The sequence below is a fragment of the Gorilla gorilla genome, chromosome 8 (assembly GCF_029281585.2).
Source record: "Gorilla gorilla gorilla isolate KB3781 chromosome 8, NHGRI_mGorGor1-v2.1_pri, whole genome shotgun sequence".
Classification (NCBI taxonomy): Eukaryota; Metazoa; Chordata; class Mammalia; order Primates; family Hominidae; genus Gorilla; species Gorilla gorilla.
This window is the reverse complement of record NC_073232.2, coordinates 16,542,117-16,662,607: the sequence shown is the minus strand read 5'-3', so window position 1 is coordinate 16,662,607 and position 120,491 is coordinate 16,542,117. Positions and strand designations below refer to the sequence as shown.

At 44.1% G+C, this 120,491-nt stretch overlaps 1 protein-coding gene across 1 annotated transcript; it reads left to right on the top strand.

Moving 5' to 3' along the window:
- The first annotated feature begins 2,085 nt into the window (after positions 1 to 2,085).
- ITIH5 (inter-alpha-trypsin inhibitor heavy chain 5) lies at positions 2,086 to 107,928 on the top strand. The gene is made up of 14 exons (XM_031015447.3): positions 2,086 to 2,310; positions 13,459 to 13,503; positions 27,264 to 27,427; positions 28,484 to 28,585; positions 31,859 to 32,109; positions 51,512 to 51,681; positions 52,698 to 52,814; positions 84,492 to 84,660; positions 90,500 to 90,809; positions 93,541 to 94,100; positions 97,359 to 97,412; positions 100,763 to 100,879; positions 103,967 to 104,344; positions 106,968 to 107,928. Exons 1-14 carry the CDS (start codon positions 2,221 to 2,223, stop codon positions 107,267 to 107,269), a joined length of 2,829 nt encoding a protein of 942 aa, XP_030871307.1. The 5' UTR covers positions 2,086 to 2,220; the 3' UTR covers positions 107,270 to 107,928.
- Positions 107,929 to 120,491: the final 12,563 nt, after the last annotated feature.

The following is a 120,491-nucleotide window of genomic DNA, read 5'->3' as shown; positions in this document are numbered from 1 at the left end:
ACAACACATTAGAACCACAGTCTAGGGTAGAATCAGAGGGTCCTCCCAGATGAAGATAAAACTCACTTTTCTTAACATTAGACTCCTGTAAAACCCAGTTAGTATGAATTTGGAAAAAAAAAAAGAGATCAGATATAAAGGCAAAAATAGTTTAATATGGGCCCTTTCAGCATTTCAAGTTAGGGATGGCAGGGAAGGAAAGACGATGGAGTCTCTGTTCTGTTGCAATCATGGGTTGAAATAATGGCCGCTGTATGGTTCCCTATTGCAAATAACCTGGCTTTGTCCAATTCAACTTCTGGTTCACAAATAGTTACTTTCCTCTGGAGGGAAAAATAACCGGCTACAGTTGTTTCTTATTGGTTGCATGCTGACTAGTGGTTAGGCTATTAAAGGATTAACTGCTGATGACAATAATTTTCCTTTCATTTATTTCACAGTAGCAAGGTGTTTGTTTGTTTTTAACCTCTCCTAACTCATTAAACAAAGAGCATTTCAACAAGAATAGATATTTTCGAGGATCTCACCACAAACTAACCTACCCACTGCTTTTATTTTTCATGTTTTTTTTTTCTAGTTATGTCCCTCCATATGTATTTCTACCTAATTGCAATCATACTGTTGGTACGATTTGGTGATGTGATTTTCTCTTTAGATTACACTGTCAACATTCTCCATGTTTCTGGAGACGTTGCATGATTATTTAATGGCCCCACAGTATCCTGCATGGAATAGTATTCTCTATTCCATGGTCCGAAGTTAGCCCCTTCCTTGTTCTTGGTCCTTAAGGTCTGTCACTCACCTCACCTATTTAGATGAAATTATCACAGAGACATAAAAAACATCCTTTGCAACATGAAATAAACAAGTAGCCCCAACTGCAATCTGTATCACCAGATAAAAAAGACGCACTCAGCCTGTAGAAGGCCAGGTATGGACGGCTGGTGGATAAGAATTCTTCCAACGGCAGGATGGAAGTATCACCAATAGTTTGTAACTAAGATACATACTGGCACTCACTTTCATGATTAGTAACCAGAAACTCAGAAATACTACACGCAGCCAAGATACTTCCCTCGTCTCCTCTGTTCCTTAGAACATAAAGGCCGGCAGCCTTGCCAGTCCCTCCTGCGCTAGACTGCAGGTAGTATCGTTTGTCCTGCCTACTAAGCGTCCCTGGCCAATGCAGAGGGGACGATCTGCTGGCTTCAGGCTGGCAGGTGCGGGGTGGGCTGTGTGCTGAGGGCCAGGCTGGCCTTCTCGCGTCCTCTGGCGACAGAAATTAAGCAAGTCCGCAAAGAAGCATATTGCACCTTGAGGGAGAGGAAGAAAGAGTTGCGGGGGCGCGTGGGGGAGGGCCCGGGAGGCAGTGGGTGTTGGCAAGAAACGGAGTAGGAGGCTCGACAGAGGAGACTGGTCCTTGGTTAAGTGTCACAGCCGCAGGATGGGAGGGTGTGGGAGGGGTCCGTGGGGCCAACACAGGTGGCCCCTGCTGTGCGCGGCGAGGCAGGCTTGGAATGCCTTCTCCCCGAACAGAGCTAGCCCAGCACTGGGGGCTGGGGAGGCGCGGCCTCTGGTGGGACTGAGGCCGGGAAGGCGGCGCCCGGGGCAGGGTGGGGACTGGGGAGGAGGCGGGGCCTGGTGTGGGGGCGCACAGGGAGGCGGGGCCCGGGTTTAAGGGGGTGGCTGTAGGTGGGGTCCGGGAAGTTGGCCTCGGTGGGGACAGGGACAGGAGAGGTGGGGCCGGGACTGGGGAGGTGAGGGAAAGTGGGGGCGTGGAGAAACGGATCTTGGGGTTGGGGACCTGGGGAAGCTGAGTCCTGACTGGGGACCAGGGAGGCGAGGCCCGGGCTTGGGGGCGTCCAGGGAGGCAGGGTCTGGGAAGGTCTGGGGCGGGGAAGTGGGGTCTGGGCTGGGGTGGGAGAGTTGGAGTCCAGAAGGGGACCGCGGGGTGGAAGGGGTCCGGGCTGGGACCGGGGTAGGCGGAGTCCAGGAGGGGACCGCAGGGTGGGCGGGGTCCGGGCTGGGACCGCGGGGTGGGCGGGGTCCGGGCTGGGACCGCGGGGTGGGCGGGGTCCGGGCTGGGACCGCGGGGTGGGCGGGGTCCGGGCTGGGACCGTGGGGTGGGCGGCCCCGAGAGCGTCCCGCAGTGGCTGGAGCCCTGGGCGCTGCAAAGCGTGTCCCGCCGGGTCCCCGAGCGTCCCGCGCCCTCGCCCCGCCATGCTCCTGCTGCTGGGGCTGTGCCTGGGGCTGTCCCTGTGTGTGGGGTCGCAGGAAGAGGCGCAAAGCTGGGGCCACTCTTCGGAGCAGGTAAGTGGAGCCGCGGGGAGCCGGGTCCCGGGCGCGGCCGCCCCCTTCCCTCCGCCGGTCCGGCCGCGGAGCTTCTGCCCGGGCCCCCTTCGACCGTCGCCCAGGCCCCCACCAGAGGCCCAGGGGTCCCTCTCTGTGGGTCACTCGTGCGTCACCTCTGAGTGAGCCGCGGTGCCTGATCTGGCCTGAGGCTTCCTGCAGAACTGTGCCCGGGACTTGTCCTGCGGAGCCGAGTTTTTCTTCTTGGCTCCTGTTGATTGCGCAGATTTCTGTTCGTCGTTGTTAATTTCTGAGGTAGCTGCAAAAGTTATTATAATTACAAGGTTTTTTCCTTACCACGCGTGGGGGGGAAGTCTGCTGTTATCATCATTCCCAGTTGATCCAGGGAGAAAGGCAATCTGAGAGGAGTTCTAGACTCCTGGAAGCCTCAGCTTTTCCCACCTGAAAACCGGGAGAACACGACTTTCCCATTTAGTGACTACCTACCGGTGGTTTAGCATTTAAAGGTGGCCAGCACCGAGAGCCAAAGCATCTGAGTTCCTCGAGTTGCTGGTCTGTGCGTTTGTCAGGATTTGTGTTTCAAATGTCTTAACCTCGCAGGCGAATAAAACCTGCAAATATGAAATATCAATAAAATGACGAATAGAGCATTTTTGTCTTTAAAAAGTATGAAGCGGGTTCACACAAATAGCATTGAGAGCTAATGTGCAACATGGCCCTGTCACAAAGTAGAAGTGCTTTCACACACATGCCATTTAAATATTTAAGCCGTTTAGCTTCCAGCGTGTTTGTGCACGATGGGAGGAAGATACAAGTAGGCGGACCTTTTCTCCCTTTTCCAGCCCCTGTTTTGAAGAGCAGTTTTGAAGCCCAACTGCCTAAATATGAAGACAGTTATCTTCATGTTCTCTGTCCTGTGAATGTGCTTAACACTAAAGTGGTAGTAATGATACTTCCTTCTAGGGGGAGAATAGCTAACAAAATCCCAGGAGGCATCGTAGTGATGTTGGAAAAGTGCAGGCTTTGGATGCAGAGACAGGCTGGGCTTTAGTTGTGTGTTCTGGGCAAGCCCTTTAATCTCTCAGAGCCTTCATGTCCTCGTTGGTCAGGGCAGGGAATGCGGCTCTTTTTGAGCAAACTTGCAAAGACTCAGCTAGTTTGTGTTAAGCACCTGGTATACAGTGGACGCTCAATAACAGGGAGATGTTTTAGTAGATGGCTGAAGGCATGGGCTTGGTGCCAGGATGTCTGGGACCACTTGATTCTTGGTTCTGTCACTTATCAGCTCTGGGACCCTGGTCAAGTGCCTTTTGGCCTTACATTCCTCTTCTGTGAAATGTGGAGAAATGATAGGGTTGTGAGGACTGAAGGCATTATGACACCCAAGTGCTTAAAACACTGTCAGCACTTAATGCTGGCAGTGGTCTTAGACTCATGCTGCTGACATGCTGAGTGAAGGAATTTAGGGTAAAGATCTTGAAACTTTTTTGGGGGCGTGGAGACAGGAGAGTGTGGGATGGACTGAAACAAAGATTCTGTGTCTGAACTAGGAAGGCTGTCTAAACTCTAGCATCTACCAAGTTCAAGTAGGCTTCACAGTCTATGGACTCGCTGTCTTAAAAAAAAACATGGCTTGACCTATTTTAGTGATTTCATGCTGTCTTCAATCCAGCACAATATTTATTTATCTTGAAAATGACTAAATCAGGAAAAAAAATCCAAGGTATAAAGTTCTATGAACTTGCAATTTTACCTTTTATCCCTAATCCGTTCTTTTTTATATTTAGTTTTTGTGATATAGGGTTTGAGAGCATAGGCTTTAGCACCAGAATTCTGGGTTCAAATCTTGGCTCTGCACTTACTGAGGAGTTACTTAACGTTTGTGAGCCTCTATCTCTGTATGGGGATGATGCAATTACTTAGTTAGGATTTTGAAAAGTGAAACAATTAATATACTTAAATCTTAGAACAGAACCTGGGAATGTAATGAGCACTCTATTCTCAATCATTATGGTCTTTAAAATTGTATGTAAACTTAATTTTAAAAATGTAAGTCTATGCAAATCTTATGCAAATTTTAATATAGCTGAATATGACTATTAACTTGCATTGCAGTTATTTGTCATTCACCTGTAATTGGAAATATACCAGTAACACCTTAGATTCAAGTTCCTTCACCTCTCACCCTTCACCCCATCTGTAGACAGTGGGTACTCAGTAACCCATAGTGGAATGACTCCTAAAAGCAGTGGTTTTCACCCTTGGGGTGGAAAAAGTCACTTGGGGGGTTCATTAAACATTCAGCTTCCTGAGTTCCACTTCCATTGGTTTAGATCCATTAGATTTGGGATGGGGCACAGATGATTCTGATGCAGGTGGTCCATGGAACACATTTTAGTTTTTTTTTGTTTGTTTGTTTGTTTTTTGAGACGGAATCTCGCTGTGTCACCCAGGCTGGAGTGCAGTGGCGGGCTCTCTGCTCTCTGCAACCTCTGGCTCCTGGGTTCAAGTGATTCTCATGCCTCAGCCTCCCAAACAGATGGGATTACAGGTGGTGCACTCCACCATGCCTGGCTAATTTTTGTATTTTTAATAGAGACAAAAATACATCACGTTGGCTAGGCTGGTCTCAAACTCCTGAGCTCAAGTGATCCACCTGCCCTGGCCTCCCAAAGTGCTGGGATTACAGGCACAAGCCACTGTGCCTAGCTGCACACTTTGAATAGTAGTATTTTTAAAGGATATTTTGGGAAATTAGTATTTAAAAGAAAATCACTTGTATAAAAACTGTCTGCTACAGAGTTATCTGTTTTGTTAGCTTAAATTTATATGATGTCTTTAAAGATAGAGTTATATTCCCATTATTATCAAAGCAGTTTTAGATTGACAAAATAGTAAAAGCCAGCAGTTATTGAGTATCTGTAATGTCCCAATGTCTCAGGGAGTTTGCTAGGAGCTTTATGTGAAAATAATAAGAGGCAATAATGTATTCTGGTTGAGTACTCCATGTGGTGCCAGACTGCCTGGGCTCATATCTGGACCCCATCACTTACTGGCTGTGTGTACCTGGGTAAGTCACTTAACCTCTCTGGGTCTCAGTTTCATCATCTGCAATATAGAGTTGTTAATAATTCCTACTACATAGGCAGGGGTGGATCTAGGCTTTGGGAGGAGAGTAAAGTTTATACAATTTGCAGGACCGTCTTGAAGGAAAAAAGTATCAAATTATAACTACAAAATTAGGTGCTAAAATGACTATTTATTTAGAATGATAAAGAAAGCACAACAAATTACACACTTTGACAATCTGACAGGCACCACAAATATCACCCATTTTTAGGGGCTTGCACAAGTGAGGTGTCCTGGAGCTTATGTTTTATTAGCATGTAAATAATAATTTAATTTTTATAAAAATAACACACTTCTGCTTTTATGGTTGTTCGAGGATTAAATGAGTTAATTCAGGCAAAGCATTTGCATATAGTAAACACTTAGGTAATATTAGCTGCTTTTACTATTTATGCACAGCCTAGTTAAGTCTCTGACTACCGCTGTAATGTCTCAATGTACTTATTTGACGAAGGACAACCAGGAAGTCCTTTCTGAGAAGTGACAGCTGCAACAACCTACTATATGCAAAGCCTGGATTGGAGTGTAGGTGTGCCGAACACCAAAGCTGGGGCTCTCAGCAAATCCTTCAAACAGCAAGCCATGTTCACTTTTGTAATTTAGTTGAATTTATTTAAATGTGATTTGTATTTGTAGCTCATGGCACATAGGTGATGTGCAATATATGCTAGTCATAATTCAAACATCTATTGTGGTGATACATTTCTAATTCCCTGAATTGGACATTTCCAGATTTTTAATTTCTTATAAATTCTCACTGAGAAGCAAATTTTTGCATTTTGGGGGGGAAAAAAAACAACAAAAATCAAGATAGCTATTTTTTTTAACTCTTTAAAAAACAAAGCCAGTGAAAGATTTTGTAAGCTTCTGGCCATTCAATAACGTCTCCCTTATGTGCAGGGCTGGATTGTTGAAATGAGTTTCTAGGGCAGAGTGCGGAAGGAGTATGCTGTGGGAGAAATTCCAGGGATTTGGTCACTCCCAAAGCAGCCATATGCCATTTCTTGAGGGTGGAAAGGAAGGGTGGGGAAGTCCTGAGAACTGGGTGATGAGCTGTGTGTGACTTGGTGTTCCTAACTAGCACTTTCCCCAAGTCCTTGGATGCTTACATATAAGGAGATCTTGCTTATCATGTCATCAGTGTTGCTGCTGGGAATGCCAGCTGGGTGTTTCTGGATCTGAGGAACAGTGGAGTAGGTCGATTTAGGAAGATGGGGGCCAGAGGATGAAGACCTGAGCTTTTTTTAGGAGGAGGGTTCTGAACCACTCATTATTTTCCCACAAGAAACATCCAGTTCCCTGATTTTTCTTTTCTTTTCTCTGTCTGTGTCTCTCTTTTTTTTTTTTTTTGAGACAGTCTCACTCTGTTGCCCAGGCTGGAGTGCAGTGGCATGATCTTGGCTCACTGCAACCTCCACCTCCCGGATTCAAGCAATTCTCCTGCCTCAGCCTCCCAAGTAGCTGGGACTACAGGCACACACCACCACACTTGGATAATTTTTGTATTTTTGTAGAGACGGGGCTTTACTGTGTTGGCCAGGCTGGTCTCGAACTCCTGATCTCAGATGATCGGCCTGCCTTGACCTCCCAAAGTGCTCAGATTACAGGCGTGAGCCACCGCACCCCACTCCTGATATTTTATAGGTAAATAAAATAAACAGGGTGACTTGCCTAATGGCAGTTGCTTTTAAAAAATTTTAATCGGCCAGGCACAGTGATTCACACCTGTAATCCCAGCAGTTTGGGAGGCTGAGGTGGGCAGATAGCTTGAGCCCAGGAGTTCAAGACCAGCCTGGACAACATGGTTGAAACCGCATGTCTACTAAAAGTACAAAAATTAGCTGGGCATGGTGGCATGCACCTGTAGTCCCAGGTACTTGGGAGGCTGAGGTGGGAGAATCACCTGAGCCCGGGTAGTCAAGGCTGCAGTGAGCCGTAATCATGCCACTGCACTCCAGCCTGGGTGGTATGAGTTGAGACTCTGCCTCCAAAAAACTTAAAAAACAATCTTTCTGGAAATTGTTTGGAATTTTAGCTGTATATCAGGTTTCTTCTTCCATTACCAAGGTGATAGGCATCCCAAATTGCAAATGATTAATAGCTAAACAAACTTGCAGCAACATTACTTTCAAGGAAGAAAAATTTGGGGTGAGTGATATAGAATTACCCAAATGGGAATATTCTCAGACTAACCGTTCTCAGCCCACATGATAAATGGCATCTCAGGTGACTTTCCAACATCTAGCCCTTGGTTCTGTTCCAGGTCCTATAGCAGATCTCTAAAGTAATTGGCCCTTTAGTTTCTCGGTTTTGGTTTCAGCATTTCAGAATGCCCTTAGAAGAATGGGGCCAGGTGGTAGATAAATTCCTTGTACAGATCCCTCTAGGAACTCATGACTTCAGTCAGTTGAAGGTGTTTGGCTGAAGCTGGCCTTGGTGTAACGGCTCTTGGATCTGTTATGGCAGCAGTCCCCAACCTTTCTAGCACCAGGGACTGGTTTTGTGGAAGACAAGTTTTCCACGGAATGGGGGTGGGAGGGATGGTTTTAGGATGAAATTGTTCCACCTAAAATCACCAGGCATTAGTAAGAATCTCATAAGGAGAACACAACCTAGATCCCTTGCATGCACAGTTCACAATAGGGTTTGCCTCCTATGAGAATCTAGTGCCTGGAGCATTAGGAGGCAGAGCTCAGCCGGTAATGCGGGCTCGCCCACTGCTCACCTGCTGTGTGGCCCGATTCCTAATGGGCCACCAACCTGTACCTGTCCACGCCCCGGCGATGGGGACGCCTGTGTTATGGGACGTAGAGTCACGGATACAATGTTATAGCTCAAAAGAAGAATGGAGGATGCAAACCTCGCCTTTACATCTGTCTTTAAGTCAACCGGGTCATTACAGCATCCATACCAAAGGTGGAGTGTCTGTGCTCAAGAATTAGGTTTCATTTTTCTTCTCCTGCCTCCCATTCTTTCCCATGGATGGACTCTCGAGATGACTCAAGTACCTATCTCTCTTCCTCCCTCAGTCATGATCTGATGCTCTGATGGATCCTGGGAAGAAAAACACAACCCCTATCAGTCAAATTATAAACATTTAAGTGGCACTGGTAGGTTTTTTTTTCCACCTATAGTCGCACTAATTGATAACGGGGTAGGTTTGGAGATGCCACACTCCACAGCTCTGATGATGTTACTAAAATGCTGGTGCTAAGGAAGCCTTTACCTCACCTTCTGTTTCCTGGTGGTGATGTTGCTGGGTCCGTTTGTGTTAGAGGCAGGTGCAGGTCTATGAAGTTGATTTTCTGAGGATTGTTCCTGTGTTGAACCTGATTCTCTTTCACTTTCTTCTTCCCTTTCATCCCACTCCAAGACACATCTCCACAGCTAAGCTGCAGCCCTGTCTTCTTCATAAAGCCTTTCACGGTCACTCAAGAGCATAGTGATCTCTTCTTTCATCTATTTCTTTTGGAACTTATAAAACTCACTTTGTCTATTGTGCTTTCGTGAGCATATATATTTTTGAAAATTAGAGAGTATGGTCCTTGGTGGCAGAGATGGTGGCTTACATTTTTCTCAATAAATGTTGTGGTCTGGATATCTTCTGTTCTGATGCTGGAGAAATAACCTCAGCTGGGTAGCAGCATCTCTTAAGTCCATGATTTGGGGCCTCAAGGAAGTCAGTGGAAGCTCTAAGATGGCTATTTATGGTAGTTTTGCCTGAAGCTGGGAGTCAGTTACTTTTCTGTAGCGAGACTCCACCCCTCGTTTCTTAAAAGGCACCGGGAAAACACTCAAACAATAAAAAGGATCAGGACTTCTTAACTAAAAACGATGATGGTATTAATGTCATTTGCACTTCCAATCCTAGCTGGCACCAGCAATGTACGTGTACTGGGAAGTTTTGATTCTGGGTCAAGCTGAGTTGAAACTTGGACTGAAGTGTGGCCATAGTGATCCCCTGAGACATCAGATAGTCATCTCAAAAATGAAAAACCAGCTTCTCTTGTTCTCCTTGAAGCATGCTTATTTTCTCAGAAAACCTATTTTACAAAAGAGAAAACTTCAAAGAAAATACTTTAGATCAATCAGGGAACTTAATACCTGAGAGGGGCTGGGCTTTTCTTCTGACCATAGTTATTTTAAGTGGTCCCCAGGGTGCTCCACAATTTAGGGAGGGAAGGGCAAGAGATGATCATGCACGACTGATAAAGAACTTGCCCAGGGTCCCTATGATGGCCTTCCTTTCACAGTCTCTTGTGCATCTCACCTCATTTTATTTTATTTAATTAATTAACTTACTTTTAATTTTTTTTTTTTTTTGAGACGGACTCTTGCATTGTTGCCCAGACTGGAGTACAGTGGCATGATCTCGGCTCACTGCAACCTCCACCTCCCGGGTTCAAGCGATTCTCCTGCCTCAGCCTCCCAAGTAGCTGGAAATATAGGCATGCGCCACCACGCCCAGCTAATTTTTGTCTTTTTAAAACAGAGATGAGGTTTCACCATATTGGCCAGGTTGGTTTCGAACTCTTGACCTCAGGTGATCCACTCACCACAGCCTCCCGGAGTGCTGGGATCACAGGCATGAGCCACCGTGCCCAGCCTCACCTCATTTTAGAACTCCAAAACCGATATACTCCTAGGAGGTGTTTGGTTTGTAAACCAAGAATAAAATTTGAAGGCCCACCAGCCAACCGAGTGGACTTCCTTCTCTAGTCCAGGGCCCTCTAAGTTTAACCTGAAAGACTGGTTCAGACCATCACGGGAAGCGGGGGTCTGGGAAGTGGGGGTTTGACATGCCTCCTTGTACCCCTCCAGCATGAACATCAACACAGATCTTGTCTGATAGGAAACATTTACAGTCGATGCTCTCTGAAGCCTGCTACCTGGGGGCTTCATCTTCATGATAAAATTTTGGTCTCCACAACCTCTTATCATAACCCAGAGATTCCTTTCTATTGATAATAACTCTTTCAACCAGTTGCCAATCAGAAAACTTTTACATCTACGTATAACCTGGAAGCCCCCACCACCTTCGAGATGTCCTGCCTTTCTGGACTGAACCAATGTATACCTTACATGTATTTGATTGACGTCTCATGTCTCCCTAAAATGTATAAAACCAAGCAGCTGCGCCCCGACAACCTGGGCACGTATTCTCTGGATCTTCTGAGGGCTGTGTCATGGGCCATGGTCACTGATATTTGGATCAGAATAAATCTCTTCAAATATTTTACAGAGTTTGACTCTTTCATCGATAGGTTCTTACTTGGAGTCAGGGTGGATGTCAGCCTAAATCCTGTACTATTTTTCTCCATCCCATGTTCTATTGAATAGTAGACTCTATAATGGCTTAGAATGGCAACTTACAACGTATATATATTTTTGGGTGGGGAGATAAAGCAGGGAATGGGGCTAAAAGAGTTTCTCTTATACTCTTAGTCTTCAAAATGGAAATATCTGCATTTTGTTAAGACTTGAGGTCATACAGAAAAGTTTAAAGAACAAGATGTCAAAGGTAACAGCCATTGATTAGCACTTTGATGCACATTCTATACATAAAAACACTTACACTTGCAAAAATGGGATCATGTTACATATAGTGTTTTGTTACCTGATTTCATCACTTAAAATTGTGTCATGAACATATCTCTCAGGATAGACTAGGTTACGCTGTGGTATCTGGCAATCCCCAATTCTCAATGTCTTAAACAACAAACTCTTACGTCTTGCTTATACACCTTGTCCATCTTGGGTCAGCAGTGGGGCAGCTCTGCACCTGTTGGTCACTGTGAACTTGGGCTTCATGGAGCAGTCATTTCCCCAAACATTACTAATTACTGTGCTGAAGAAAAGGCAGTTCTGGGACACTGAACATTAACTTAATGATTGGCTCAGAAGGGACTAATGTTACTTACATTCATAACTTATTGGCCAGAACTAGTCACATGACCCTGTCTACTCACAAGGACTAATCCCTCTGGCAGAGAGCTAGGAATATATTTGGAGAACAACCTTGAAGTCCAGTAAAATGAATGTTGATTCATGTTAGTAAATGTAGGTGCAGGTCCTTATTTTCAGTAGCTGTGTGGTAATTAATCAATGTATCATAGTCTACTTAACTGAACCACATTTTCGGGGCATTTTAGGCTTTTTCTAATTATGAGCAATTGTTTTAAAAGTTTCCAAGAATTTTCTTTTGTGTTCATTTTTTTTTTCTATCAGTATTTTCTTCCCTTTTCTGTAAGTAGAATTTATAAATTAAAAGATTGCATACTGGTGGGAATGCAGAATGTTACAGCCACTTTGGAAAACAGTTTGGCAGTATCGTAAAAAGTTAAACTTGGCCAGGCCCGGTGGCTCATGCCTGTAATTCCAGCACTTTGGGAGGCAGAGGCGGGCGGATCACAAGGTCAAGAGATCCAGACCATGCTGGCCAACATGGTGAAACTCCGTCTCTACTAAAATACAAAAATAAAATTAGCCGGGCATGGTGGTGCATGCCTGTAGTCCCAGCTACTCAGGAGGCTAAGGCAGGGGAATCGCTTGAACCCGGGAGTTGGAGATTGCAGTGAGCCAAGGTGGCGTCACTGCACTCCAGCCTGGGCAACAGAACAAGACTCCGTCTAAAAAAAAAAAAAAAAAAAAAAGGCCAAACGCGGTGGCTCACGCCTGTAATCCCAGCACTTTGGGAGGCCGAGGTAGATGAATCACGAGGTCAGGAGTTCGAGACCAGCCTGGCCAACATGGTGAAACTCCATCTCTACTAAAAATACAAAAATTAGTGGGGCGTAGTGGCAGGCACCTGTAATCCCAGCTACTCCAGAGGCTGAGGCAGGAGAATGGCTTGAACCTGGGAGGCAGAGGTTGCAGTGAGCCAAGACCATGCCACAGCACTCCAGCCTGGGCAACAGAGTGAGACTGTCTCAAAAAAAAAAAAAAAAAGAAAAATAGACATGAAGTCTAGGCATATTTCTTATGTTTTTGATCTACATTGTAAAACTGCCCTCCAGAAAGGAAGGAAAACTTATTACTCCCAGCAACAATAGTTTACACTTCTATTAGTTAATGAGATTTGCCATGAGTAACATCCATATAATCAGCTAAGACCTTTAAATTAGTCCAGAGCATCTAGTTAATTAATTATTAATGAGTTTTTTAAGAAAAAAATCTTTTGGCTGGGCACAGTGGCTCACGCCTATAAATCTCAGCACTTTGAGAGGCTGAGGTGAGAAGTTCGCTTGAACCCAGGAATATGACATCAACCTGGACAACATAGCGAGACCCTGTCTCTACAAAAAATACAAAAATGACCCCGATCTGGCGGCTCATGCCTGTAGTCCCAGCTGCTTGGGAGGTTGAAGTCGGGGGATGGCTTGAGCCAGGGAGTTTGAGGCTGCAGTGAGCTGTGATCGCACCACCGCACTCCAACCTGAGCAACACAGCGAGGCCATGTCTGAAAAAAGATGATTTCATCACTTTCCCGCATCCCTCCCCTGCATGTGGAAGCATATAAGGAATCATCCAGAAAAGACACCATGAAGAAAATTCAAGATAAGTTCAGTTTTGCTTCCAGAGTTTCCTGGAGTTTTAAGTTGAATAGTGAGCCCACTGGAATTAAGACTGAATACCTTTACTTACTGTAATAGACACAGTAGCAAAGAGTTTAACTTGAGGCCCCAAATAAAATGAAAAAGAATACAAATACTCTATCTTTTTGTTCTTGTCATTTCATCCATCTCCTCCTACAGTTAGAAGAATGCTCAGGCGACGAGGTAGTGTGACATTATGGGTTAAGAGTCAACCAGATCTGACAGGGATGAATTCTAATTCTGGCCTGGAAACAAACTCCCTGATAAAAAGTCAAAACTGCTTTTCAGGATAGATACAGCTTTTGGTGAATTGGAATAGATTTTAACCCCCTTGTATAACTCATGTGAGAATGACCTCACAATCATATTTCATGTCTCTTCTCTTTTAAAAATCACCTTTTTAACAGTCTCTTCTCTTTTCTAGGATGGACTCAGGGTCCCGAGGCAAGTCAGACTGTTGCAGAGGCTGGTAGGTATATTCACGGTGCATCTTGAAAGTCCATTCCCTCATTCTTCTATTTATTTTGAACCAGGTATCCGCTTTGCTTGCAGATCCTCCAAAACATATAAAGTTGCTTGTAGAAAAATTCTGAGATGAAACAGCATAGCTGAGTCTTTTATAAGGCTTTCTTTAAGTGGATTTTTTTTTCTTTTTTCTGGAAGGAGACCTGATTATTTCAGTAGGACTAAAAACACAAAGGTCTTTGCAGGTTTATTTTTTTAAAGCCTAAATATAACTTTTATTTATTTTTATGACATCCTTACTCAGGAAATGAGAGCTATGTTGTGAAGTAAACAACTAAAGCAACCAAAGAATTGACATTTGTAGACTAAAGCACCACGTGATGAAAGTTGGATAGGCTCTCAATGCTGCTGGAGGCTAAGAGTTTGGGACCGGGGCAAATGTTCAGAAGCTCTAAGAGCTTATTTGAAACTACCTCAGTTCTTCCTTACCACTGTGCATGGAGTGAAATATCAAAATGTAGAGACATGCCTTTAGACTCTGGTGAGGCATTTATCCTAGCCCTCCCTGCACCTGGCTGGTGTTTGAGTGGATTCAGATTTCTTGTCATTACCAATATCACAATCATGACCATCTTTGTTTGGATTGAGATTTTGAATTAAAAAAATTTTTTTGCTTGGTTTTCTCATCTCCTTTCCTTCTTCTGATCCTCCCAATCTTGCCTCCGCATACCCCAAATTCATTTGCCTAGTATTCCTTCTTTCATGTTTTCTCCATGTTCACATAATCCTAGACAATGACATATGTACATAAACATGTCAAGAACTGTGAGGGGGCTGAGATTAAAGCTACTTACAAGCTAATAAGCTAGTTTGTTACCATTTCATGGATGCTAGCAGAAAACAGGAGACTTCTGGGTCAGAGACAAAGGATGATTTATTACTCACAGTAATAGCAGTAGTCAAAGCATGTGTGCCATTCCCCTGGTTCCCAGAAGGTGATAGACATGGACAGATGACACCTGCCATGCAGTTGGTTTGCATTGTGTGAAAGGAGCCCTTAACTTAGGGAACGCGACTCTTTAATAATGAGCACTAAGCCTGCCTGGTCTTTGCTCCTGGAGGGAGATATTTTCTTTATTATTTTGCACATTAAGCCAAACTGTCTTCTTCCCTGAAGGCGGAACCTGTCTTCTGAAGCTGTTCACTATACGTTTGTAAAGGTAATTCCCAGCAAAGGCAGCTAGAGTCTCTGCTTGCAAATTGTGCAGAAACACCAGAGATTCATGGAGAATAGCCTCCCAGCAATACATACATACATGTAAATTGTAAGCATACTGATAATTGAGATGATGACAAGTGCCACTGAAAAATAGAATGCAGCAGGGGAACCCGAGGTACATTTGCATATGGGAGACTTCTGATCATTGCTCTAAAACCGTGGGTGCATGTGACGGCTCATGTCAACTGAATGCTTACAGAGTCTCACTCTTGTTTCTCAGGCTGGAGTGCAGTGGCGTGATCTCAGCTCACTGCAACCTCTGCCTCCTGGGTTGAATAGATCCTCCTGCCTCAGCCTCCTGAGTAGCTGGGATTACAGGCATTCACCACCACACTTGGCTAATTTTTGTATTTTTTAGTAGAGATGGGGTTTCACCATGTTGGCTAGGTTGGTCTCAAACTCCTGACCTCAGGTGATCCGCCCACCTCGGCCTCCCAAAGCGTTGGGATTACAGGCGTGAGCCACTGCATCTGGCCCTCAATTACTCTTATAACAATTATTTGAGGCATTTTACAGATGAGAAAACAAATTCAGAGAGAGTGAGTAACTTTCCCAAGACGACACAGCTGGGAAGAGGTGGTAGAGCCAGGATTTGAGTCCAGTTCAGTGTCTGAGTCCATGCTCTTAACTAATACACCGAATGGGCCTCTCAGTTATATGTATTTAAATCTGTATTTATATTTATATGTATTATAATTTACTAAACTTTCTGTTATTGATGAACTCTCAATTTATTTCCAGATTTTTTCACCCTGTATACAATCCTTCAAAAAACACTTTCATTTCTTCTTTTATGTGGGTGTTTTTAATTCTATGACTTACAATTCAAACTTCATATACATTTTAAATTTTGCCAGGCTCGATGGCTCACGCCTGTAATCTCAGCAGTTTGGGAGGCTGAGGGGGGGTGAATCACCTGAGGTCTGGAGTTCAAGACCAGCCTGGCTAACATGGTGAAACCCCATCTCTACTAAAAAATGCAAAAATTTGCCAAGCGTGGTGGTGCATGCCTGTAATCCCAGCTACTCGGGAGGCTGAGGCAGGAGGATTGCTTGAACCCAGGAGGCATAGGTTGCAGTGAGCTGAGATTGCACCACTGCACTCTAGCTTGGGCAACAGAGCAAGACTCTGTCTCAAAAACAACCTTTTTTTTGATAGATGTCAGATTAATTTTTGAATACTATTACTCTTAACACTATCTGTATTCATACCATGTCTATCAGCAATGATGAATACACACATTTCTGCAAGCAACTGATATAATTACTCTTTTAAATTTGCCAATCTCTTACTTAGGAAGTGATATCTCATTGCTCCTTTAACTTGCATTTCCCTGCCTATGTACGAATTTGGATTTTTTTTCTTTTATTGCTCAAACCATTCAACAAGGATTTGGACATTTTAAATTATATTTGTTAGCCATTCAGAGTCGTTCTCCTGTGAATTGCTTTTTTTTTTTTTTTCCAGGTCCTTTGCCCATCTTTCTATTGTGTTTTTTATCCACCTCATTGTCAATTTATCGGAGACCTTTGTATGTGATAGATACCTTCTGTCTTCTAAACTGGAAGAATGCCTCTCTGAATCTATCATTTATTAGCTTTCTTTCTGGTATGTTTGCCACATAAAAGTGCTCAGTTCCTAAGTAATGAGTAGTTTATGTTTTCCTTTCAAAGGAAAGGAAAAAGAGGCTTTGTACACGTAGCCTCTAAGGGTACAAAGATTTTCTTGACTCCTTAGCTTAGACCATTTGTATAACCTCTTAGATTTTCTTAGCAATTTCTTAGAATTTTGGAAGTCTTACTTTTACAACTATCATAAATTTTTAACATGAACTTTACTGACCATCCAGTTGGTACTAGAATGATCTTTCCAGTGGTAGACCTGGCGCATCACTCTCTTGCGTGCATGTCTTCAGTGACTCCACATCACCCGTGGGATAAGCTCCAAGGACGTGTGCAACCCTGCGTGATGCGCCTCCTGCTTGCCTCTGGAGCTCAGTTCATCCTATGAGTCTCCTTCTAGCCTGCATTCTTGCCATCTCCCTCCAGTTGTCATCCTCTGAATGTTCCGTGCTTGAATTAATGAATAGAATGTGGATGGCAACAGCTGGTACTCCCGTAACACTGCCAGGACCACAGGAATTTGTTTGATTTTATTCTGAATTAATTAGATACCCTGTTTATGAAGCTCCCTGGCATTACATACACACAAAATATTTACTCTTTGGAAAGCAGGGGGATCTTTGTGTGTGAGTTTCCATGGTGCTGAATGGATCCTGGCCTGGGTTTCCCAAGAGGATTCGCTGCCATCATTTAACCTCCTGACTGCAGGGTCTGTCTTGGTGTCTGCTTTGCAGCAGGTGTTCTACAGTTTGTGCTCAGGGTTTGTTTCTATCAAGTGTGGTAAGATACACAGACAGAGAAATGACTGACATGAAGGAGGAATTTCATACTCACAGATCCCTGGAGGCAGGGGCGGCAGCATACCATGCCAGGACACATGGGGAAGCACCAGGGTGGGTCAGAGGCAGAAGGTGCAGAGGACCGCGTGTGTCTCAGAGCCTGCATTGGGGTTTTCATGGGAAGGAATGGGCAAGGCAGGGTAGTAGGTAGGCTGAGGAGGTTTAGGATTGGCTGTAGGGATGGTCTCTAGTTGTCAGGTACCTGGTCCTGGGGAGATTTAGGGTAGGGGGAGTATTGGCTTGGCGCATGAGTTTTATTTATTATTATTGTTGTTATTATTTTATTATTATTATTATTATTATTATTATTATTATTATTATTATTATTTTGAGACAGAGTCTTACTCTGTGGCCCAGGCTGGAGCCCAGTGGTGCGATCTCAGCTCACTGCAACTTCCACCTCCTGGGTTCAAGTGAGTCTCGTGCCTCAGTCTCCCGAGCACCTGGGATTAGAGGCCTCCTGAGTACCTGGGATTACAGGCATGCATCATCGCGCCCGGCTAATTTTCGTATTTTTAGTAAAGATGGGTTTCGCCATGTTGGCCAGGCTGGTCTTAAACTCCTCACCTCAGGTGATCCGCCTGCCCTGCCCTCCCAAAGTGCTGGGATTACAGGTGTGAGCCACCGCGCCCAGCCGAGGTGCATGACTTTGATACGGGAGATGGTTGGATGTGTGGCTCTGGATTGGTCGGTTTATATATCAAAGGTGTGCTTGCAGCAGGATTGTCTGCTGTTCCTAGGAACAAGCCAGCCCTGGGAGGGACGGTCTTTCCAGGATCAAAGCCCCAAATGCCGGAGCATCAAGAATATAGAAAACAAGAAAATATAGTCAATACAGCAGGTAGCATGACTCTGGGCATCATACCTCACTGAGGACCAGTCATATGTGTGTCTGTGCCTGTGCCCAACTCTGACCATTGTGTGCATCCTGTTCAGAAAGTGTGTAGAATGGGGCAGGGGAGGGGGAGGGTTTTCTTATATAAAAATAAAAATGGCATTTTGTTTTCCTTCTCCCCTAAATATAATGAAACATCACTACGTAGACTGTATTAGCACAAGTAGGTGATTCAGAACCGATGCCATTTCCTGTCTACAGAGGGGTAAAATGATTTCCCCGAGGTGGTAAATCTAGCAGTTGGGGAAGTGCCTTTTTCTCCTGTTTTATTCAATAACAACATGGGCTATATTTTTTTTTTTTTGAGATGGAGTTTTGCTCTTGTCACCCAGGCTGGAGTGCAATGGCATTATCTCGGCTCACTGCAACCTCCTCTTCCCGGGTTCAAGTGATTCTCCTGCCTTAGCCTCCTGAGTAGCTGGGATTATGGGCACCCATCATCACACCTGGCTAATTTTTTGCATTTTTAATAGAGACGGGGTTTCACCATGTTGGCCAGGCTGGTCTCAAACTCCTGATCTCAGGTGATCCACCAGCTTTGGCCCCCAAAGTGCTGGGATTACAGGCGTGAGCCACCACGCCCGGCCCTGTATTGTTTTTCTCAGAAAGGAGAAGCATTAAAGGTTAGTAGAGATTTGGTGCGAGGAGTCAGCCAACTGCCGCGCTCCAGCCTTCTCTCTAAAACAAAGGGGAGCAGAGTTAGATGATTTCTAAAGTTCTCTCCCACCTCCATGATGACTTCTCATGGTTGCTAAAGACCGGTTAGACTGAAAGAAAACAATGAAAGGTTAATCTTCTAGGAAGAGGCACTGTGGCCTGAGTGCTGGCAAAGGCTGCCCCAACCATTTCTCCACCACATTTCCAGATGGCATCTTGGGTGACTCAGGACGTCCTCGGGTGGCTTGATTTTAAGTGCCTCACATGAGTCATACCCAAAGCTTGGGTCCCTTGAGCAATTAGGACACTCCCTGCCTCAAATGACTTTTCCATCTGTGTTGCCTTTGTAGGAAAAAATAATGAAGAAATTATCTTATGTCACAGGAAGATTTTTTTTACCACTATTTTCCAGCGGACATCCCAAAACAAAGTTATGACTTAAATAGAAATATGGAAAGCATGTTGGATTTTTAAGAACCATGCACTGGGAAAAAGTGAGGCCACTGTTTTATATCCTTCCTTTCATGACACATTTTCATGAGCCTCTGCCTTTCAAAGGCCTCGCTTGTTCTTTAGGGTTGTCCGTTTCCTGTGTTACCTGCCTGTCCAATATTCTTCTCACAGCATGCTCTCTTTTCTAGTCATTGATCTGGGAATGTGCTGTGATTCATTTCCATTTCCATGTCTTCTGTGTTCTTAGAGTGTTCTTTCTGTTCTCTTTCACCACATGTAAATACTACATCTGTTTTAAAACCTTTTCTTACTTTTGCAGACCTCACTGATTTATCTTTCTTCTCAACACTGGAAGGTCTTATAGTCAAGGTATCTATCTATCTATCTATCTATCTATCTATCTATCTATCCATCTATCTATCTATCCATCTATCCACTTACCCATTCCTATATCCCCTATCTCTTTAGACATAAAAGATTAGATTTCATATATATATAGTTTTCCTCTATCTTGAGAGCTGTAGGTAAAAAAAGAACACCATGTTAAGCACTATTATGTCTCATGATCTAAATAGAGACTCTTTCTAATGCAAAGAAGAAGGAGGAGGAGGAGGGGAAGGGAAAGAAGAAGAAGGAAGAAGAAAGAATAAGAAGAAGAAGGGGGAAGAAGAAAGGAGGAAGAAGAAAGAAGGAAGAAGAAAGGAGGAAGAAGAAAGAGAAGAAGAAAGAAGAAAGAGAAGGAGAAGAAGGAGAAGGAAAAGGAGGGAGAAGGGAAGGGGAAGGGGAAGGAGAAGGACAACAGGAGTAAGTAGTAGTCATGGCTTCTGTTCTTCGTGTTTACAATCCCATAATCTGCCAGGGCAGGGGTAAGGGTTGGTAACTGGGAGGGGGATAGACTTGTGCCTAATTGAATCTAGTAGATTCTGCACCAAGGAAACTGTAACAGAAGGGCCAGGCTGTGGTATGTCAGTAACAGCAGGGGCTCCTGGGAGAATTGTAGCTGGGCAGAAGCACAAAAACTAAAATAGTTTCTTGAACCTTTTTTCAGCCTGTCTCTTGGGCCCATAAACTAAGCTTCATATTCTTGATGTAATATTGTGGAAAATTCTACTAAATCTATACACTTAATTTAAGGTATAAGAAGATAATGTGATAAACTTAATATTGTCAGATATCTTCTAGTTTTCACATTTTAAATTTAATGAAATTATTTCTTATCTCATAAATAAGAACAAATCACCATGACATTAAAAATATTCTCAAGCATACTAAGTGAAGAAGATTTTGATCTATTTTAAAAATACTACTGAGAACTATTAGCAGAAGGAGCTAAATTTTACTTGGAACACTGTGCAGCTACAGCTGTAAACTTCTGCTTATCTAAGATGTCAACTTAATACTCTCCCCCCACTATTATTCTACTTTTATGTAAAAGAATTACATGATAAATTGACAAGAAGAGTTTTTGAAGTGTCAGAATATGACTACAGTTCAGAGAATACATTCAGTTTAATGTCCTCTATCTTCAATGTGTACAATTTAATGGATGATAACTGAGGTTCACAAGTAACTTTTGAATTAGCATCAAAGACTGAATTATATTTAGTATACCTTTGGAGTTCTATATTTTATTGGTTATCAAACAATAATCACTGCGAAAAGGCTTGAATTAGCCAAGGTGTCTCTGTGTTCTTTTTTTTTTTTGAGATGGATTCTCGCTCTGTCACCCAGGCTGGAGTGCAGTGGTGTGATCTCCGCTCACTGGAAGCTCTGCCTCCCAGGTTCACGCTATTCTCCTGCCTCAGCCTCCTGAGTAGCTGGGACTACAGGTGCCCGCCACCACGCCCGGCTAATTTTTTGTATTTTTTTTTTTTTTTAGTAGAGACAGGGTTTCACTGTGTTAGCCAGGATGGTCTTGATCTCCTGACCTCGTGATCCACCTGCTTCAGCCTCCTAAAGTGCTGGGATTACAGGCGTGAGCCACTGTGCCTGGCCACTGTGTTCTTTTTTGAAAGAGGCAGGATTGGAAATCGAGGCTTTGGATGGCCTTTGGGGTTGACTACCTTTTGCCTGTGTGATCTGGCAAAGTCACACAGTGAATGACTTTGGCCTAGACTGGAAAAGTGAAGAGTTTATATTTCAGAAGCTCTTTTTCTTTACAGTTTATCTTCATAGTTTAACTTTTGCCAAAAAAATTTCAAGCATATTTTTAATATGCTGAAAGTTTAGTTTACAAAACATAACAAAGTGTGTAAAGATCAGAAATGACATAGAGTTGGAAATAACTAATAAAATAACTAAATTTCACTCACCAGCAGTCACACTGAAGTGGGGTTGCAAACTCGAATGTCTACAGAGACTAGACAGGTGTTCAAGTTTTCTATTGCTGCACAAAAATTTTCCACAAAATTCAGTGGCTTAGAGCAACAACTATTTTATCACATCATTTGGTGGGGAAGGATTTGGACAGAGCTCAGCTGGGTGATTCTTCTGGCCTGTGGTGTTGCTGGAGGTTGCTCTGGGGTGTTCAGTTGGCAGATGGCTGCTCTGGAGGGGGCAGTGCAGCTTCCTGCATGAGCCAGGCTCCTTGGCAGGAGCAGCTGGGCTCAGCTGAGTTATTCTCCATGTTTTTCCTGCCATTGTAGCAGAAAAGCAGCCATAGACAGTATGTAAATGAATGGATGTGGCTGTGTTTCAATAAAACTTTATTTACAAACAGTGTGGCCTGCCTGGCATAGCTTGCCTACTCCTGCTACAGCTGAATGAGAGAGCAGGGACATCTGAAAGGACTTTCCAAAAATGATGAAAAATGATTACAAATGGATGATGGATGATGGGAGAACTGGTTAACTAAAATTTAATGCATCCATAAAATGTAATACTATGCAGCTATTTTTAAAAAGGAAGGAGGTAGATATTTTTTGTTCAGTGGCAGATTGCATTTTCCAAAGATGGCAGCACTTGAATGTGCCATTCCTCCCATGGAGATGGGGGTTTGTGCCCTCTGCCTTTGAAACTGAGTGTGCCTTTGTGCCTGCTTTGACCAGTAGAGTATGATAGAAGTAATGCATTGTGATTTTTGAGGTCAGGGCATGACAGGGCATCTAGCTTCCACCTTGCTGTTGGGAAAGCTACCAGGTGACCAGTAAAGCCTATGGCTACCAGGTGACCAGCCTGACTCATGTGTAGTGGCCCATGCTGTGAGTTCATCTACACTTGCCCATTTGGAAGGACTATATAGAGGGGATTGAGGGACAACATGAGATAGAGAGATGCCAGCCTTGGCTGCCTCAGCAACTCACAATTCCAGCTTCAGCCACCCTTTGTAGAGAAGCCAGACCTCCCAACCAAGCCCTTCTGGAATTCATGACCCCCAGAAACCCTGAGAGAAAACATAAGGATTGCTGCTGTTTTAAACCACTGAGTTTTAGAGTGATTTGTTAAGCAGCATGAGATAGCTAAAACACAGATAAAGAAAGATGAACTAACTATATCACTAGGTGAGATTAAGCAAATTAGTACAGTATATATTTATGGAAGGATATACAAAAGTTGTCAAACATTGTCTCTGGGAAATGGAACTGTGAATCCAGGGTGGGAGGGAGACTGCTATTTTCATTTTATATTCAGCATAATTAGAAGTTTTTACCATGTGCATATGTTACTCGATAATTTTTAAAACACCAGTTTAAATTTTAAATAAAGCAGAGAATGATAAAGCTAGAATATACTGAGTTTGTAAGATTTTTTTTAAAGCATTGATTCCTGTTTACTTTCCAATGCATCTGTAGAAATCAGAGCTGGGTGCAGTGGTATTCTAGATGCTTCTAAAATTCACAAGATCACAGCCATGGGGCATGTCTTATACACCAGTTTAGATTTGGAGATAAAAGAATATATTTAATCATGGATAATACAGAAAGAAAACCTGTTCCGGAAATAACACAGATCAAAGTAAACACTTCCTCTCAATTCATGGTCTTATTCACCTTGGGGTTCTTTTTTTGAAAGATAATGAGATACAAATTTTAACTTTTTAAAAAAACCCCACAGGTTGTCATGCTGTTGAGATCATTATCATTATCAACCCCAGCCTAATCCTCATTGCCTTTACTGAAATGTATGAAATGTTTTTAATGAGATCATTTAACAGAAACATTTGGTGAAGCTACATGTTGGAGTCTCTTTTTTAATCCTAATCGCTTTGGAGGAGAGAGACAGATTTTGTCCTGAAGAGACTAGATTTCCATTAAATGATACTGTATAATACAGCTTCTCAATTCAGACATAATTTCCTAAACCCAAAGGTTTTATTCCTCAGTTTTAGCTTTGCCTTAAATCTGTGGATCACAGATGTGGATGTAATTTTGGTGATTTATTCAAGCCCTTTTCACTTGCAGATGAAGAAATATATATTTTAAAGTTCAATTAGTAAAAAGAGCCATTCTCAAGCTTGATCAGGCATTAGAATGACCTGAAGGGCTTGTTAAACTGCGGCTTGCTGGGCCCACCCTCTGAGTTTCTGATTCTGTGGATTTGGATGGAGTCTGAGAATCTCTAGCAAGTTTCCAGGTGATGGTGATGCTGCTGGTCCAAGGACCACACTTTGAGAAGCGCTACTTTGAAATAATTCCTTCTCAAACTAAACCGGAAGGTTTCTTTTCCTCTTTTAGGCAAAACTCTTTCAACAATACTCAGATTTTTTTTTTAAACTTGATCATTACTTAAATGAACTGTAAATGTTTATCCCTTCTGTCTCTCTAAGAAAGATGAACATCCCCCTAACATTTTCGTTAAGCTGTTCCATTTGTCTCTGGCTTTTTTGAATTACCAAGACTGGAAGTTCTTGCACAGTCTGCTACAAAGATGAATGGCCCTGACACCTTTGCATGGAGTGCTTGCCCATTCTCTCCCCTTCCTCATGTGCTTGGCTCCAACCCTTGCAGCTCCCTGTCTTGGTGTTCAAGTCCATCCTCAGGTGTGCTTGATATATATATATATATATATATGTGATACATATATTTGATATATATATATGTGATACATATATATGATATATATGTGATATATATGATATATATGTGATATATATGATATATATGTGATATATGACATATATGTGATATATGATATATATGTGATATATATGATATATGTGTGATATGTATGATATATATGTGATATATATGATATATATGTGATATATGTGATACATATGATGTATATGTGATATATGTGATATATATGTGATACATATGATATATATGTGATATATATGATATATATGTGATATGTATGATATATATGTGATATGTATGATATATATGTGATATATATGATATATATGTGATATATGTGATATATATGATATATATGTGATATATATGATATATAGTGATATATATGTGATATATATGATATAGATATGTGATATATATGATATAGATATATGTGATATATGTGATATGTACGATATATATGTGATATATATCATATATATGTGATATATATCATATATATGTGATATATATCATACATATGTGATATATACGATATATATGTGATATGTACGATATATATGTGATATGTATGATATATATGTGATATGTACGATATATATGTGATATATATGATATATATGATATATGTGATATATATGATCTATATCATATATATGTGATATATATGGTATATATGTGATTATATATGATCTATATGTGATATATATGATATATATGTGATATATATGATCTATATGTGATATATATGATATATGTGATATGCATGATATATATGTGATATGTATGATATATATGATATATATACACATGCACATATATGTACATATATATATATTTTTTTTCTGTGACAGGGTCTTGCTCTGTCACCCAGGCTGAAGTGCAGTGGCACAATCTTGGCTCACTGCAATATTTGCCTCTCTGCTTCAAGCAATTCTTCTGCCTCAGCCACCTGAGTAGCCAGGACTACAGCCATGCACCACCACACGCAGCTAATTGTATTTCTAGTAAAGACGGGGTTTCACCATGTTGGCCAGACTGGCCTTGAACTCCTGAACTCAGGTGATCTGTCCACCTTGGCCTCCCAAAGTGCTGGGACTACAGGTGTGAGCCACCGCACCCAGCTGGTGCACTTGATATTTATAGCCACCTCTCTAATACATCATAGAAAATGTCTCTCAAGCTTTTGGTGGTTTGTATGCAGATCGTGATTTGATGCAAACATTTTGAGTGCGTATTTGTTTAAATAGAATAACCCTCTGTAGTAACTTTTTTGAAGCAAGGTTTGTGATGATCTTTGTATGTCACAGCAGGAATATGTCTTTGATAGCAATAGGTCGCAACCTTATATCTGTTTTGAAAACAGGCCTAGGGCTGTAAATAAATTAATAAAGCAGATGAGGGTTGAAATAAACATTGCCCAGCTAGGTGACAGTTCCTGAAGGAGAGAGTAGAATCTTATCAGAGTAAGCCAGTTGCATTCAGCATGTTTTGAGAGCCTTTGTGTGCCCAGGGCCAGCAGAGGGGTTGAGCACACAATTATGAGCAGGATGTGTCTGCAGAGGGCAGCCAGACAGTCTCACATAATAGTGGCCAGTTCAGACTTTGAAGTAAGTGGGATTGGGTTCAAGTTCCATATCCATTACTTGCTGGCATGGACCAATATGTGCCCTCACTAAGCTTGACTTCCCTCCATCTATGAAATGGGAATAAATCACCTACTGCATATGTCTTCAAAGACTGTCATGGGGTAATGTCTTGTTTTAGCTTGCTCGGGCTTCCATAACAAAATTCTATAGACCATGTGGCTTAAACAGCATACATTTATTTTCTCACAGTTCTAGAGGCTGGAAGTCCAAGACCCAGGTTCTGCACGGTTTGGTTTTTGATGAGGGCTCTTGTCCTGGCTTGCAGACAGCTGCCTTCTCAATGTGTGCCCACATGGTCTTTCTTGGTGCACACACATGGAGAGAGAGAGATAGAGAGAGCTCTCTTATGTCTCCTCTCTTAAGGGCATTAATCCCATCATAGAGACCCCACCTTCATTACCTCATCTAAATCAATTTCTCCCAAAGGCACTCATCTCCAAATACTGCCTTCCCCCCAACCCCACCACCTCCCATAGTAGGTTTGGGCTTCAACATGTGTATTCTAGGAGGACACAGCCCGTAATATGCTTGTTAATTGCTTGGCCAGTTCCTGGAGTTAGATAACCGCTCTGTTAGTAGTGGCTTGTGGCTTTCCTTACAAATGTTTTCTTCCTTCTTCAGGCCTCTGCTACCAGCTGTCACCAGATGTAGCTCTGTTGTAAGGACTAGAAAAAGCCCTGAAGAGTTTTAACAGGCTTTTACATTTGCATCTTCTAGTTACTGCTCTCATCAGGGGCTTTTGGGAGAAATTTAATTAGCACAGACTTAGGTGTTCCTTTTTCTGGGTTCTAAATTCTCTAGATACTCTGCTGAGTTCAGTATTGATTCCTATTTCACAGTAATGCACCTGTAATTCAGATAGGGAAGCTCTGGTGTATCATTTCTCTAAGTGGACATTGAAAGTAATTTTAAAATACGAGATTTTTGTTAGTCATGTTCCGGTTTTTGGAACATTTCGGTAGTCCTGTAAATGTGATATAAAAATGATAACAGAAGAGTATTATATACAGCACATACTTTACTTCTAAAATTCCAATAATTGGTTGAACTGTTTAAGGAATGTGTATTTTCTGCTAAATTGGACGTCTTCACTGTGTTCACTTGTTAAAGTCAGGTTAAAAGATTTGCTTGTGTGTTATTAATTGTTTATGCAAAACAACCAAGGTTGTTTTAGAAAGGAAGGGAGTTAAAAATGGGGAAATCAGGAAAAGATGAAGAAAGGAGATAGGAATCACATGCCAAAGGCTCCCAAACTGAAGATTATTTCCCTTGTGGAAAAAAAAAAGATGTTTCACTACCACCAAAATGCTTTCATGCATCACCGATAATACCGTGTGTTTTCATTCCTACAGAAAACCAAACCTTTGATGACAGAATTCTCAGTGAAGTCTACCATCATTTCCCGTTATGCCTTCACTACGGTTTCCTGCAGAATGCTGAACAGAGCTTCTGAAGACCAGGACATTGAGTTCCAGATGCAGATTCCAGCTGCAGCTTTCATCACCAACTTCACTATGTAGGTGACACGCTGGTCAGGGATGAAGATTTCTGCCTAGGGTGGTCAGGTTGAGCTGAGATGTGAGGTCCACAGCCTTGTGACTGTGAGGATTTATATTCCAGTAGATGGTATATAGATCAGAAGGTCAATTCTTTTGTTCAAATTCATTGGTTGGTTCATTCATTCATTCATTCCTTTTCTTCTTCTCTTTTTCCCTCCCTCCTTCCCTCCCTCCCTCCCTTCCTCCCTCCCTCCCTCCCTCCCTCCCTCCCTTCCTTCCTTCCTTCCTTCCTTCCTTCCTTCCTTTTCTTTCTTTCTCTCCTTCTCTCTCTCCCTTCCTTCTATTTTCTCTTTTTTATTCAATTTTTTTTCTTCCTTTCTTTCTTTCCTTCCTCCCCTTCAACAAATGAATGACCTTTATGGGCCAGGTTACTCTTCATGAAAACTGGTGCACTTCTCTGAGAAAGACAGCATCACAGTGCTGCACAAATTCCAGTAGGGAGAAACAGTCAATAGATAAATGAACAAAGAATAAATGAGATGAATTTCAGACAGTTGCAAATATGATAAAGATGGCAAGTCAGACCAAGAGGGTCTTCTTAAGTTAGGGAGATCTGGGAAGAGCTTTCAGGAGGCTCTTCCTCCTCCATGGTGAAGTTGAGGGCTGAAAGACAAGGCAGTGTAGAACCTTTGATATACTAGATTGGATATCTTTCCTCCTTCTCTGAGCCAAGAAGTAAAGATATGTAAAACGGGGTAGGTTTTGGGTTTAATTTTTGGCCCAGGTCAGATGTAAGTTGGTGAATCTTCATGGTAGTGTGAGCAGATCTTGTGACTTTTCTCCTGGAGAATCACAGAGGCACCATGGGTTGGGTCTTGCTATTTGGACCTGTTGAAAATTGCCCTAGAATAAAATGAATGATTCAAAGGTAGTGCCCTAGTCTGGAATGCATTCCTTCTACACATCCAAGAGGCAAATAAAAATATTTCCTGGGGTTGTCATGGTTATAAGATCCATGTCTGAATTTGTCTTGGAACTGCAAGCTGGTAGCACAACTCTCTCTTGTATTTCAGGCTTATTGGAGACAAGGTGTATCAGGGCGAAATTACAGAGAGAGAAAAGAAGAGTGGTGATAGGGTAAAAGAGAAAAGGAATAAAACCACAGAAGAAAATGGGTAAGTATTGGTTGATTAAGGAATTAAAAACCCATTTTAGCAAAGTGCCACATTTTCTATGCCTTTGCCTACCCCTCTTGTTGTCTTCCTTTCCTCCAAATACTTTTTCTTTTTTATCAAAATATAAATACATCTAGTGAATAATATAGTAGATAAGTGTTTGTAATAAAAAGGAAAATTTTTACCATATTTATCCCTCATGCTCACTTCCCACACATATCCTCTTCTAATATTTCTATATGTAGTGTGCAGTTTTCCTTTTTTTTTTTTTTTTTTGGAATGAGGTCTCACTCTTTGCCCAGGCTGGAGTGCAGTGGTGCAATCATAGCTCACTGCAGCCTCAAACTCCTGGGCTCAAGCGATCCTTCCACCTCAGCCTCCCAAGTAGCTGGGATTACAGGTGTGCACCACCACACCCAGCTAATTTTTATTTTTATTTTTTTTGTAGAGATCGGGTCTTGCTACATTGCCCAGGCTAATCTCAAACTTCGGGGCTCAAGCAGTCCTCGCACTTCAGCCTCTCAAAGTACTGGGATTACAGGATTACAGGTGTGAGCCACTATGCCTCGCCTGTACGTAGTGTTTTTTTTTTTGTTGTTGTTGTAGTTACCCCCTAACTCTAAATATTGTGATAGTCATACTTCAAAAAAATATTTTTTTGATAAAAATAAGACATTATCTGTTGACTCTTTGCTATAAAGAAAGGGTATATAGCAAATTAACAATACTCCTACTTTTACTCTGCATTCACATTTTTATATTATTCTTTTATTTCTTCTTCCATCAATCCAACAGTGTTTAGACTATCTTGGACTATCCCTACTATCTTAAATGATTATATTCCCTCTCCTAACCTCCACTGTCTCTCTCCTTTCTCATTTCATGATGTTACCTAATCATTGTTTGAGTTATTAGCATCTTAATTCTGACTTGTAATACTTTTATTCTTTCTTTTGTTTATAAATGGAATCTAAACATTGAAACCAATACATAGCAATTGCTTTTTAATGCCTATAGAAATAACATGAACTGCATGCAGAGCCACCTAGTACACTAAGATTATTTTTTCCTTTTCACCAGCCCAGTGTGTAGGCCTTCATCCCCTTGGCAGAAAAATGATCTTTGTATCTAGATAAAATGGTGTGAACCTGGTAACCCGGTTTTCCTCATGAATAAAAAGACATCATTTTGAGAAATTTAGTTCTCTAAAATTATAGACTGCCAGAAACTTTGCTGTTGGAAATTTTATTAGTGACAAGGGGATGCCTCACTCTTGTCTGGAGGACATGAGCCATGGGTTCACTTTGATACAGAAAAGCAACCAAGGTCCAGAGCTTCAGATAAGGGATTTTCAAAGGCACAAAATTCCACGTTTATCTTAATGTCGTAGTTTCTAAAGACACAGAGAATCTTTAGTCTGCTTGTCAGTCCAGGCGGAAATGATGGTTTTACACACAGCCTTTGCTTTGAGCCTGTCCAAACACTGCTCTATTTAAATTTAACCTATACTCCATCCTTCCCCTAATTCTATAAAAACCCTGTCTCTTTCTTTGTTTGATGAGTTGCCTCATCGTGCCTCTGGTATGTGGTCTCCCTTGCTGTGGCAAGTTATTAAAACCTAACTCTGTTAGACTATAGATTTATCCCAAGTGGTCTTTATCACAATTGTTCAGAGTCACACTACAGATTAGTTTAGTTGAATCATGACATATGTTTCTGTTTTTCCTGGAGTTTCTAATTGCTTTTCTTTTTTCTTATGATATAAAATGATATAACATCTAGCGAGACACATAACCATTATTTAAAATATGTTATGATTTAACATAACAAAATGAACAGCTATGAACAAGTTTCTGCAAGCAGTGACATCCTTATCACTCCTGATATCTGGCCAACAGCAGCTGAAAGACATCACTGATTGGGAGACATTCTGATTTCAGAGCTATTAAAACATGGATGTCTTTATATCCATGAAATACTTTCATTGCTTTTCAGCCTTGATGCGAAACTTTTACCCTGGTATCTCTTTTCATTTTCTTCTCGGTTGGCTTTTTTATTTCGTGTATTCCACATTTTCCTCTTTCTTGGCTTTCACCTTTATTTTGCAGAAGTTATATTCTGAAGTAACTTTCTCAGAATGGGTGCATGAGAAGTAAACTTTCTGAGACCTTGATTAATATTTTGGCTGTGTATGACTTTAAGGTCAAAATACTTTTCCTTTTGAACTTTGAGGCATTGCTCCAATGTCTTATAACATCCAGTATTATTGATGATACATCTAATGGGACCAGATAACATCACTTTTACGTTTTCTCTATGTGATGTTCTGAAGTTTTACAATGGTGGGTTTCGGTGTCAGTCTCTTTTCATTCATTCTGCTCAGTGCTTGAATTTTTCCATTTCAATACTTGTGTCTCTTTCCAGTTCTGGGAAGGAGGAGTATAGAAAGCCTATCAGCTTAGTCATTCATTCACATTGGACTTGGAATTATCCTGTCTATACTGGGTCCCCTTTTCTCTTCCATCTTGTGGTGTCCTGAATTCAGAGCCTGCACTCTCTCTGATTCTGCCACACAGTTGGGTTCTCTCCTTTGCTGCAGCCCTTTGCTGCATGTTCTGAGCTATAAAATTCTTGCTCTATTGAACACCCCAAGCCTTCTGGAAACTCCTTGAAATGTCTTACCTACTAACGGTTGCCACTCCCACTTATTCCTCTAGTGATCAGTCTGCCATTTTGAATAAGAGAACCCTCACTCCAAGTACTGAAAGCATCTGGAGTGTATTTTTGTCAGCTTTGGAGTCCTTTATTCCCTACCTTTCCTGCTAAACATATCCACCAAACTTTACCAAGATGTGAAAACCTAGTATGTTAGCTATTTTAAAGTTATGTAAAATGCCAAGATTCATTGGCCATCCTTGTAAAGGGAGAGCACAATTCACAGCTTCACTCCAAAGCTCTCTCTTCTAGCAGTTCACCTACTCAACGTCCTTTCCCATTGCTCCGTTGGGTCTGTCTCAGGGAGAGGTAGGACAGTATTCTTAGAATCCTCTCCTGGTCGATATTCTTTGACCCTTCGTGACCTACCTCTAGCACGGGGTTTCACTTCTTCTAATATGAATTTTTATTTTTCCTTTCTCAGGACCCACACTCACACCCATGGGTCTCCCTGGCAGGCTGGTTGAGAGGGTATGGCTGGTGCCCTGTGGGGACTGAGGGAACCTGGCTCTATCCTCTTCTGAACCTCCCTGGGGTCCTTTTCCTTTTTCCTGACAGAGAGAAGGGGACTGAAATATTCAGAGCTTCTGCAGTGATTCCCAGCAAGGACAAAGCCGCCTTTTTCCTGAGTTATGAGGAGCTTCTGCAGAGGCGCCTGGGCAAGTACGAGCACAGCATCAGCGTGCGGCCCCAGCAGCTGTCCGGGAGGCTGAGCGTGGACGTGAATATCCTGGAGAGCGCGGGCATCGCATCCCTGGAGGTGCTGCCGCTTCACAACAGCAGGCAGAGGGGCAGTGGGCGCGGGGAAGGTGAGTCCTGCGTGCTGGGTTCGTGCAGATCTGTGGTGAAAACACCCAGCTGGTCCTTGGCTTCGGAGAAATCTGCAAGAGAGGGCACCCTTCCCTTCAGCAAAGGCTTTGCATTTTTGTAGGAACTGGAATGATAGCAATGAAGCTAAGACAGCAACTGGTACTTTTTTCTTTTTTTTTTGAGACGAAGTCCTCTGTCGCCCAGGCTAGAGTGGAGTGGCGAGATCTCCGCTCACTGCAACCTCCGCCTCCCGTGTTCAAGCGATTCTGCTGCCTCAGCCTCCTGAGTAGCTGGAATTACTGGCATGTGCCACCACACCCGGCTAATTTTGTATTTTTAGTCGAGACGGGGTTTCACCATGTTGGTCAGGCTGGTCTCAAACTCCTGACCTCGTGATCCACCCGCCTCGGCCTCCCAAAGTGCTGGGATTACAGGTGTGAGCCACCGCACCCGGTCCATTTTTTTAAAATTAAAAATAAAATACAGCCCATGCTGTAACAGGAGATTAAAAATGTATGAGTTATTGATACAATAATACCACTTCTGGAAATCTATCCTAGGTAAAACATCTAACATATTGGGAATGTCATATGCACAAGCTCGTTTGATAATATTTGTGGTAGCAAAAACATTCCATCAGCCTAAAGATTCAATTATATGGAAGAGATTAGTAAATTACGATTATAAAACAATTCAGCATGTGGCAGAGAAGAAAAGGCAAATTGTATATGTACTATAATGTTAAATATGAAGCTGATAAAATACTAGAAAGTTATAGAAAATAATCATTTTGTATCAGGGGTATGAGATTGTGGGGCCATTTTCTAAAAATCTGTTTTTTAACATTCATCAATATGTTATATTCTTTCTAAATTTAAATAATGAAAAATGCTTTGTATAGATGTAAGATACAGGCATCTTGATTCATTAGCAGAATCATTCTGATTTTTAAATTTTCTCAAATTCTGATTTTTAAAATAGCTCTTCATTTATTGAAATGAAAAATTACAGTATAATCTAGTTTTAATCACCGTATTTTTTTTCTTTTTTTGGGAGGGGGCTTTCTGGTTTTCACAAAGTCTAAAAGAGTGACTTTAGTTACTATATGAATTTCAGCTAATAGTATATATTAAATATTAACTTGTGTTGGGCTGTATACTTAATATACCAGTAAGCCTGGTCAGTGTTGAATTGGATGAGACAGGAATGTTCAAAAATTGCACCAGGACTGGAATTTTAAGATTTCAGAGAATTGTGACATTGAGAGTGGAGAAATGGTAAATGATGAGCAGAGTATGTGCAGAATCTGTATTCAGTGCCTGCAGCTGCACAATCATAGAGTGACCCAGGAAGTCTTCTTGGACCAGGATATTTAGGGATAAGATCGGCAGGAGAAGAGAGAGAGAGTTGCCTGGACAAGCGGAATCAGAGAATGTTGGTATTTAACATAATGCAAAAATAACCAAGGCCTAGAGCTGGTCTATGGAAGGGCAAACAGTGTGGAAAATACACTTTCTCCCCCAGCATGCAGTTGAGTTAATGACTATGTGAGAGGCCATTCACTCTCACAGACTGAGCGTTTCCTGGCTCTGCGAGAGACCCAGGTCCTTTGTTATGTGTTGGACTCAAGTCCTTTGTTATGTGTTGACTCCAAACAATGAGCTTGACATTCTTAATCCAGATCTAGCTGGTATCTAGAAAAAGCAAAAATATTGTCAAGGTACCTGGCATTTAGAAATGGCATGAGATCCAATACACCATTCTTAGGTCATGCAGGTGGTAGCTGTATGGTTAATGGATTTTAGTTCAGTTGTTAATTGTAACCTTGTAAAAAATGCAAGGCTGTAAGACTTGGCTTGCACATCTGGGAAACAGGGGTAATAACTAGCTCATGGGTCATTGTGAAGTGCTCATGTATGTAAAGGGTTGGCCGCAGAATGAGAGCTTAAAAATTATTACTAGTTTTCACATTATATTGACTTTTTTTCTGTTGCAAAACTTACCTCTGTAATAAGATCATTGGTGCCTTCGAAAGCAGGTCTGTTTCTGATTAACCTGTGTCTCCTTAGCACTTAACATAATGCCTGTTAAACAGTAGGTAGCTAATTGAGTGTCTTCGAACTACAGAAGAAAAGCAGGCCAGGGATGGTGGCTCACACCTGTAATCCCAGCACTTTGGGAGGCCAAGGTGGGAAGATCAGGAGTTCGAGACCAGCCTGGACAACATAGTAAGAACTTGTCTCTATGAAAAAAATAGATAAATAAAAAGAAAAGCAAACACAAATAACTAAGAATATTTTAAAATTTCATTTCTCTCTAACAGTACCTCGGAAGAAAATTTTCTCATGTGCAACTGTGGGAAAGAAGTATTTTCTCAGGGTGCAGAGTTGTCAGGATCTCGTAAGAAGGGTAGAGTATCTGTGAAGTGTGTCTGGGATGAGAACACATTCAGTAGCTGTGTCAGCAGAAGGTTCAGAGGGGAGTCATGTTGCAGTAATGAAATGTGTTTTGCCTAATTTTCAGAATCATAATGACTCTTCAGAGATGTGTACGTGTTGTGGGGTGTGTATGTGTTTTGTTTGGAGGGAGTATGAATTATGACTGTTAGCTAAAAAAAGTTGCTTACTGTTTATATTCGGGGCCTGTTAGTGTCTCAGAGGAATTTTTCCAAACGGTTGATCTCTTGGGATCTGTTTGTTTTTAAGGAAATTGTTTTCTTAGCTCCTTGTACCAAAGCAGATACTTTGCCGTCCAGAACATGAAGCTTTTACAAGCATGTCCCAGAGCCAGGTGCAGTGGACGGATTCCCTTTTTGCTGCTCCCCACTCCCGTCTTTCAGAGCTCAGTGGTTATTGTTCCTGCAAAATGGCAGCCTTAGCAGCTTGAAGCACAGGATGCTGTGATTTTGTCTGGACACGGCTGTGTTTTTCCAGAAGAAATCCAGGCTAAAGATCAAACTGGAATTGGGCTTGCACCAAAACTATGATTGTGTGAATGAGGTCCAAGCCAATACATTCCGCTGATAGATCTGGCTGTGTTAAGAAATCTAACTTCTGGAATTTGTCTAAGTAAATCTCTCACCATGGGCCCATTTTCTTTCTCTTTTCTTTCCTTTTTTTTTTTTTTTTTGAGACGGAGTCTTGCTCTGTCGCCCAGGCTGGAGTGCAGTGGCGCGATCTCGGCTCACTGCAAGCTCCGCCTCCCGGGTTCAAGCCATTCTGCTGCCTCAGCCTCCCGAGCAGCTGGGATTACAGGCGCCCACCACCACGCCTGGCTAATTTTTTGTGTTTTTAGTAGAGACGGGGTTTCACTGTGTTAGCCAGGATGGTCTCGATCTCCTGACCTCGTGATCCGCCCGCCTCAACCTCCCAACGTGCTGGGGTTACAGGCGTGAGCCACCGCGTCTGGCCACCACGGACCCATTTTCATCTTTAGAGATGCAATTCTAGATGAGGATTACTACTGTGTGCTAGATACTAGACTAAGCACTTGCAGAGTGCATTATCTCATGCAATTTTTATAACAACCCTCTTAGCTTTTTTTTTTCAATCCCCATTTTAATTATGAAGAAGCTGAGAAACCTTACTTACTAAAACGGAGGTTCAGTAATATGGACAAGGTCTCATATTTAATTATGGATAGAAATAGAATTTAAACATAGGTCTATTTTATTCCAAGTTATACCCTTAACCACTGCACTATCTACCTCCTCATTAAATAGACTGTACATTACTGTAGGTGGAGTTCAAATTCCAACTCTCTTCCTAAATATAAAAATAAAAAGAAAGGCTAAGAGCAATACAATCCACCTTTGCCTCAGTTTACTTTATGGTGTATCAGGATTGAACCCACATCTGTTGAATTGTAAATTAATGGGATCTTTCCCAGTGTAAAAGGCAATCCTGTGAGACGTATTTTGGAAGATGAAACATTATAATTTCTGTTTATTAAAATAGTTAACACAGGTACGTGGTTGAAAATCTCAAGCATTACAAATTGGTATACGGTGAAATACAAGACTCCCTGTCTCTTCTGTCTCTCCGTTCTCCACTTCCGCAGTTCTTATCCTCTACAATATTCTCATGCTTTAAGAGCTCAGTGGAACAGAGTATTAGAAATGAACGCTTTCCTGAAACATGCCTGGGATGTGTGATTTCTGAAGGTATATTCTCACTGGTATTCCGAGACAGATATTCCCACTGTGTGATTGTTTTAAGGCTGGTTACTCTACTGTCTTTGCTAAACTCATAAACTTCCTACTGTCTCACTTATGGCACCTAAATTACTACCCCTGCCATGATTCCAATACTGTTTTTGGCAGAAAATTTTCATTTATGACAAGATCCCCAATGACTAGGGGTAAAATAAAATGAGAAAAATCAAGTGAGAAAAAGAATACCTTACTTACTTTATTATCCTTGTGATTTTACATCAATGACTCTCAATCCTGACTATACTCTCTAGTAACCTAGAAGGGCTTAGAAAGAATTCCAGACAACGTACTCTAGACAAGTCCTACCCTAGCCTAGACAAGTGAATTTGAATTTATTAGGGTGGGGCTACGGAGCTGTACTTTTGGGTGTGATATTCTATACATGTATATTAAAAACTTAAAAATCTATGAGTGATTAAAAAATTTTTAGTTATTTGTAAAGTTAAGAATAATGCTGATTATTTTTTTCTGCCACTTGACAGGTGCGGTGGTATGATCTTCATAGTTTATCCTTTCTATTCCTTGCTTTTTAAAAAAGTTTTGTGGAAGTTTAATTTACACACTGTAACATTTACTCATTTGAAGTGTATAATTTAATGATTTTTAGTACATTGGCAGAGTTGTACAACCATCATCAGGGTCCAATTTTAGAACACTGCTACCACCTCAAAAGGATCCTTGTACCCATTTGCAGTCACATCCTGTTGCTACCCCAGCCCCAGGCAACTGCTGATCCACTCTCCATCCCTGTAGACTTCAAACAGCTATATTTTTAAAAGCACTGCAGCTAATTCAGATGCTGAGTAAAGGTTGAGATCTATTCCCTTGCATTTTCCAGCAGACCTTAGGAATATTAACTATATCAAAATCTTGACCTACAGAAGCAGATTTTAAATTAAACAAGATTGGGCCAGGTGCAGTGGTTCATGCCTGTAATCCCAGTATTTTGGAAGGGCAAGGTGGGTGGATCACTTGAGGTCAGGAGTTCAAGACCAGCCTGGCCAACATGGTGAAACCCCATTTCTACTAAAAAAAAAAAAAAAAAAAAAAATTAGCTAGGCGTGGTGGCCCATGCCTGTAATCCCAGGTACTTGGGAGGCTGAGGCAGGAGAATTGCTTGAACCCAGGAGGCGGAGGCTGCAGTGAGCAGAGATTGTGCCATTGCACTCCAGCCTGGGCGACAGAGTCAGATTTGGTTTCAAAAAAAAAAAATTAAACAAGGTTGTTTCTCAATTTCATGGGGCCCCTCAGATTACTCTGACTTTAGATCCTTGCTAAAATGTATTTTGTTCCTCTTTTCCACCGACAAGTTTTCATTCTCAGATACAGGCCAATGTAGAATTATGTGGTTGGTGGAAACAACCTCTTCCCATCTCCTGCTTCTGCTCTTCCACATGGAGACCAGAGATGGAGAAATCCCAGTAGCCAAGCTCAGTGGGCCGGTGCAGTCTTCGTAATACAGTCTTAAGCTCGTTAAATTAGGTATCTCATCTTCTTTTGGAGAAAAGCATGATTGTTCAGGACATTTGGTGTCAAAAAAGAGCTTCTTAAAGGTACTTGAGTCCCTCTCTGGCTTCTTGGACTTGTGGGACTTGCCCTTCCCACAGTCCTCCTGCTCCAACCCCAACTCCACGTTGAGAGAAGAGGCTCCAAGTCTGGCTTAGCGTCAGCCTTCATCCCTGTGGTTTGACGGCTCCATTGCCAACCTCAGTGGTTCCCAAACTTTGCCGCCCGTTAGAATCCACAGGGAGATTTTATAAATCTATTGCTTAAGCCTCACCCATGCCAATGAAATCAAATAGCTGCCGATGGAAACTAAGTGTCAGTATTTTTATTAAGAAGATCCCCTTGTGATTGCAACGGACAATAAAGTTTGGGGTCTAGACTGTGATATCCTGTTTTCTAGCAATATTCCGCTTTAGTTCCTGCCCCTTTGTTTTCTAAACTCTTTTTTTTTTTTTTCCTGGGCTGCTTGACCCCGTTTCCAAGCTGCCACCTGGGGTTCCTGGGTAACTTCAATTCCTCATCTCTATCAAAACTGAGGGACTTACAAGACCTTGTGCTAACCTAACATTAAAAGGAAATCTTAACTCTAGGAATGGGGAGACCTTTGTAACTGTTTTCATGTTCTCCTGCCATCTGGTTCATCACTGAGAAGTGTTTGGCCCTTAAGAACACGAAAGAAAGAGATAGAGTATCAGGTTATGCTCTTAAAAAAATACATTCTAAAAAGACAACCTACAGAATAGGAGAAAATATTTGCAAATCATATATTTGATAGGAGTCTAGTGTCCAGAATATACAAAGAATCCTTACAACTCAACCACAAAAGGATAAACAACCCAATTAAAATACGAGCAAAGGACTTGAACAGACGTCCTTCCAAAGAAGACATATGAATGGCCAAAAAGCATCAGAAAAGGTGCTCAACACAATTAGTCATTAGGAAAATGCAAACCAAAACCACTTCTCACACCCTAGGATGGCTATAATGGAACAAACAAAGGAAAGTTACAAGCCTTGGGGAAGATGTGGAAAAATTAGGACCCTTGTACATTGCTGGTAGGAATGTAAAATGAAGCAGGAAAATATTTGAAGGTTCCTTAAAAAGTTAAAGCAAGCAAGTTAAGAGATCTAGCAAGACCCAAGATCTGGCAAAATTTACCAATGTAAGTCAAGAAAATGCTGAAAACCTAATATCACTGTCATAACCAACAGTTATTTCTCCCTCAGTTCCTTCAACAAACACTTACGGAGCACCTATGCTAGGTATATAGTAAATTGTACACTTAAAATGAGTAAATCTTATGGTGTGTAAATTAAACTTCCATAAAACTTTTTTTAAAAAGCAAGGAATAGAAAGAGTAAACCATGAAAGTCATACGACTACACCTGTTGAGTGGCAGAAAAAATAGTCAGCATTATTCTTAACTTTACAAATAACTAAAATTTTTAAATTACTTATAGATTTTTAAGTTTTTAATATACATTTATAGAATATCACACCCAAAAGTACAGCTCCCTAGCCCCCCCAGTAAATTCAAATTCACTTGTCTAGGGTAGGACTTGTCTAGAGTGGGTTGTCTGGAATTCTTTCTAAACCCTTCTAGGTTACTAGAGAGTACAGTCAGGATTGAGAGTCATTGATGTAAAGATGGAGCACATCCTCTGCGTATATATTCAAAATAACTGAAAGCAGGTACTTAAATACTTGTGCAGAAATATCTACAGTAGCAGTATTCACAGTAGCCCCAAAGTGGAAACAACAACAATGCTCCTGAACAGGTGAATGGAAAAACAAAATGTGGTATATGCGTACAATGGAATATTATCCAGGCATGAAAAGGAATGAAACACAGATACATGCTGCAACACAGACACATGCTACAACATGGATATGTGCTACAACATGGACACATACTACAATATGGACACATGCTACAACATGGACACATGTGAAAACACAGATACATATGATAACATGGATGCATGCCACAACATGGACACATGCTACAACATGGATGCATGTTACAATATGGACACATGCTACAACAGGGACACACGCTACAACATGGACACATGTGAAAACACAGATACATATGATAACATGGATGCATGCCACAACACGGACACATGCTGCAACATGGATGCATGTTACAATATGGACACATGCTACAACATGGACACACGCTGCAACATGGATACATGCTACAACACAGATACATGCTGCAGCATGGAAACATGTCACAACATGGATACATGCTACAACATGAACACATGCTACAACATGGACGCATGTGACAACCCGGACAACATGAACACATGGTACAACATGGACAAATCCCATAACATGGATGCATGTGATAACACAGATACACGGTACAACATGGACACATGCCACAACACAGATACATGCTACAGCATGGACACATGTCACAACACGAATACATGGTACAACATGGACACATCCCACAACATGGATACATGCCATAATGTGGATACACGGTATAACATGGACACATGCCACAACGCAGATACATGCTACAACATGAATACATGCTATAATACAGACACATGCTACATCACAGATACATGCCACAACACGGATACATGCTACAATGTGAAGGAGTCTCAAAAACATTATGCTAAGTGAAAGAAGCCAGACTGAAAAGGTCACATGTGTATGATTCCATTTAGCTGAAATGTCCAGAACACACAAATCCGTAGAGACAGAAAGCAGATTGGTGGTTGCCTGGGGCTGGGAGGAGGGAGAAATGGAAAGTGGCTGCTGAATGGTTACAGAGTTTCCTTGGGGTGATGAAGATGTTTTGGAACTTAATAGAGATGGTGTTTGCACAACATTGTAGATGTACTAAATGCTATTTGTTTGTATACCTTAAAATGGTTAATTTTGGCTGGGCATGGTGGCTCAGGTCTGTAATCCCAGCACTTTAGAAGGCCGAGATGGGTGGATAACTTGAGGCCAGGAGTTTGAGACTGGCCTGGCCAACATGGCGAAACCCCATCTCTACTAAAATACAAAAATGAGCTGGGCTTGGTGGCGGGCGCCTGTAATCCCAGCTACTTGGGAGGCTGAGGCAGGAGAATTGCTTGAATGTGGGAGGCGGAGGTTGCAGTGAGCTGAGATTGCACCACTGCACTCCTGCCTGGGAGACAGAGCAGCGAGACTCTGCCTCAAAAAAAAAAAAAAAAAAAAAAAAAAAGGTTAATTTCAGGTTCTGTGACATTCACCTTGACTTTTGTTAAAAATGAAAAAATTACATTCTAGGTGGTTAGAATCTCCCTCCCTCCACATGCCCTGGAAGCCAGTTTGCTGTGTTCTCTGGCTGTTCTCTGTGGGTGCTTCACATGTGTGGGAAGGCAAATAACAGGACTGGGTACCATCCAATTTATGGCTTGCTTTTTAATCATATCACTCCTGTGTAAGTGTCCAATAAAATGTCAATCTTCAAATAATCCTAAGAACTGAGGAAGCGTCATTGGAAAGAAGAGAACCACTGGAAATACAGCTTTATGACCTTTTATTTGGAAGACCTGGTGGCTGACACTGCAGCTGTCTTTGAGGACAGGCTACTGACCAGCCACACATCCCGCAAGGTCGAGTCCCCTCGACCAGAGACTAGCACAGTGTCCTGCATTTCAGTTGATGCCCAAGAAGGGCTTGAATTGAACCTGTTTAATTTTTTTTTTTTTTTTTTTTTTTACTTTATCTTCTTATTTTCTTTTGTTTTCTTTTACTTTAAGTTCTGGGATCCATGTGCAGAACGTGCAGGTTTGTTACATAGGTATACATGTGCCATGGTGGTTTGCTGCACCCATCAACCCGTCATCTAGGTTTTAAGCCCCGCATGCATTAGCTTTTGTCCTAATGCTTTCCCTCCCCTTGCCCACCACCCTGTTTTTGAAATTATTCTGATGTTTTTCTTTGCTCTGTGAGCATTATGATCTGCCTTTGCTGTGAAGGCTTCGGTTGTCTTCGTAGGCTCTTGGTGTGGCACCTGGCATAGAATGGGTGCTCAGCAGCTGTTTGTTGAAGGAACTGAGGGGAAATAATTGTTGGTTATGACAGTGCTATCAGGTTTTCAGCACTTTCTTGGCTTACGTTGGTAAATTTTGCCAGATCTTGGGTCTAGCACTTATGTTGTTATGAAGCAGGGATTAAGAGACAAAAGTAATAACTAACTTTGGTTCCAGAAAATTCTGGTTACAGAAAATCTAGATAAATCCCCCTTAGCTAGGGTTGCCAGATGAGATATAAGATGCCCAGTTTCATTTGAATTCAGAGAAACAATATGTCCTGTGCAATATTTAGGACATGCTTGCACTAGGAAATTATTCATTGTTTATCCGAAATTCAAACATAACCAGGCATTCTGTATTGTAATTTGCTAAATCGGGCAACTCTGCCTATTAAAGGGCTGCACTGTGACTGGCTGTGAAACCCCCAGCTCCAGGGTCCCGGCCTGGGTCCAGTCTCTGCTCTGCAGCTGGAAAGGCAGGACCCTGTTTGGCCTCTGAGAAATCTCTGTACCTTTGCCAGGAAACAATCTGGTTGTTATGTGAAGGTTTCCAGCATTGTTCACGCAGAAATTATTCAGGTATGAATCATTTGGCCCCATAGTTGGTTGTGTTTTGATTTTTAATCCAATATGAAAATCCATGTTATCTTGTTTGTTTTGACGTTGGCTGTGGCTCGGTCAACCCAAGAGTGTGGCACAGAGGCTTTGGCTTTTCTCTGTAGCCCAATACCGGTGAGACACCTCTTCTTTACTGTGAGGCTTCACTCTTTTTCTTCCTTTTTCCTGCTGCCTTGGCTTGCTGTGGGAGGTGGATGTTGTCAGCGTGTATGACCCGGGCCATCGCAGCTGTGGCTGAACCAGAGGTGGGCCGGGGGATGTGATGCAGATCACCAAGAGCATCTGCCACACCCCCTGAACACTTTCGGGAAGAGAAACATCAGTTCCCTTGAAGGGCTGCTCTGTCCATCTGCCCAGCTATGCGCTAATGCATTTCATCATTTTCATCCTCAATGTTCCGCAAGCTGGATGTGAACTCTCACATGTTTCTGGCGCTGTGCAAGGTTCCTGGAATCTACAGACGTCTAAGATGTTGTCACTGCCTTTGCAGAACTTAGAGTTGGCAATTAAAAACTTTGTAAAAATTGTGATAAAAAGCACACAACATAAAATTTACCATCTTAGCCATTTCTTTTTCTTTTTCTTTCTTTCTTTCTTTTTCTTTTTTTTTTTTTGAGACAGAGTATCACTCTGTCACCCAGGCAAGAGTGCAGTGGTGCAGTCTTGGCTCATAGCAATCTCTGCCTCCTGGGTTCAAGCAATTCTCCTGCCTCAGCCTCCCCAGTAGCTGGGGTTACAAGCTCATGCCACCAGGTCCGGCTAATTTTTGTATTTTTAGTAGAGACAGGGTTTCACCATGTTGGCCAGGTCGATCTCGAACTCCTGACATCAAGTGATCTACCTGCCTTGGCCCCCCAAAGTGCTGGGATTACAGGTGTGATCCACATGCCCGGCCCATCTGAGTCACTTCTAAGTGTTTGGCAGTGTTAAGTCTATTCACATTGGTGTATTACCAATCTCCTGAACTTTTTCATCTCCCAAACTCAAACTTTGTACCCATTAAACACTGACTCCTCATCTCTCCTTCCCCCTGGTCCCAGATAACCACCGTTCTCCTTTCTGTCTCATCTATGAACTGGACAACTGCATACCTCATGTAAGTGGACTTATACAGTATCTGTTCTTTTGTGTCTGGCTTATTTCACCTGACATAATGTCCTCAAAGTTTATCCATGTTGTACTACATGTCAACATTTCTCTTCTTTTGAAGGCTGAATTATATTGCACTGTGTGTCTGCACCAAGTGCCACTCTGCTTTTCTCGGTTATTAGCCCCTGCTCTGCCTGCGTGCCAGAGAACACTGCAAAGGCATTTGACAGAAGTCTCTCAATCTCATATTCCTTGGCTGCTCTATCATTGTTTCTGGTGGGCTTCCATTTGGTTGAATTTCAAATGCTTGGAGCAGCTAGTATTTGAGGTCTCCAATGGACACGTGATGGCAGAAAGGGATAATGCATATATATATATATATATATATATATATATTTTTTTTTTTTTTTTTTTTTTTGAGGCAGAGTTTCAGTCTGTCGCCCAGGTTGGAGTGCAGTGACACAATCTTGGCTCACTGCAACCTCTGCCTCCCAGGTTCAAGCAATTCTTCTGCCTCAGCCTCCCTAGTAGCTAATTTTTGTATTTTTAGTAGAGACAGGGTTTCACCATGTTGGCTAGGCTAGTCTGGAACTCCTGGCCCCAGATGATCTGCCCCCCTTGGCCTCCCAAAGTGCTGGGATTATAGGCATGAGCCACCATGCCTGGCCTGATAATGCATGTTTGTTTGTTTGTTTTGAGATGGAGTTTCGCTCTTGTTGCCCAGGCTGGAGTGCAATGGTACGATCTTGGCTCACTGCAACCTCTGCCTCCCGGGTCCAAGTGATTCTCCTGCCTCAGCCTCCCGAGTATCTAGGATTACAGGCATGCGCCACCATGTCCCACTAATTTTGTATTTTTAGTAGAGACGGGGTTTCTCCATGTTGGTCAGGCTGGTCTCGACCTCCCAACCTTAGGTGATCTGCCTACCTCGGCCACCCAAAGTGCTGGGATTACAGGCATGAGCCACTGTGCCTGGCCTGCAAATGCATATTTTTAAGGGTTAACTTTTAGAAAGTGTGCTTGCTGGGTGAGGTAGTTGTACTTGTTTTCACACATAGTCTCTCTTGGGAAATTTTTTCAAATATGGAAAACTGAGAGTTGGGAATCTATTATTTTAGGAAGGAAGAGCATTGAATAAGCAGTGAAGAAAGCTGATTTGCTAAGAAACCTGGGCAAACATCTACTTAACTATAAAATACTACAGTTGAGTTTGAATCCCTTCAGCTGTGAATTTGAATTAGTATTCTGTGCTGTGTGTTGCTATCATATCTATATGATGCTGTTTTCCAAAAGGATTTAAAATACCAAACCTTCATGTAGGGGGAAGAAAAATCCTTTCCCAAAAGAAAACTGTGGATAGTAAGAGACTTATGAAGGTACTTTTTTTTTTTTTTTTTAAATGGAGTTTTACTCTGTCACCCAGGCTGGAGTGCAGTGGCGCAATCTCGGCTCACTGGGAGCTCCACCTCCTGGGTTCACGCCATTCTCCTGCCTCACCCTCCCGAGTAGCTGGGACTACAGGCGCCTGCCACCACGCCTGGCTATTTTTTTGTATTTTTAGTAGAGACGGGGTTTCACCGTGTTATCCAGGATGGTCTCGATCTCCTGACCTTGTGATCCGCCTGCCTTGGCCTCCCAAAGTGCTGGGATTACAGGCATGAGCCACCATGCCCGGCCTTATGAAGGTATTTAACCAAATTCCTTCTCATCGTCATTGCCTCTGTGTTACCAGTTTTTCTTTCAATCCTCTGCTGATTTGCTTGAGTTTTGTCTTTATTGCCACCCTCAGACGGTAGTGCTCCAATTATTCACAGTATTTTTGACCTCCATATGTTTAAGAAATTGCCTCGTTGGATCCCAGGTAAGCAGGGTTCATAAACAAACATAGACAATTTAAGCTTCTTTCTAAAGAGGAAATGAGCAGGCAGAGTGTGTTGGGAAATCCTTTTGTCAATGCACCAGGTGTTGGCTGCTTTTCTCCGACAGCAGCCAAAACCCAGACCCTCAGGAAACAGAGGCCAGGAAATCCCTCTCCCTATCAACCCAGAGGGTGGCGCTTCCAGCCCGTGGCTGTGAGCATGGGGCTCTTCTCAATCTTTTCACCTTTGGCATTTTACATAGCAGTTGGCTGTCATCTTTCCCCATGTGATAATTGTCTAGGAAAAGATTGTATGTTTGCGACCAACATCCATGTATCAGGACATCACTAAGGACATATGTTTTGTTCTCTTCAACTCTGAAGCACAAGCTATAAAGTACTTTGTCATTACCTAATAGGATCAGTCAGAGGAATATTTAATGGCACTTATAGGCATGGTTCTTAACTTTCTTTAGAGTCCTTGGAGAATGTGTCAAAATCAATGCATCCTTTCTTCAGAAAAAAATGTACATTTACGCTTACGTGCAAAATTCTGTGTATAATTTTAAGGGACTTTCAGACAGCTACTGACTTCATTATATTTTGTAAAGATTATTCTTTTTTTAAAGATTATTCTTTATATAAGTATATTGACATATGTATAATGTGTATATATATTGAATTTTCTGTTATGAATGTTTATTATGTATCTGTCCTTTTAAAATATTGTTTTTTTTCAAGCTTTCAGTGGTATAGAGAAAACTGTTATGACAAAATGTGAACTGTACGTTATCAAAGAGCATTTTTTTTTATAAGTTGCCTTTCATAATGGACAAAGTACAAAAAACTACTTCTGAAGGGGAAGAGGATGGAGCCAGTATGTACTGAGCACCTACTGTCTGCCAGGCACCACTCGGGGTACCTTACGTATGAGATCTCACTTCATCTCAACAATGATTCTGTGACTGTGGAATTGTTTCCATGTAACAGATGTGGGACTGAAGCTCAGGAATATTAAGTCAGTCGTTTTGATTCAGTCACACTCTAGAACCCACTCTCTTTGGTATTCTGTAGTTTGCAAAGATAACACAAAACTTCTTGCTCTAAAATACTGGGCTTTCGAAAAGAAGAGAGCCCCCTGGGAGCCCTGGTGGCCTGAGAGGCAGGGAAGAGTCAGTGAGTGGAGGAAGAGCATGAGTGAATTTTCCCGAGGGCAGGAGAGGCAGTTGTGTGTCCCCGGGGTTGTCTTGCATGGGACCACCAATGCCTGCATGAAGACAGGAAGATGGGATTAGAAGACGTGGCCTCCCTCAAATCGGAGCAGCTGCTCCAGCTCGCCATAGAAGTGGGCAAGAAGGAGAGAACACGAAGGAGGAAAGAGACATGGGTTCTCATTAGACAAGTGGGTCAGATTCTTCCTCTTTTTTGTTCTGCACCAATGTCTTTCCTTGCGGTCTTCATTAACCTGTGACTCTGATGACCCTGCGGGTGACACTCATTTTTGTGCTTAGGAAATATCTGTGGCGGTCAGCAGGGTGAACCCCCATTCACAGCAAGGAAAAACAGAGTCATGTTCTTCTGCTCTGGGATTTTGGTCAGTAACGGTGGAACAGCCCATATGAACCTACTTAACAGATTTTTTTCCCCCTTAATAAAAAGATGATTCTATTTTCTAGAGATGCTCCTCTGGAATTGCTCCCAGTAAACTTAAAAAAAAAGTAGTGAAAAATTTACTGGGTCACATTTACTGTCTGCTTCTTCCTGGGTGGTGGTTGGCCTCAGGAACCAGGCTCCTTGGTGAGTAACCAAACTGAGAATCAACCCATTCTTTGGGTGTGTAAAATAAGCCCATTTAGTTGAATCTCATGAATTTTCATCATGAGCTAGTAAAACCAGAGGTCACTAGGAAGCCAAAATAATCATACAGTATCCTTCCTCATGGTCCATATCAAAGAGCCTAGTCAAGTGAATGATGAACAGAGAAATTATACTTTCTAATCCCTAGTGCTTTTACTCAGCCATGAATGGTATTAATTCAGGGAGCTTGTAAAAAGCATTTTCACGAGAGAGATTGGAAGCAAGACTAAGTAGGTACATGCTGGCAGCATAAAGAGAGTCTAATCTAATTATTGTAGAATCTAATTATTGTAGAATCTTAGACATAATCTAAGTGCTGCCTAATTGCATACAACACATTTTATTGGCACTTTTCTATGTGTAAGGCACACAGACCATGTGTAAGCTACATGCCTATTTTCTATGGGCAAAAACCGTAATCACCCAGAGGGCTCGTTAAAACACAAATGGCGGAGTCCCATCCCCAGAGTTTCTGACTCCGAGTTTCTGGGGTGGGCCTGAGAATGGGCATTTCTAGCAAGTTCCCAGGAGCTGCTGATGCTGCTGGTTCAAGATCACACTGTGAGAAATGCTCTACACCCTCGTGGGGGGGATTATTCCAGGGTTCACTTGAGCCCTTCTAATGGGATGGGTTGTGAAGGCGGCCGATCCCAACAGGACAGCTTTCTTAGGGTTCACCGACACTGCGCTGAAAAGTGCCTCCCGGAAACTCTCTCCCTGGTCCTAATTCTGCCGGCTGGAATTGCTCTGGACACACCTAATCCTCATTTAATAAATGCCCATGCACATTCATCCTAAGGAGAAGGACAGAGGGGTCTGTTTGGCAAATAACATTGTTATGTTCCATGCCGGGGAATGCCTGTTTAATCTACTTTGCTAACAATAAATTTAAATGTTAATAACTGGGGTGTACATACACCATAAAGGGTACAAATGTCATGTGTACAGCTTGATAAAATTTTACATAGGTATACACTCATACAACTGCCTTCCACCCAAGACATGGAATATTTTTACCCTTCTTCAAAATGACCATGTGTTCTTTCCTGGTCCGTAGTCGGCCCTCAGAAGTCAGCAGTGTTCTACTCCAGTTGCCATGGATATTTCATGCTCCTCTTGAACTTTATGCAGATGGAAGCAGAGAGAACATGCCCTTTTGTATCTGGTATTTTCACTCAAGAAGACTGTGAGGTTCAACCATGTTCTAAATAGCAATATTAGTTCTTTTGTTTTTATTGCCTTGTGGTATCCCAAGTTTGACTTGTGTTTATAGTTGTATATTTAATTGCTCCTTCTATTTTTTTTTGCGGGGGTAGGGGGTGGTGGGATGGAATTTTGCTCTTGTTGCCCAGGCTGGAGTGCAATGGCATGATCTCAGCTCACTGCAACCTCTGCCTCCCTGGTTCAAGCGATATTCTCCTGCCTCAGCCTCCTGAGTAGCTGGGATTACAGCCATCACACGCACCTATTTTTTTGTATTTTTAGTAGAGACGAGGTTTCTCCATGTTGGCCAGGCTGATCTCAAACTCCTGACCTCAGGTGATCCACCCGCCTCAGCCTCCCAAAGTGCTGGGATTACAGGCGTGAGCCACCGGGCCTGGCCCCTCCTTCTATTTTATATAGTTAAGGTTAGAAATTGATATGGTTTGGCTCTGTGTCCCCACCGAAATAGCATTTCGAATTGTAATCCCCATGTGTCAGAGGAGTGGCCTGGTGGGAGGTGATTGGACCATGGAGGTGAATTTCCCCCTTGCTGTTCTCGTGATAGTGAGTGAATTCTCACGAGATCTCATGGTTTAAAAGTCCGGCGCTTCCCAGTTCTGTCTGTTGCTCCTGCCGCCACGTAGACGTGCTCGCTTTGCGTTTGCCTTCTGCGTGATTGTAAGTTTCCTGAGGCTTCCCCAGCCATGCGGAACTGTGAGTCAATTAAACCTCTTTTCTGTATAAACTACCCAGTCTCAGGTACTTCTTGATAGCAGTGTGAAAATGGACTGATACAGTAATGATATAAGCTAGCATGACTGCTGACTGTGAACTGGAATGGTGCTAAGTACGTGACATCACTTGATCTTTTCAATACTGTGAGATTGGTACTATCATTAATCCATTTTACAGATGAGATAACCAAGGCCGAGTAACTTGCTCAAAGTCTCACAGCTGGTAAGAAGTGAAACCAATATTTGAATGCAGGTTTCTGACCATGATCCTGCGTTCTTAGCTGATATATTATGATGCCTGTCACTCTGGGTGCTTTAACAATGACCACCAATGAGAGATTGACCCTGGACAGCATGCAGTTTCCTTTAATTTCAAGGACTTTTCCTTTTTCAGCACCGGTTTCTTTCTCCTGTCTCATGGGTCTAAGGCATCTTCAACCATGCTGGTAGTGACCTGGGCTGTGCCACCTGTCCATGCACTGTCTGGATTTTCCCAACTCCTTCAGATGAGCAGATCTGTGGACTCATGTTCTCTCTTATGTAACTGTCTCCCTACAAAAATAACCTTTTCTCTTTGCTGGCTCTCTGATCACTTCCAAAATCCCTGTCCTTGATAAGTGCAAATAATAGAAGAATCTGTTCTACCTTGTGGTTCCTGTTAAGGTTACACCTAAATTGTCTCTGAAAAATCATTGCCTGTTTTGTTAAAGGAAATGTTTAAACTTCCTTTGACTTGTGTGTCTAATAAACCCTCAGCAGAAGGAAGTTTATTTTTAAATACAAATTACTGTGGCCACTTAACGCCTCATTTCCTTTTTCATTCTGCTAATTGGAGATGGGAAATGGCTGGTCAGCCTATTTCATGCTATCAACTTGAGTACATTTAAAAAGATAATCAGAGGCTTTGCAGCAGTTTTAAGTCTGGCTTTGATTCAATATCTGGATAAAAAGCCTCCACATGCCCTTATGATTAAGAATTCTTGTTTATGTTTTCATGTTCTCCAGGGTGCATGCAGACCACATCCTTTGGGTTTTTATTGCTAAGTACGTAGATATGGTGTTGTTTGGGTTTATAAACGTGAGTAGTTTGCTAAATAATTCTCTGTGTTCTAACAGGAAATGAAGGTCAGGACTAAAAGATGGGATGCTCTTTGCTTAATCTGTCATCACACTAGGTTTTCATAAATTACATAATATCCATCTATCTGTTTATCTTTCTGTAATTCTAATTTATATCCTAAATTTCATGTGAAAAAGCTTTGAGAATTTTTTTTTTTTTTTAATGAGCCATAAGCCGGGCATGGTGGCTCACGCCTGTACTCCTAGAACTTTGGGAGTCCGAGGCAGGAGGATGGCTTGAGCCTAGGAGTTCAAGACCAGTCTGAGCAACATAGCAAGACCCTGTCTCTACAAAAAACAACAGCGAAAAATGATCCAGGTATGCTGGTGTGTGCCTGTAGTCCCAGCTACTTGGCAGTCTGAGGTGAGAGAATCACTTGAGTCCAAAAGTGAGCTGTGATTGCACCATTGCACTCTGGGTGACAGATTGAGACGCTGTCTCAAAAAAAAAAAAAAAAAAAAAAGGAATACAGAAAAAGAGAAATCCCGTAGGACAAATGACCAGCGATTTATCACATATATGTAGCATCACAAAAGAGGTGGAGGCAGACACTGGAGATTAAAAGAAGCAAGAAATAAAAATGGAATGTGATTGGGGACTCTTCTAATCTTCATTCAAGAAAATCAACCATACCAAGACCCTTTCTTTAGGGAATCAGATAAATTTAAATACAAACTGAGAATTAGATAATAATAGGGCATTGAGCATTAATTTTGTTACTTGTGATAATGGTTTTGTGGTTATGTTAGTAAAAGAGTTCTTACAGGTAAAGACATACTGGAGTATTTATGGATGAAATATGGTGTCTGGAATTTGTTTTAAAATGCTCTAGGAAAAAATGGGGAATAGATAAAAACATACAAAAGGTTGGTAACATGCTGATGATTGTTAAAGTTGAGTGATGGGTACAGGGGTTCATTTTACTATTCTCTCTACTTTTGTGTGTTTTAAAAATGTTCATAAGAAAAGGTTCAAAAAGAGGCATAAGAGGGAACTATATGATGACATAACTCTCGCATTGTGATATATGAGTACAGTCTTAGAAGTTCCTGTGAAATATAAGCCTGTAATAAAATGAAATCTAAAACTCTGTGTCTGCCAAACAGTTTTTATTTCTTTTTGGAAAAATATATATTAAGTTATTAATTATGTTTCTATCTTGTTTGCAGATGATTCTGGGCCTCCCCCATCTACCGTCATTAACCAAAATGAAACATTTGCCAACATCATTTTTAAACCTACTGTAGTACAACAAGCCAGGATTGCCCAGAATGGAATTTTGGGAGACTTTATCATTAGATATGACGTCAATAGAGAACAGAGCATTGGGGACATCCAGGTAATGGGATCGTCGTTGCTATTTCATGTTGGTTGGTTGGTACTTTGGACAGACTCATACTGTGGATCCCAATATTTACCTAAGGGAGAGAGAACTTTCTGCTTCTTAGTAAATTTTTTTTAATCCAAAATATTTCTTCAAAGAGACTAGTGGTATTTTTTTTGCTGAGGGAACCTATTTCCAGCTTCAGTAATCTGCAAAGCAAGTGAAATCTGTAATATAAAGCTCCCTGTGGTGTTTTAGATGAAATCAGAATTTTAGTTCATGCTCCATTTTATTTTATTTTTGAGACCAAGTCTCACTCTGTCACCCAGGCTGGAGTGCAGTGGCCGATCTCGGCTCACTGCACCCTTCGCCTCCCAGGTTCAAGCGATTCTCCTGCCTCAGCCTCCCGAGTAGCTGAGATTACAGACACCCACCACCACGCCCCACTAATTTTTGTATTTTTAGTAGAGATGGGGTTTTGCCATGGTGGTCAGCCTGGTCTCGAACTCCTGACCTCAAGTGATCTCACCATCTCAGCCTCCCAAAGCACTGGGATTACCAGCATGAGCCACCGCGCTTGGTCCATGTTCCATTTTAATTAGAAGAGACTGCTCATTTCCCTTTAGGTCTTATTGTTCCAGAGACAGGGTGGGGATATTAAAACCTATTAATTGCATCCAGAATGTAGAGAATCTTGATGTCTCAACTTGTAAGATGCTTGGTAAAAAAACGGATAATGAAGGAAGCAGAATTCTCAAGTAGCAAAGGTCCAAGGGATGGATAATTAAACTTGAACTGGTAGTCATCATTGATCAATTTTAAAGGGAAGAGTCTACCCTTATACAGATTAAATGAGCAATTAGTTCTCTTGGAGGGATCAGGGCCTTAGATAATTTTACTCCGGGTGTGGAATCTCACCGTAAACTCTTTGTCATACTTTAACTTTTAGAAATTCCATAGAATAACCACTTCAGGTATTTTTGCTCCCTGCTCTAGGTACTACCGTTTTTACTTTCTTTTCCCTGCACCAGGTTCTAAATGGCTATTTTGTGCACTACTTTGCTCCTAAAGACCTTCCTCCTTTACCCAAGAATGTGGTATTCGTGCTTGACAGCAGTGCTTCTATGGTGGGAACCAAACTCCGGCAGGTGAGTGAGTGCCAACCGCCCATTTATTCCTCTCTCGCTTTTGCCTGGGACAATGACTTGCTTTGCGAATAAAGTTCAGTAGATGCCAAATGTCAGCTTTACCATCCAGCGATTCCTGCCTATGGAGAGGCTTCCTGAGCGGATTCAGTTAAGTCATTTGACATAAACTGTATTTCAGCGTGGTGGTTTTAAGAGAGCAGAGGGACGTGCTGTAGAAACCCCTTGAAATAAACGGCACTGGCAGAGTGGATAATGTAAGTGAGACAGGAATACATCGACAGGGCCAGTCCTCAACACTATTGTTGATGGAGTAATTCTGTTCAGCGATGATTCCTTTGAGAACAGTGGAATAGAATCATTGGAAGCCTCCTTAGAATAAAGAACTCAGGACACAGTCAGGACTGATGTCACAAAATTTAGGATGAATCTTCAAATTCCAGGGTGGTGGGGAGACATTCAGGGGTCACGTAGTTTATGTGGAAAAATTAGATTCCTGAAAATATGACTATTTATACTTTTCTTACAAACCACTGGAGAAGACTTTCTTATCTTATTCTGCTATCATAAATGTCAGAATCTTTCATATACAATACATTTCAAACTCACATAGTAGAAAACAGAGCTACTGGCTGCCAGACCAGCTAATATCTTTACATTCTTCGAAAACATGAATCTCTTAGTTTGTCTTTTAAAATTCGTTATCTATTTTATTTTATTTATTTTTTTGAGATGGAGTTTTGCTCTTGTTGTCCAGGCTGGAGTGCAATGATGCAATCTCAGCTCACTGCATGCAACCTCTGCCTTCTGGGTTCAAGGGATTCTCCTGCCTCAGCCTCCTGAGTAGCTGGGATTACAGGCATACTCCACCACACCTGGCTAATTTTTGTATTTTTAGTAGAGACAGGGTTTCATCATGTTGGCCAGGCTGGTCTTGAACTCCTGACCTTAGGTATCCACCTGTCTCGGCCTCCCAAAGTGCTGGGATTACAGGTATCAGCCACCATGCCCGGCCTTTTTCATTTTTTTATACAATTCACAATGCATTTGTGATTTAATGAGTGAGATACTATCTCAAATCTCATAGAAACTCTCTGTCCAACCTGCATCCACCTCCAGGTCCTGCCTCACACGCAGTTGAACCTACTCCTAGCTGATAAACTATTGCAACTATTTTTTCTCAATCTCAATCTACTACTTTATAAATGGCTTCTTTGGCCATTTATATTTTAAAAATCTGGCAGTGAAATCTGTATCTTCTGGTTTTCCATGGCTTTCTGGTTTTTCATGGCATCTGGTTTTCCTACACTCCAATAGAGCAAAAACATATTCCAAAATATGATGTGAGACTGGGGTTTAACTATTTTCTTTCAGAGCCGGGGTATCCAGTCTTTTGGCTTCCCTGGGCCACACTGGTAGAAGAAGAATTGTCTTGAGCCATGCATAAAATACACTCACACTAACAGTACTAATGAGCTAAAAAAAAAATCACGCAAAAAAATCTCACTATGTTTTAAGAAAGTTTATGAAATTGTGTTGGGCTGCATTCAAAGCTGACCTGAGCTGCATGTGGCCTGTGGGCCAGGGGTTGGACAAGCTTGTTTTAGAGGATAGCCAAATATAATGTCAAGCTAATGTAGGGGGAAAATAACCTTGCTCTGTGAATCAGCTTTTAGTGGTTCTTTAACATCACGTGCTCGTCCAGAGCGCAACCTGCCAACTGCTCCATTTTTGACTTTTTCTTCCTTCTGCTTTCTTGACTTTCCATCTGGGTTCCTTTTCTTTTGCATGAGGAACATCATCCATGAGCGTATTTTTAAAAATAATTCTCTATCTTTGTCTGAAAATGATTTATTTTACTTTTATCCTTTAAGGATAATGTTTACTAGGTATGGTATTCTACATTGGCAGTGATCGAATGATGAACATAATATTTGAAAATCTGTTTGTAGAAATAGTTTGAGGCCTAGGATGATGGTCTATTCCTCTAGAGAAGGTTTGGGCTTGTTTCTGTCAGATCCCTGGGGGAATAAAAATCTGGGATTACTTTAGTCCATTTTCAGGGGTGGAGGTGTTTGGGCAGCCCAGATGGCTCGAAGCTGGACTGCAGAACTCTTAGGAGCTGGCGTATTTCTGCTTTGCACATAGTGTAGGTTTGCCAGAGCACCCCTAAGCTACAAAGGGGATGTGCGGCCTCTCAGGTGTCTCTTCGGCCTTGACAAACATCCTTGAGACACAAGTGGTCCCAAATGCTGAGCTCACCTCTTAAAATTTGCATCTTCTCTCAGATTTTTTTTTCTCACTGTTTTGTTTGCTTTCTGCTACTTTAAAGATTTTTTTTAAAACCCCATTTTTTAAGCTTTTTTAGTTCTTACTGGGAAGCTAAAGAAAATGTTTAAGTTCTTTTTCAAATCTCCTCTGTGATGTTTTAGGATTTTCTGTTTTTTACAGTTTTTAATCTTTTATATTTTCTCAAGCACAGTAAACATGTGCTTGTCTGTGTCTGCGAAATCCAAACTTTGGAGTCCCTTAGGGCTCAAGTTACTTGTAGGTTTCCCAAAGTTTTTCCCAAAGTTTTTGTTACACCAAAGTGAAGCTTTCTCTTATAGTGGCTGATATTTATGGATGTTTTAGAGGCCACATAGCCTTTCCTTACTTACCAAATACCTTGTGAAGTTCTTCGCATTATGGGCTACAAGTTCTTTTTTTTTTTTTTTTTTTTTTTTTGAGACGAAGTCTCACTCTGTCACCTGGGCTGGAGTGCAATGGCATGATCTCGGCTCACTGCAGCCTCCTCCTCCTGGGTTCAAGCAACTCTTCTGCCTCAGTTCCCCCAAGTAGCTGAGATTACAGGTGCTTGCCACCATGCCCAGCTAATTTTTGTATTTTTAGTAGAGGTGGGATTTCACTATGTTGGCCAGGCTGGTCTCGAACTCCTAACCTCAGGTAATCTGCCCACCTCAGCTTTCCAAAGTGCTGGGATTACAGGCATGAGCCACCGCGCCTGGCCCTGTGTACTACAAGTTCTTAAGTGCCATTCGTTGACCAAGTTGTTTTGTGACATTGATGGCTGCATGATCGATGCTGACGGAAGAATAATCATGGCTTCTTTTAAGACCACTGTGGGCCACAGAATACAGTGTTAATTAGGCTGACATACGATCAGTATGATAATTGCCATTTGGATTTTGAATCACTTAACAGTTACTGAGTGGGTGCCATGGGCTGGGTTTCCCCAGGCATCTCATTTAATTCCTAGGTACCTATGAATCTTCAGATGGTCTTTCTTTTCCTTTCTAAAAACAAAAAACAAAAAAACAAAAAAAAAAACATCTTTTTTGTGGGGGCAGGGTTTATATTTCCTCTGAACAAACATAACTTGCTGAAGATATTTATGATTAAATTAACTGCAACCAGTCTGAATTCCTGTGACTACCGAATAATCTGTATTCTGATGTTTTTATTCACCCCCATATTATGAATATACCTTATGGTGTTAAATATTCTTTAAATACCTGATTCTAATGGCCATAGAGCAACACTGTTCACTAGAAGCTTCTATGAGAATGGGACTGTTCTACACCTGTGCTGTCCAATACAATAGCCACTAGTCACATATGGGTGTTGAGCAAGTGAAGTATGGCTAATGCAAGTGAGGAACTGAATTTTTAATTTTAATAAATTTAAATTTGCATAGTTAATATGTGGCTAATAGTAACCATATGGGAGTGTGTAGCTGCAGAACATTTATTCACCCTACCACCCATTAGAGACTTTTCAGCCATTTCCATTTTTTGTGATAATAAACCCCATCGGGATGACTGTCTTCATGTAGAAATGCCTGATGCATGCCCTGTCATTTTCTTAAATTAGATTCTTAGAACTGGAATTACTGGGGCAAAGAATACCAGTTCATTTGTGGGTTTGGTACACATTCCAAAAACATTTTCTAAGAAGTCTGTGCCAATTTATAACATTTAAAACTGTTACTAGGCTAAGATTTCCAAATGGGTGAAGAGGCTTAAGGTAATCAATGAACCACACCCCAAAAGATGTAAAAAAAAAAAAATGCAGGTGCATATTTAACTGATTTTCAAGTGGGAAGAAACTTTCTAAGCCTAAAAGCAGTATAATCACTTTTAAGCCTAAAAGTAATTACAAAGGGGAAAATCGGTAACTTTAGCTACATAAAAATTTTAAATTTTTGTTGTAAACAAAAAAAAGTAAACAAAAGACTAGAAAATTGCATGCAGGAAAAAGACGTAAGTGTATCATTAATATGTAAAGAACTTCCAGATTAATGAAAATTAATCCTATATAAGAAAATGAATAAAGGATATAAAACAACTACTAGAAAGAAATAAGATGATTTGATAAAATTATGAAAAAAACATCAAGCATATTAGTAATTAAAGAAATGCATCTCAGGTGCCAGAGTCACTTCAGGGTTTAACCCCAAACCTAGTCCAATCCAGTGCCCCAGGGTTGTCTTCCACTTCCTGTGGGAGAATGATCAAGAATCTTCTTGCCAAATAACCCTCAGAAAAATAAGCCCTGCCCCAAATTATCTAGAGAAAAACTAATGAACTAAATTAGGGTCTGCTAAATGTACCTTTAATCATAAAATAATTCGGGCACTTCTTAAAAATATGGCATGGGCCATTTCCAAAATAGCTAAGAATATTATGTGAATGATTTAATGCAAGAATCTTTAATCTTTAAAATAATTTAGTTGTCATCCCCATTTTACTGATGGAGAAACTGAGGCTTTGCAAAGGTAGATAAGTTGGCTAATAAATGGTGGTGGCAGCCTTTAGTCCCAGGTCTGAAGTCTGAGAACTAAGCCATGTACCGTGCAAGTAACAGTGTGGTTGCGGTAAGAAGGCACACATGTATGCAGCTGGCAGAAGTGCAAATGGATACAAGGTCAAGGCAGTCTTACATTTCAAGACCCAATTGAGAAGGCTGCATTGCAGAAGGCAGGGATTTCCTTGCATGATGCAAGAGCAATGTAATAACAGATGTCAGATCATTTGTTATTCTCCCCTCTTCCTTCATTCCTGGATATTAAAATTCCATTCCTTGCTAGCCGCTGAAAGTCTGGCATGCACTCTGCTGGCTTCGAAGCTTCAGCATGGCCTCTTTCCAGGAGAGCCACCCTAGACCAGCCAAACACATGTCTGAGCAATTTTGAAAGCCCCTCGCTGCCTTGAGTGGTTTTGAAAACTGCGGACTATTTTTGCAGTTCTCAGCATCTCCAAGGCCACAGTACTAAGTGAAAACCTTAGCTGGCTCTTTGAAGAGTCTTGTATATGATGTTACGTCTATTGGTGAAGAGGACAATTATCCCAAGCAAAGGGCTTTTCATATTGTGTCAACAGGCTTGGCAATGTGGGACATTTGTCATGAATCCACATGGATTCTATTAAGAATCATTCACTGTTATTCCCAGTGTTCTTGGCTCCCCTCGTCTTTGACGGGCCTGAAAGACCTTGCTGCATTTATTGCAATGTGGGACACATAGTTGGCATTTAATAATTACTTGAACTATTGATTTAGAAAAAGCTGTAAAGACCATTCAACCTTAAAAAAATAATCTCGGTAAGGGGTATATTGGCACCTGGGGAGCCCCCAAAGCTGTGTGCCTCTGGCATTTTCTGGTTCTTGTCCTAATCCCAGTGGGAACATGATCCTGGAAGCCAGGACCTGCCTGGCTTGGGAACAGCAACAGAGCTGCCTGAGGTTTGCTGGCACGTGGCTTTGCTGTTTTCCCTCCCGTGTGCTTTTGCAGATGAGTTTGTTGAGAGATGGCTGTGGTGTTGGGTCAGGCAGGGTTTCTACCTCCCAGTTTGAGATAAAACTTCTTGGTGAGAATGGGAGCTGAGAAGAGCCAAAAAAAAAAAAAAAAAAAAAAAAGAAAGGGAGTGGGGAGAAAAATGTAATCAGGGAAGGCTTCTTTTTTTGTTGTTAGTTGCATGCTTAAAGCATTGACATTTGCAGACAGACATGTAGTCCTTGGGAGCATTAAGAATATGTTTTTCCTTGACCATGGTGTCTACTTTCTTGTCTTTCCTTTCCCTGATCTATAGAATTAGATCTACTACTTTCACATTCATATTAAAGAACTTGGCTAAGGGACCCTCTTTGGCAACCAAGCAGTGACGAATGGATCACTTACCAGATGTTTTCCATGCTTTAATGGTCTTCAAACCTGTTCCCACACTCTGTGTCCCTCTGTGCCAATTCTGGGTTCCCATGTAGCCTTTGAAGCTTGTCTTCCTTTCTCCATTTTATTTAGTTGACAAATTTAGAGGGTAAAGAACAAGCATGTTTCTTATCTGTAATTGTCAAGTGAAAATGAGGGCAAACATGAATTAGTCAAGTTAAAATGAGGGCAAACGTGAATTAACAAGTAGGAGAACTGGGATCTGCGTGTCGATTTTGCTTCACTCACAGGCTTACTTTATGCTCTAGGACATTGGTTTCTCCGTCGCTGTCCAAAATTGGGTTCCCAAGGGCTATTTGGATATTTCATGTGTAACCTTACAGGTGAATAATTTGTAAGCTCCATGGACTTGGGGAACATCTTGTGTTTGATCATTACAATATGCATTCCCAACTCTTCACAGACAGTGGGTAATGACATTTGCTGCCAAGCTACCAGCCCACAAACAGTAAATGTATCCTGCGTTTTTCTGAGGCACAGTAGTTACCATTGAGTGATCAGTGCATATCAACTGCTGTGAGGGTTTTAGGTACATTTCTTCATTTAATCTTTCAGCCATCCAGTGAAGTAAACATTGCTATCCCTATTTTATGCATGGGAAGGTGGAGACCAGGAAAATGATGTAATTATGCTGAAATACACAAAGTTATAAGTAGGAAAGTTAGGATTCAAGCCCGGGTCAGCCTTACCTAAACCACTTCTCTGTAACATCACAAATGGACCGTAACACAGGGGTGGTCTGTAGGCTCTGTTTTGGCACCGAGTAATGTGAAGGACAATGCCTCCCATCTCAGGTGAGTGCACACAGATGTCACCTACTCAAAGAGGTGCCAGCCAGCAGGCTAGTATTGTGAAAAACTCACGAAGCTGTTCTGCTTTGATTTGTAGAATTATTGAGCAACGTTTTATTATTTAACACTAAGCACTCCTTGGGCATGCATAGGGAGGCAAACTTCTTTCCCTTTCATGATGTGGATCAGGCAAGTGACATCTGAGTGTGCGTGCAGATGGCAGAAATGTAGACTGAGGCAAAGTGGCTCGGGCAAGCTGGGTGACTGTCAAGTCCAGTGATGTCCAACAGTGTGATATTGTAGCTGCCCTCTTCAAACTATGTGGGTCTGCCACATTTCAAAAGAGAGGATCCAGGCCAGGTATGGTGGCTCATGCCTGTAATCCCAGTACTTTGAGAGGCCGAGGTGGGAGGATGGCTTGAGCCCAGGAGTTCGAGACCAGGCTGGGCAGCATAGTGAGACCTCATCTGTACCAAAAAGATAAACAAAATTAGCCAGGCATGATGGCCCACATCTGTAGTCCCAGCTACTTAGGAGGCTGAGGTAGGAGGATGGCTTGAGCCCAGGAGGTCGAGACTGCAGTGAGCTATGATGGCGCCATTGCACTCCAGCCTGGGCAACAGAGCCAGACCTTGTCACAAACAAACAAACAAAAATTAAACGACGGAGATCAAAGAAGGCAGTCAGATTCACCGAGCAGCCTGGAGGAAAGCTTGGCATGAGCTGTGGGACCCAGAGGGCCTCTGAGGGCTTGCCATCTGGTTAGGGGAGAGAAATCCCTGAACAAATGAAGGCGCTCAGAAAGCAGGAGGATGCAAGCTTGCCCAGTGAGAGCAAGCCTGAAAGACTGGGGGAAGGGGTCTCAGAAGGCAAGCGCTATGTGGCTATCATGCAAATAAAAATCGACAACAGAGAGCGTCGGGTCCACCTGCTTTGCCTGTTCAGGTCTAGGCCTTGTTTAAGCACCTGAAAGCAAGGCCCCAGGAAATATCAGAAGGAAATATCAGAAGAGTCTAGCTTCCCTTTTTGGCTTTCTGGAGACAGTGTCATCAAACTCGTTTGTAAAGGGGCAGATGATAAACATCTTAAGTTTTGCAGACAAGATTTTTTTTTTCTTCTTTCGAGACTGAATTTTGCTCTTGTTGCACAGGCCGGAGTGCAATGGCGCTATCTCAGCTCACTGCAACCTCTGCCTCCTGGGTTCAAGCAATTCTCCTGCCTCAGCCTTCCGAGTAGGCTGGGATTACAGGCATGCACCACCACACCTGGCTAATTTTGTATTTTTAGTAGAGATGGGGGTTGGGGTTTCACTATGTTGGCCAGGCTGATCTCGAACTCCTGACCTCAGGTGATCCACCTGCCTCAGCCTCCCAGAGTGCTGGGATTACAGGCATGAACCACAGCACCAGGCTAAAGATTCATTTTTCCAAGTTTCTCCCCTCTCCCCTCCTCTTTCTTTCTGTAGAGACAGGGTCTCACTATGTTACCTATGCTGGTTTTGAACTCCTGGACTCAAGCGATCCTCCCACCTTGGCTTCCAAAGTGTTGGGATTACAGGAATGAGCCACCACGCCCGGCCCCCAGATGATTTCTGTTGTAACCACTCAACTCTGCTGTTGGATGCAAGATCTGTCCTCCTTGTGACAAGAGCACAGCCACAGGCAATATGCAAAGAAATGGGTGTGATTGTGTTCCAGTAAAAGCTTATTTACTAAAAGCAGGCAGCAGCGGGGCCCCTGAGCCACAGTTTGCTGACACCTGTCTAGAACAAGGACTCATCAAAATGACCTTGAGTTACATGCCAGTTCATTGTGTTTATTCTTGTCTACTGGGCTGCCCTTGTCAAGACGTTGCTACCAGCAGATGCGTGTTTCAGGAAAACGTTGCAAAACAGAGATTTGAGACTTGAGGCAGGAAGCAGAAGACAGTGGAGAAAACTGGTTTTTGTCTCTGACTCAGAATATGAGGTAATAAATGATGGACAGAGGGCAAAATATTTTTTCCCTAGGCCATGAGTGAAAGCTTGAATTTTTAGTTTCAAGAAAAAAAATTGCTCTCCAACAATGATAATACAGATAATTTAAAATAAATTAGAGGCACCCATTGAAAAATTTATTGCTGTTGTTGAGGTAGTTAAGATTTACCCGGATGAAGTATATCTTAAAGGTAAAATGAGGTCCTATTTTATTTATTTTTCCTTTAAACTTTTATTTTAGGTTTAAGAGGCACATATACAGGTTTGTTATATGGATAAATTGTGTGTTGAGGGGGTTTGGTGTACAGATTATTTCATCACCCAGCTAATAAGCGCAGTACCTGAGAAGTAGTTTTTTGACCCTCACCCTCAAGAGGCGCCAGTGTCTGTTCCCTTCTTCGTGTCCATGTGTACTCAATGTTTAGCTCCCACTTATAAGTGAGGGTATACAGTATTTGTTTTTCAGTTCCTGGGTTAATTTGCTTAGGATAATGGCTCCCAGATCCATCCATGTTGCTCCAAAGGACATGATCTTATACTTTTTTATAGCTGCATAGTATTCCATGGTATATTTGTACCACGTTTTCTTTATCGAGTCCACCACTGATGGTCATTTAGGCTGATTCCATGTCTTTGGTCTTGAGAACAGTGCTGCCATGAACATATGCATATGTGTGTCTTTATGGTAGAATGATTTCTATTCCTTTGGGTATATACTCAATAATGGGCTGGCTGGATTGAATAGGAGCTCTGTTTCCAGTTCTTTGAGAAATCGCCAGACTGCTGTCCACAGTGACTGACGTAGTTTACATTCCTACTGGCAGTGTATAAGCATTCCCTTTTCTCTGCAACCTTGCCCGCATCTGTTATAAAATTAGGTCATGTTATTGAAATGTGTAGTATCTCTGAATGTGGGCACTCTGTGGCTGTCATACAAAGAGACACTTGTCAGTATAGAGCTTGGGGTGCTCCGGCATCACCTGCTCAGATTGCAGCCTTGCTGTGAGCATCGGAAAGTGTGGCGCCAGGAAATCACAGAAAAGCCTAGTTTCCTCCTTTCTGGTTTCCCAGTTTTTCACTTAAGTCCCAAATTGGAATTGGCAGACTTTTTCTGTAAAGGGCTAGATAGGGGCTGAAATGAAACTTTGCTACAAGTAACAGCAAGATAAACACTACAAGTCAAAGAGAATTAAATGAGATAACAAACGTGGAAGTGCTTATCAGTGTCAGAATGCTTTGTCACTCAGGGATTATGTAGTCTTGGCTGGCTGATTGAAACTGCAACTGGGTAAAATTCCTAAGCGCTGGCGTTGCCTGATAGCGCAGCCCCCCCACTTCTCGGGTTCGGGACACCTGACTGTCACTCAGCTTCCCACTTTGGCTTTAACTCTAGACTTCAGATTCTCCAAACATGAAACAATTATGGGTTATAGGCTGTTGGGGGGGGGGGGGCGCTAGGTATGGGGGACACAGAGATAAATGAGACACAGCCTTTCCTCACAAGAAGCTCAGAGAAGAAGAGAAAGTCAGGCAAAAATTATATAGGGAGTGCTCTGTGTAATAGGGCATATGTAAGGGCCAGTAGTTGCGTGATGGGGTGGTAATCAGTTCTTTTTAGTAGTGGGAGAGTAGGGAATGATGAATGATTCTCGGAGGAGGGCGTAGTTGGGTGAGTCTCAAAGGCCTCTTAGAAGTTAATCGAGTGGGTGGCATGAGAAGAGGGGGATTGGATCCAAGCAGAATGAGAGAGATGCGTGACATGTGCAAAGCGTGGAGGCAGGAGAAAGTGTGTCTCTAAAGGCATCAGCCCTAAGTCACTTTCACCGAGAACTTTAGAATTTTGCTGGGGAAAAGAAACAGAATAGACAAAGCCCAGTGGCTCACGCTTGTAATCCCAGCACTTTGGGAGGCCAAGAGGGGCGGATCATCTGAGGTCAGGAGTTCGAGACCAGCCTGGGCAACATGGTGAAATCTTGTTTCTACTAAAAATACAAAAATTGGCTGGATGTGGTGGAGGGCACCTATCATCCCAGCTACTCAGGAGGCTGAGGCAGGAGAATCGCTTGAACCCGGGAGGCGGAGGTTGCAGTGAGCCATAATCACTCCACTGCACTCCAGCCTGGCGACACAGACTCCATTCAAAAAAGAAAAAAAAAATGAAACAATCTTACATTATTCAAAACTAATATAGATAGTGGAAAAGATTGTAGGGGAGAGAAATAACTTGAGATAGGGAAAGATTAATGATGGAGATGGAAAAGGAACTGGTTCTTGAAGATGGGATACAATTTTCTTGGCAGGAAAAGAATGAGTGAATTCTTGGTTGGGGAAAACCACGAGGCATGAAAGAAGGTTGAATATGCTATAGTGAGAAGGTTTGGGTCATGTTTTGGACTAGATAACTTGAAAACCTTCCTGATACAAACATTTAGAAAAGGAGATGAATCGAAACACATCTTGCTGGTAAGGAAGACACAGTTTAAGAGTCTCAGACTGAAAAGAGGACGGAGAAGGAAAACGCGGAGCGCGTGAGTTAAGTGATATCCCCCAGGAGAGTTACCAGTCGCTGGGTCCTCGGGCCTGAGGCTTTCATGACCCTGTGGGAACAGCAGATGAGAGCTTGGGCGCTCTGAGGTGGGGGGGTTGAACCTGAGACCCCTGATGAAGCTGGTTCCATCAAAGGACTGCACCCTTAGGGGAGAGTAGGCAGAGGAAACCTCCACCCACTGATGCAGGAAGACAACATAGAAGGTTGCCCAACTCTGTTTGGCTTTGGAGGTTGGGGGGCAAGGGAAGACTTCCCTTATAACCATGGGACCCAAATCAAATAGCCTGGAAGCATGTGAGCAGGTGATTGAATGTACACTACCATGGAATCAAGGAACTCTGATAATCTACCCATCAAGGGCTTCTGGGCCAGGGAGAACCTGGAGGTGCCTGGGAAGCTCCTGCAGGGCCATGGCACCAACTTATGCTGCAGGGGATTCCCCCGGATAAAGCCCCTCTGAGAAGACGCTCACGACACAACAGCACAAAACACACAAGGAGGCAGTCCACGCAGACCAAGGGACAGTCATGCCACACACTTCAAAAATACCCATATCAGGCCGGGCGTGGTGGCTCACGCCTGTAATCCCAGCACTTTGGGAGGCTGAGGAGGGCGGATCACAAGGTCAGAAGATCAGGACCATCCTGGCTAACACAGTGAAACCCCGTCTCTACTAAAAATTCAAAAAAATTAGCTGGGCATGATGGTGGGGCCTGTAGTCCCAGCTGCTCGGGAGGCTGAGGAAGGAGAATGGTGTGAACCTGGGAGGCGGAGCTTGCAGTGAGCTGAGATCGCGCCACTGCACTCCAGCCTGGACGACAGAGCGAGACTCCATCTGAAAAACAAACAAACAAAAAACAAAACCGTATCAGCGTTGTTGAGATAGAATTCACAGACCATAAAATCCACCCTTTTAAAGCATACCATTCAGTGGCTTTTAGTATTTTCAGAGAGTTGTGAAACCATCACCACTATCTAATTTTAGAACATCTCATCATCCCCCAAAGAACCCCCACACTGATTAGCAGTCGTTGCTCGTTCACCCCTTTTTCTAGCCCCTGACTACTACTAGTCGGCTTCCTGTCTCTGGATTTGCCTATTCTAGACATTTCGTATAAATAGAGTTATACAGTGTGCGGCCTTTTGTGCCTGGCTGCTTTCACGTAGCATGATACCTCCCAGGTTCAGCCATGTCATAGTGTGCATCTGCACTTCCTTCTTTTTTATTGCTGAATAGTATTTCATTAGATGGATACACCACGCATTTTTTTAGCAGAGATTCTGAGAGCGTGAGGTGAGTTTGAGCTTGCACAGATCTGTGTGCTACAGCTGCAGCTAAACTCAGAGGTGGGATTTAGTTGTTTACGTGATGCTAAGGTGTAGGATTTCTTCAGTGGCTGATGGAAGGAGCCATGCAGCTGGAAGTGCTGTAGGAATGTAATTTGTGGGCCACAGCTGTTGGTAAGACAAATAGGACACAGAAGCTATGAGACATGGGGAGCCTGCATGGAATGAGAGCATGTGCCCCACAAGAAGGAACTTGAGCCAGAGTGGTGACTATGAATGTGGAAGAAGGAAGAACTATGGAGCTCTTATTAAAGAAGAAGCAGTGTGGCTTAGTAATTAGCTGGATAGAGTAAAAAAAAGATTCTTGAGACTTTGGAACCATGAGTGGAAGTAGGAAATCCTAGAGGAGAAGCTGATTTGAGAGAGAAATATTATATGAGTTTGTTCTCACACTGCTATGAAGAAATACCCGAGACTGAGTAATTTATGAAGGAAAGAGATTTAACGGACTCTCAGTTCCGCATGTCTAGGGAGGCCTCAGGAAACTTAACAATCATGGCAGAAGGCAAAGGAGAAGCAGGAACCTTCTTCACAGGGCAGCAGGACAGAGTGAGTGCAAGCAGGGGAAATGCCAGATGCTTAAAAAGCCGTCAGATCATTTTTTCATGTGTTTTTTGGCTGCATAAATATCTTCTTTTGAGAAGTGTCTGTTCATATCCTTCGCCCACTTTTTGATGGGGTTGTTTGTTTTTTTCTTGTAAATTTGTTTGAGTTCATTGTAGATTCTGGATATTAGCCCTTTGTCAGATGAGTAGGTTGCGAAAATTTTCTCCCATTTTGTAGGTTGCCTGTTCACTCTGATGGTAGTTTCTTTTGCTGTGCAGAAGCTCTTTAGTTTAATTAGATCCCATTTGTCAATTTTGTCTTTTGTTGCCATTGCTTTTGGTGTTTCGGACATGAAGTCCTTGCCCATGCCTATGTCCTGAATGGTAATGCCTAGGTTTTCTTCTAGGGTTTTTATGGTTTTAGGTCTAACGTTGAAGTCTTTAATCCATCTTGAATTGATTTTTGTATAAGGTGTAAGGAAGGGATCCAGTTTCAGCTTTCTACATATGGCTAGCCAGTTTTCCCAGCACCATTTATTAAATAGGGAATCCTTTCCCCATTGCTTGTTTTAAACACATGAAAAAATGCTCATCATCACTGGCCATCAGAGAAATGCAAATCAAAACCACAATGAGATACCATCTCACACCAGTTAGAATGGCAATCATTAAAAAGTCAGGAAACAACAGGTGCTGGAGAGGATGTGGAGAAATAGGAACACTTTTACACTGTTGGTGGGACTGTAAACTAGTTCAACCATTGTGGAAGTCAGTGTGGCGATTCCTCAGGGATCTAGAACTAGAAATACCATTTGACCCAGCCATCCCATTACTGGGTATATACCCAAAGGACTATAAATCATGCTGCTATAAAGACACATGCACACGTATGTTTATTGCGGCATTATTCACAGTAGCAAAGACTTGGAACCAACCCAAATGTCCAACAATGATAGACTGGATTAAGAAAATGTGGCACATATACACCATGGAATACTATGCAGCCATAAAAAATGATGAGTTCATATCCTTTGTAGGGACATGGATGAAATTGGAAACCATCATTCTCAGTAAACTATCGCAAGAGCAAAAAACCAAACACCGCATATTCTCACTCATAGGTGGGAACTGAACAATGAGATCACATGGACACAGGAAGGGGAATATCACACTCTGGGGACTGTGGTGGGGTGGGGGGAGGGGGGAGGGATAGCATTGGGAGATATACCTAATGGTAGATGACGAGTTAGTGGGTGCAGCACACCAGCATGGCACATGTATACATATGTAACTAACCTGCACAATGTGCACATGTACCCTAAAACTTAAAGTATAATTAAAAAAAACAAAAAACAAAACAAAAAAAACCGTCAGATCTTGTGAGACTCACTCATTATCATGAGAACAGCCTGGGGGAAACCGCCTCCATGATTCAGTTACCTCCACCTGGTGCTGCCCTTGACATGTAGGGATTATGGGGATTAAAATTCAAGGTGAGATTCGGGTGGGGACACAGGCAAACCATACGAAATATTATGTATTGAGTTTTCAGCAGATTAAGACTGAAATGGCAGTGAGGTGGTGAAGATATTCAGATGGAGAGCCTGGAGGTATGGACTTGAGAGACCCCAAAACAGATGTCGTAGTTGAAGAATGGATAAAACTCCTTCAGGGAAGAAGAGAGAGAGAGGGAGGATGAAAGGCCAAAAACTGAGCCTTAGGCCAGGCATGGTGGCTCACGCCTGTAATCCCAGCACTTTGGGAGGCCGAGGCAGGCGGATCACCTGAGATCAGGAGTTCAAGACCAGCCTGGCCAACATGGTGAAACCCTGTCTCTACTAAAAATGCAAAAAATTAGCCCTGCGTGGTGGCACGTACCTGTAGTCCCAGCTGCTCAGGAGGATGAGGCATGGGAATCGCTTGAACGTGGGAGGTAGAGGTTGCAGTGAGCTGCACTCCACTGCACTCCAGCCTAGGCGACAGAGGGAGACTGCATCTAAAAAACAAAACAAAAACTGAGCCTTAGAGTGTATCAGATTTGGTAGGAGGAAAAGTGGGTGATATGCATGTGATCAACAATTCTACAATCAATGAAGAGAAATTCTGGTGAGGGGATTTAGTACTCTAAGGGTAGCCCTTGTTCTGAGAAAAGCTGCTGCTCAGGGATGGCCGTCGGCCCTGTGTGGTGGCGTTCCCCATCACAGGGTGTTCACATGCATTCCTGGGGCCACCTGGAAGGACCCCCAGAAGCAGGTCATGCAGAGGTTGGCGATATGAGCTGCTTGATGCTGGCTACTGGATACCAGGAGGGAGGCCGATGCTGCTAAGAGTGTTCAGAGTTCCTACGGAGCAGACTTGTGTCACTGAGAGAGAGACAGCCTGACAAAGCAAAGCCTCAGCTAATCCTCAGTGCAGTAGTGTTTATGATTTAGCAATGGCCTGGCAAACTCTCCTTGAATTTGGCTCTGGAAGATTTGCTTCTGTGAGGACAAAGCAGTCACCCTCCCCAGATATGAACACTTGGCATTTGGCATTCTTGACCTCCAAGAACCCCACTGGGCCGGCCCTCTCTCTGAATTGGGGTAAAGAAGAGGAAGTTCTCACAGTCACTGTTTTAGACACTGTTCCTTTGATTCTCTGAAATCTGCCACTTTTGCTTAGAGGTGGTCATGATGCACATTTCTACAGTTTGCCAAATGGCATCAGTTGCTGATGTTTCAAGAAAGATGGATAAGTAAAATTTGTGGGGAGAGGGGAGCCAAATTAAAATTAATAACAATTAAGAGCTCTTTCCCCACTGGTAGCAAAAAATGTTATATTTAGTGGTGCCATAGTCTGTGTCTTAGTCCATTCAGGCCACTATGGACTCATATATGTGCCATAGACTGAGTAGCTTATAAACAACGAAATCTATTTCTCACAGTTCTAGAGGTTGGAAAGTCCAACATCAAGATGCCAACAGACTCTGTGTCTGGGGAGGGCCCACCTTATGGTTCATAGATGCAACTTCTCTGCATGTCCTCCCATGGTGGAAGGGAGTAGCTAGCTAGCTCACTGGGGTCTTTCATAAGGGCACTGATCCCAATCATGAGGGCTCTAATTTCATGACGTAATTACCTCCTAAAGTCCGCATCTCCTGGTACCATCACCTTGGGTGTTAGGATTTCAACCTTTGAATTTAGGGGGACCCAAACTGTCCCTTGTGTACCCCTAGGCTTTGCCAAATTCTTAGCTTGAAGAAGGATGTTCTGATTAACCAAATGTAAAGTCAGATAATTAGTGATTTCCCAATCATCTCTTCTAGGTGCACATGTAACTGGAAAGGGAAGGCAAAGGCCAAGGTAACAAGACAAATATCCAGGAGGAGAGACCGGGCTCATTTCTGGTGGGCTGGGCAGGGCTGGGTTGATGGCAGCAGTGGGCTGAAGGGACCTAGTGCTCAGAGATGTTCAGGAGACAGTTGTGGTCACTTTGAGAATGTGCTAGACTGAAGGAAAATACCTAGAAGACAGAAGCATGTTTCAGGGGACCAGGTGGGAAAATGGGGTTTCAGAGGTCAGATTAAGTCACAGCATTGGAATTATTCTCCCCCTAGCATCCTGTCCACTGGCTCAGATTTCTGAGATATGGAGCACATCTGAAACTTCAGCCAACCTACACCCTTTATGACTGGCTAGAACTTAGTTCTGAGGCCATTTTGCTTTTCTTCCCCAGGTAATTGAGCCAGACAGAGTAGGAAGAGATGTGAGGTTTCTACTTAACCCTCCCTCCCCATAGATCTAAGAAGCCTCTACTGCCTTCTCTGCCCTGGACTCTGTAGCTATCCACATCCAATCTAGCACAAATAAGGAAGATAAGAAAAAGTAACCAGAGCACCTCTCAATCCCCAACAGTTAAGTTCACCCGTTTTTGTAATTTCTTCCCTCTTGCAACAGAAATCTCCCTCTCCAATCCCATTGGCGACCTTAACTAAGAGTCTGGGAAGATGGAAAGAGACCCAGGAACAGTGTCACTCTCCCTGCCTGGTGGAGGGGCCTCCACTTCCTTTACATATTTTCTTGTATATACAATCTACATTTGTGGATATGCTGTGTTTACTTCTTAAATAATTGTTCCATGATTTTACGTGGAGCATGGCTTTTTCCCAGCCTGTCCATATCTTTGTGTTTCATGTTCTCGATGTTTGTGAAGACACATCTCTGGGAATTTATAATGAGAGGCGTAGGATGGACCAAAGCCGGGGAGAGAGGAATCGTGAGAACTTAAGGGAGAGGGAAAGGTGATCAGGTCAAAGGCAGATGGAGAGTCCAACACCAAAACACCTGTACAATGAAACATGCGGGGATCTAGAATCCAGACCTGCAGTAGGACAATATAAACTTCAGATTTAGACCAGGAGTGAGAAACCAAGAACTCAATCATTTTATCAGTTAGCGTGTCAGAATAGTGGATGGGAGACACCAGTTACACACAGAGCTGAACCTCTCTTGGTCAGCATCATCCTCTTACTTCCTATTAGAGCAGGCAGCCATGCCTGGGGTTCACCTGGAGCCAAGAGTTAGAGGTAGGCTGGGTTCTTGTTAAGGCTGTCAAGCCTATGTGGTAAGGCTGTGTTCTTGGCTAGAATGAGAAGTATGGAATTGACAATGAATGTAAATTCTCTGAAGTACTGACCTTCCACATGAAGAGAAGTGGGAAAAAAAAATCTATTTCTAGCCCTGAGTTATTTACACATCAACTATAAAAAATGGATTTGCCTACTATGTCATAAAGAATAGCAGAAATATTATTGGCAAAGAGCTTTTCAGAAAAACGTACAATGACATGATTAGGTAAATGTTTGATACACTTGTCAAAGCAAAGTCAAAACATTAGATAACTAATCTTAACATAAGCGGATGGTTAAGATGAGACAGTTCGCTTCTCAAGTTAGAGTAATGTTATGCAAACACAAAGATTAATGGAATTAGTTTTGTTTATATTGCAAAAAATGTTTTAATATCTAAACCTATTCAGCCTTTTTAAAAAAAGTTAAGGCTGACTTTAGCCAGAATTTAATCTTTAGCAATCTTTCTATTTTAGGACCAGTCTTGAAGTGGTATTGGTATTTAGAAACTTTACAATAAAAGTGCTTTTTATCTTGCTATGAAGAAATAATTTGTTTATATTTTTACATAGATGGGGTAAACATATATGCAAATAAGTATTTCGAATCAGAGTTGCGATATTATATAGCACAATACTGAATTCAAAGAGCATTTAAAAGGAGACTTTAAGCAGTAAATGAAAGTGTAGTAGCTTAAAATAATATATTTTAAAATATAGGAGCCCTGTGATTTTGCTTCATTGAAGAAATACGCTTTTCTTGGCAATGTGAATGTTAAAATGTTGAGAACAAAGAAAAATATTTTCTACATTTACTTCTAAGTGAAATTTCATTAAACTGTTTTAAAATATTTGAAGACATATGACTTCTATCCCAAATTTTCCATTTTATGAAGAAAGCTAATTAGTTTCTGCCATTTCTCCAAAAAATATTTTGGCCAGTAGAAAAATCGTTCTAGTTTCTTGCAACAAGATTTCCCTTGTTGACAGAGACACCTTTTTTGGTTATCTTCTGTATGTTACAATTAAACATTTTTATTTTTAATATGAATTATATAACGTGGTTCATTTCAGGAGGTATTTGTAGCAGAGGGGCAACAAAAGGAACTTGGCATTGCACGATCGTTGATTTCCTTTAGGCATTTTCATAACCCCCTGAAGTGTTACTTACACTCTTATACTATAGTCAATGGAGTAGCATTCTTTTGTAATGTTTTGATTTCTTCTTGGGAGCCAGTCTGTTGCTAGATTTTTTAGAAGTACAACAATGATATGGACCCAAATACATTATGGAGAACTGGTTCTTCTTACTCAATTTATTGCCTTACTCCTAAGACTGAGGATTAAAAAAAAAAAAATCTGATTATTTGGTGGGTCAGTCACAGTAAGATTTCAGAAAAGCTTCCTTCAAATTACTGAATGACCTGCAGAATGTAACATAAGTTTATGTTACCTTTTATAGAATAAGTTTTTGTAATCTTGTAATACTATGGACTTGGAATACCCCCACTGAGGCTTAGTGGACACCCACGACCTGGGGACATCCCTTGGCAAGTCATGGCTACTCTAGTCTCAGCCATGACCGTGACTCCAAGGTGACTTGGGACCATGCTGTGTATGGGTGTCCGTGGGATACAGAGTGGATGACTCCAAGGTGACTTGGGACCACGCTGTGTACGGGTGTCTGTGGGATACAGAATGGGTGACTCCAAGGTGACTTGGGACCATGCTGTGTACAGGTGTCCGTGGGATACAGAATGGGTGACTCCAAGGTGACTTGCGACCATGCTGTGTACGGGTGTCCATGGGATACAGAATGGGTGACTCCAAGGTGACTTGGGACCATGCTGTGTACGGGTGTCCGTGGGATACAGAATGGGTGACTCCAAGGTGACTTGGGACCATGCTGTGTACGGGTGTCCGTGGGGTACAGAATGGGTGACTCCAGGGTGATTTGGGACCATGCTGTGTATGGGTGTCCGTGGGATACAGAATGGGTGACTCCAAGGTGACTTGGGACCATGCTGTGTACGGGTGTCTGTGGGGTACAGAGTGGGTGACTCCAAGGTGACTTGGGACCATGCTGTGTACGGGTGTCTGTGGGGTACAGAGGGGGTGACTCCAAGGTGACTTGGGACCATGCTGTGTATGGGTGTCTATGGGGTAAGGAGGGGGTGACAGATCTGAGGCTGGGAAGGCAGACATTTCCATTCTCCTCACTGTGGGCTTAGGCAAGAAGTTTCAGGTTGCAGTAAGAATCTGTTGTTGTGAACTTTGATGAAGTCACAGATAGTTTTTAATTTTGGTTGGTTCCTTCAGGTGGCATGATGACGGGGCCATACTACCACCCACCAAGGGGCACTGAGGACTTCCTGCCTGCTGGGTCAGGAAGGCCCAAGGACAGTACAGACACCTGCCCCCTCCCCACTGGTGTCCATGGCCTCTGCCCACCTTAGAAAGGACAAAGGCTGACTTGTCACTACAGCTTGTCTTGGGCATATTTCATTTTCCAAAATTACCTTTCAGAAACTTAGGGCTGTTTTCATTTGCTGGTCATGATTCTCTTCCATGGCTCAAATCAGGCTTTCAGAAGGTCTTTGATTTCTTTGGTGGAATTTTTTTTTTTTTTTTTTTTTGAGTTGGAGACTCACTCTGCACCCAGGCTGGAGTGCAGTGGCATGGTCTCTGCTCACTGCAACCTCCACCTCCTGGGTTCATGCAATTCTCCCGCCTCACCTCCCGAGTAGCTGGGATTACAGGCATGCACCGTCATGCTTGGCTAATTTTGTATTTTTAGTAGAGACGGGGTTTTGCCACGTTGGCCAGGCTGGTCTCAAACTCCTGACCTCAGGTGATCATCCTTCCTCGACCTCCCAAAGTGTAATCCCAAAGATTACAGGCATGAGCCACTGCACCCGGCCTTTACTGGATTATTTTAAATTGTTCATCTTAGGTCTTTCCCTTAGGCTCATTCAAAAGAACTGTGTGGATCAATGGGAAGGAGAATGTCAACTCCCTGGTGAACATTTTAGACTGCGGCAAGTGATGGTGCCACTCAGGAGAACAGCATGATCATTGTGCAGGAGGCGTGGAATGGCTAATGCTGAGTTCCCTTGAACTTGGATTCATCTGTGATGTCATGGGTTCTCCTTGTCTTATGCTCAAAAACCTACGGTTTGTGGCACAAGAGCCTTTTGTGTCAGGGTTAGTTCCCATCAAATATGGTTTGAGAAAAGCTGCATCGTGGGTACCCGTTGGAAGTGGGAGGAAGCCGTGGGCCGCAGCTGGCTCTTCCGTGGGCTCCCTTGACTTCCCCTCTGAGGGTCTTATTAGACGCGATTCTACTTGGGAAATGTTTACTGGTCATTCATGGCATGGTAGTTAACGCAATGGAATGCTTCCCCTTTGAGGGCTGTGCCAAGAGCCTGAAGCTCCTTGGGCTCAGCTTTATAGGAAAGAGGGAGCGGAAGAGAAAGGAAGACCCTATCTCTTGTTTCCAGTGCAGCTTCATGCAGGGCCTGTGGTGTACAGGACAGACACCATTAAAGAGACTCTGTAATATTCCTCCCCAAAGATCCGCTAGAACAAGCAAGACCATTGCCAACTGTACTGAAGGGATGGAGAATCTGAAATAGAGTTTACATTTATTTACTTATTTATTTATTTGTTTAGACGGAGTCTCACTCTGTTGCCCAGGCTGGAATGCAGTGGCGTGATCTCGGCTCATTGCAACCTGTGCCTCATGGATTCAAGCGATTCTCCTGCTTCAGCCTCCCGAGTAGCTGGGACTACAGGCATGTGCCACAATGCCTGGCTAATTTTTTGTATTATTAGTAGAGATGGGGTTTCACCATGTTAGCCCGGATAGCCTCAATCTCCTGACCTCATGATCCACCCGCCTCGGCTTCCCAAAGTGCTGTGATTACAGGCGTGAGCCACCACACCGGCCAGAGTTTACTTATATTTATGTCCTGCCTTGTGCCTGGAAGAATTTAAATAGAAAGAAATTAAAGGACTTACTTAATAGTAAACCTAAGGTGGAGCTGGAATGGATTTCTAAGATAGTGTTTTTAAAGCAAATAGGCTTTTGTTCTTTTAACCCAAGTGAAGTACATGTAAGAAGGGGAATTCATCACCATAAAATAGTTTTAAATAGAGTAATCTCTATCCTTTGTGACTCTGGATAACTAGGGTTAGAAGGAATCTTGTGTAATGCCTGCATCCAGGCCAAGGTATGTCTTCACTACCCGAATAGTAAGAAGTATATTCTTTCCATTTACTACGTGTATCTGGGTGCGATTTTCAAAATCTCCCTTCAGTCCAAACATAATCTGGTATTTTTTATTTTTTCAACTTTAATTTTATTATTTATTTATTTACATTTTAGAGCTAGGGTCTCGCTCCGTTGCCCAGGCTGAAGTGTAGTGGCATGATCCTAGCTCACTGCAGCCTCAAACTCCTGGGCTCCAGTGATCCTCCTGCCTCAGCCTCCTGAATAGCTGGGACCACAGCCATTGCTCCTAGCCTGGAATTTTTAAAAGATCTCTTCTGATGTCATGTGGACCCATGTCTGCAGCTTGTCCTCTTGTGTTAGCAGAGATGACGCCCATTCACTGTGGATTGTGCTTTTAGGAACTGGCACGGACCCCCCAGGGGAAACCCGAAGGGCCTCTTGTGGGTTGACCTCTGTAAGAACCCTGTTTTCCTCCTCAGTGAGGCCCACAGGTGCCCCTTATGTTTATCCCCTAGGCACAGGGGCTTGGTGTTCCTGCCTTTGCTGATCCCCCACTCTCCCCAAGACTTGCTAATTCCTCCCCACTGGCTTCCCAGCCAGGAGTTGTCAGGCAGTGACCCGAACCCCATCCCCTTGGTTTCCACCCCAAATAAGCCCTTGTCCTTGTCCAAGAGTATAAAGACAATGAGTCGAAAACTCTTCTTATGGCCCCAAAGAGCAAGAGTGGCCTTCTAAAGTCAGACACTTAATCCCCTCGCGAATCAGGCCTGTACCCTGATTGTATTCATCTCCATGAAAACTGCGATACATATGATCATACATTTTATATGCCTGTTTTAGAAGATCTCCAGGGAAGACATTTCCACAGCCCCCTGTGGTCATCTTTTAAGGAATTAACTTCATGACTCCAACATGTATGTTTTGGGGGTACCTGTCTCAAGCAGGCTGGCCTCTTTCTAGCATGGAAGGCCCCTAGAGGGAGCTTGGAGGACAGGAGCGTGGCTTCCTGGGGTGCCCAGTGTCTCTTCCTTCAGGCCTAGTTAGTTGGAAAGAGCATTGAGGGTAAGTGGTGACCGGCTGTGTCCATCACCTGCACTGGAAGGGTCTACAGCTCTTCCTAGCCATGATCATGCGGCCTCAGGATTGGGAGGGACTCTGAACGGGGATCTTGTCCAGTCCCTGAAGTGATGTTCCCTTTTCCTCTGGACAGGCTCAGAGGACACATCTTCTGCCTCTCTGGGCATCCTCTGATCTGTCTGGAATGTGCTTACCCTGTTCTCTGGACTGTGCTCCTGGCAGAGTCTGACTGCATTTCAGTTCGTCTTCAGCATCTGAACACGATGCAGAAAGATGAGCTCCAGCCCCTCACATGAACCCTTCTGTGTGGACGCTCCTCTCCTCTTTCCTCTTAAGCCTCCCACAGGAGGCAGAGCTCTTGGCTGCTCAGCCCATTGGAGGTGGGAAGGCAAGTCAAGGGTTAACAGAGCCAGTGGCTGCAGTCTGCAAGGATTGGTGGGGCCGGGTGGCTGCAGTCTGCAGGGGTGAATGAGGTTGGGTGGCTGCAGTCTGCAGGAGTTAGTGGAGGGGGTGGCTGCAGTCTGTAGGGATGAGTGGGGCTGGGTGGCTGCAGTCTGCAGGGGTGAGTGGGTCTGGGTGGCCGCAGTCTGCAGGAGTTAGTGGAGGGGGTGGCTGCAGTCTGTAGGGATGAGTGGGGCTGGGTGGCCGCAGTCTGCAGGGGTGAGTGGGTCTGGATGGCCGCAGTCTGCAGGAGTTAGTGGAGGGGGTGGCTGCAGTCTATAGGGATGAGTGGGGCTGGGTGGCCGCAGTCTGCAGGGGTGAGTAGGGCTGGGTGGCTGCAGGCTGCAGGGGTGAGTGGGGCTGGGTGGCTGCAGGCTGCAGGGGTGAGTGGGGCTGGGTGGCTGCAGGCTGCAGGGGTGAGTGGGGCTGGGTGGCTGCAGGCTGCAGGGGTGAGTGGGGCTGGGTGGCTGCAGGCTGCAGGGGTGAGTGGGGCTGGGTGGCTGCAGTCTACAGGGGTGAGTGGGGCTGGGTGGCTGCAGGCTGCAGGGGTGAGTGGGGCTGGGTGGCTGCAGTCTGCAGGGGTGAGTGGGGCTGGGTGGCTGCAGTCTGTAGGAGTCAGTGCCTGCCCCTCTGGAATGAGGGCAGGAGTCCATCCACATGGTTCTCCTCTGAGTGGGAATGGAGCCACCGGGAGGTGCCTGGGCTGCCTTCCCTGGTGCACGCAAGGACAAGTTGCAGCTGAGGCCTTACAAGGTCATAAGGAGCCTGTAGCTGCTGAGCTGAGGGAAGGAGGGTAGAGAGATTGAATAGCTCTTCCTAAAGCAGAATATCCGTCCTGTGGGGAAAAATAAATGCCAGTTTAAGAGCTAGGCGGGTCCCTCTGGAGGTTCTTGGCACACTGTGAAGGATCCCCAAGGATGCCAGCAGCTAAAGCAGCAGCTCTGCCATGGGTGGCCTTCCTGGCAGGCCCCCATGCAGCCTGACCACTCTGGGCCCAGCAGTGTGCAGCATGGAGACTCTCAGGAGGGCCTGAGAACTGGGCCCAGCACCCCAGCACTGCCCCACCACCACCACTGCATGCTGCTGTCCCTCCCATCCCAGCCGGCACCTTCAGTCCTTCCTGGGTGGGGACACCTGGACTGTGAGTGCGCAGGGTCTGTCTGATGCTCACGCAGGCTGTGCTGAGCCCAGGATGAACCAGGGTGAGAAGGGCCCAGCACCCTGGCTGAGGCCACCCCTGCCTGTGGAGTGCAGTTCTCCGAGTTATTGATCATCACTGCAGCTTGTCTATCAGGCAGCTCGGAGCTTCCTGCACATCCTCTTTCTCAGTAGTGTCTGTCTTAGGTTCTCAAGGGCTGGGCTGTGTCTCATGTCCCTTGAATTCACCAACAGAACCTCTCTGTCTCTTTCTCCTCCCCTCTATTTTCCTCTTTCCCCTACTCTTTCTGTTTCTCTCTTTCTCTCTGTCCCTCTCTGAGTATTCTGTCTGTCTGTCTCTGTCTCCTCTATCTCTGTTCTTCTCTGTCTGTCTCTGTCTTATTTGTTTAATAATACAGCAGATATTTACTAAAAGCCTACAATGTACAAAATGCCATGATGTTGGGAGGGTGGGGCAGGGCAAGGGGATGGCTGTTTTGAGGAACTCCCTGTCCAGTGTGACAGATGGATCATTTATTCACTGCTCACTTATTCAGAACACATTTGTCAAGCATCTCCTATGTGCCAGGCACTGCTGGGTATTAAATATAGAATAATAAATATACAATAATAAACCAGAAAAAGTGTCTGGGCATGGTGGCTCACGCCTGTAATCCCAACACTTTGGGAGGCTAAGGTGGGCAGATCACCAGGTCGAGAGATCGATACCATCCTGGCCAACATAGTGAGACCCTGTCTCTACTAAAAATACTAAAATTAGCTGGGCATGGTGGCGTGCGCCTGTAGCCCCAGCTACTCAGGAGGCTGAGGCGGGAGAATTGCTTGAACCCAGGAGGCGGAGGTTGCAGTGAGCCAAGATTGCACCACTGCACTCCAGCCTGGCGATAAAGCAAGACTCCATCTCAAAAAATAAATAAATAAAATAAGTAAATAAATAAAACAGAAAAAGCTCCTGCACACAGAAGCATAGACTGGAGACGGACAGACCAGTCAATGCACAGAGAGAGAAGGATGTTCTGTCTATCAACGTGAAAGGAGAGAGCAAAGGCCCATGCTTTGGGGAATGGTGGGCAGGGCTGGGAGGCAGGGAAGGGCTCTCTTGGAAGTTCATGTGTAAACCCAGGATTGCAGGACAAGAAGGGACCTGCAGCAGGAAAGACTGAGAGGAAGAGGAAGGGAGCTCCAAGGAAAGGAAACAGCAGGTGCAAGGGTCTTGGGGAGGGAAAGAGCTTGCAGGAGTCATGGCGGCACAGCGTGGACATCGTGTAGCTGGGGTACGTGTCAGCCAGTGCAGCATCGGGGATGGAGCTGTCATCTGTCTTCACTGTTGAGTTAGGAATGGCCTCACCAAGGAGGGGACATATCAAGTGAGTTTTGAAGGGTGGCTATAGCTCAATGTGTAGGGAAGGCGGGGAAGGAGGGCAGCCCCTGGTGCCACCACAGGAAGTCACGAGAAAGCAGGGTGGGTTTAGGGAAGCTGGGTGTGGGCAAATCAGACCTTGTTGTTGATAGCTGGGGTAGACTAGCAGGAAATAAAAGACAGGGATTTGAACCAGGACCATTTACTTTAATGAGGATTTTGTATCCAAAAAGAGACATTAGGCCAGGCACAGTGGCTCACGCCTGTAATCCCAGCACTTTGGGAGGCTGAGGCAGGCAGATTATGAGGTCAGGAGATTGAGACCATCCTGGCCAACATGGTGAAACCCCGTCTCTACTAAAATACAAAAAATTAGCTGAGCGTGGTGGCGTGTGCCTGTAAGCCCAGCTACGCGGGAGGCTGAGGCAGGGGAATCGCTTGAACCCGGGAGGTGGAGGTTGCAGTGAGTGGATACCGCGCCGCTGCACTCCAGCCTGGTGACAGAGCAAGACTCCGTCTCAAATAAAATAAAATAAGAGACATTAGACTTTATGCTGAGGGCAGCGAGGGGCCATGGAAGGCTTTGAAGAGAGGAGGGTTGAAAATCCACGTGGCAGTAATGCAGAGCCATGCTAGCTCCTTCCTAAAGTGCAAGCCCTTTGTCGCTCCACTTCCACGTATGGGAATTTATCCTAAGGGAAGAGTCTTGGGCACAAAGACGTGGGGATAATGAGCTTCCCAGCAGCGCTGCTCAGATATTCCAAAATATTAAGACATGGTGGATGCGTGCAGGAGGATGCTGGGTTGCTATTAAAATGATGTGGCAAACATTTCTCCATTGACATGAAAACCGTATATGATATGTTACAGTAAAGAGAAACTTTACAGCACGATATATGTATTATATGATCCCACTTCCTTTAAAATCACACGTGCACACGCACGCAGCCGGGGATGTTTCTGAAGTGGTGTGTGGCACACCAGCATTTTAGTAGTGGTTGTCTCTAGGTAGGCGTGATGATGTGAGTTGTATATGTTTTTCTTCTGATCTTTCAAAAAATGACTAATATTTTTGTATTAAGAAAAAACACAAAGGAAGAAAAGGAATATCAGTTTATGGTCACAGGGATATTTAGGGAGAGGAGTTGGAATTCCAGGGTGGTGTTGAAGGATGTGAAAGCCTAACGTCCAGGCTTCCGCCTTGGACCACGGGTGAAGGTTGCAGTGTCCTCTGTCCCGGGACAGAGAGCAGCGAGGAGAGCGAGATTTAAAAAGATGAAGGCTCCATTCTCCACCGAGTCGAGTCTGAGCTACCTGTGGGACGCGCAGGGAGAAACGGTTGGCAGGTCGGTCTGGATGGAACGAGAGGCCAGCTCCAGAGATGAGTCTGGAAGTTCACAGATGACGATGGTAGTTGGCACCATGGGGATGGATGATGTCACCTGGAGGTGAGAACCTCAGCTGAGAAAAGGACCCTGTGACTCACCCTGAAGGGCCAGCGGGCGGGGGGCGGGGGACAACAGCAAAGCCCAGGGGAGCACTAATCCCCTCCAGGGAGGAGCCAGGGAAGCTAGAGCAGGAGGAGTTTCAAGGAGGGAACAGCATAGACTTGACAATGTCTTCTGCAGAGTGCTGGCACACCTTGGGTGTGGATTCTGTTTATTTGCATGGGATACTTCGACGTATTTCCTGGGGGTGGGAGCCAGGCATGGGAGAGGACGGGAAACCGCTGCAGTCAGCCCCTCTGAGCAAGCAGAGTGTCGGGGGATAGGAGGAGGGAATAGCAGAGGAGAGAACAGAGAATAGTGGAGGTCTCCGAGCCCTGGGAATGGAAAGGAGCACTCCATTGCTGTTCTTTTCTCCCCGAAGAACTTGTTGCATTCTTCAGTAGGATGAGAAGGTGGGTTTAATGAAATATGTTCATTGTTCTTGTCCCTGGGCAGGTGCAAAAATCCTGCAGTGCCTTCATTTTTTTTTGAGATAGAGTCTCGCTCTGTCGCCCAGGCTGGAGTGCAGTGGCATGATCCCAGCTCACTGCAACTTCCACTGCCCGGGTTCAAGTGACTGTCCTGCCTCAGCCTCCCAAGTAGCTGGATTACAGGCGCGTGCCACCATGCCCAGCTAATTTTTGTATTTTTTTAGTAGAGACATGGTTTTACCACATGGACCAGGCTGGTCTTGAACTCCTGACCTCAAATGATTTGCCCGCCTCAGCCTCCCAAAGTGCTGGGATTACAGGTGTGAGCCACTGCGCCCGGCACCTTAGTGCCTTCTGCAAGGATGTTACAGGAGATGGATACATTAATTGATGCCAGAAATGAAGCAAATGAAACAAAGAAATAAACAGAGCGCATCAACATACAGGGACTTGGAAGAGATCCCCAAATTTGCTGCACGTTAAAAGGGTGACAGCTCTGAGTCATCTCGGCTCCAGCCGTCCTGGGGCTGCAGATTCTACTGCCGTTGGTGCACGTGCTGTCCCTGAAGTCAGACTCCCTGCATTTTAATCCAGTCTCCCATGGAGCATGATGCTTAGCCACTCCATGCCTCAGTTGCCCCATCTGTAAAATGGGAATACTAATAGTTACTTTCCCTCAGGTGGCTTGTAAGATTTAGAATTGATCACCTCAAGAGAGGAGGAGTCTGTACACTCGGCATATGCCTGGGGAGTAGGAAGCTCCCAGGAAATGCAAGCTGTTAATATCGTCAGTGTCGTCATCATCATCCTTCTAATGATACCATCAACTCCATTGCTTTCTCAGCCTGGGAATGAAGAAGTGCTGGGAAGTGGAGGAACATTACTTTAGCAAAAACTCACGGGGAGAAAGTTAGGCGAACGTTTGCTCAGCCTAGAAACTCTTAGTTTACTAGCCCTACAGAAAAGAATATAATGTGCAGATGTGTTTTATTTATTTTTTGAGACACATTTTCACTCTGTCACCCAGGCAGAGTGCAGTGGCATGATCTGGGCTCACTGCAATCTCCACCTCCCAGGTTCAAGTGATTCTCCTGCGTCAGCCTCCTGAGTAGCTGGGATTACAGGTGGGCCACCACGCCCAGCTAATTTTTTGTATTATTAGTAGAGACAAGGTTTCACCATGTTGGCCAGGCTGGTTTCAAACTCCTCACCTCAAGTGATCTACCCACCTCGGCCTCCCAAAGTGCTGAGATTACAGGTGTGCACCACCATGCCTGGCTAATTTTTGTATTATTAGTAGAGATGAGGTTTTGCCATGTTGGCCAGGCTGGTCTCTAACTTCTGACCTTAAGTGATCCACCTGCCTCAGCTTCCCAAAGTGTTGGGATTAGAGGCATGAGCCACCGCACCTGGCCCAATGTGCAGATTTAAAAATAGATGCATTGAGAATAGTTTTCTGAAGTAGAATTTGAGGTTCCTACAAATTCAAGTTGGACAGTGGGATATGGGATGAGCAGTTGGATTCAGGATTGAAAGGAGGCTGAGGAGTGAGGAAGAGAGAAAATTCCAGAGGGAAAGGATCCGAAAGCAGTGGTTATTTCACCTAGCCAGAGGGGCCGACGGGGCCATCTGTCTGAACCCGGGGAAGGAGGAAAGGCAAAGAGTCATGAACCGGGGAAGATACCTACAGCGTGTTTCGAGGGTGGCCCAGAGCCACTTAGCACACGTCCTTCTGGAAGCCACCACTCCCGACTTCACCGTTTCTCTTAAGCTCTGCTGGGGCCTTCTACCAGCCAGCAAGTAACAGCAAACCCATCTAGAACTCTGATTGTGTGCCTGGCCCTGCTCAGAGCCCTTTTCATCTCGATTCTGATTTAATCCTCATGACAACCTGATGAGGCAGATACTATTACTGTCCTGATTTTATGGATGGGGTAACTTGGGCACAGTGATATCAGAGAGGGAGTAAGTGAGGGAGCTTACTGCTCAGGGCCCCAGGGCCCCAGGGACCCACGGAAAGTCAGGGATGAACCCAGCCTCAAAGGTGACAGCTGGCCCTGAAGCCTGTGCTCTTCACCTTCGTAAAGGTGCCGGATGTCCTTTCATGGTCATTATATAATGAAAGTCCCTGACCTCCTATGCTGAGCCTGTAAGTGTCTAACAACAGTGCTGCTTGGGAAGACAGTTTGCTCACAGTGTCTGTGGATTACTATAGAAACCTTTTCTAGGCCCTAGAGTATTTCTGGTTTCAGGTCATATGGCTTCTTTCTTCTTTCCGTGCATCACAGCTGATTTTAGTGCATACCTGTTATCACTTAGCATCCCTGATCTCACCTGTATTACTTCCTGGCTTTGCTCAAACCACCTTCCTTCTCTTCAGAATGCTCTTCCAAGCCGGGTGCAGTGGCTCACGCCTGTAATCCTAGCACTTTGGGAGGCTGAGGCAGATGGATTGCCTGAGCTCAGGAGTTCGAGACCACCCTGGGCAACATGGTGAAACCCCGTCTCTACTAAAGTACAAAAATTAGCCAGACATGGTGGCATGCACCTGTAATCCCAGCTACTCAGGAAGCTGAGGCAGGAGAATTGCTTGAACCTGGGAGGCAGAGGTTGCAGTGAGCTGAGATCGCGCCACTGCATTCCAGCCTGGGTGACAGAGCGAGAGTTTGTATAAAAAAAAAAATAATAAGAAGAATGCCCTTCCAGTTCTTTCAAGGTATTCGTTAAATCTCATCCTCAAATTCCTCTTTCTCTGTAAGGCTTCATGTCACTCCAGCCCACAGTAATAATCTTTTCAATTCCTATGGTGTTTATTATTTGGGCCTTTAATTTTATAATTCATTAAACGTTCATTCATTCATTGATTCACCTGCCTAACCTTTGTCTAGCACCTCCTTCTTGTCACTAGGTGATAGGAAGATGAAGGAGACCCTCCTGCAAAGAACTCACAACCGAGTAAGGGAAGGAGATAAAACAATCATCATCGTGTGATGTGTGCTTTATAATAGGAATGCATTGAGGGCTTTGCCAGCCTAAGGGAGGGAATGATCAGCTCTCTTCAGAGAAGTTAGAAAAATTTCCAACAGAGAATTTGCACACTTGCCTGGCTCTTAAGAATGATGAGGGGCTTGTCAAGTGAAAGATGGAGGTAGGGCGGTGGGGAAGAACATCTGGGGTCAAGAGAACAGCAATTGTGGAGATGTGGAGGCCCGAAGTACCGTGGCGGGATGCGGCATTCAGCACTGATTCACTCGTGTCTACAACCGTAACATCTTTATACCATTTTTTCCAGCCAGGTAACCAATTCCTTGACATTCAGCCAAGTGCCATTTACATAGCTGACACTGAATTTGAACCCTGACATTTTTCCTGTGGGGGGGGGGCGGTTTCTAGAACAGGGGACAAGTGGACTTATGTGAGCAGCTGTGACTGGTTTTGCTTTTATGTTTGCCTAGACCAAGGATGCCCTCTTCACAATTCTCCATGACCTCCGACCCCAGGACCGTTTCAGTATCATTGGATTTTCCAACCGGATCAAAGTATGGAAGGACCACTTGATATCAGTCACTCCAGACAGCATCAGGGATGGGAAAGTGTACATTCACCATATGTCGCCCACTGGAGGTAAAGATGACACCTTCTTTTCACATTGGCTTGGCTTTGAAATAATGTTTTTTTGTTTTTTTTTTTGCCAAGAGATAAGGATTTGAAAGCTGGGGTTGATGACAGGAAAGGAGACTGCAGGCGAGAGCTTTCTCAGCAGCTTAGGTTGCTCCGAATACCAAATCCGTATTCTCCTTTTCCAGTCTACAAGTGAAGCTGGTGAAGTTCTGGGGAAAAATAACCTGATAGGTGTTTGGAGGCTTGCCTGGTTCATCTCATGGATCCTGTTAGAAAAAGTCTTGCTGATACAAAAACAATACTGTTTTTGTAAGTGGTTTTTGGGGTGGAGAATTAAAGCCACATGGACTGGCCAGTGTTTCATGCGCACCTTGGGCAGGGGCAGGTGGAACTGCTTTGCAAAACAAGGAGTCCTCTTGGTAGAGCTGCAGCAGAGTGAGTGAAACATGTATCCTGGTGGCCTGGGAGGGCTGTGGAGGTAAAATGTGATGGGGAGGATGTGGGCTGTCAGCCACTGCACGCTTGTCTTGGGTGGTGCCCAGGTAAGGGTGCAGAATGTTAAGAGAGGAGAGAAAAGATCATAAAGAATTCTGAGAAGAGTGGAGAATCAGAGCAGTGTGTTGCCAGCTGTCCTAGATGTTAAGTTCTCCCAACTCAGGACCTGCGCCTTACTCTTGCCATTCCCTGTATCGACAGTGCAGTGGACACAGAAGAGGTGCTCAGTATTGGAGCATTTAGCAGAACTTGACCTACTCCCTCCCCCTTGCTTTCAGGCTCTGTACAGAGACACCACCTCCTGGTTAATTCCACTTCAGCTATCTGGAAACATACAAAACATTCTGTTCAGTCTTCTCCCATCTGGGATTTTCCATCTTTCTTATATTCATGGTTTCCCAGTCCAAGACAAAGCCCTTATTTCCCAAATGAACTTAATGTGGAACTTGATCTTGCTGGGCTGGTACTTTCCATTTACACCGGGATTTCCTACTAGCCTCCCAAACAGTATAATCTAGGAACTGTTTTGGTGTTTGATGGGAGAAATAGAAGATTAGATTTAATATGATAGTGATGCTCTACGGCAGGAAGTCCACACCACCATAAAATTCTTGAAGGAACAGATTTCTCTTCATGTTTACATAGCTCCTACCTCCATGCACAGTTCCTAACACAGAGGGCATGCTCAATGGATATTTGTAGATTGGATTTATTTTAATGGCCCTGCTTACTAGCAGAATGATGTGTGTGTGCTGGTGGAGTGGGGGCCATGGAGTAATAAACAGCTTTAGAAAATGGCTGGGCCAGGTGGAGTGGCTCACGCTTGTAATCCCAGCACTTTGGGAGGCTGAGGTGGGTGGATCACCTGAGGTCAGGAGTTCAAGACCAGCCTGGCCAACATGGCGAAACCCCATCTCTACTAAAAATACAAAAAGTTAGCCGGGTGTGGTGGCAAGTGCCTGTAATCCCAGCTACTTGGGAGGCTGAGGCAGGAGAATTGCTTGAACCCGGGAGGCAGAGGTTGCAGTGAGCCAAGATCATGCCACTGCACTCCAGCCTGGGTGACAGCGAGACTCTGTCTCAAAAAAAAAAAAAAAAAAAAAAAAAGAAAGAAAGAAAGAAAGAAAATGGCTGGTGTATGTTATGCTCTTTTGGACTCCAAGCCTTAGAGACCCTGTGGGTTTCCTTTAGTTTTCTTGAACCGCATTGCCCTAGCCTCTGCAGGTGAACAGCAGATCAGCCTGCTTCTCTCTAAGACGTGTAGCATCAGGATTGTGAGCATGGATTTGGAAGCCAAACTGCCTGGGTTTGAATCCAGCTCCACCTTCTCTGTGCCTCAGTTTCCTCATCTGTAGAATGAAGATAACAATGGAATCGTTACCAGGATGGAGTGAGTTAAAGCATTTCAAGTGGTTAGAATTGTCCTGGCACATAGGAAGTCCTCTTTAAGCATCAGATGTGGCCATTATTTTCACCCACTCGGGTAACCCCTCTCACTGGTGCTTGTGAGTCCTTTAATGACAGCTCCTGTCTGTTTTCAGTGGGCAGGAGATGCCCCACTTGCCATGGGTTTGATGCCAATCCCTGCAGGGCCTCTGGTGGCTGTGTGCCATCGGGAAAGCTAATCCGTCCCTCTGCCTGGGCTCTCCTTGGCTTTAAAGTGGAGTGAGAGATTTGGCACCATTGCTGAATACAGACAAGAGAAAAAAATGCCAGTTCATCCTTGTTCACACACCCAGGGGCACTAAGAAATTAGACTGGACGTTAAGAAAGGCAAATTAGGCCAGGCGCAGTGGCTCACACCTATAACGCTGGCACTTTGGGAGGCCAAGGCGGGCGGATTGTCTGAGCTCGGGAGCTCGAGACCAGCCTGGGCAACATGGTGAAACCCCATCTCTACTAAAATACAAAAAAATCAGCTGGGCGTGGTAGCTTGCGCCTGTAGTCCCAGCTACTGGGGAGGCTGAGGCAGGAGAATTGCATGAACCTGGGAGGTGGAGGTTGTAGTGAGCCGAGATCGCGCCACTGCACTCCAGCCCCGGTGACAGAGTGAAATTCCGTTTCAAAAACAAACAAACAAAAGAAAGGCAAATTAGTGATTCCAATAAAATGTAAAATAACTTTCTTTCCATTTGGGCTCTGCATCTTAGCAAGAATTATGAACATTTGGTCATGGACATAGCCTTATCTACTTTTTTAGCTAGAAAATCTGGAGGATGTTAAGCCGTGGGGGAGATGATCTGGTTCTCTCAGATGCGGTACATTTTAATTTTAATTTTTAATTTTTGTGGGTCCAGAGTAGATATATGTGTTTATGGAGTATATGAGGTATTTTGATACAGGCATACATTGTGTGATAATTACATCAGATAAATGAGATCTCCATCACCTCAAGCATTTGTCCTTTGTTACAAACAATCCAATTATACTCTTAGTTATTTTTAAGTGTATCATGAAATTATTATTGAATATAATCACCCTGTTGCACTATCAAGGACTAGATCGTCTTCATTCTTTCTAACTTCTTTTTGTACCCATTAACTATCCCTACTTCTGCCCCACCCCCCACTACCCTGCCCAGCTTCTGGAAACCATCCTTCTACTCTTTATCTCCATGAGTTCAATCGTTTTAATTTTTAGCTGCCACAAATAAGCGAGAACAAGGGAAGATGGTCTTTCTGTGCCTGGCTTAATTCACTGAATATAATGAGCTCCAGTTCCATCCATCTTGTTGCAGATGACAGGATCTCATTCTTTTTTGTGGCTGAATAGTGCCCCATGGTATATATGTACCACAAATGTGGTAAAATTTGCAGGTAGAGAAAAGTCACTCCAGTCAGGATGATGGATGGTGGTGATGGTCACCAAACTCTAAATTTACTACAAATCATGAATTGGACACTTAGAATGGGTGATCTTTTGGTATGTAGATTTTATCTTAAGCCATTAAAAAAAAAAACAAAGGAAATAGGTGTTCACACTACAGTAAGGTCTCTGCTTTACTTGGTAATGGTGGGTTGTTGGTAGCTTAGTCCAGTGGAATTCTTAGCTAACCCAGAAACCTCACTGTAGCTGGGGTTTCAACCTCAACCACCCAACCACCTGTCTCCCCATCCACCAAACAAATACTTGTTCAGCTCCTATCAAAGACACAGGCCCCAACTTTATTTATTTTGCTCCCAAACTTAAATTGTCTGATTTATTTTAATCATAAAGTAGTAAATTTAAGAATACATGGGGCCAGGTGCTGTGGCCCATGCCAGTAATCCCAGCACTTTGGAGGCCGAGGTGGGCAAATCACAAGGTCAGGAAATCAAGACCAGCCTGGCCAACATGGTGAAACCCCATCTCTACTAAAAAAGTACAAAAATTAGCCAGGCATGGTGGCATGTGCCTGTAATCCCAGCTACTCAGGAGGCTGAGGCAGGAGAATTGCTTGAACCCAGGAGGCACAGATTGCAGTGAGCCAAGATCACGCCACTGCATTCCACCTTGGGCGAAAGAGCATGACTATGTATCAAAAAAAAAAAAAAAGAAAAAAAAGAAAAAAAAATACATGGGTGGCCGGGCATGGTGGCTCATGCCTGTAGTCCCAGCACTTTGGGAGGTTGAGGTGGGAGAACTGCTTGAGCCCAGGAGTTCGAGACCAGCCTGGGCAACATAGTGAGACCCTGTCTCTAAAAAAAAAAAAAAAAGAAAGAAAAGAAAACAAGGGAACATTCTTTTTAAAGGAAGCAGTAACCTGTAGTGTAACGTACATGCAGAAAAATGTACATGTAGTAAGTATACAACTTGATATGTTTTCATAAACTGAACAGAACCCGGACCCAGATCAAGAAACAGAACATTTAGAACTCCAGAAGCCTGCTCATGTTCTCACCCCATTTTTTCCATGGAAGTATCTATTCTAAAACATTTGAGGAATAAAGAAAATCATCAAAAGAAAAGAAGGAGAGAAAAACCTCCTGCTGTCCACAGATGCCTGCTAATGTCATTGGTGTTTATTGTTCCATCATTTCTCAGAGTTGAGATTTGTTTTCTGTTTCGTATGGTTTTTCTAAGCCACATATTCCTGATAAAATTTTTCTTCCCTTTCGCCCCCAACTTTATTTTATTTATTCATTTATTTATTTTATTTTTATTTTTTCTGTTGAGACCACGTCTCACTCTGTTTCCCAGGCTGGAGTGCAATGGCACGATCTTGGCTCACTGCAACTTCCGTCTTCTGGGTTCAAGTGATTTTCTGACCTTAGCCATCTGAGTAGCTGGAATTACAGGCATGTACCACCACGCCTGGCTAATTTTTGTATTTTTGGTAGAGACAGGGTTTTGCCATGTTAGCAAAGCTGGTCTCGAACTCCTGACCTCAGGTGATCCACCCACCTTGGCCTCCCAAAGTGCTGGGATTACAGGCATGAGCCACCGTGCCTGGCTGGCCTCCAACTTTAATCAGAGCTGTTGCTGACAAGGGCCTCTGAAGGAAAAAGGGTGGCCAGGAGGAGAAATATTTCATGCCTCGTTTCTCTGTGGGGTTCTGGCAAGCAGAGGTGATCTGAAGGGACAGGAAGCAAAGAAAGGAGAGACGATGAAGGCAACAAATTCATTCTTTCATCAGCTCCACCTAGCCCTAGACAACACTGGAAGGCATCTGAGATGTCAGCAGCTACCCTCCTCCTCTTCATTCCATGCCCCTCCTCCCCTCTGCGGCTCTTTCTCCCTCCACATTCCTGCTGTCTTCTACGCTCAACACCTTCCTGCTCTTTTCAAAGCCATTCTCAGAAGAGGGCACAGAAGCCACTGAAGCTCAGGTAAGCTAAGGCGTCGCCACATGCCTTCTGGAGAAGGTTTGTTACAGTGGGATAATCCCCAGTCACTTATATGCATTTAGTAAATGCACTTGCTTTTAGCAAGTTTCTGGATGGCCCCTTAACATCTCACTCCTGTGAGCACTTGGGTGGTTGAGCGTGAACTGCAGCTATGAAAGTGCATTCAGGCAGGGCGCGGTGGCTCATGCCTGTAATTCCAGTACTTTGGGAGGCCAAGGTGGGTGGATTACTTGAGGTCAGGAGTTTGAGACCAGCCTGGCCAACATGGTCAATCACATCTCTACTAAAAATACAAAAATTAGCCAGATGTGGTGGTGTGCACCTGTAATCCCAGCTACTCGGGAGGCTGAGGTGGGAGAATCGCTTGAACCTGGGAGGCGGAGGTTGCAGTGAGTGGAGATTGCGCCATTGCACTCCAGCCTGGGTGACAGAGCAAGACTCCGTCTCAAAAAAAAGAAAGTGCAATCAGAGTGGGGAGGTGAATGCAGAGGCTTGAGCTGTCCCGTGTTGGTGTCCTGCAGGCACAGACATCAACGGGGCCCTGCAGAGGGCCATCAGGCTCCTCAACAAGTACGTGGCCCACAGTGGCATTGGAGACCGGAGCGTGTCCCTCATCGTCTTCCTGACGGATGGGAAGCCCACGGTCGGGGAGACGCACACCCTCAAGATCCTCAACAACACCCGAGAGGCCGCCCGAGGCCAAGTCTGCATCTTCACCATTGGCATCGGCAACGACGTGGACTTCAGGCTGCTGGAGAAACTGTCGCTGGAGAACTGCGGCCTCACACGGCGAGTGCACGAGGAGGAGGACGCAGGCTCGCAGCTCATCGGGTCTGTGGTCTGTCTTCGTAGGCATGAGAGGCTGTTTGAGGGGCTGAGGGGTGGCTGCAGTGGGAATTCAGAGAGGAGTGTGTTGCTGCACCCCAGCCTTGCATCTGCTGACAACGATCATAGCTCATTGCAATGGGAGGTGTCACCATGTGTTTTGAAACCAGGCAGATCAGAGTTCGAATTCTGATCCTCCTTTATGACTTTAGGCAAGATTTCTTTTTTTTTTTTCTTGTGATGGAGTTTCGCTCTTGTTGCCCAGGCTGCAATGCAATGGCGTGATCTCAGCTCACTGCAACCTCTGCCTCCTGGGTTCAAGCAATTCTCCTGCCTCAGCCTCCTGAGTAGCTGGGATTACAGTCACACGCCACCACGCCCGGCTAATTTTGTATTTTTAGTAGAGACAAGGTTTCTCCATGTTGGTCAGGCTGGTCTCGAACTCCTGACCTCAGGCGATCTGCCCGCCTCGGCCTCCCAAAATACTGGGATTATGGGCGTGAGCCACCACACCCAGCCCTAAGCAAGATTTTAAGACAGTCTGTACCTCCGTTTTCTCATCTGTAAAATGAGGATTATGGTTGGTTGCAGAATTTAATGAGAAAATCGCTATATAAAAACACTATGTACAGCATTGGCACAGTGGCCATCCCATATTAAGTATTTAATGAGCTCTTGTAGTTCCCTGACATCCTGATATTTCAAAGCACTTTCTAGTAAGTTTACTTTTATTCTACCCTGTGAGCAAGTAGCAGAGTACTGTTATCTTCATTTTGAGTACTAGTTAAAAGATACTTTTATTTGGAAGCAAAACCATCAGATAAAACTGTTAAATAATCAGATTATTTTGAGGTGGAGAATAAATGAGATCTTTTAAATGAGAGATGGAGAAAACTCAGATCTTTTAAAACAGAAATAGCTTCCCTCCAATATTATGTTGCCACACACAGTCTGCCCCTTTGCTGTTCATTGAGTGAAGTGCCAGCTCCCAGTTCAGTGTGAGGTGCTTTAATCTGCATCGTGGCATATGTGGTATCTACTTAAAAGTAAAGGGGAGGTTTGGGTAGATTTATAGGTGTTTAATAGCCATAATCAAAGGACATTTATTAATGATAAATGGAAATGGAGACCCCTAAGGTATGCAGTAAAGACAGGTCCTTGGTTTGGGATTCGCCACCATTTCCTCCCACACATTTTAATGAAAGATTTAAATGAAAACACAGATTTGCTTTCCACATTTTAAAAATTATTCAAAACTAGAGTCAAAGGGGAAAATCTGATACACTGGATAACAGAATTGAGATTCAATAAGGCGTTCAGAAGCAAAAGCAGTTATGCTGTAACAAGTCAGCTGCACTGCCATCCCACTGAAACTATGATCAATACCTGGCATTTATGAGAACTTATGATACACCAGGAACTTCTATGTGCATTATCCCAGATGATCCTCACAGAAATCCTAGGAGGTAGGTGTATTAGGGTAAAGGCTAAGCTGCAATACAGAGATGATGAAAGGCAAAGGCTGAAATAAGATAGCCATTTACTTCCCTCTCCTGTAATGGTAACAGGCTAGATCCTGCTCCCGGAAGTCATTCAGGGACCCAAGCTCCTTCTGTTTTATTGCTCTGCTTCCCTCAGGTGTTGTGCTTAATGCTACAGGATTGAAATTTAGTCACTATCACTCTAGTTTTCTAGCCGCAAAAAGGGAGAGAGAAAAGAAAGCCAGCATGGATTTTAAGCAAATATTGAGAAGTTGCACATCTCACTGCTACCTATATTCCATTGGGAGGACATAGTCACATAGCCATTTGTGGCCTCAATGGAGGCTGGGAAATGTAGTTTGTAGCTGGATGGCCGGAGCTCAATTCTCATGAAAGAAGGGGAAAATGGACTTTCAGGGACAGCTAGCAGGTGACCAAAGAAGTACTGTTAACATCCTGATTTTCTAGATAAGGAAACTCAAGTTCAGAGAGGTTAAGTCACATGTCCCAAGACACACAGCAAGGAAGCAACAGAGATGGAAGTCTAACTCCACAGCCTATGGCTTCTAGATCTTTTGAAAGGGAATTTTAATTGTCTCCTTACTTAGCAAGAAGCGACCATGTAACTTAAGTACAAGAAAAGCAAATGCAAGCAAATGTTATACGCACAAACTCACACAAGTCAGGTTTCTGAAGTAGAAAGCACATCTGGAATTTGTATTTGGTTCTAAGAAAAAGGTTTTTAAGAGGCCCTTTAAGAAACGTAAGTGTACACAAAGGAAATTTACCAAGACTGGTGAGGGAATCTTGAAATTGTATCACAGGAAGAATAGTTCATGAAACTGGGGATTGACTGGGCTTAAAGGAATGCACAGCATTGTTTTTTAAGCATCCAAATGTCTGTTGAAATGGATTACACTAATTCGATATTGTTCCAGAGGCAAAACTGAAACCAGTGGGTGGAAATTTCAGGGAGGAAGATTTTAATCTACTATAAGCCGGTTTTTTCTCATCATGAGAGTGGTTGAAAAACAGCTCAGAAGCTGCGTGAGAGAATGCATTCCCTCTCACCAATGGTGTTCAACCTGCTGCCTAGTGACCTCCTGGCAGAAATATTGTGTGGGGTGCCATGTTGGACTCAATTGCTTCTAAAATCAGACGCATCCCCCTGAGAGTCTGCAGTTTCCTTTAGGACTGCCCTGCCTGCTGTCAGAGCAGGGCCCTGATCTCCCTCTCTCCCTGTGCTTCCACTGCAGGTTCTACGATGAAATCAGGACCCCGCTTCTCTCTGACATCCGCATCGATTATCCCCCCAGCTCAGTGGTGCAGGCCACCAAGACCCTGTTCCCCAACTACTTCAACGGCTCGGAGATCATCATTGCGGGGAAGCTGGTGGACAGGAAGCTGGATCACCTGCACGTGGAGGTCACCGCCAGCAACAGTAAGAAATTCATCATCCTGAAGACAGATGTTCCTGTGGGGCCTCAGAAGGCAGGGAAAGATGTCACAGGAAGCCCCAGGCCTGGAGGCGATGGAGAGGGGGACCCCAACCACATCGAGCGTCTCTGGAGCTACCTCACCACAAAGGAGCTACTGAGCTCCTGGCTGCAAAGTGACGATGAACCGGAGAAGGAGCGGCTGTGGCAGCGGGCCCAGGCCCTGGCCGTGAGCTACCGCTTCCTCACTCCTTTCACCTCCATGAAGCTGAGGGGGCCGGTCCCGCGCATGGACGGCCTGGAGGAGGCCCACGGCATGTCGGCTGCCATGGGACCCGAACCGGTGGTGCAGAGCATGCGAGGAGCTGGCATGCAGCCAGGTACGAGGCACCTGTGCCAGCCAGGTGTGGGGGATGCGGGCCTGAGATACCACTCACCTCCTCCACAGGAAGCCGCAGCAGGAAGCTGTGTTATTCCATCTTGCCATAATACTTATAAACAATAACCCAGACTGGGTATAGTAGCTCACACCTGTAATCCCAGCACTTTGGGAGGCTGAGGTGGGATCCCTTGAGGCCATGAGTTCAATACCAGCTTGGGCAACACAGAGAGACCCTGTCTCTACAAAAGAAAAAATAAATTAATTATCTATGTATGGTGGAATGCCTGTAGTCTCAGCTACTCAGGAGGCTGAGGAAGGAGGATCACTGGAGCCCAGGAGTTTGAAGCTGCAGTGAGCCATGATCGTACCATTGCTCTCCAACCTGGGTGACAGAGCAAGACCCCGTCTCTAAAAAAACAACCAACCAAAAAGCAGTAACACTATATACAGCTCATAATCTTCAGGGAGTATTGTAGACTGTTGTATGTGCATTGCTATACACTGTGGCTGTCTAGAGAAATGAGAAAAAGGTGGCATTTGGTTCAGAAATGTCACCTAGTGAAGTTAGTCCATCAATAAAGCATCAATAAACTGAGTGCTTGCCAGGTTTCAGGCATGGGCGGAAGCACTGAAATGAACATACCAGTGCCCATTTTTCAGTGCCTTTCTATATTTTCAAGCACTACAGAGTTATGTAGTATAATTTAATTGTGTGCTTGATTTTATTTCCCCGAGAGCATGTGGGAAGGACCAAGGTACGGATTCTTGCAAGAATCCGGTCTTTCCATGTCAGTCTCTGAGAATCTGAACAGAAGCAGGCACAGTCAATCCCGGTGCCATTCTGCTGCGGGGATGAGTAGAGACAAGAACAAGAGAAAGGAAACACAGTGAAACCAAAGCAGGGCATTGTATTCCTGGCAGATCTGCGTGTGGAAAATCGCGTTTCATATGCATCACATTTTTACTGGGCTCCTGTCAAGTTCTCTCTCCTAGGAGAGGAAACTGAGGTTGGTCGGACCCTACTCTGCACCCCACCAATGCTGTCCCATTTATTCCTCACACTCTAAAGTCTTAGAAGGACCTGGGTGTGGAGAAAGCATGCAGTTAGGATTCACCAACCCTCCTGACCAGCTGTGAGTCCTGAGGCAGGTTTCTCAACCTCTCTGAGCTTCCATTCCCACTCCCCAGCCCTGAACACGGAGATAATCATAATTTACCTGCAGGGCTGTTGTAAGGACTAAATATGGAATGCCGTGGGCACACAGTGAGTTTTGCACAAATGTCAGACACGCCTTCCATGGAGGCATGGAATACCAGAAATGTATTGAAAAGTTCGGACCCTGATAGCGAGGTTGCAATTGACATGGCTATTTCAGAAAGCGTGGAGCTTGTCTTGGCAAAACTTACACAATGTTTGTTGTGATTTAAAGCATGTGGCAGGATGCTATCACTTTCTACTTATGAGATCCATGCCACATCCAGGAAAAGTGGCTTTCTGAATAAGATCTTGATGCTAGGTCATCAGCGCAAATCTCCACAGCTTCAGGAGAGATCAGATCTGGACCATACAAGACTCGGGGGGCCAGAAAGACAGAGGAGGAGATAACCAACTGACTACTCGAAAGGGTTTTTTTTTTGCTTTGTTTTTTGTTTTTTTTTTTTCGAGATGGAGTCTTGCTCTTTCTCCCAAGCTGGAGTGCAGTGGTGCTATCTCGGCTCACTGCAAGCTCTGCCTCCCAGGTTCACGCTGTTCTCCTGCCTCAGCCTCCCAGGTAGCTGGGACTACAGGTGCCCACCACCACGCCCGGCTAATTTTTTGTATTTTTAGTAGAGACGGGGTTTCACCGTGTTAGCCAGGATGGTCTCGATCTCCTGACCTTGTGATCCGCCCACCTGGGCCTCCCAAAATGCTGGGATTACAGGCATGAGCCACTGCACCCGGCCGGTTTTTTTTTTTCTTTTTAAATGAAGATTCTTCCTTTCCTTAAAGCTCTGATGGTTTTTAAATTTACATTTTAATTTTTTTGAGAGTTGGTGGCAGCTGCCACTCCTCAAATCAGTCATCCAGTCATCCATCCTCTTTCCTGGCTAATCTACGTTCTGCCCAGATCACGCTGGTCAAGACCAGTATTGAGAAGGGAGTGCTTCAAGAACATTTAGATACCTCACTCTTTAATTTCTGTGAGCAGTAAAAACCAGAGAAGAGGAGCACAATTTTACCTAGTACTAACAATTTGACGTAAGATATTGATTTTATTTATAGATATTAATTACTTTTAGGTCATTCTTTCATTGAATATTTATTCAAAGCACCAGTACTTTGAAATACAAAGTGTTTCAAAATCTTCTGCTTTGTAAATTCCGCCGCACACATAGCTACAGACACTGGATTATAACTGTACCTCTTTTATTACATTATTGTTTGTTTTTGTTTTTATTGTGAACATAAAATTTACCACCTTACCCATTTTTAAGCGTACAGTTCAATGCTGGTAAGTGACGTCAGGTGTATTCACGCTGTTGTGAAACAGATCTCTAGAACTTTTCCATCTTGCACGTCTGAAATGCTACAGGCCCACTGAACAACAGCTCATTTCTCCCTTCCCCTGTAAATATATCTCAAGTGTGATAAAATATTTTCCCCTGTAATATACACAAAAATCACAGAATAGTATCTAAATCATACAAGAATTAAATAATTAATCCTACACACTTTACATTCCACTTGTGTAGTTTCTATTCTATTCTTTTTTTTCCTTTTTTTTTTTTTTTTTTTTGAGACAGAGTCTCACTCTGTTAACCAGGCTGGAGTGCAGTGGTGCAGTCATAGCTCACTGCAGCCTTGATCTCCTGGGCTCAAGTGATCCTCCCACCTCAGCCTCCCAAGTAGCTGGGACTACAGATGTGTGCCACCTTGTTGGGTTAATTTTATTTATTTATTTTATTTTGTAGAGACAGGGTCTCACTATATTGCCCAGGCCGGTCTCGAACTCCTGGGCTCCAGTGATCCTCCCACCTTGGCCTCCGGAAGCACTGGGATTATGGACATGAGCCACCATGCCTGGCTCTGCTTGTGTGTTTTGAGGCCAAGCTCCCTTTTTAAGACTGATGATGTTTTAAAGGTTTTTTGATTATTTAAGCTGTTACAAACGTACCTAAAAGCTGTGTTTTAGTCATGTCTCCTCTCTCCCTTTGCACCTCTCTCTTCATCTTCTTTAATGAATGACCATGATGTTCTCTTCCTTCTCCCTTTTAGGACCTTTGCTCAAGAAGCCATACCAGCCAAGAATTAAAATCTCTAAAACATCAGGTAAAGCAAAGGATGCGGTTGTGTGTGGATTGAGAGTAAGAGATGTTTAAAAAGTGTAAAACCAGGCCAGGTGTGCTGGCTCACACCTGTAATCCCAGCACTTTGGGAGGCCGAGGTGGGTGTATTGCTTGAGGTCAGGAGTTCAAGACCAGCCTGGCCAACATGGTGAAACCTCGTCTCTACTAAAAATACAAAAATTAGCCAGGCATGGTGGCAGGGGCCTGTAGTTCCAGCTACTGGGGAGGCTGAGACAGGAGAATCACTTGAACCTGGGAAGATGAGGTTACAGTGAGCCAAGATTGTGCCACTGCACTCTAGCCTGGACTACAAGAGTAAAACTCTGTCTCAAAAAAAAAAAAAAAAAAAAAAAGTGTAAAACCAAGAATTCCTTGAAGCCAGTGAAAAATACCAGCTCATTCAGCAATGTATCAAGCCCACAGTGTGAGGCAGAGCCTGAGAAGCGCAGCTGTTATGAAACCATCCCATAAACACCGTGGAGATAGCACAGTCCCCAGGAAGCCTGGCAGGAAACCCGATGAGGCTGCAGTGAGCTATATTGCACCACCCAATAGATGGGTGGCAGAGGCACATTCTGACCCTTATTGAGTTTAGAAGACATTTGTTTTAGAGATCCGGAGCATGCATCCTTCCAGCCTCTGCTATCATAAACATAAAATGGTGCTACCAAAATAAAAATGTCTGGTGTGACAGGCAGGCTTTGTTTTTGTTTTCATTTTTTTCAGTTCATGGCTTCAGAAGGGAAGAACAGATTTTTTCAAATGTCATGAAATTTCCTTTTGCCAGCATCCTGGAACTATAATAAAAATTCAGAGGAAAGAACAACCTATGACTGGGTTTTGTTCTGCTGTGTCCAGATCATCCTCTGGAAGTCTTGATTGTTGCCTTTCTGCTGCTGTGCTGTACGTGCAAGTTCCTAAAGCCAGGGACATCCCAGAGATGAGCTGTGGATATAGAGTCCGCACAGTCTGCAGGAGACAGAATGTAATTCCTTCCAACACACACACACAGGCTTTATGGAATGCCAGAAAAGCTTCCTCTTGGATGCTGCCTGGAGTAATGACTTTTTGACCCTCCCCTCTTTTTTGGAGCAAGCACTATCTTTCCTTGTAAAGAAATTTGGACAATTTGAGTAGAAATGGTGTGGTATGTGCACATAGAAACTCTCAGAAAACTGTCAGATGAGCTAGACAGTTGTCCTCTATCTCCATGGGTCCCGCGTCCCAAGGATCAAACCAACAACAGATCAAAAATACGTGAAAAAGGAATTGCATCTGTATTGAATATGTACGGACTTTTTCTTGTCTTTGTTCCTTAAACAATGTAGTGGAACAACTATTTACATCGCATCTCCTTTGCATTCGTTATTATAAGTAAACTAGAGATGATTTAAAGTGTATAGAAAGGCTGCGTGCAGTGGCTAATGTCTGTAATCCCAGCACTTTGAGAGGCCGAGGCAGGTGGATCACCTGAGGTCAGGAGTTGGAGACCAGCCTGGCCAACATGGTGAAACCCCATCTCTACTAAAAATACAATAATTAGCTGGGCATGGTGGTGCACGCCTATAATCCCAGCTATTCAGGAGGCTGAGGCAGGAGAATCGCTTGAACCCAGGAGGCAGAGATTGCAGTGAACTGAGATTGCACCATTGCACTCCAGCCTGGGTGACAGAGTGAACCTCCATCTCAAAAACAAAATAAATAAAAATAGATTAAAAATAAAGTGTATGGAAGGCTGTGCGAAGGTTGTATACAGATACTACACTATTGTATGTCATGGACCTGAGTACGCATGGATTTTAGTATCCGCGGGGGTCCTGGAACTAATCCCCCATGGACGCCAAGAGACAACTGCGTGCATGCCTGAAAAATGCCAGCAATGTGGATGAGAGCTTTGATCTCCTCTGGGGGTCAGTTTTTCCCCATCAGCAAAAGACAAGCACCTTGAATTTCTTCATATGTTGCAATTTTCAGGGAAGTTGAGGCACTTCCCAGGGAGAGCAGCCAGATCCTCTCAAGGGCCCGTGTCAGGGATGCTGGGGCAGAAAGGGTTTCTCAGCAGTGAATGCAGGAATGTTAGTTTGCTGCAGCTTAAAAAGAGTGGACTCTGCCTGGCCCCTGCCTACACCGTGCACAGCGTGCATGCAGACATGTCCATGTGCACAGAAAGCAGAGGGGCATTTGAGAAACAAGTTGTAGGCCGGTGTGGTGGCTCACGCCTGAAATCCCAGCACTTTGGGAGGCTGAGGTGGGTGGAATGCTTGAGCCCAGGAGTTTGAGACCAGCCTGGGCAACATAGTGAGACCCTGTCCCTACAAAAAATAAAAAATTAGCCCGGCATGGTGGCACGTGCCTGTAGTCCCAGCTACTCAGGAGGCTGAGGTGGGAGGACCGTTTGAGCCCAGGAGTTTGAGGCTGCAGTGAGCTATGATTGCACCACTGTGCTCCAGCCTGGTCAACAGAGTGGGACCCTGTCTCAAAAATAAATAAAATAAACAAATTGCACTTGGAATATAAATTAGAGAGAAGGCAAATCTCCAATCTGGTAAGAGAATTGATATAGATTCTCAAGAAATCTTCTGTCTGTATAATAAAAGGCAAGGCTGTTCACCTTTAACAGAGGTGAAAATGAGGAGAACAGATAAGAACTGTCAGCTGAACTTTGCGGTCTCATCTGTGGACAGAAATTTCAGAGCAGTGAAGTCGGTGTGACCCAAAGGAGGGGTTTCCGCCAGCACCCTGACTGTGCGGCTGGCCGCCTGCTCGCTTTTTGCTTCCCTTGCCTCTGCGTCTAAGCTGGGCATGGCTCTCAGTGCCTGCGTGCAGGGGTGGTGTACAGCTGACGCTGCGAATGAGCCTGGGGTAGCCCATGGCTTCCTGGGAGAAGAAGCACCATAGATCTCCCGTCATAGGGAGGAAAGTCCTCTGCATGTGTGCCGTTAAAGGAGAAAGCAAATAGCAAGGAATGTCCCCCTGGGAAATGGAAGCATGGGGACTGAGTACCAGTTGAAGGTGTGTGGGGATCTCTCTTTCCTTCTCCTCTCACCTCTCAAAGCTTAGTTGTCTAGACTGAGCTGAGGTGTGATGAAAGGAGCATTATATTGGAATTTAGAAGACCTGAAGTCAAATGTTTACTGCAACTCACTGGGTAATTCTGGGGAGTTGTTTCCCTCCCACTCACCTTCCTCATCTGGAAATTGAGGACACCTCCTTCCAGAATAGTTTTCAGGATTCAATAAAATAATTCATGAGAAAATAGAGAGTAGCACCTACACAAGGAAGGTACTCAATAAGTGTCTTTCTTTTTCTCTCCGTTTTCTTCTGCTCTGGCAGTGGATGGCGATCCCCACTTTGTTGTGGATTTCCCCCTGAGCAGACTCACCGTGTGCTTCAACATTGATGGGCAGCCCGGGGACATCCTCAGGCTGGTCTCTGATCACAGGGACTCTGGTAAGTTCTACCTTCCACTGCAGCATCTGGGCAAGGACCAGGTAGGTACTGCATCCCCCTCTGTTCTTCAGATGGATGTCCAGTGATCCAAGGGCCACCTTATAGACACTCAGTGAGTATCGTCATTGGTTAAGGGAAGCGCACTGCGCTCCTGGACTTATGCATCCAACTCCCTGCTTTATGACAAGTGCCGTGTGGCCTTGGGCACATGCCTTGGGAGTTGTTTCCCTTGTAAAATGGAGATAGGAACACTCTCTTGGCCTCACAGAGCTAATATAAAATGGATCAAATGAAACTGGTTATGAAGTTGTTTTTTAAATGCTCAAGTGCTTTAGAAATCCGCTATGTAGGCTGGGCGCGGTGGCTCATGCCTGTAATCCCAGCACTTTGGGAGGCCGAGGCAGGTGGATCACCGGAGGTCAGGAGTTCAAGACCAGCTTGGCCAACATGGTGAAACTCCCATCTCTACTAAAGTTACAAAAAAATTAGCCCGGCATAGTGGTGGGCACCTGAAATCCCAGCTACTCCGGAGGCTGAGGCAGGAGAATCACTTGAACCTGGGAGGCGGAGGTTGCAGTGAGCTGAGATCATGCCACTGCACTCCAGCCTGGGTGAAAAGAGCGAGACTCTATCTCAAAAAAAAAAAAAAAAAGAAAAGAAATCAACGATATATTATTGTGTATTATTGTCATAGTGTCTATCCATTCAAAAGCTGTGATGCCGGGGAGGCCAAGGTTCTAAACTCATGTCAGTTTCTTGATGACTTAGATGGGATGTCAGATGTTAATCCACAGCTCTGTCTGTGTGCTGTGAATGTATATGGACAAAGGGGCTCTCTGGCCCCTGTTGGTCTGTAGAGGGCCTGGGTGAAAGAGATTAGCACAGAGAAAGCTTTTCAAGTTCAATGCAGGTAACAAACCATGTGCAGCTCTGTGAGGACAAGCTTTGGAGTGGGCACTCTGGCACTTCTCACTGCTGAGAACGTGTCTTGGAATGTTGGGTTGCACAGGGTCCCCCAGCAGGTGATATGTGTGATGCAATTACGTAGAGTTTGATCCTGGGGTTCCTTCAACACATGTTTTCTTGCGGGACTTTATAGCCTCAGAGCCAAATCTCTACTGTTTCTTATTTCAAAGGGCTCAGGAGCAAGACAGGGGCCTAACTGTATATGTCCTTGGAAATACCTCCTATTCTGGGAGCAGTTCGCATGGTTTCTGTCTTCGGCGAGATGTCCGTGATGGGAACTCAGCCCGAAAATGCTTAGAACTTTGAGGCTGGAAGAGCATAGGCTCTTCTCATGCTGGGATTTCTCTTCTCCCCTGACCCCTTGCCCCAGAGAAGGCCCTTTCTTCCTTGAATGTCTAAGAAGTTTTATTGGGAAGATTACTGGGAAGATTATTCTCAAAGCAGAGAAAACAAGAGTTAATTATATAGCAATCTTTTCTTATTGCAAATTGCTGCTTTGCCTGAGAGCAAAACACATTTAACATGCATCACCTAATTCAGCCCCAAACATCTCAAGTGCAATTGCCATCTGTTCGCTATTCAGCCAGACAGCACGGAACCCTGGGGCCTGGTTCACAGGCCTTGCTCAAGTCAAGAAAAGCCCCAGTGATGTTCATAATGATGAAGAAAAAAAAGGAGTTCTATTTCATAGCAGTTTACAACTTACACAAATGCTACCTTCTGGGATCCTCGCAAAAATTCTGTTAGGTTTTCCATCTGTCCATCCATTTTACAGATAAGGAAATTGAGGCAGGGTTTTTGTTTTTTTGAGATGTAGTTTCACTCTGTTGCCTAGGCTGCAGTGAAGTGGCACCATCTCAGCTCACTATAATCTCCACCTCCTGGGTTCAAGTGATTCTCCTGCCTCAGCTTCCCCAGAAACTGGGATTACACGTTTTTTATTTTTATTTTTTTTCGACTTGTCTAAGGACGAACACCTAAGTGGAAGAACTTGAGTTTTTGGACAAAAACAAAACAAAACAAAAAACAACAACTAAGTTTGCATTCTCCCACACTGCTCAGTGGCATCATAAGATGTCTGAGCAAACTATTGCAAGGACAGAAAACCAAACACCGCATGTTCTCACTCATAGGTGGGAATTGAACAATGAGAACACATGGACACAGGAAGGGGAACATCACATACCAGGGCCTGTCGTGGGGTCGGGGGAGGAGGGCGGGATAGCATGAGGAGATATACCTAATGTAAATGACGAGTTAATGGGTGCAGCACACCAACAGGGCACATGTATACATATGTAACAAAGCTGCACGTTGGGCACATGTACCCTAAAACTTAAAGTATAATAATAATAATAATAATAATAATAATAATAATAATAAAAGATGTCCGAATTAGGATCAGCAGCCTCTGGTAGATACAAAATACATATCAGGGTCATACAAGAGTTCTTATCACTACAGCCACACTGGAAGGAAACCAGACAAACATGGTAAGCTGTGTGTAGATGCACAAATACTTAGCTTCATGCCTCCTTCTACGGTATCTTGACCCAAAACTATATCCTCTCTCCCCTATCCCAACATACTGGTCAGACAACAGTAAAAAATCCGCACATAACTTTACGCATTCCCTCATTCGTTCACTCACTTGGTAACCACTGAGTGGCCTCTGTGTGTAAGTCAGACATGTTTTTGGTACTAGAGATACAAAGATAAGCCCAAAGGAGGAGGGAAATTCTAACTTGATGCGTTGGGCACGGATAGATTTTCTTTTTTTCTTCTTCTTCTTCTTTTTTTTTTAAATGAGATAGGATCTCACTCTGTAGCCCAGGATAGACTGCAGTGGTGCAATCACAGATCACTGCAGCTTTGAACTCCTGGCCTCAAGGGAACTCCTGGGCTCAAGTGAACTAGCTGGGACTACAAGCTTGCACCACTATGCTCAGCTAATTTTTTATTTTTAGTAGAGATGGGGTCTCTGTGTTGCCCAGGCTGGTCTTGAACTCCTGGACTCAGGCAATCCACCTGCCCTGGTCTTCCAAGTGCTGGGATTACAGGCGTGAGCCACCACTCCTGGCCAGATTTTCTAACCTTGTTCTTTTCCCCTTGGCCTTTGAGGTGTGACAGTGAACGGAGAGTTAATTGGGGCACCCGCCCCTCCAAATGGCCACAAGAAACAGCGCACTTACTTCCGCACTATCACCATCCTCATCAACAAGCCAGAGAGATCTTATCTCGAGATCACACCGAGCAGAGTCATCTTGGATGGTGGGGACAGACTGGTGCTCCCCTGCAACCAGAGTGTGGTGGTGGGGAGCCGGGGGCTGGAGGTGTCCGTGTCTGCCAACGCCAATGTCACCGTCACCATCGAGGGCTCCATAGCCTTTGTCATCCTCATCCACCTCTACAAAAAGCCGGCACCCTTCCAGCGACACCACCTGGGTTTCTACATTGCCAACAGCGAAGGCCTTTCCAGCAACTGCCACGGACTGCTAGGTAGGAAGCTGCGCTCTCCTCACGCTGGGTATAGAGGACAGAGTTACATTTCCCAAGCAAAGCTGATATTGCCAACACCTTTAGTTTGACTGAGAAATTCAATAGGAATGTGGTTTTTATTATATATACAGTCCACATATGTATGTATGTATGTATGTGTGTGTGTGCATATATATACAGTCTATACATATATACGTAAACATAATGTATTATATATTATATATGTATATATGTATTATATATAGTCTGTATGTATGCATATATGTACATGCAGACTGCATATGTGTATATATATAGTCTCTCTATATAAATACATAATATATATTATATATGCAGTCTGTATATGTGTGTGTATATGGTCTGTATATGTATGTATGTATATATATACAGTCTATACATATATACATATACATAATGTATTATATATTATAAATATATTATACATGTATATATGTATTATATATACAATCTGTATGTATGCATATATGTAGAGACAGACTGATAAGTATGTATATATACAGTCTATATATACACACATATACATAATATATATATCAGTCTGTATATGTACATATGTATGTGTGTGTGTATATATACGCAGTCTGTTGTATGTATATATGTATGTATACTGTCTATGTATGTGTGCATGATATGTGTATATATATACACACAGTCTGTGTATGTATATATATGTATACCATCTTTGTATGTATGATGTGTGTGTATATATATACAGTCTGTATGTATGGTGTGTGTATATATGTACAGTCTGTGTATATGTGCATATGTATGTATACACTCTGTGTATATATGTATGTATAATGTGTGTGTGTGTATATATATATATATATATATAGCCTGTGTATGTATGTGTGTGTATATATACAGTCTGTATGTATGTATGGTGTGTGTATATATACACAGTCTGTATATGTATGTGTGTGTATATATATGTATATATATATACAGTCTATGTATGTATATATGTATATAGGTATACAGTCTGTATGTATGAATGTGTGTGTATATGTATATGTATGTATACAGTCTGTGTATGTATGTATGGTGTGTGTATATATATATATATACACAGTCTATATGTATATGTGTGTGTATACATATACAGTCTGTGTATGTATATATGTATGTATGTATACAGTCTATGTATGGTGTGTGTGTGTGTGTGTATATATATACACAGTCTGTATATATGTGTGTGTGTACACATACACAGTCTGTGTATATATGTACATATTATATATATTCACACCCACAGACACACACAGTCATGCCTTGCTTAGTGACACGGATACATTCTAATGGTCGTTAGGTGATTTGGTCATTATGTGACCATCTAGAATATCCTTACACAAACCTCTCTAGATAGTGTCACATAGTGTCACATACTACCCACTCAGCTAGGCTATGTGGTGTCTCCTATTGCTCCCAGGCTGCAAACCTGTACAGCATGTGACTGCATGGACTACTGCAGGCAATTGCAACACGATGATAAGTATTTGTTCATCTAAACATATCTAGACATAGAAAAGGTACACTAAAAATATGCTATTATAATCTTATGGGACCACCATCATATTTTCAGTCCATCATTGATTAAAATGTCATGATGTGGTGTATGACTATATATGTAACATGAAAATTACATATGTAATATGAAAATTAGATTACTATATATGTAATATGAACATTAGATTACTACATATGTAATATGAAAATTAGATTTCTTCCTGGGCTTTGTGAGCTAGGAATGGACTTTATAAACCAGTAGTTCTCTTTAGCCTTCTGGGAAAATGAACGAGGAATTGAAATGTAGTCACCTGAGGGTCCAGTTCCTTTGCTCTCAGCAAGAATACACAGACACGAGGCAGCCTTGCCCAGCGCCCAGCCTGAGCGACACCCCCACCGGGGAGGCACCCACGTGGCCGTGCCCAGCAGGCGGGCCATTCTACCCAGCTTTCTTCAATGTGTAATTTCATGTGGGCCCCTTGCCCAAAAATAAAGAGCAAGCCATTGTCAGGGCTCAGTTTAGTAGGCAGGATTTCCTGGCTCTTGAGCTGGCCGCGTTTCGTGGGGCCTGGCGGCCCAGCATGAGCTCCCCTTGCAGACACAGCTCTTTATTCCTTTGGCCTGAGCAGTGCTGCCATCTGACCAGGAGAGTCCTGAGGACGAGGGTCAGAGAGGAGCTGAGCTGACTGCTTTCCACCCCCACCCAGCGCAGACCTGAGACGGATAGAAAGGAGGCGGGCCTGTGACTGGGAAGAGGACAGAGAGAAGATGGAACACTACTTCCCTCTTCATATGCCCCGTCCTGTCCTCTGGACTCAGTAGGAGACCGTGGTTATCGCTGTGTAGGTTACACAACTTTCTAGTGTTAGCAGCTGGGAAGCTTCCAGCAGTCATGGGTAAATCCCACAGTGTGGATAAATCCTCAGCTCTCTCCACCCTGCCCCCCAGAGCACATGTTCTTCCATGTCACCGGGAGAGTCCAGTCTCGGGCTGTGGCCAGTTGTAAGCCTTTCTGCCACTGGTAGCTCTGAAGTTGGATTTCAGCACGAGGTTTCTGCATTTGACTGAGACCCGATGCTTTTCCTTGTCCTCCCAGGTCAGTTCCTGAATCAGGATGCCAGACTCACAGAAGACCCTGCAGGGCCCAGCCAGAACCTCACTCACCCTCTGCTCCTTCAGGCGGGAGAGGGGCCTGAGGCCATCCTAACAGTGAAAGGCCACCAAGTCCCAGTGGTCTGGAAGCAAAGGAAGATTTACAACGGGGAAGAGCAGATAGACTGCTGGTTTGCCAGGAACAGTGCCGCCAAACTGATTGACGGGGAGTACAAGGATTACCTGGCATCCCATCCATTTGACACAGGGATGACACTTGGCCAGGGAATGTCCAGGGAGCTCTGAAGCTAGCAGCCTTAAAGATGCAAGTGCATGAAGGACAGTGATGTGGGGAGGCCGTGGGGCAGCTCTTTTCATGGCTTGTACATGCCTCAGCTCCTGGCAATTAGCTGGACTCCATGACCCACCCCTGGTGCAGCGTAGATCCGACGTCTGTCTGGGCGAAGGGTAGGGGTGGGTAGGGGCGGGAAGCCTGAGTGCAAATGTCATTTCCCTCTACTGCCTCTTCCTGCCTCTCCCCACCCTGCCCACATCCACGGAGGGGAGAGAAGGGTCATAGCTAAATGCAACAAAGTCTGTATCTTATCCCAACCTGCTTTTCTGTTCTGTTAGCATATCATAAAGTAAGCCTTTCTGGTGAAGGAAGGTTGCTATGAAACTTTTTTTCTTGGTGGAAATGGCCAAGTTTAGGCACTCTGCTTTTTGCCTTACACTAATGCTTAGAAAGCTGTCTTTTCAGTGGTGTTGCAGCCCCCAGATGTGTGGCCAACCTCTGCTGCAAAGGAATCTCTCGCTGAGTCCAGGCCACCAATCAGGCAAATAGCCCATACATTTGATCGTTGTAAACCATGAAGTCTTTTCTTGCGAGAGGTTTGTCTTCTGCTGTGGTATCTTGCCCTTAAAAATTAGTTTTCATTAAAAAGAAATTTGATTGAAAATAGAAACATCTACAGCTCAGATACTGATCTCTTTCTAATGGGCTTTGTAAACCACTTGACTTTGCTAATGGCTATTCTCCAATTTGTTCCAATAAGCTAAGGGCTTTTCATACACAGGACAACTCCATGTGGTTGATTTTACTGGCATGTCTTCGTGATGAAGAATTGGCCAAGTGAATGATGCATCTTTTACTTGGAGCTCTCCAGCCTTTGTCATAGTTCCCAGACCTTTTTTCCTTGTGGTCCTCCAGGAGGTGATCAATTACATGTGCACAATGCTAGGACGGGAGGCAGAGCCGGCTCAGAGCAGGTCCACCAGCCCACCTATAGCAGGAAGCATGTCGGTGCTTAGGAAATCTAGGACTTCCAGCTTCTGTCATGTCAGATAGAAAAAAAGTCAGGAAACCAGCTCGTGGACAGGGGCTTTAATTCCAAAACTTGGACAAACCTGATGCCTTAAGGAAAAGGTTAAGATGAGAGGGGGCTTCCAGAGTCAATGAACGTCACCCTTCAGCGGACGGATACCGGGAGCGCTTGGGCGAAACAGCAGAGAAAGAAAGACTGTGGCCGGGGAAGTGGAATGCTTCGATGCAGGCCAGAGTTCAAGGCTCTGGGGCTGGCCTCACAAGAGGCTTCTTCCATGGGGCTTGACACCAGAGCAGCCCCCGCGTGAAATGAGAAGGCATGCTTAGCACTGGGAGGAAAACCTGAGTTAAGAAAATTGTTTATCATGTTTGCCTTCCCTGGGGAAACATTCAGGCAGTAAGATGACATCCACGTGTTCCTGTCGGACGCAGCGGCTTCGGGAACAAGTTAGCGCTGGGGGACTATCTGGGCTCGTCTCTCTCTGCTTTGTGAACCCACCACACCAGGGCCTGTCTGCTGTGCTATTTATTTGCCTTCCGTCTTCCCAACCTCAGCTGCCTGTATTCATGCCAGAGGTGCAAAGGCTGCCAGCCAGTGCTGCTGACAGATGCTTTCAGACTGTAGAGCTCAGAGAAAGGGAGCGGGAGCTAGAGGTAGCCAGGGAGCTGGCCAGGCTCCCCGGGGCCTTCCTATTATGTAAATCCCAGCTGGACAGACAGCCCTGGAGCCAGGTGGCCCTGTCCCCTGTGGAGCACTTGGAGCAGTGATCTGTTGTTTCAGGTGTAAGTCTCGACACTGCAGAAATGAGGACGTTATTAGGAAAGACCAGTTCCTACTGCCTGTGCTGCTACTTTAAGAGCTGAGAAAAACATTCCAATGAGATATCCATAGCTAACTTGCTTGCTCAGAAAAACATAAGTAACAAAGTTGAGCTTTCATTTTTAAAAATTATATTTTACTTTAGAAAAATATCATCTTTTTTCTTCCTCTTCTGTACGTGTAGATCTTTTTTTTTTTTTTTTTCAAATGGGGTCAGTACCTGAAAGCCCGAAACCCCATACCAAGCTTATAGTTAGGACCTTTGCATTTGATAAAAAAAATATAGTATTTTCTGTTGTTCAGAAAAATCTTCCCAGATAGGGAAACTGAGGCAGAGAGTGCCGTGGAGTGGTTTTTGCCAAGTCATACAACATACTTAATGCAGGGCTACACTGAACCTCCAGAATCGTTTTGTTTGCTTTGACCCTGTTTCACTATCTGGGCAATCATTTATTTTCCTTGAGCATTTATAAACCAGGGTGAGGGTTGTTCCAAAATGAGTAATTGAATGAGATGAAGAAATATGTCATAATTAGAGGAGATAAATCTTGTTATCACAATAGTTAATGTGTCATAATCACTGACTAACTGGGACCTTGAACAAGTCAGCATCTCTGCCTTTCAAAATGAAGGAACATTGTTCTCTATCCTCCCCTGACCCCCCACGGCCCCATGCTAGGTGCACCATCTTCCTCCATTTGACTTTTTAATGCTTTACAACTTCAGGCTAAAGGGAGGGGATGTTGGGAGGAGAAATCATCACAAGATTCCCTCGGTGCCGCAGCTGTGCTGAGGAGGCCAGGGACTGGGAATCGGAGTGAGCACCTCTGTGTTTCTCTGGGAGTAACATTCAACATTTAATTGAATCGTGTATCCTGATAGGTGGATTAGGAACAGGATTCATTCCTTTAACTTTAACTTTTGGCTAAATGACATGCCTTGGATTGAGTGTATATGTCTTCCCCAAATTCGTATGTTGAAGCTTAAATCCTGAATGTGATGGTTCTTGGAATTGGGACCTTTGGAAGGTTATTAGGTCTTGAGGGCAGAGCCCTCACGAATGGGATTAAGGCCCTTATAAGAAGAGACATGGGGCCAGGTGCAGTGGCTCACACCTGTAATCCCAACATTTTGGGAGGCCGAGGAGGGTGGATCATGAGGTCAGGAGATGGAGACCATCCTGGCCAACATGGTGAAACCCCGTCTCTACTAAAAATACAAAAATTAGCTGGGCGTGGTGGTGTGTGCCTGTAGTCCCAGCTACTTGGGAGGCTGAGGCAGGAGAATCGCTTGAACCAGGCAGTCAGAACTTGTAGTGAGCCAAGATCACGCCACTGCACTCCAGCTGGAGTGACAGAGCCAAACTCCGTCAAAAAAAAAAAAAAAAAAAAAAGACATGGGAGAGATGGTGTTTTTCCTCTCCACCACGTGGGGATATGATGAGAAGATGGCCACCTGCAAGCCAGGAAGATGGCCCTCACCAGACACCACGTCTGCTGGCACCTTGATCTTGGACTTCCCAGCCTCCAGAACTGTGAGAAATAAATGTGTTTTGTTTAAGCTACTCAAGTCTGTGGTATTCTTGTTAAGGCAGCCCAAGCTGACTAAGACACCAAATCATTCAAAACGTTAATTCTTTTTCTGTTCTTTAAGCTTCCCAGAATGTACACAAACAATGCTGTTATTAAAATTTAAAGGACTCTTGGAACTGTAGGACATGATCCAGCTAAAATAAATAACAAATAACACAGCTAAGCAAATACTTATAAATGTAGCTTTAAATATTTATTTTAGTCAGTTTTAAATAATTAGTGGGGTATGAGACAGTTCACATTCAAGAGACATTTTACTTAGACAAAAATTTATAAGACAACGATGCGTAAAAACAAACAACATATTGGTCTGTTTATTTTTCTAAGGGAAAATGGAATTGGGGCTGTTGAGAATAAAACTTGAAGAATCTAACTGCACTGCTTGTTTGTAGGCATTTCTCAATTACACACAATGATATGTAAATGGGGTAGCAACATTGGAAGAATAACGTTAAAGTAATACAATTTATTGTAGAGAACAGCAAATTCACAGCAGTGATTCCTGTGCTCTTCTGAAACTGTCAGATACACCGGAGGGTCTTAAACCTCTCAGTCCATTCCCGTCTGGGGACTCTGGCATCCCAAACTTTGATCATTATTGGGACCAGTACATTATTGGGTACTCTTCTGCACACACTTTGCCCACCGTCTTGACTGGTGCTGCTTCCACTGGGCTCGGGGTCATTTCCCTCCTAGGTGCCATTTCTAACTCGTGGTTCTGGCACTCCTGCCTCCGGTTCTGAGTGGTTTTACTGGATCGCATTTAGATTTCAATTGAGCTATGTTACAAGCTGAACGGGACAACAGATGCTTAGAACCAAAACAGACATAGGACACAAAGGAGGCATCACTGGTGGGCTGCGTTAAAGAGAAAACAAGTGAACAACTAATGTCAAGGACTCAAGTTGACTTATCTCTGCTTTTGGCATCTTCTGTGGCTTTAAAATGAAGGGACTGGCGTGGCAGCTCACACCTGTAATTCCAGCAGTTTGGGAGGCCAAGGCGGGTGGATCACTTGAGCTCAGGAGTTCGAGACCAGCCTGGGCAACATGGAAAAACCCTGTCTCTACAAAAAATACACACAAAAAAGTAGCCAGGTGTGGCAGCAAGCACCTGTAGTCCCAGTTACCCAGGAGGCTGCGGTGGGAGGATCACCTGAGACCAGGAGGTTGAGGTTGCAGGCACCTGTGATCATGCCACTGCATTCCAGCCTGGGTGATCAAGCAAAACCCTGTCTCAAAAAAATAAAGGAACTGGAGTAGGGAATATCTACTGTCCTGTGATGTTTATCTTCTGCCTTCAGACAAAGATGCTTCCTGAGCTGCCATGTGAAAAATGCTAAACTATTCATTCAGTGACTCCAGTATGTATTTAGTTCCAGTGTGTCAGGCCCAGGGATTCCAAGGAAAACAAAGTTCATGCCTCTCTGGAATCCTTAGTTTAGAACAGGATGTTGAAAGAATGCCCAGCCTGGGCAACATAGGGAAACTGCATCTCTAGAGAAATTTTAAAAATAAGCTGGGCGTGGTGATGCGTGCCTGTAGTCCCAGCTACTTGGGAGGCTGAGGTGGGAGGACTGCTTGAGCCCGGAGGTTGAGGCTGCAGTGAGCTGAGATTGCACCACTGCACTCCAACCTGGGCAACAGAGTGACACTCTGTCTTAAAAATAAATAAATAAATAAGAAAGAATGCAAAGATAGAAAGAGTGTGATCAATACTGTAAGGAAACTTGCCGAGGGCTATCTGAGCTCAGAGGAGGGACAACTATGGAGGCAGGAAGGGGGTTAGGAAACCACTCCAAAGATGGAGAGAGAGTTCAGTCAGCTGCAAGGAAGAGGAGCGTGGACAGAGGCAGCCACATGTTTCCTAGGATGTCAGGCAGCCAGGAACTTCTCCCACATTGAGGCAATCTTCTTATTCCGTATAGTTTCAGGCATGGCGCTGGTGAGTTGGTGGCCTCTGAGAACCCACCATGGAAAATGCTTGGTGAAACACTTGCCCCATGCCAGATGGGTCCCCAGTGTGGCATCCACATCCCCTCTCCCTCTCCTGAGATACGAAGAATGCCTGGGGACAGTCAGAGAACCCTGCCATGGTCATCCCACCCGCAGGGCTCCTGACAGCATTGGACAGAACCGATCGTTTTTTTTTCCATGCATTGCCTCGATGGCCACTCCATTCCCCTTCAGCTGCCTATGCCACTGAGCCCCGTAGCTTCCCTCCATGGCCCTGCCTCCTATTTTGCTGACAAATCTGAGGCAGGAACTCCTCCTTCCTTTACTGTTTCTCGTATCAAAGGGTCTGTGTCTTTGTGCGGCTCTATCAGCTGGTACCCCCTTCCTTCCAAGCACAGCTGTCACCCTCCACTCTGGATCCCCTCTCTTCCCACGTCCTCAGGTGGTTGCCTCATTTATTCCCTCTAGATTCTTGTTTTCCACCAGGTGCTTTTCTCTTGATTTCAGATATGGTTCCAAAAATGTCCTCTAGTCTGAAACTATTGTCCCTTGCTTGCACTCCCTTGGGGCTTCTACCTTCTCTTTTATTTCCTTGTTGAATTTGCTCTAGTGGTTGGTATGTGAACCCTTATTTTTTTTCTGCCCTAGTCAGTTGCTTAAGTCATCAGATTCAGCTTCTGCCTTCACCCTATTAACAGAACCACATCTTAGACGTCACGTTGCCATCTCAATGTCCCCTCCAGCGATCAGTGCCTTCGGCGTCCACTACGTGACTCTGTTGAGTAGTTTGACTTTGTTTCTTTTGTTTCTTCTGTTTCTTTTGTAGAGTGACTTTGTTTCTCTTTGATGAGATGCTGGATCCCTTTGCTTCTTTGGTGTGAATCTTTTTTTTTTTTTTTTTTTTGAGACAGAGTCTTGCTCTGTCGCCCAGGCTGGAGTGCAGTGGTGTGATCTCGGCTCACTGCAAACTCTGCCTCCTGGGTTCAAGTGATTCTCATGCCTCAGCCTCCCGAGTAGCTGGGATTACAGGCATCTGCTACCACCACAGCTGGCTAATTTTGTATTTTTAGTAGAGACGCGGTTTCACCATGTTTGCCAGGCTGGTCTCGAACTCCTGACCTCAGGTGATCTGCCCGCCTTGGTTTTTTAAAATCTTTCCTAGTCTCTTTTGATGAATTTCTTTCTTCCTACCAACCTGTAGGCATACCCTAAGGTTTCTCTTTGGTACCCTGAACTTTCCCCCTTAGTGATCTCATCCATGTCTTGGTTTCCACATCTGCCTCTGCACACACTGGTGGCTCTGAACATACGTTTGCGGTGCTGATTTCTTTCAAAGTCACTTCCCTTTAGCTATTCTGGAATCATCCCAAACTTAGGAGTTAAAGCAAACTTTCTATCTTCAAAGTGACTATATTTATATTATAGATATTTGAGGTTGGGGATCTGGGAGCCAAAAGGAAGGAGACATTCCAGCACCATCCTTTTCTATTTTGGACATTGCAAATAAAGGTGAAAAAATGCCTCTCTCTAATATATATATATATGGTATATTTCATAGGAAGCCAACCCAAATTAATTTTTATTGACACAGTGTTCTTCCTGAAAATTCTCTGTTAATCATACTATGTCCTCAAAACAACAGCTGTGTTTGTGCAAGAGAAGACCAGTGTTCTGATGGCTTCCTGGGAATTTCTGGTTATATAAGTTGAAAATCACATGTACTAAGTTCATTGACATGCCCATGAAATAACTTCATTGAACTATGAGTACAAAATTCATTGTACATGCTTTTTTGTGTGCTTTTTAAAAAAATAACAAATTTTATTAGAAGTGAGTAAGGGCAATGTAGAAAATACAGTGCTGCAGATATTTGAGTGTGAATGAAGGCCTGAATGCTTGATTCTTTATTTGGTTCAATTTCCCACTGGAAGTCTGCCTCCTATTTCTTGACTCTTTCAGCCACGAAGTTAACATAAGCCCTATAAATGTTAAAAAGTAAAATGTCACACAAGGCCGGAAGTCCAGCTTCTATTCTGAAGGTCCACAGGGAAAGTTACAGAAGAAAACAAACCTTTCTATGGGAAGGCAAAAGCAATTTAAGGCTCAGCTCAAAACTGAAGAGGGCTGGAGCCTGGGAATATTCTAGAAGCTGAAAGTTCTAGAACTTGTAGGCAACTGCTTATCCTTTCAATTTCTTCATCTGTCTGCCCAGGAAACTAAAATGGAGCACTTTGGAAATTAAATGATGAAGATAACATAGAATAAAACTGTGTGTATTACTGAATGACAATAGCATTCTAAATTGTTCATGCAATTTTCCCAGCAGAGAAAATGCTTCAAAACAAACACATTCACTTATTCATTCATTCAACTAATCTTCAGTGGGCACTGGCTATGTACAGGGGACAGAGCATGCCTCCTGTCCTTCCCTGGAGATAATGTTTTGTGTAATTAGTTATGATAAGAGGTGGACAGCTGCCTGTCTTAGAGAGGTTCTGGTAAAAGGATGGAGGCTTCAAAAGGAAGAAATCGTGCTATCTGGGGTGCAAGAGGAGCTGGCCTTGGATCTGGGTCTTACAGCACCGGCCAGCATTGGAGGGGAAACATGTCTAGGAGCATTTAATCTAATAACTTTTTTCTTTATCATAAAAATTCTCAGCCTGGCACGGTGGCTCACGCCTGTAATCCCAGCACTTTGGGAGGCTGAGGCGGGTGGATCACGAGGTCAAGAGATCGAGACCATCCTGGCCAACACGGTGAACCCCCGTCTCTACTAAAAATACAAAAAAATTAACTGGGCGTGGTGGCGCATGCCTGTAATCCCAGCTACTTGGGAGGCTGAAGGAGGAGAATTGCTTGAACCTGGGAGGCAGAGGTTGCAGTGAGCCGAGATGGCGCCACTGCACTCCAGCCTGGAGACAGAGCGAGACTCCGTCTCAAGCAACAACAAGAACAACAACAAAAACTCTCCAAGGAAAAGGAAAATAAATTGTATAGAAGAGTCATCCACTGCCCTCATCACAGAGCTAATGTGCGGGATCAGGCTGTCCTGGCTGCGAGGCCCTTCCTCTTTTCATGACTCTGGGAGGCTCTGGACTAAACAAGAGCAGCGTCTACAGTGACTGCCGTGGGCTGCTGCACCTGAGTCCAGGATCCCACTTGTTTCTACCCCCTGCGCATCCCGGGCCTTTCTTCACCTCCAGAAGCAGTGGTTTTGGAGCTGCCTATTTCCGTCTAAAAGTGGCGTCTGCAGTAGCCCATGTTGTGCTGCTTCTGCCAATGGCCACGATGGGCGTGGGCAGGGACTCCTAATGGGTGGACGTGACAGGGCCACCTTAGGAAGTCCACCAGCCCCTTCCAAGTGTTCGTTGTTGGACAAGGCTTTTTTTTTTTTTTTTGGAAAGAAACCTGGCTAGAGAGGGGGAGAGTGTGGGGCCCACAGCGGAAGAGCCTTGGCCGGGCAGCCAGGCCTCTCTGCTGGGCCCACGTTTGCTCTCTTGATGCCTCAGACCCCAGGAAGCCCAGAGACCACAGATCGGCTCCAAGTTCACGTTTCTCCCTTTTCCTTAGACATGACATCCTCGGAAACATCTCGTAATCAGCAGCTTTCTGAAGTAAATCATTGTGAGTTGGAAGGACAGGAAACATATCTGGGGAGCTGGGGTTGGGGGTGGAGAACCTCTTGGGGGGCAGAGGTGGGGTGGGCACTACTCCACAACTGGGCATGAAATAAAGAGAGACAGAACTCACATGCATATGAGTGGCTTTTCGATGTCACCTGTCTTCTTGGGAGAGGCCTAGACAATGCAGCTGTGGATGTGATTAATGAGCCGCCGGCCACACCTGGCACAGCGGTGCAGGTGGAAGCCGGGGAACTTCCCTTTTTCCCTGTCAGTTATCCTGTGCTGTGCTGGGAACGTGCCCTGGTTTCTGCAGAGGAGATAAGCAAGTCCTGGGGAGAACATGGACGTTTGGCAGCCAGCGAGAAAGAAAGGAGGGGAAGGTAGACTCGAGATGGGGCCTGGGCACGGCGGATGAGCTCCTGTGGGTTGGAGAGAAGGGGAGTGGCGGGGGCGGGGGTTGCCGCAGAGAACCCAGGACCCAGAGGGGATGTCGTTTTGGAAAAGTTTCCAAGTCATTCCTCCTCTGCACGTCCTTGGTCAGCAGCACTACCCAGGTGAACGAAGCCACTTCGAATCCAGCGCCTTGGGAAGGGTCATTAGTTTCTGAGGTTCACTGAGGATCACTGGAAGCCTCCTGAGCTGAGTTTCCCCTGAGAGGCGGGTGCCCCCCACCCTGTGCCCTACTCGTTTGTTCTTTTGTGCCCGTTGTCTGGGAGATGGTGTAGATCCCATACCTCTGGCCTGCTGGCTCATGTCGACCAGGGCACCTGGTACTGGAGGGCAGAGTGCAGGGCAAAGGGTGATGGGAGGAAGGAGTGGCAAGTTACAGATCACCAGGGAGCAGGAGCCGAAGGGACCCTGGCAGATGAGAGGCTTAGCCCCTTTGAGTCCTGGACACTTTGAGCATCTGGTGAAATATGAAATCGAGGGACTCGTCTCTCTCTCTCTCTCTCTCAATCTCTATCTCTTTGAGATGTGCCCTTCCTCTGTTGCCCACACTGGAGTGCAATGGTGTGAGCATGGCTCACTGCAGCCTTGACCTCTGGGACTCAGTGGATCCTCGTGTCTCAGTTTCCAAGGTAGCTGTGACCCCAGGTGTGTGCTATCATGCCCAGCTAATTTTTGTTTTGTTTGTTTGTTTTTTGTAGAGGTGGGGTCTTACTGTGTTGCTCAGGCTGGTCTTGAACTCCTGGCCTTAAGTGATCTGCCTGCCTCAGCCTCCCAAAGTGCTGGGATTACAGGCATGAGCCACTGTGCCCAGCCAACTCTCTTTCTTAAAAAAAGAAAAAGGCTAACTCCCAGGTGGAGGTCCTGAGCCACGCGATCTCCTAAAGCCTCCACCATGGAGGGTGCTTTGCTGCTGTGTCCTGGGGCAGCCAGGCTGTCCTGCCAAGCCTCCGGCCCTCGGGCTATGACTTAGGCCTAATTCATCCAGCTGGGGGCCTGGAATGACCCGCACTCCCGGGTTACTGCCAACGGCCCACCCCTTGCAGTGAGCAGAGTTTCGGGCACAATATCCAGGATTGTTTTTTGGTTTTTGACCTCCTGTGGCCACAACTCTTCAATTACTTCCCTCTGCAGGACTTTAACGTTTAGGCCAAAGCAGTTCTCAAGACCTCCCTGTGAGGTCAGGGAGAGGCGAGCCTATTCTTTCTTGCTTAGGGGGTCACAGGGAAGCTCACACCCAGTGACCCGCCGCTGACCACACGGTCAGCACAGAGCCAGGCCTGAGTGATTGGCTCCCAGCTGGGACCAATTGCTTCAGGTCCTCCCTGAAGCAAACACCTTGGCGCCCCTCTTTGGCGGGGCCTGCTAGGGTTACAGCTGAACAGACGGGTAAGAAAGGGAGAGAGAAACCCAGCAGGTTAAGTACAGCCAATTCCTGTCCCCGTGCGGTAGGGCTTGGCTGCTGTCGCCACTGAGAGCTGGGAAAGAATGGAGCTCATTATATAGGGGGTGGAGGGATGGCCCAGGGAGGTGTTAAGCAGAGAAAATGGTTGAAATTCAAGTCGAGGCGATGCTGCCAGCCTGGCGCCTGCTGTGAGACAGTCCGATGAACTCTGATAAACCCGGAGGCACCTTTTCCACACCACGGTCCAGCCTGGAAACTTTAGCACCCTGTGCAGAGGGAAGGGCATGCGGTGAGGGGTGCTGGGAGATGGGGTGGCGGGCCGTGTTGCTGGAGAGGCAGGAGAAGAGGGAGGCCCAATTTGCTCAGGACCCCCGAGGTTGGGCCGCTCAGCTTCTGGCTCTGGGGACTTGGGGGGTCTGCAGGGGGAGGCCGCAGCATGCAGGGCCCTGATGCAGGGGTGAGAAGAGGAGGGAAGGAGTGGGCCTGGCAGCAGGGAGGGCCCAGGTCCAGGATGCCACTCATTGAACCGCTGTGGCCATGAGCAGAGCCCTGGGATTGGCCCCTGTGCTGGGACATTGCTGGCTGCCGACCAACCCCCAGACAAGCTGGTGAGAAACATCCTCTTGGGAGATCGCAGCCAGCCTCACAAATGCCCCACATTTCCCTTTCTAGGCCTGGAGATTGGGGTGACAGCCCTTCTTGGTGTCACTGAAACGTGTGTGGTTAATCTCAGCCCTTGGGATCCACATAAAACCACGTGAATGTGCTTCTCATCTAATAAATTATATACGAAGGATGCTGAAAGCAGGGCCTTGGAGAGAGATGTGTATACCCGTGTTCACAGTTCACAGCAGCATTCCTCCAATTACCAAGAGGTGGAAGCAACCCAAAGTCCATCGATGGGAAAATGGTAAGCAGATATAGTATGAATAGATACAGACAGTGGGATATTATTCTGCTTTAGAAAGGAAGGAAATTCTGATACATACCACCGCATGGATGCACCTTGAGGACATTATGCTGAGTGAAATGAGCCAGTCACAAAAGACAAATATTGCATGATTCTATGTATGTGAGGTCCCTAGAGTAGTAATAGAGACAGAAAGTGCAATGGTGGTGGCCAGTGATTTCAAGGAGAGCTAAAAGGAGAGTTACTGTTTAATGGGTGCAGAGTTTCCATTTTAAATGACAAAAAAGTTCTAGAGATATGTGGCACAACAGTGTGAATGTGCTCAATGCTACTGAACTGTACACTTAGAAATGGTTCAGATGGGGCAGGTGTGTACAGGCTCACACCTGTAATCCCAAAACTTTGGGAGGCCCAGGTGGGCAGATCACCTGAGATCAGGAGCTCAAGACCAGCCTGGACAACATGGCGAAACCCCCGTCTCTACAAAAATAGAAAAATTAGCTGGGCATGATGGTGGATACTTGTAATCCCAGCTACCTGGGAGGCTGAGGTGGGAGAATTGTTTGAACCCAGTAGGCGGAGGTTGCAGTGAGTCGAGATCGCGCCACTGCACTCCACAGAGTGAGACTCTGTCTCAAAAAAAAAAAAAAAAAAGTTAAGATGGTAAATTCTATGTCATATGGTTTTATCACAATAAAAAAGTGAGCATCATAGTGATAGTAAAATCTGACAAATTGCATGAGTGAAAATTACAGACAAAACCTACTTGTGAGTATTGATGCACTAACTACACTCAAAGAATAACATACAACAATGGTTAAAATGATAAACTTTATGTTGTGCATATTTTAGCACAATTTTAAAAAGCCTTCTGAGTTCTTTACTCTCTGACAAAAATCCTCAGAGGCTGAGCAGGACACAAGGAAGATGGCCAGGGAAATCCCAGACTGGCACTCCCAGAAGCTTCCAGCCCATTCCATCAGGGCACAGCCTGGGATGGGCTGGGTCCCCAGAGCTGTGCGTGCTGCCAGGATGCTGAAGACACATGGTTCAGCTTGGCCCCTAGATGGTGACCATCTGTCTAGGCCCTCAGTGAGAGAAAGGGGACCCTCCATTCCTCAATATGGGGGCCTTGATCCTTAAACAGGGTCTGTCTTCGTTTCCTGAGAGGCCAGAGGCAAAATGAAAAAGCACAAATGGATAACAGAACCCAAAATATAAATTCTGAAGGGCAATATCTAGTTTCTCTGTAGGATGGGACAGGGTAGGTCTTCTCTTCTCCTTCCTCTCCTGCTAATGAGATTCCCCTTATGAAATCCTTGCAAACTGCACCTGCTCCCATCCTTCTTAATAAGTCACCCAAATGATTGCACAGAATCCATGTAGCATAATTTTTCAAATCTCTGCTTTTCTGATCCAGCCTAAAGGGCATGACTGGGTTGACACTCCAGT

What these genes read in the sequence shown, in the direction of transcription:
- ITIH5 (XM_031015447.3), top strand. Translation starts at nt 2,221, where the DNA reads ATGCTCCTGCTGCTGGGGCTGTGCCTGGGGCTGTCCCTGTGTGTGGGG. An exon ending in TCAGACTGTTGCAGAGGCTG is followed by an intron (nt 13,504 to 27,263) that starts GTAGGTATATTC and finishes TCATTCCTACAG; the next exon opens with AAAACCAAACCTTTGATGAC. An exon ending in GGGCAGTGGGCGCGGGGAAG is followed by an intron (nt 32,110 to 51,511) that starts GTGAGTCCTGCG and finishes TCTTGTTTGCAG; the next exon opens with ATGATTCTGGGCCTCCCCCA.